Genomic DNA, 144,179 nt, shown 5'->3' with positions numbered 1-144,179 from the left:
AGAGAGGTAGCCACCAAGTTAAAGATAATATACAATATATATCAATATATTATTTGTATATTTTATCTATATTATATATAGATGCTGAGACAAAAATAGAATATGACAATATAATAGATATGGCAGTCACCATATCTGGCAGAGTAAGAAATTCAAACTGATTTAGGAATTGTGGATTAAGCAGCACAATGAGTCTTCATAAAGAATGTATGGTGACAAGATTAAACAGAATTGGAAAGGATGAGAAAGAAAAGTACAGGCAGATATAATAGCATAGACAAAGGCATAATTGTGGGTATTGTGAAAGTGCCTTTGGAAGCTGTGGATAGGCTAGATTCACCGTAATTGGTTAGTCAAAATTAAGAAATAAAAATGAACATACAGTTTTTTTTTGAAGTTTTTGGTCTGGGCCAGGTTTGAACCCACCACCTCTGGTATATGGGGCCGGCACCCTAGTCCTTGAGCAACAGGTGCCACCCACATATAGATTTTTTTTTTAAAGTAATATAGTGATTTTAAGTCCCCAAGTGTTACTTTGTATATTACTTATCATAGATGTTCACAAGATTTAATGTCAAATTTTATGGTTATTACAAAGTAATTTTATTATAAAAAGATCAAACATACAGGTATGTATAAAATAGACAACCATAACCTCATGCATCTCACTGAGCATTGAAACCCCCTTTTAAATCTTTGAAACAAAATATGTTGCTATGACATACAGTCTATATAGTTGAAGAGATTTTGTTTTGTTTTGTTTCGTTATTGAATAGTGTTCTGAAACTACTTTTTTCACTATACCTTAGTATAAATAAATGCAGTTTTGCATTTAAAAACCCATATTTACTAAATGGGATCATACAATTCTATATTGTCCCTCATTCACAATGTATATAGATTTTTTGGTCCTATTTGCATTAACTGTGAGTTATTTTACCATTAGGTTACCAGCATTAGCAAAAATTCTATTGCGGAAATTTAACTATTTTCTCATATTATAATATCAGTAATGTAATTTTAGGCATTCATCTTTGCAAATGTTTGAGAACAGTTTATGAGATAATCTCTTAGAAGGTGAGTAGCTAATTTGAAAGTTATACATCTTAAAATTTAATTGTAGTAAATAATACACAAGAGCCCATTCGATTCTCTAAGGCAGTGGTTCTCAACCTTCCTAATGCCACAACCCTTTAATACAGTTCCTCATATTGTGGTGACCCCAACCATAAAATTATTTTCATAACTGTAATTCATAACTGTAATTTTGCTACTGTTATGAATCATATGAATTGCCCCTGTGAAAGGGTCATTCGACCCCCAAAGGGGTCATGACCCACAGGTTGAGAACTGCTGCTCTAAGGACTAGTATGTACTATTATCTTATTTAATACATACATGCTATTTAATTAATTCTTTGTGTTTATTGTACAAGAGATACTATTTTACATGTTTAACATGAATTAACATATTTAATACTTAAAACCCCTATGAAATAGAGTCTTTTCTCAGATGAGGAAACTGAGGCACAGGGATAGATACTTGCCCAGGTCCTACAGATACAAAGCAGAACATGGATTACAACCAAGTCTGTCTGTCCCACTTTTCTCATAACTCTAATTCTATTATGCTGTTAACATTCAGCCCCATTTAAAAACTAATAAAAAGAACCATCATAAAGTTAAATAAGGTATCTTTATTCACACAATATATATATAAACTAAAATTTGCCTTATCAATCAGAAGTGGAGTAGTTATATAATAATTTACCACTACCTAATGTTTTAAAAGAACTATAGGTAAAAAAAAAAAAAAATTGATGCTGTTTGTCTTGGAAAACAAAACTATTAAAAGGAAACATACCTAAAAAATTATCAATAATGAACAAACTTAGTACATTAGTGGCGATTGAAACTATCATGATGTGACAAATATTTTGTAAATTTAACATAAAAAAATTCTACAACACTACAAATGCATAAGTGCACATATATTACATATTAAGTACACATCATCACATTCTGGTGGTTTTGGCCAGCTCAGTTATCTCAGTTATTCATAGACTGATTTTTGTGATCATGCTTTAAGAAGTGTGATACCACTATGTCACCACTGATGCACAGATTATTGACAGAGGCAAAGGTGTAAACGTGATTTTGAACAATGCAAATGAGGTTTCACAATCCATGTTGATCCATGAAAAGCTTGATTGTACCTCTTTTATAAAACATTTTTGCTGGGTTTCCCTATGCTGTTAGACAATATTTATGTAGCTGAGATTTGATACTTAGACTTTTAGGGAAGTAAATATGTTAAGGAACAGAAAGTGAGATAAAAAATTAGAGCTGTAAAATATGTGTCTCAAATAAGCATATCAGGGCTGGACCTGATGACGATGTCTGTAATCCCGCTTTGGGAGGTCACAGTGGGAGAATTGCTTGAGGCCAAGAATTTGGGGTCACGGAGCAAAATGGCAGCCAAGTAACAGCTTCTTTGCAACTGGGCATGATGAGTCTGGGGAGATAAGACTCCAGGCATCTCTGGGTGGTGGGATCTGCCCATAATCATTCCTTTGAGAACACAGGGAGTCAGCAAGAGACTTTTGAACCCCAAGAGGAGGACAAAAGCAGTGGAAAACTGGCAAGTGGTTTTGTGTTCATTCCGTCTAATCACTCTGGCAGCTGTAAGTACAGCAGCAGTGAGACTGCAAACTGGAAAGGCCTTACCTGTGAGCTGTTTTGGTGTTTTTGGACTTGGTACTCAGTTGAACTGCCTTGGGAGAGCTTGGGCAGGAGTGCAGAGAACTTTGGGCACAAAGTCTCAACGACAAGAGCTTTCCTGGGAAAGCTTCTGCTTAGCCAAGTTTAGAAGTTTAAAGTGCCTTTTATTTATTTATTTTTTTCATTAAATCATAGCTGTGTACATTAGTTTGATCATGGGGCACCATACACTTGGTTCATAGACCGTTTGACACATTTTCATCATACTAGTTAAGAGGGCTGAGGAGAGATTTAGGCTCTCCACCCTCTAGGGCTTGAGAAATCAGCAGAGGCCGCCAGCCGTATCAACACTGTGATTAACATCTTATACCTGTGAAGATCACTTGTTGCCCAGACCATATTCAGCAAGATATATATACTGTTTTTTTTGTTGTTGTTGTTGGTGTTGTTTTTGTTGTTTTGCTTTTTAATTTCAACCCTTTCCCTGTAGGTTTTTCTTTTCTTCTTTTTTCTTTCTTTTTTTTCCTCCATTTTTCTAATTTAAATACAATTTCCTATTGTTGCATTTTTAAATAATTAGAACTTCATTTTTGCTAGTGTTTCTACCCCTATTATTTTTTATTTTATTTTATTTTTTTGTCCAATTTTATCCCATAAAGTTTTCTGTTTGCTTGTTTTGGTTTGATTTATAGCATTTTTGTCTTTCCTCTCTACTTGGTGGTGGTAGGGTACTGTGTTCAAACGGGCTAGCAAAGAGCTGCTGACCTCAAGGCAACCACCGAACCCAGCACCCCCAGAGGTTGGGGGGTTTATAAGGTTGGGTCAAAGTACCCTACTGTATACATATATTTGTCTCTCTCCCTCTTTATGTGCCTCTCCTCTTTTTGTCAATATTCCCTTTTACCCATCCCCTCTCCTTTCTCTTTTTTCTTTTCTTTTCTCTCTCTCTCTTTCTTTCTTTCTTTCTTTCTTTCTTTCTTTCTTTCTTTCTTTCTTTCTTTCTTTCTTTCTTTCTTTCTTTCTTTCTTTCTTTCTTTTATCCCTTCTTGCTCTTCAACCTTCTCATCCTTTTGGTCCTGTACCAAAAGAACTCATGGAACCCTGTCCACAGGCACAACAACTTAAAGAACAAGGGGAAGCGAAAGGAAAAATTAGGGCAAGGAAACAGATAAAAGAAATCATTCATGAGGAAGAATCAGCAGAAAACTCCTGACAACATAAAGAACTAGTCCAGAGCAACCCCTCCAAGCAATTGTAAGGTAGCTACTCCAGAGGATTTCACCTATAAAGAAATGTTAGAAATGACAGAAAGGGAATTTAGAATACAAACGATGAAACAATGAAGAAAATGATGGAAACAATGAAGGAAACTGCTGGAAAATAACCAAAAGATATTCCAAAAACAGAATCAAATAAGAGATGAATGATAGGAAGAATATAGAAAGGATATAGCAGAGCTGAAGGAACTGAAGCAGTCAATTAGGGAACTTAAAGATGCAATAGAAAGTACCAGCAATAGATTAGATCATGCAGAAGAAAGAATTTCGAAGGTAGACAAGAAAGTTCTTTAGATAATTCAGATAGTTAAAGAGGCAGAAAAGAAGAGAGAGAAAGCAGAACATTCACTGACATAATTATGGGACTTTATGAAGCATTCAAACGTACGAGTTATAGGAATCCCAGAAGGGGAAGAAGAATGCCCCAGGGGAGTGGCAGCCATACTAGAGAATATTATAAATGAAAATTTCCCAAATATCACCAAAGATTCCGACACACTCCTTGCAAAGGGATATTGGACCCCAGGTTGCCTCAACTCTAACTGAGTTCTTTAAGACACATTGTGATGAACCTGTCCAAAGTCAAGACAAAAGAAAAGATTCTTCAAGCTGCCAGGAGTAAGCCCCAGTTGACCTACGGGGTCAAATCCATCAGGGTGACAGCAGACTTCTCTAATGAAACTTTCCAAGCAAGAAGACAGCTGAAGAGTACAGGCATAGGTGACACATTTCTGAAACTGATTGAAGCTATCTATGATAAACCTACAGCTAATATTTTACTGAATGGACTAAAATTGAAAGCTTTTCCTCTTAGAACTGGAACCAGACAAGGTTGTCCTCTGTCACCTTTACTATTCAATATAGTGCTGGAAGATCAGGTAATACAATTAGGCAAGACAAGGAAATAAAGGGCATCAAAATGGGAGCAGAGGAGGTCAGACTCTCTCTTTTGCTGATGACATGATATTATACTTAGAGAATCCCAAAGACTCAAACACAAGGCTCTTGGAAGTCATCAAAAAATACAGTAATGTCTCAGGATTTAAAATCAATGTCCACAAGTCAGTAGCCTTTGTACACACCAATAACAATCAAGATGAGAAGCTAATTAAGGACACAACTCCCTTCACCATAGTTTCAAAGAAAATGAAATACATACCAATATACCTAACAAAAGAGATGAAGGACCTCTATAAATAAAATTATGAAATCCTCAGAAAGGAAATAGCAGAGGATATTAACAAATGGAAGAACATACCATGCTCATGGCTGGGAAGAATCAACATTGTTAAAATGTCTATACTTCCCAAAGCAATCTACCTATTCAATGCCATCCCTATTAAAATACCAACATCGTACTTTCAAGATTTGGAAAAAATGATTCTGCATTTTGTGTGTAACCAGAAAAAAACCCATATAGCTAAGGCAGTTCTTAGTAATAAAAATAAAGCTGGGGGCATCAGATTTTAGGCTGTACTACAAAGCCATAGTGGTCAAGACAGCATGGTACTGGCACAAAAATAGAGACAATTGAATTGTCATTGGAATTGAATAGAAAAGCAGGAAATGAAACTAACATCTTACAACCAACTAATCTTCAATAAACCAAACAAGAACATACCTTGGGGGAAAGACTCCCTATTCAATAAATGGTGCTGGGAGAACTGGATATCCACATGTAAAAGGCTGAAACTGGACCCACATCTTTCTCCACTCACAAAAATTGATTCAAGATGGATAAAGGACTTAAATTTAAGGCAGGAAACAGTAAAAATCCTCAAAGAAAGCATAGGAAAAACACTAAAAGATATCAGCCTTGGGAAAGACTTCATGAAGAAGACTGCCATGGCAATTGCAACAACAACAAAAATAAACAAATGGGACTTCATTAAACTGAAAAGCTTCTGTACAGCTAAGGAGACAACAACCAAAGCAAATAGACAACTTACACAATGGCTAAGGATATTTGCATATTTTGAATCAGACAAAAGCTTGATAATTAGGATCTATAGAGAACTCAAATTAATCCACATGAAAAAAGCCAAAAATCCCATATATCAATGGGCAAGAGACACGAATAGAACCTTCTCTAAAGAAGGCAGATGAATGGCTAACAAACATATGACAAAATTGTTCATCATCCCTATCTATTAAAGAAATGCAAATCAAAACCACCCTAAGATACCATCTAACCCCAGTGAGAAGGGCCCACATCACAAAATCTGAAAACTATAGATTCTGGTGTGGATGTGGAGAGAAGGGAACACTTTTACACTGCTGGTGGGAATGCAAACTAGTATAACTTTTTTGAAAGGAAGTATGAAGAAACCTCAAAGCACTCAAACTAGAGCTCCCATTTGATCCTGTAATCCCATTACTGGGTATCTACCCAGAAGGAAAAAAATCCTTTTATCATAAGGAAACTTGCACTAGACTGTTTATTGCAGCTCAATTTACAATCGCCAAAATGTGTGAACAGCCTAAATGCCCACCAACCCAGGAATGGATTAACAAGCTGTGGTATATGTACACTATGGAATACTATTCAGCCATTAAGAAAATGGAGACTTTACATCCTTTGTATTAACCTGGAGGGAAGTGGAAGACGTTATTCTTAGTAAAGCATCACAAGAATGGAGAAGCATGAATCCAATGTACTCAATTTTGATATGAGGACAATTAATGACAATTAAGGTCACGATGGGGGTGGGGGAAGGGGAAAGCAGAGAGAGAAAGAAGGAGGGAGGGGTGGGGAAAGGAAGAGCAGAGAGAGGGAAGGAGGGAGGGGGTGGGACCTTGGTGTTTGCCACACCTTTTGGGGGCAAGACAGGATTGCAAGAGGGACTTTGCCTAACAAATGCAATCAGTGTAATCTGGTTTATGAATCTCCAACAACAACAACAACAACAACAATAAAATGGCAAAGTAGTTTAAAAAAAAAAAAGTAATTTGGAGTCACAGTGAGCTATGATCACATAAGCATATGGCTACATATGTCTCTGTTTATATACTGTATATGTGTATGTATATGTATATATATATGAATATAAAGAAGCAGAGAGATTATTATATATTGTTTTTGTCATTTAACCTTGAAGACATTGATATCTTGAGTTTGCATTTCTAGGTGTTAGATTTTTATAAAATATAAAATAATTACATATGTGTGCCAGTTTACAAATATTTGTATATTTATATACAAATATAAATTGTATACAAATATACAAATATACAATTTATATTTACATACAAATATAAATTGTGATGTAGTTATTACGTTGTGGATGCTGAAAAGTAAAATGTTGGTCTTTCACTTTGGGAGGTTTTTATGATCTCAGAATGAAACTTAAACCTTTGTAGAAAGACCACAGGAAAATGAATAACAAGAAACTTTAAAACTTAAAATGCAAACCTTTTTTTTTAATAGTCTTATGCTATAGTTTAAAATCTTTGAACATCTTCACATAATAAATTTAAATATATTTTGAAAAGTAAAAAATAAAACCCTGCAATGTATTTATGACTGCTAATATTCTTGACAAGTTTCTTTTCTTTTCTTTTTTTTTTTTTTTTTGAGACAGAGTCTCACTATGTAGCCCTTGGTAGAGTGCAATGCCATCACAGCTCACAGCAGCCTCAAACTCTTGGGCTTAATAGATTCTCTTGCCTAAGCCTCCCAAGCAGCTGGGACTACAGGCACCCGCCACAACGCCCGGCTATTTTGCTGTTGCATTCGTCATTGTTGCTTAGCTGGCCTGAGGTGGGTTCCAACCTCCCAGCCTCCAGTTATTTGGCTGGCACCATTAACCACTACGCTACAGGTGCCAAGCCACAAGTTTCTCACAGCCTTATATCACACAATATTGAGTACAAACTTTTGGGTCAACCACAGCACGATTGGTAACAACCACTGGTTATTTATAATATATGTTATATGAAATTACATGCTATATTTGTTGAATCTAAAGGTTTGTATTGACTATCCTACTTATGAGTTAATAATTTAGTCTCTACTATGTGTATTAAGTATATAGTATATATAAACATATGTTATACATGTGCATATATAAACATAATGTACATATGTAGATATATGTATATGAAACAATGTCTGCTTCTGGGTCAGAGACAAGGACAATTTATTACTTGTTGTGAAATTATCAGCCAAAACAACAGCTTGCATCACTATGCCAAACTCCAGTTTGAAGAGTGTAACATGGTATAGACAGATGGTACTTTCACAGCTAGGGGAGTGCATTATAGGAGAGTGACCCTGAAATTAAGAAGCCTAATATCCACATCTTCCCCTCTAGAGAAAGAGACTTACCATCAGTCTGGATTCTATATGGGGAAGGAGAGCTTAATATTTTTATTTCCTAGACTTCCTCAGGGAGTAAGATGTTTCTGATTATTACCATCCTGCAATATCTCTCTCTATACACATTCTTGAATTGGTAGTAAATTAAGAGAATCTAGGCTGTTTAGAAACATAAGATATACGGACAATTGTCAATTAACAAAATCTAAGTTAGTTAAGCAGTTGGCAGGTGGAAAAATGTCTCTAAAGTGAATTTATAATAACTCTTGTAAATGAATGCCTTACCTTTGTTAAAGAAAACCAACTGGACAGAAGTTAAAGTATTGAAAATAAATTTTATTGAAAAAAAAAAAAAAACTATTACAGTAACAAAAAGAGCCCTCAGAATACATGCAGGCTCAATTCCAAAAATAACATGGATAAGTGGAGATTTACAGCCAAAGAGCAGGATGAGAATCATTGGATGGACAATTCCTAAGTGGAAACCTCTTGGATAAGGGAGGATTTCGGCTAAACCAATTTGATAGGCTTCTTGCTGAAGGAAGGCCTAGGTGATCACATACATGAGGGATGAGGAATTACATCAGATGTGGAAGGTGGGAATTCTCACAGAACTGACTTAGCGATTTTCTTGCTGAGACTGGATTCTATAAAAAAGAACACAAAACCCAGGTTTGAGGTATAGTCAAAAAAAAAACTCAGGGGAGTCCAATCAAAGTTTGATGAGTGTTTCTGCCACCTTTGAAAAAAAATTATGAATAACAGCAGTGAGCAGTGAGGACTTCATAAAGTCTATATCCAAGGAGTATAGGAATGATAATATTATAAGAAAAGAGACTAAGTGGCTAGTTTTGATGAGGCATTTCCCTGGAAAAGAACTATTTTTTCTTAGATTGTGTCATTGAGAGCTTAGAGGTTGATGGAATTTATTGGATTTCTGCCTTCCCCTTACTTCTTATACCATCCCCAAATGAGAGCAAACCAAAGGCTTAGTTTATTTAAGCAAAAGAACTTATTAAAGTACTACAAAATTTATAGGTCTGGATGACACATACAAGAGCAAGTTATTTTAATCAACTTTTTCAGTTCTCTAAACATTGCTATAAATCAACCAAAATGAATAATTTGGCAGTTTATTATTAAAATTCATTTTTAAACATCTCAGTTGAAAATAAATGAAGGCTTCAAATGTAAATAACAAGTTAATCCAAACTATAACTCATTGAATAAGCTCAGTACTGATGCCTAGTAGCTGTAAGATATTTTCCCTTAATATATAAAAATGTTATTTTCATAATAAATAAGCTAGAACCTCCCATACCCTTACTAACGTTATGTAAATTTTATTCTTTTTTTTTTGTCAGAAGGATGCTGAAATAATCAAAATGTAAATGTGAGTGTTTTTTTGAATGTTGATTCAATAAATGTTTAAGTAAAGTTTGAATAGACTTTGGTGGAATGAGAAAAAAATACACAAAAATGAGTGGTGATTAAATATGAAGAGGTTAAATGAAGGGATCAATAAAAAAAGAATATCAGGATTTTTCAGAAAATATAAGAAGAGACTTGATGCCCCAGAAACAAATAAACCAGGAAAGAACATTAGAAGTTTCTGAATTTCTGCTTGGGCAAGTCCTTGCCCAAGACATGGGTCAGTTCAAATATTGAAATAGGAAATTCATTTGAGTTAGGAATACAGACAGAAGTATTTGAGTAAGGAAGAATGTATAGAGGAGTCCCAGCTGAAAACTAGGAAGGTAGGGTAAGGATGAAGTGAGTGGATGGGAGGTTGGGGGGAGTGTGTGTGGATAAAGCACATGCAGGAGTGTAGTTTGTGTGGCATATTAATGTCCTACCTAGAGCTGCTATAACCAATTACCACAAGGCTGTGTCTTAAAACAGAAATTTATAGTCAGGTAGGCTTAAAAGCTAGAAATCCAAAATCAAGATGTCAGCAAGGCCATGCTACCCCTAAAAACTGTACAGCAGAATTTTCTGTGTTTCTTCACAGCTTCTGATGGTTCACATATAGTCACTGGCATTCTTTCTCTTGTAGCAGCACCTGTCAGTCTATGCCTCCATTGTCACTTGTCCTCCTCCCCTTGTGTGTCAGTTTCTTCTCTTTCTTCTTATAAGGACACCAGCCACAGGCCATATTGGATTAAGCACCCACTCCACTCCAGCATGATCTCATCTTAACTTCTTATATCTTTAACAACTCTGATTCCAAATAATACCACATTCTGAGACACAGGGGCTTAGGCCTTCTACATACCTTTTGGGGAACACAGTTGAATGCCCAGCATATGGAAGTAATATTCTTCAACAAGGGGTCTCATGTTCTGCCAATTGCCACCATCATAGAATGCTCATGGAAAGGTTCTATTGTTGTTGTTGTTTTTGAAGAGTGCCCTGGCATCATCCTAGCTCACAGCAACCTCAAACTCTTGGGCTCAAGATATCCTCTTGTCTCAGCCTCTGAAGTAGCTGGGAGGTAGCTATGAGTAGCTTTTTCTATTTTTAGTAGAGATGGGGTCTTGCTCTTGTTCAGGCTAATCCTGAACTCCTGAACTAAAGGAATCAACTCATCTCGGCCTTCCAGAGTGTTAGGATTATACAGCCTTCATGGAAAGGGGTGTTGATTACATATATGTATTTTTGAAAATGTGTATTAATTATGATTTTGAATTATCAGACATGCTAGCTCCACATCTGAAAATTTTGTCATATGAAATACTTCAAAATGCATTAATGTACAAAGATATTCAATGCAGCGATAAATGCGATATATAAAAATAAATTTATAATCTTAAGTAAATTTTTAACCCCAATATGAAATAGTATATTTTATAATCATTTAATTTACATTTATAAAAATTATTATGAAGACAATTTCATTTGGTGTAACAGTAAGTAAAAAAAGATACATATTATTAGCATACTACAGTTAAATGTCAAATAATAAATGAAAGGAAATTCTCTAAAACATTTATAGTAGCTGTTTTGCAGAAGTAATTTACTGGATTTTTTTTGTGTGTGCATTTTTCTCCATTTGACTGATTTCCAATGTAAAGTATAAGATGTTAAGAAAGAAAATGTAAAATAACTATCCAGTGATTAAAATAAATAGTTCATTTTCATTTGGTCAATAAATCCATTGATTACATCTTACCCACCTCAAGTTTAAAAACATTAGCATGAATCTAGATGTTGCAGGTCAAGTATTTTTCTAGCATATCTGATGAATTTATATGTCACTTATCACAAAGCAAAATGCCGATCACAGTGCACTATGCTTGAGTTGGGTGAAAGATTCTTTGAAAAACCAGTCACTTGGAGCATTTCAGGAAGTTAATCACTTCCTAAGTGAAAAATTATCTGATGAATAACTATGACAAAACATGCCTGGATATAATCAGCTCTAAAAAACTGACAAAAATTGAGAGCCATACTCTCCTTTATAAAATATATACCCGTGTAGTTCTGTCATTCAAATCACTGGATTGATACATCAAAACATTACACTGGATTATACACATATACTAACAGATTTTTTATCCTAAAACTGAAATTAAACAAGAAATAAATGTAAAGATAATCCATATTTACTTATGTCATATATACATAAATAAAGGTTTTACATTTAAAAATAATTTTAAATAATGTTCATGAAAATAAAATAAATTAATATGGAAAGTAGTCATCCCTTGTCTCATTCTTGCTTTTGTGTAAATTTATTCCCCAAAAACATTACTTTTAAAATTCTCCAGATATATTTTCAGGTACTTAATTCCATTTTTTTATTTGCTTATATGTTTATTTTTATTTATTTATTTATTTTTTTGTAGAGACAGAGTCTCACTGTACCGCCCTCGGGTAGAGTGCCGTGGCGTCACACGGCTCACAGCAACCTCTAACTCTTGGGCTTACGCTATTCTCTTGCCTCAGCCTCCCCAGCAGCAGGGACTACAGGCGCCCGCCACAACGCCCGGTTATTTTTTTATTGCAGTTTGGCCGGGGCTGGGTTTGAACCCGCCACCCTCAGCATATAGGGCCAGCGCCCTACTCACTGAGCCACAGGCGCCGCCCTATATGTTTATTTTTTAATTTAGATTTTAGACATTAGTCATTGACTTTCTATTATACGTGATAACTGAGGGTTTGAGTTCATTTTAATGTTCTTTACACACACAGATGACACGCACATTTTGCCTCCCCCATACTTTATTCTTTTTTTTTTTTTATTGTTGGGGATTCATTGAGGGTACAATAAGCCAGGTTACACTGATTGCAATTGTTAGGTAAAGTCCCTCTTGCAATCATGTCTTGCCCCCATAAAGTGTGACACACACCAAGGCCCCACCCCCCTCCCTCCTTCCCTCTTTCTTTCCCCCCCCATAACCATAATTGTCATTAATTGTCCTCATATCAAAATTGAGTACATAGGATTCATGCTTCTCCATTCTTGTGATTCTTTACTAAGAATAATGTCTTCCACGTCCATCCAGGTTAATACAAAGGATGTAAAGTCTCCATTTTTTTTAATAGCTGAATAGTATTCCATGGTATACATATACCACAGCTTGTTAATCCATTCCTGGGTTGGTAGGCATTTAGGCTGTTTCCACATTTTGGCAATTGTAAATGGGAAGAATCAACATTGTTAAAATGTCTATACTTCCGAAAGCAATCTACCTATTCAATGCCATTCCGATCAAAATACCGACATCGTACTTTCAAGATTTGGAAAAAATGATTCTGCATTTTGTATGGAACCGGAAAAAACCCCGTATAGCTAAGGCAGTTCTCTGTAACAAAAATAAAGCTGGGGGCATCAGCATGCCAGATTTTAGTCTGTACTACAAAGCCATAGTGCTCAAGACAGCATGGTACTGGCACAAAAACAGAGACATAGACACTTGGAATCGAATTGAAAACCAAGAAATGAAACTAACATTTTACAACCACCTAATCTTTGATAAACCGAACAAGAACATACCTTGGGGGAATGACTCCCTATTCAATAAATGGTGCTGGGAGAACTGGATGTCTACATGTAAAAGACTGAAACTGGACCCACACCTTTCCCCATTCACAAAAATTGATTCAAGATGGATAAAGGACTTAAATTTAAGGCATGAAACATACTTTATTCTTCATAGGATATTTATGCAATATTTTTGCTTAAAATAATAGTCAGTATTTACATTATATAAGGCCAATCCTCATGAATGTGAACATGAAAGTTTTTAAGCTGGTTTGCTCAGAATAAAGCAGGATCTGGACGAGCCACTATGCGTGTAAAACTCAGTGAATGCCTCCTCAGAAAATTAAATAACAAATGGGTTAGGAAGAAAACATCCTCAATGCAAAAATATCTCCTTTTTAATTTTACATTCTCATTGGTGGGATACAAGCAATAAATAAAATAATATGCTATACAATTTATTGAACAGTGATACTTTTTATGGAGGGATAAAGTTCCGACAGGCACAGAAAGTGTTGTCAAGATGACATGTTAAAATGATTGTCAGTAAGAGGAAGCAGAAAAATGGCACTTAAGAAATTAAATGTAGTGGATAAAGAAGTGAGCCATAAGGATATTTTAAAGACATGTCTTTCAGGAAAAGAGAATAGCTGGTGTGCCCCTGGTATTTTGAAGAAAAATCTGACAGGCCAGTATAGCTGGAACAGAGTGAGTTACAGAGTGAACGGAAAGAGATGGTGTTGAAAGGGTCACCAGGGAAAGAGATTGGGTAAGACATTTTACATAGGGTCACCATAAAGTCTAGGTTTGTCTAAGAAACTCCCAGTTCACACCTGTTGACAAATGTAATATTGACTATAGTCCTTTTTCATTTTCAAAGGCATCTTAGTTTGAACAATAAATCTATGGCTGCCTTATTAGTAAGACAGCCCAGGCTAGGAAAGTCAAATACAAAAGAGCAAATCAAACCTTCTGATAATGTAAGATGAGGCTTAAGAATTGACTTTTAGATATATTATGAATGCCACTGGTGATCTTGGTAAGACAGATTTTTAGAAGTTTTAAGGAAAAATAACTTTTGGAATGGATTCATGAGAGTGTAAAAATAAGGCAACTGTAAATGATGTAGGGAAAACATTTGATAAGTGATTCTGGGAAAGGAGAGAGTGAAAAGAGTTAATATCCAATTTAATAGAAATAACAGGATTATACATCGAGATCCAAAGGAAAAAAATATAACGTTTCAAAAAAAGTGGAGGCAGGTTTGGCTGGAACTACATTCCTACACATGCATAATGAAACAAGGTTGAAGAGCGAGTAAAGGCAGGAGAGCATTCATTCATATTAACAGGAGGTAAGTCAGTAAAATATATGGCAATGACAGGGAGGTCAAAACATGCACCAAATGTAGTCTTTTCATTGGTGAGAGAATGATCTATGTGTATTTTATATATAATAAATTATATATACAAATTAAAATTAAATATTTTTCTGAGAATATATTCCTTCCATAAACAAACAAACAACAAAAAAAAAAAAGTAAAGAAAAAATGAGGAGGGAGCAACAGTGACATATATGGAAAAAAGAAAAGAAAAAGCAAATCTCAGCCATAAATCTAATCAGCACAAAATAAAATAATTAGTAATTTAAAAATAACTAAAATACTGTGAAACAGTTAAAAACATTCAGTTTAAAGCTCTTATAGGTGACAAACAAATTAAAAATGAGAAAGATAAAGAATAGATGTATATTGGAAAAAGACACCACTGTGTTTCAAAAACACTTCATAGACTTCTCCTCCTTCACTCCTGGTGAACTGATTATTTTCCTGAATTTTACATTCATCTTTTTCCTTTCTTTTAGGAGTTTCACCCTTTCTTGTATAAATCCTGAAAAAAAGTACTTTGCTCTGGGAAGAGTGGGTTAGATTTGTAGCCTGATCATAAGTAATTACCTTCACATAAAGTTGATGTAACAGATTTAAATATTACTAAGCATCTCACTTAGTCTAAGTCTGTCTTTTTATACAACCTCAGAAAGCAGCTTTGAAAATTAAATCAGTTAATGTACATAGGAAAAACTGATATAAAGAAGAATATGATTATTTTTATTATGTACATTATTTTATGACAATGATTAAGAAGTGAAAAACAACAAACTACTTCATGGACACTTTATAAATTGCCCACATTTAATTCTGACTTCTTTAATTATATATGCATTTAACTTTAAAGTTAGTTTGGTAAATTTTCACAGACTAAATGAAGTAATTTTCTAAAAAAAGAAAAACGTAAAAAAAAACTATACTTATTTTAACGTGGAATGAAAATTTAGAAAAATGAATATTGGGCGGCGCCTGTGGCTCAGCCAGTAAGGCGCCGGCCCCATATACCGAGGGTGGCGGGTTCAAACCCGGCCCCGGCCAAACTGCAACCAAAAAGTAGCCGGGCCGTTGTGGCGGGCGCCTGTAGTCTCAGCTACTCGGGAGGCTGAGACAAGAGAATCGCTTAAGCCCAGGAGTTGGAGGTTGCTGTGAGCTGTGTGAGGCCACGGCACTCTACTGAGGGCCATAAAGTGAGACTCTGTCTCTACAAAAAAAAAAAAAAAAGAAAAATGAATATTTTTTGACATGAGTTATATAAATAATTATCAAATGCTGAAAATTAACATGCTAAAATTCAGGTGATTACTGTAAACACTAATTTTAAGAGTTCCATCCTTGATGAAAGAGGAAGAAGAGGCCCTCGTGGTCTGGATGTGTCATCTGTGGAACCTGAAGGAGTGAGCAGCCTTGAGTCGTCCCTTAGATCTAGGTGTGCCACACCACCATTTGTCCTATTACATTAAGTCTTTATAATTCTGTGATTCTTCAAGATTTCATAGACCTATTTTTAATGACATGATGTACATCATTTGTATATGAGGACTTTTGTAAAAAAGACTCAATTTTCTACTTAATTTTCCACCTTTTTAGAACTTCATTTTGAGACATATTTTCCAAACACAGGCTTCCCTGACAGATTACCCCATTAGTGCCCAGCAGCTCTTCTCCTCAGTTGAGTCTGACCTCAGTGTCCTCAATCTTACCAAAGAAGCAGAATAGTAATGCTAATAGTAGTATTGATAAGAGATACATTAATAAGCATCAAGTAATTATTTACAATATTAATAAGTAATATGTCTAACACTTAAATCTATACTTGGTACCCCGTTTCCCTGAAAATAAGACATCCTCCGAAAATAAGACCTACTTACAGGAAAGCTAAGACGTCCCCTGAAAATAAAACCTAGCGTATCTTTGGGAGCACACCTTAAAATAAGACACTGTCTTATTTTCAGGGAAACAGGGTAGATACAAATTTGTGTGTGTCCAGATTATCAGAGGAGTCAGAAAAAATACTGATGATCTGACACTCAAGGTTGAATCAAAAATGAAGACCGGAGTATAAAAACATGAGATCAGTGTCACCCTGAAATAAAATGCATCTCATCCAAAGGTTATATTTGGGAGCATACAAGGAATGGAACTGAAATTTGGGACATACACACAGATCAGGACTACCTCTGGTATGTCCAGAGAACAACGGAAGAGGTTAAGGTTTTATTGGGAAAAGAATAAGAAATGATCTTGTTGGTTAATTTTTTTTTCTTTTAGAAAATAAATAAAATATAATTGTCATTAGCCAACATTATCAACAGATATGTTACAATTGTAAGTTGTCTTTAATTTTAATTTTTCATTATAAAAATACTTTACCCATAATTTTAGGAACAACTGAAATATGCTAATTTTTCATCCTCTGGGGATGTATTTTTTCTTGGCATTTAGTAATTTATTTTTTTCCTTTTGGTGAAAAAGAGAATATATCAGCCATTATCTCATTTTTCAACTGAAACCTGACAGATACCAACTCATAGAGCATTTTTTTCCTAGCATTTTTGATTTAAAATTAAAATCAGATGGTCATGTGAATGATAAGCAAGACCCAAGACACCAAAACTGGTCCCTTTAGCACTATAATCAAGACAAGAAATGATGGCATTCACTAAAGTGCATTATCTGATTAATTATGCTCAAGGCATCAGTTAAATTGGATCTAGTCAGATAAAGCCAGACATAGAGTCATCCAATTCAGCTATTAAAAGATTGTTAAGTACATTTACTAATGTGATTTTGTTTGAGGAGCCAGCTCTCCGTTCAGATATTTTAAAGTCTAGAAACTTTTTCATTCATCCCTCAAAACGACAGAATGACCAATAAGAGTCAAAAAAATAGAAGCTTCCGAAACCAGGAGCCAGTTAAGCAGAAGCAGCTTCCTTTGAAATAAGGACTAACCCAATGTGATTACAGGTTTGGAGTCTTTCTCAGCAGTCTAGATGAGATAAGTTTCTTCACTATTAGTTTATTGATGCCAATTTGCTGAGGTTTTAAATATTTTATTCCATTTTAATGTTTATTTTATAATGTTTTTAACTGTAGTGTATTTTTAATGTGAGACTCAAAGGAGGTCTTTTTAATTTAATTATTAATTATAATAAAGGCATAAGGAAATATCCACAATGAAAGGATAAATTAAGAATTTATAATAAGAAAAAAATTGCAGTAGTCTATTGATCATATGAAAAGATAACGCACACTATTTAGAAAGAAAAAAGATTTGAATAGGACAAGATGTCAAGAACATAACTTTCAAAAATTAAAATATTAAAGATATTTTTAAAACTAAATATTAAAAATATTTCTAAATCTAAAACTTCAGATATAAAGTCCCTGCCGTGTAGGACAAAACAAATCAAAATTGAGCAATCACTATTAGTACTGTTGGTCATACATATCTTTTTAAAATCTATAATACAATTTTTTTTTTTTTTTTTGTAGAGACAGAGTTTCACTATACTGCCCTCTGGTAGAGTGCCGTGGCGTCGCACGGCTCACAGCAACCTCTAACTCTTGGGCTTACGCGATTCTCTTGCCTCAGCCTCCCAAGCAGCTGGGACTACAGGCGCCCGCCACAACGCCCGGCTATTTTTTGTTGCAGTTTGGCCGGGGCTGGGCTTGAACCCGCCACCCTCGGCATATGGGGCCAGCGCCCTACTCACTGAGCCACAGGCAATTTTTAAAACATGTAAGTAGGCACTGTCTGGACTCCCATTTGGCCTGATTTCACTTTAGAGCCTTAAACATAAAATAATATTCTAAGTATAGCTAAAATGATCAAGGAATGGCAACTGAGTTGGCTAACCTTTCCCTCATCTTTTTAATTTAACTTTTAAAACGATTAAAATATTTGATGGCTACTGGGAAGTTTTATGAGAGGTGCCCTGTTGAGTCGTGAGTAGCTGCAGCCAGATTGGGAACAACTAAATCAAACTTAAGGAGCAGTAAAATTCAAAGAAGCCCTGAGGGGCCAGAGTTTGGGTAGATGAATAGTGAGAATCACAGCAAGAAGCGTAGCAAACACCAGGCAGAATTGTTACAACAGATACTGAGAAATTTCCCATAAGGTAGTATGATCAATGGGAAGAAACACGGGCTGTGGAGAACCAGTGGCCAGTGCAATTAACAGGACAGCAGTTAAAACACACAAGGGGTTAGCCATATCTACATTAAACTAACTTTTTAATCTTAGTAGAAGGTAATATTCTTTTGGGTGCAGGGTCATAGATCTTTCAAATCACATTGGTTTAAAAATTAATGAGCAAAAAAGGGGATAGGATGGGCTGTGGGCTTGGTGTGATCAGACGGCCAAGACTGTGAATCACATCCAAGTTGTTCTTTCTTTCTTTTCTGCAATTATCTGTGTTGGCTTCATCCTATTGCTGTTCCTGTTGGGGTTAAAAAATGACAACTAGAGCATATATTCTTTTTTATAATATTCTTCAGGAGAAGAGAATAGCATTCCTTTAAACATGTAACCCTACAAAACAACAGCAAGGAAAATTTTTCTCTTCCACTTACTGACTCAACTTAGTTCAGGGGAACCTCAACCAATTAACTTGTTAGAGAATGCCATGTGTTCATTGTCCTGGACATATCAGAAGTCTCCCTCTGAATGTGGAGATAAGGGAATAAGTGAAAAAAAAATGAGTTTTTGAAATAAAGAATGAGGGAGGTGGTTAGGTGCCTGACAAATGTGAAAAACTGACTTGCTTTAGTTAAAAATAGGAACACGCCCTTTTCTAGAATTTGGAGAAGAATGTGATGTAAGTAGTAGGGGGCATTGTGACTATTTGCTTAATAATGTTTTTTGTTGAAATGTGGTGAACATGGGCACAAATATGGCTTTGTCATTTTTGAGACCTTCAAAAATCTCTAGCCTTACTATAGACTTATTTTCTTCATTTCTTCATAGTGAGAATCACAGCAAGAAGTGTAACAAACACCAGGCGGAATGGTAACAGCAGATACCGAGACTTTCCCATGAGGTAGAATAATCAATGGGAGACAGAAGAAACATGGGCTACCGAGAACTAACGGACATACTATGGACATAATAACAGCACCTTTATACATTGAACCATATACTGTATGCAGAACCATGCGTGGCTCATTGAAGGGAGCTATTTTTATTGTTATTTGTATCAATGTCCCTGCCCTGTTTGTGTCCATTGTTGTTACTCTGTTGTCTGATTTTAGATCAACCTTCACAATATGAAAACTCCGATTATGTTTGGGAGGGTAGGTTCCAGGATATAAATGCAGAAGGAACGATAAAGGTTTGAAGAACAAGTTACAATCAAGGACAATTTTTAAATCTTTATTGTTATAAATAGTGTTTAAAATTAGCATGATGAAAAAAAGCTTTACTCACGGACGAATATGGTAAAGAGGGCAAAGACAATCAGGACAGAGACGTGCAGTTAGAGATCCTTAGCACCTGTGAGCGCCTCGTCATCGGGCACGTGTAAAATGGGCTTTCTGAAATTCTACATCAAGTTCACTACATTATTCAATATCACATTTAATGCACCAAACAATTTCTCATAATTTCATTTAGTTTTCTAGTGCCTATACATTTATTTTTATTTAGATTTTGACTGTTCAGCAAAAAATTATTGACACATGGAAGACTTGAACATTAGTAATAATTTCTCCATTAGAAAAAATTGTATTTGGAAACACTAACAAATGCAGATCCCCACTTTTTGAGGAAACTAGTAATTATTTCACAGCCACTGATAATTTCCTACAGCATCACAAGCAGAATATATGTCTACTTTATGTGATATAACTTTGCCTTAGCTCAGTGACGAATCCTGGGTGGGCAGAAAAGGAGACCAGAGTAAAGGAACTAGAGCACACAGCCCCCAAATCAGCTTAAATTCTGCAGCTAATGTTTCTGAGATCAAGGTAATCAGAACACACTTGAAATCATAGGACAATAATAACGCTATTACAGTGATAATTACTGATTAATCACATATGCCTAGATATGAGTCTGAAGCCAAAGTAGAACTTATTTTGTGATTATTTTATGAGATGGGAAAAAATCTAAAGTGAACGCACATCAATGATTTCATTTGAAATCATTTACAGATATCTACTCTCATTACAATCCTTGCTTTCCTTGAGTTCTAGGATTTGCTATATTAGCAATATTCAGCAATTTATATGGTAAAGAAGTAAGGTTAATTTATATGGTAAGGAAGTAAGGTTAATTACTCAGGAAAATTTACTTTCATAGACCGGGTATCTCATTGTACTTCTATGTTAAAAGCTATTTATAGCTCGATGGTTTATCCAATAAAAAAGTCTTTAAGTCATTCAAACACAAAAGTATCACACAGAATGGAAAGTACTGCTGCTTTCAGTGAGTCTGTATTTACCATCTACCCGTTTCTAAACCATTTTTACATAATGTCTACATGTGTATGGATTGTAGATGTTTTTAAGAAAAGCCACAGTAGAGAAATAGTTTCTTGTAGTCCTACTTAAACCTAAGAATAGGGAGAAAGGGGAAAGGGAGAGGAGGGAGGGGGAGGGAGGCGGAAGAAGGGGGACTAATGGGATTACATCTGTGGTGCATCTTACAAGAGTATATGTGAATCCTAGTAAACGTGGAATGTAAAGGTCTTAGCAAAATAACTAAGAAAATGCTACAAAAGCTATGTTAACTAATGTGATGAAAATGTGTCAAACGATCTATGAACCAAGTGTATGTGCCCCATGATCATACTAATGTATACAGCTATGGTTTAATAAAAAAATAAAATAAAATAAGAAAAAAAAAAGAGTGAAAGGAAGAAGGTGGCAGAGCTATAAGGGAATGTGCACAGCTGTGTCCTGTGACCCGCAGAGAGCGCCACAGCTCATTGAGGCCTCTGAAGACAAGCGTTGTGCCAGTTTCCTATTGCAATATCAGCCATGCCTCTGCAAAGGTCTTATGATCAAAAAATATTGTTTCCTGTCATGGGTCTTCAGTCTCCCTTCAGTTTCTAATTCAGGCCTGTTTACATTGTGCTCTGTGGCAGCGGTCCCCAATTTTCAGCTCCAAGTTTCATGCAAGACAATTTTTCCACAGACCAGGGACAGGAGGTGGTTTCAGGATGAATCAAGTGTATTACATTTATTATGCATCATATTTATATTATTATCACATTGCCTATATAATGAAATAATTATACACCTCACCATAATGGAGAATCAGTGGGAGCTTGAGCTTGCTTTTCTGCATCTACACAGTCCCAGGGCTAGCATCACCACCTCAGCTCCCCCTCAGATCTTTAGGCGTTAGATTCTCATTAGGATCGGACAAGCGAGATCCCTCAGGTGCGCAGTTCACAGTAGGGCTCAAGCTGCTAGGAGAATCTAAAGCAGCCACTGCCCTGACAGGAGGCGGAGCTCAGATGCTAATGGAGCCATGGAGAGGGCCTGTACATACGAATCAAGCTGGATTACCGGGGGCGCTCACCTTCTGCTGGGCATCTGGTTTCCAACAGGCCACAGGCCAATATGGGCCAGGGGATTGGGGACCGGAGCTCTTGGTGTGCCCTTTCTGCTATACATGTGGTAAAGCCTTACCATCCTCCATAGCTACACGTCAACCATCCTACTAAAGAAAAGAGAGTGGTGGTGAGTATTTGGCCACTGTAGGTTTTGTCACAAGTCATTATTAAAATACTAAGTTAAAGTTACTTACCATGTGAATACCTGTAACAGTCTTTGTTAATACTATGATTTTAACTCTGCCTGTTATATTTTAATTCCAGGTAAACTTATATGTGCAGTTCTTCAAATCGGGGTAAAAATATGTATATATTTGTGTTAACTTTATCACCTATTACCTTGGACCACAAATGTGCCTAAAACATATCTTAAGAGAACACATTAAAAAAAAAAAATTAAATGAATGACTTCATGGTAGAAGAGTGTCATATTTAAATACGGAATCAGGAGTCAGGATTTATACCCCAGTTTTGGCATTCACTATATTTGTAACCTAAAGCATCTAAACTTCTCATATGGGTAAATAGAAAAGAGTAACACCTTTTACTGTTGTTCTAAAAATTAATAAAAATGTCAAAAATAAATAAAATAATTCATACAATGAGCTTAGCATTCCGTAAATGATGTGTTTACTACTATTAATGGTCATTTTATAATAATAGTCATAAAGTTTTTAATTTTGTAGACTTTTTTAGTATTTTGCTCTAGACTTGCTTTAATTTATTTAGTCTGTTTCTCCTAGTCACAAATAAATTATAATTAATTTCTATAATAAATTTAGTAAATAGCATTCTAATAAAATATAATCAGTAAAAATAAAATATAAAATATTTCATGTCATCATTTTAAATTTGAAATAGATATTGTTTGGTTACCTTCATCTCTCTCCAGTGGCGTGGCTACTTGGAGGCACCTATGTATTCCTGCTGTCTTAGCTCCTTTAGTGTTGTTACAACAAAATACCTGAGACTGAGCAGCTTATAAAGAAAAGAAGTTTATTTGGCTTACAATTCTGGGGGCTGAAATTTCATAAATGAAGCTTAAGATTGGGCATCTGCATCTGGTGAGGGCCTCAGGTTGCTTAAACTCACAACTTAAAGTGGAAGAGGGGTGGCCATGACAGTTTGTGCCTGTAATCCCAGCACTCTGGGAGACCAAGACAAGTGGATTGGCTGAGCTCACGGGTTATGGACCAGCTTGATTCAGAGTGAGACTCCCCTCTAAAAATAGCCAGGCATTGTGGCAAGGCCTGTAGTCCCAGCTATTCCAGAGGCTGAGGCAAGAGGATCCCTTGAGCCCAAGAGTTGGAGGTTGCTGTAAGCTATGATGCCTCAGCACTCTACCGAGGGCAACAAAGTGAGACTCAGTCTCAATAAATAAATAAATTAATTATATATATATATAATAAGTGGAAGAGGGGCCTGAACACAAACAGAGATGATATGGCAAGAAAGGAAGGAGGTGGAGGGGAGGGTGTGAGGCACGTTTAAACACTAACTTGTGGGAATCAGTAGAATCTGCTCTCTCTAGACTCCAGACAGAGAGAAGGAAGACTTTAATCCAGTCATGAGGGATCCATGTCCATGACTGAAACATCTTCCCCAGGCCCCATGTCCCATCATGACCACATCGGGCATCAGATATCGACACGAAGCTTAGATCAAATATCAAATATTTACACCATAGAAGTAAGACAACCTATTCAATGTCCCAAAGATATTTGAATAAGCATAAGCAACACATCATTGGGATCACTATGTTAGACTTTTTTAAAATTAGTATTATTAAATATATATAAATAAATCCTCGTTCAAGGGTATCAAGTAAATAAACTGACTAATTGATCAGAGAGACCTAATATGATGTTTCCCTATCTTCTTCTTTGGAAGTTTCGATAATTTAAAAGTAAATAGTTCTATCAAAAATGCCAGATAGCATAACTGAAATTATATTTCCAAAAATGAAACTGTACATTTTTAAGGCTTGAAATAACTTAACATGAAATCATGTATATGCGTGTTTCTTGACATCTATACTTTAACTCAGCCTTGTTTACTCAGCCAGCATGATTCCAGATTTTGGCTTTGTAGTGAAACCTTACCCTATTATGAATCATAAATGCATTCAGAATGTTCTCCCAAATTTATTCTCAATCTCTTTCCCTAATTTGCTTATTTTATGGATTTTTCATTTGTGAAATAAAAAGTTATAAGAAACTAAAATCAGTACTGAGGCTATAGAGGCAGAGGAACTCTCTTTACAGCCAGAACCAGCCACTATACAAACTCCTCCATAGAAGAGCAGAGCTACAAATTTGCGATGTGGTTAATCAGGCTAAAGGTGGCCTGCTAAAATAAAATCTCATATAATTTGTTTGTGAATGTTAGCATTGCCTTTGATATAAAAAGAGATGGATTCTTTCAAGACCCCTTCACTTATTCTTTTATTCTTGCATCCAGTATTGATAAATACCACCTGGACAGGAGCACCTTTCTCGAGAACCTGTGTGGAGAAGGGGAATGAACCAGAGTGGAAGAAATGGGGATTGAGAAAAATAAAACACAAGAGAAGACACAGAGATGAAAGAAAGATGGGTCGGGAGGTCTACAGCCGATGGCTACAGCCAGCCCCAAACACAAAATCAGCTTTACTTTATACTATCTCCACAGGGTTGTTCACGGGGAAGTAGCATAGCCAAAAATCCATATTTTTGGTCTTACAGTATGATTAGAAAATGTAAATAACTTTAACAAAGACAAATCATCCTGTTAATAGTGTCTTCGTTAACATATGTTAAGAAGTAAAAAGGAAAAGATCACAAGGATCTCTGCATAGTTCCTAAAAATTAACTAGACAAAGAAAGAGCTACTTGACTTCTGGCAGAGGGAGCATAAAGAAAGAAATATGGTTGTTTTGGGAAAGGAGGAGAAGCAGTTGAGGGTTCATTCTCTGAATGTTCCCCAGGCTACGGGGGCACTGCCACCTCACTGCCCACTCTCCACACACATTCTTACCTCAGGGACAAAACCAACATTCCTTTAGGACATCACAACTTATGCAGTTCAGCACTTAATCATATGGCCACACATTCTAAGATTTAGTTCCTTTTCCTATAAATAAATTAAATATATTACAGGGGTATTTGCGAAACTTGGTAAATGTAGAATGTAAATGTTTTGGCACAGTAACTGAGATAACGCCGGAAAGGCTATGTTAACCACTGTGATAAAAATGTGTCAAATGGTTTATGAAGTGAGTGTATGATGCCCCATAATCATATCATTGTATACAGTTATGATTTAATAAAAAAAAATAAAAAATAAATAAATATTTGTGCACCCCCCAAAAAAAAATAAATAAATAAATTAAATAGGACTTATTTAAAATTGAATTTGGCAATTTACAGAAGTAATATATAAAAAAAGTCTTGTGAAACCAAGTTCTATACACATGAAAAGTGTCATTTTTCCTATGATATTAGACAGTGATATTTTTATGCATAAACATAAAATACATCCTGATATAAAATCCCAAGCACCAAGAAAAGAAATGCCAGAGAAGCAGAAGAAAATAATTTGGAATAGAATTAATTTTATTCTTCTCAAGTTCTTAAAATTTTATCCTCTGCTTTTTTATATGAGACTATAGTGACATTCTGCTGGGCTTCTTCTTGCAATTACTTTGAAGTCAGATTATGTATTCCTCATTTGAAATCTATATGCTTGTGTTAAGATGAAACACAGCTACCTTTGAGAGTAAAAAACGATATATATAATGTGGAATTCAGTGCTAGATTCTTTACTGTTAAAGCTCTTTTCTTCATATGGAGAAGTCTACTGCAACTGTCACATAAACTCATAATGTGCAACTATACATTCTGTGACATCCAGACAGACATGTGACATGTAGACAAAAGAGAACTATCAGTAAATTGGTCCATTTCAAATTCAGTGATTCTGTCCATATAAAGAGACAGAACTGTGACATGGACACATGGCTCATTACACAGGGATTTCAGTTTAGCCTGTCATTGATTCATGAGCAGGTTAAAACCTCTTCTCTGCCTTCAGTTATCTTCATATTGTCCCTATAATAATAATAAAAAGAGAAAGAGCATAGAAAATAAAGTATGTCAAGAATGGAGGAAAAAGTATCCAATGTACTCAGCCCTACTATGAAACTAATGTAGGGCTTTCATATGAAAGCTATAACCCAGTTATAACCTAAGAATATGGGGAAGGGGAAGAAAGAGGGGAGGAGGGCAGGGAGGAGGATGAGTGGAAGGAGGGTAGTTGGTGGGATCACACCTGAGGTGCATCTTACAAGGGTACATGTGAAACTTACGAAATGTACAATATAAATGTCCTAACACAACAACTAAGAAAATGCCAGGAAGGCTATGTTAACCGGTGTGATGGAAATATGTCAAATGGTCTATAAAACCAGTGTATGGTGCCCCATGATTGCATTAATGTACACAGCTATGATTTAATAATAATAAAATAAAATAAAATAAAGAAAATAAAGTTGTCACAAAATGCAGACAAGAGGCAGCTCCTATGATTTGAATTCATTGCTACAAAAATCCACGTGTTGCCAATGTGATGGTAAAAGAGGCTGTGCCCTTAGTGGGATCAGAGGTCTTCTAAAAGAGGGCTCAGACAGCATGTTCCTGGCTCACCCCTCTACCTTCTGCCATGCAAGGATGCAATAAGAAGGCCTCACCAGACCAGAGGCCAGCACCTTGGTCTTGTACTTAGCCCATAATTGTGAGAGATAAATTTCTATTCTTTATTTATTACCCCTCCCAGGTATTTTGTTGCCGTAGCACAAAACAGTCTAAGACAGCATCCCATTACAAATTCTACTAAGGAGAAATGAAATTCTGAAAACAAACAGACAAATAAAAATCCAAACCAAAAAAATACTTGTTACTTAAAAAAGTAACTGCTGGCATTAAAGAAGTTCAAATCTAACAAATACTTGGTATGTTTTCTCATTACACTAAAATCCTCTTTTTAAATAAACTAACAGTCATGAATACCAAAGATGAGAATACAAAATTGTTTTGCCAATCCAATCAGTTGTTTTATGTATTTAGTAAGCTGTAAGGAAATAATATCCCTGTTACATCTTTGCTTGCTTTTACTCAATATCATTAAACAAGTTTGGCTTCAATAAGTCTTTCCTTACTATACACACTCTCCTGAAATCCAAACATAAAATAGGACTAGAAATAGGACTAGCATGCGTTGTCTGTATTGAACTGGCAAGATAGTCATCCCTTAACAGTTACCGTACCCTGGCTGTTATCTCAGAGCACATCTTCATATGGCAGAAGAGTTCTTCTTTCTACAACCCACCTTACTACCTGAATTCACTTAATTAAGCAACTGAAAGCAAACAGGACTATAATTCTCAATGATTACATCCTTCTCCTTAAGCTAATAACTTTCATGCCTTTGCTAATATAACTGAGTAAATTTTCAGTTCCTTTTTTGCATGCACATGTGCACAATTTCCTTGATTTTTTTCTATCCTTGAGGAAAGTTTTCAGCCATATACCAAATAATAAAATGGAGATTATGGAGATTTAGTTTTAGTCTAAAATATTTTATAAATAAAGAGTTATTTGATTATCATGATAAAGCAAACTACATAGCGAGTAGCGTGTTAGTCCCTTTTTTGTAGGAAATACCCGAGGCCAGGTAATATACAAAGAAAAGAGGTTTGATTAGCTTGTGGCTCTGCAGACTTTTTAGAAGCTTTACATCAGCGCTGGCAAGGAGGAAGGTGAATTCAGAATAGGTATGTCACAAGGCTAGAAAATGAGCAAGCGAGAGAGGTGGAGGTGATGGCTCCTCTAAACAACCAAATATCCTGTCAACTAACAAAGAACTCACTTACTATTGTGGGGAGGCCACAGAGCTATCTTGAGCGATCTGCCCCCAGGACCCAAACCTTCCCACAGGCCCCACCTCCAACATATCAACATGAGATCTGGAGGGGCCAAATATACAAACTATATCAGTTAATCTGAGTAATTCATATTCTGGCCTCTTATTCTTTTTAAGTGTAAAGTAAGTTTGCCTCATTTATTTCCCTTCTTGCCTTGAGTAATACGTTATCCTGGGCTGTAAGAATTCACAAGACATTCGATAGCTCCAGAAAGCATCTTAACGAATAGCCACTTTAGTGTCCATCTCACATCCCCCCCTTCTTCTGAGACTACAGATAACTCATCCCTTCAAGTATCTTCGTAACACCACTGTTGGGGAGTTTCCCTAAATTCACCAGGGGCTATGCTGTGATTTGGGGAAGCAATTTAACCTTTCCAAATTAATTTAAATATGGATAAAATGAAATATTAATAGTGCATAAGTAAAAATTTTATTGTGAGAATCAAATGGAATGCTTCCAATATTATTAATTTATTTATTCCTTCAACCCAAACTGCATTTCGGGCAGGGCACTAATTCATGCTGTGTCTGAGTTATTTTTTCAGGAATTCCTGCACTGTCAAATTCCTACTGATGACTGTCCTTTTCTAGTGGAAAAAGTGTTTCATATATATATGCAAGAAGCTGTGAACTGCTGGATAACAATTCTTCTTTCTTGTGGATAAACCAGGTCTACGTTGAAAGAATGAGATAATAAAATCAATTCAGAGAGAAACAGAGAATATTCTAGTGTACTGGATTTGTGCACCTGCTTTCAATTATTCCCAAAGCTCTGTTGAACAACCATGCTTCCTAAGTTGGTTTCCAATCACTTGTTGGATTCTCTTTGCTAATAAAAGCCTCTTTTTCCCCTAAGCAACACAAAAGGGACTAACACACTACCCACTGTGCAGTTTCCTGTAGTGAATTATGTCACTATTGATTAATAGAAGATATCAAGAAATATATATGTGGGAATTAAACACATTGAAACTGCTCATATAACAAGAAAAATCTGTTTCGTTGCATTGATCTATATATAGCAGAAAAACATTGGGAGTTTGGATCTGCAATTTCAGAGACTGTCAAGGGGATGGTATGCATGTTTTTGTCTCCCTCCAGAAATAATGTAAATAAATAACAACTCTTCTTTATATATTTATCCATAAATCACCAACTAATTTTGACAATTTATATTCCATTTGATATATTAATAAACACAAAAACATATATCTAAATTTTATCCAATGTTTTAAGTACAATGAAGGCACTTTGCAGTAAAAGTATATGCTGTCAGAATGCCCAATTGTCTCACTAAGAAGGAATACCCAATAAATTTTGAAAAACAGTTTAAAAACAAAGGGATTTTCTAGTCATACATTTTATTTTAGCATGTACACTGACATGTATAGAAATGTCACAAACTGAATAAGTGTCTTTTGTGTGTGTGTGTGACAGAAAAGTGGCTATGTGCTCTTTAAATTTGGTTTAAGAAAAATAATTTGAATGTGTGAGCTTGAAGAATCCAATGAAGAATTTGTTAGGTTGAAGCCTGTAACTTGATGTCATTAAAATTGGCCATTCGTTAATCACTATCTTAAACTCTTTGCAATCAAGAATAATCTAAGGAATGTAATCTCTAGATATTCCTCTCTTTTCAAGGTGTGGGGCTTGAGGAAAAGTGGGAATTGAGAATGGGTGTGGAATAGTAGCCAGGTAGGGCTGGGCCAACTCTCCGGGCCTGTGAAAAGACAGCCAAATGCCTTTTTCCTGTGAGTCTTCCTCAGAACAAACTCATCCTAAGGAAAGAGAGACTCAGCCATTTCGACATATGGGAGAGGTGAAGTGGAGTGGATATTATTAATCAGACTTCCTAGGTCCATTTGCCCATGTGCCATGTTGTCATGTAGTGATTTGGAATTGATCAATTAATAAATTTACAAGATGACTCATAACAAAATTAACAAATTATTTTATTTGAGAGGACTTTGAAGTTCTGAAATTGCCTGTTATTTCATATGTTACCAAGAAAAATAAAATCTTTTTTGATCGCAATTAATCTGACAATTATTATAGCAAAGGGAGATCTGTTTTTTCATATACTGCTTTTTTTTTTTCGCAGTTTTTGGCAGGGGCTGTGTTTGAACCCGTCACCTCCAGCATATGGGCCCGGCACCCTACCCCTTTGAGCCACAGGTGCCACCCCATATACTGTTTTTTCAAGGCATATCAGTCTAGAGTTTAAAATGATTTCACATTATCAATAATAATCTATATTTTACTCTCACATACCTGCTTTGTCAAGAATTTCAACTCCTGAATGAACTTCTTTATACGTGGTTTGTAGTAGGTAAACTCAAAAACAGTCCAATGCACTGTCTGCCATTCATTGGCACATTAACAAGTGGAAAATTGTATACTTTCACGATGGATACAAAACTTTACATAACTAATCACATATATATATATTTTTAACTGTACAAAAGCCAATTTAAAACCAGGTCAAAGCTCAGAAATAAAAACAAATCAGGAGGAATCACGCTACCAGACCTCAGTCTATACTATAAATGTATAGCGATCAAAACAGCATGGTACTGGGACAAAAACAGAGAGGTAGATGTATGGATCAAAATACACAACTAAAAGATGAACCCAGCTACTTATCGTAATTTGATCTTTGATAAGCCTATCAAAAACATTCAGTGGGGAAAAGACTCCCTATTTAACAAATGGTGCTGGGTGAACTGGCTGGCAATCTGTAGAAGACTGAAACTGGACCCATACCTTTCACCATTAACAAAAATAGATTCTCACTGGATAAAAGATTTAAACTTAAGACATGAAACTATAAAAATACTAGAAGTAGAGTGCAGGGAAAACACTTGAAGAAATAGGCCTGGGAGAATATTTTATGAGGAGGACCCCCTGGGCAATTGAAGCTACACCAAAAATACATTACTGGGATCTGATAAAACTAAAATTCATAATTGCTAAGTCATGGAAGAAGCTCAAGTGACCATTGACCCACAAATGGATTAATAAATTGTGGAATATGTACACCATGGAATATTATGCAGCCTTAAAGAAAGATGGAGACTTTACCTCTTTTATGTTTACATGGATGGAGCTGGAACATATTCTTCTCAGCAAAGTATCTCAAGAATTGAAGGAAAAGTATCCAATGTATTCAGCCCTAATATGAAACCAATTTATAAGCACCTGCACTTCCATATGAAAGCTATAACCCAACTACTGTCCAAGATGAAGTGGAAAAGAATAGGGGCAGGGGAGGGGAAGGATGGGTGGAGGGAGGGTAATTGGTGGGACCGTACCTAAAGTGCATTTTATAAGGGAACATGTCAAATCTACTAAGTGTAGAGTATAAATGTCTTGACACAATAATTAAGAAAGTGTGGTGAAGGCTATATTAACCAGTTTGATGAAAATATTTCAAGTGGTATATAAAACCAGCACATTGCACCCCACAAGTGCATTAATGTACACAGCTACGATTTAATAAAAAAAACAAAAAACAAAAAACAAAAAAACCTAGGTCAAAGCACATTGTGTCTTTGTGGTTAGGGTTTTTGTTTTTTCTTTCTTTCTTTTTTTTTTTTACCTTTCTTCATTCTTCCTTTGCCTTCTGTGGCATATTACTAAATTTTAGCCTTTATGTTTAAAAGAATATTATTAATTTCTATTTAATTTTCATGGGTAATTTTAAGAACAATAAATTTTGATAGGTTTATCTACTTCTACGTAAATTGAAGCAAACAAACAGAAAATATTCGGTCTTTTCAAAACAGGGCCCTACTTTCATGATTTGCAGTTAAGACTTTCCAAAATGTAAGATGTTAAGATGTGTTGAGTTAAATAAGAAAGGATGCTCTAGATACAAAATTAGGGGAAAGTACTAGAATTGCTGGAGTAATATAAAACAAGTGGAGTGGCTCAATCCTATCCTCTGTAATCTGCGTCTAGGATTCTGGGACCCAGTTTTGATTCAGTGACTTTATGAAAGCATTGTAAGCCTTTGCTAAATTGTAAAATTGGTAAATTGCTGTCTTATAGGACGGTTTATCAGAATTATATAAGGAAACATTTGCAATGCACATAGAGCACTTCCTGACACGTGGTAATTGTTATATTATTGCATGAAAAATTATAAACTGAGACTTTAAACGACTCATTCTGTGGCTTCATTATTCTGAGATAGTATTGGAATAGTGACCTAAACCTTAATTGATGTTAGAGGACACTCGCCTTAGTGTTTATGACCTGTTGATCCTAAAAACTTTGGCGTCACAGTTCTCTTTGACACTTTTTACTGTGTCATATATATATGTATATATACATGCATATATGATATATATGCACACATATATATACACATATATACATATATGTATATATCATATCATAAAATCATGTATATATCATATCATATATCATATATATATCATATCATATATGCATACTGAGTCATAGGTTACACATTTAATTCATCTTATTTAGACAAAGTTAAATATTTGTGTGTATGTTTGTGTACATTAAAAATGACATAAGAAAATTTTAAAATATTCTTCTTTATTACTTTGAAAACTACTGCTGTATTTTTATAGAGATAGAGATGTATAGATAGATGATAGATAAAAAAATACATAGATTTTATTTTTAATTTGACAAAATGTTACTAGAAAGAAAATCTCCCTGACTGTATTTTAGCAAAGAATCTTTAGACAGGGCATAAAATAAAAAACTGATACATTGAACTTTATGAAAACTCAAAACTTAGGGTCTAAAAATGCTTTCTGTCAAATAAATTTAAAAAATTAAGTTAAAAATTAGAAGAAAATATTTGCATATGTGTCTGAGAAAGGGCTTTTGTGCAGCATATATACAGAATCCTTGTACTTTTACATCTTCATAATTTAAATAAATCAAGTGTTGCTCAGGATATAGTGTTACAAGAATTTTTGTGAGAATGGAAGAAAGAAAAATCACTTTGAACAACAGTGTGCTGATTTCTGAAAATGAATCTGTGCTTTCTATGCGGCCCTGCATTTCCACTCTTAATTACTATTTAAGACAAAAAAAGGACTTTGGCACAAATATTCAAACTGAAAAGAACTCAGAAATCCATATATCATAAACTTTTTACCTATTTACCATCAATAAAATAATCAATTATATAGCAATATAAAGAAAAAAACTACTGATAAATTGAAGAAATAGACACATCTCAAAAACATGCTGATTTAAAGAAGCCAGGCATAGCATCAACAAGTATGCACTGTAGGATTTCATTCATATTCATTTATATTATCCTCAACTGACAGAAACTAGATCAGCGGGTACCTGGGACTCTGTGTGTGTGCACAAATAGGCAAAACAATGATAGTTCGTGTGACGGAACTATCTATGGAGACTTCTTGGTTAAGGTGGTAATTACATGAATATACATATTTGCCATAACCTATCATACTGTAGAGTTAAAATGTGTGCATTTAATTGTATATAAATTACACATCAATAAAATTAAAAAATAAACACATAAAAGTAAAAAGGAGAAAGCTTAAAAAAGCATTTTGAAGTTAAAGATGGTTATGGAAAATTGCAATTCAGTTTGAAAAACAAAATTGGTTTATATATATAAATTAGTATCTTGAAAAACAACTCATAAATTAAATAGTCTATAAAACAGTGTAAAGAATCATTATAAATAATTATACCAATTATCTGATTTGGAAAAGATTGTGTTTACATTTTTTTGTAGCTAAACAATGTAGTAGAGTTTCATCGGCTTTCAGAATTTACATAAATGAAATACTGTGTGTTCTCTTTAATAGCTTCTTAAATAGGACTTCATTATATTAATACACCACAATTTCTTCATCACTTCCATTCATGATAGTTATTTGGGTTGTTTCATTTTGAGGCTATCTTAAAGGCTGTTTTATGCATCATGTATATGACATTGGTGGAGGAGGTATTCTAAGATAAAGTTCTAAGAGACAAAGAACTGAGTCATAGGTTACACATTTACTCATTTACACAGGGGTAAATATGTGTGAGTTTGTGTGTACGTTTGTGTACTTTAAAAAAGACATACGGGGTGGCACCTGTGGCTCAAGGGAGTAGGGCGCTGACCCCCTGTGCTGGAGGTGGCAGGTTCAAACCCAGCCCCAGCCAAAAACTGCAAAAAAAAAAAGACATACAAATTTTATAAATATAATTTATTACTTTGAAAACTATTGCTGTTTTATTATGGTACATTAAGAGGTATGCTTTATGACTCATAATAGACAATGGCACTTGTAGTTTTGTATCAGTCTTTACTGGTTATAAGTTTATTTCTTGCTTTTTTTTTCATTTTTTAGTGTTTTCTAGTCTTAGAAAAAAATTACGACTGCTACTGCCTTTTGCAATATTCTCTTAATACTCAGTGATACCTTTTCTAAGAAGCAGATGCTCTTTTCCTAAAATACTCCATAGATTTATCCACAAGATATACAGGAGTAGGGAGAATAAGAATTATTGTTTTATTTTATTTTATTTTGTTTGAAGAAACTCTTCAGAAATAAAATCATATTAGCTTAAGTCAGTGTTCAGGCATGAATTATGATATTTTATAATATTTGCACACTATGCAATGTTTTAAGAACTGAGAGTGGAGATCATCCCTTCAAAGATTCAGTCCCAAAACCCCATACAAAACTTTATGATTTTAATCCAATAGACTTAAAAATGTAAAGGGACCAAAAAAAAAAAATGATTTGAATAGGAAAAACTGTAGTATTTTTTTTCTTTTCTTTTTTAAGACTGTGTCTTGCTCCATCATCTGGGTAGAGTGCAGTGGCATCTTCATAGCTCACAGCAACCTCAAACTTCTGACCTTAAGAGACCTTCCCACCTCTGCCACCCAGAGTGTTAGGATCATACATGTGAGTCACTGGCCATAATAATGTCTTTACTGATAGTCACAATAGAAAAGAGTCGAACTCACCTAAAGCCATGTTACTGCGAAAGATAAATCTTTTAATTTATAAAAGTAATTCTTAAGGAAACGTTGTCATGGTGCATCAGGTAAGAGTCACTCCAGAAAACAAAAACCATAATAGATATTTTAACAGATAATAAATTGTCTACATATGTATTGGGGGGAACATGGAGTGCAGAGGTATTGCAGCGTGATAATTGCACAAAGCAGTCGCCGTCCCAAGAATTGATATAAAAAAGAATCACAGACCAGGGCGGTAGAGCTGAGACCCAGACCTATGAAGAGTAGATCCTCATGGGGGAAGAAACAACTTGGAACTGAAGCATGAATTTTTGAAGAAGGGGAAGAGCTTGGTTGTTGCTTGTATTATCTTAATGAGGGTGAGGGCACAATAAGGCTAATTTGGGAAGTTTATAACTGGAAATTAAAACAAACTCCTGTTGCTTTTAGGAAAACTGGTAGTCTCTTCCATGGAGTCTCTGTACAACTTTCAGGAAAAGGAAGCGAACAGGAAGAAAGAGGTCTGCTTTCCTTCCTCAAAGCCTGTCAACCCTGGCATCACCCCAGCCCATCTGGCAGACAGGATATAACAGGTAACCAACTGGCAAAGGAAAATATGGTCGGTCTCACAAAACATCTTATAGAAGGACACGTTTGAAGTCAAAAGACTATAGTTAATAATCAACACACATTTAATTTTATAAAATCTCTCATCTCTAAACTAATTTTAAAAAGTACAATCATCATTTAAGTAACATACATATTTCTGAAGGATAAAAAGTTCATGTTTTTTGTTTGTGTTTGCTATTGACTGTAAGAGTATTCCTTCTCCTGAATGATTAAAAATACTCTTCCACTAAAAAGCAATGAATTACATGTGGAATTCACATTGAGTGTTTCTTGTACACACATAGATACCACAGCTGCAAGTCAGAGTCAGCTGTAAGTTTCTAAAAAGATAATCAGAAATTGTGAATGGACACAGCAAGGGGCTTCAAGGGGATGGTAGAAAAGCCTGGTCTGTAAGTAAGGCAGTGTGGAGGGCCCACAGACACGTCATGGGAACACTGTGACCGGCCTGGCCTGCTGAGTAAGGTGGTCAGGATGGCCCACAGACATGTCATGGGAATGCTGTGACCGGCCCGGCCTGCTGAGTAAGGCGGTGTGGAGTGCCCACAGACACGTCATAGGAATGCTGTGACCCGCCTGGCCTGCTGAGTAAGGCGGTGTGGAGGGCCCACAGACACATCATGGGAACACTGTGACTGGCGTGGCCTGCTGAGTAAGGTGGTCAGGATGGCCCACAGACATGTCATGGGAATACTGTACCCAGCCTGACCTGCTGACTAAGGCAGTGTGGAGGGCCCACAGACACATCATGGAAACACTGTGACCAGCCTGGCCTGCTGAGTAAGGCAGTGCGGAGGGCCCACAGACACGTCATGGGAACACTGTGACTGGCCTGGCCTGCTGAGTAAGGTGGTCTGGAGGGTCCACAGACATGTCATGGGAACACTGTGACCAGCCTGGCCTGATGAGTAAGGCAGTGTGGAGGGCCCACAGACACGTCATGGGAACACTGTGACCAGCACTCAGCAATTTTCACCAAAAAAGGGGAAAAGAATGTGGGTATGAGGTAACCCAGATAATCAATGAGCAATGGCAAAGGACAATAATTAATAATAACCAATAGAAAAGAATAAATGTGTCTGAGCACACAGAAAGACCAAAGAAAAAGTCACAATTTCAAATGGAGGAATGGAGACGTTTGTACCTCTATACTGCCCTTGGGTGGCGAGCTCTCTCTTCTCACTCATGCTAGGGACCCACTTCTAACTCTTTTTGGAAGTGGTCTAAGTTTCCTCATTGTTCATAACTAAAATTTCTCTTTGTTATATCATTGCCTATGGAAAGCTATTTCCCCTTCTGCTCATGCTGCCTGTGCTTCTTTGGTTTTGCTGTTGATTTTGATTCATTCCTACCTCAGGTGAACTCTCTAGCTCCACTGAGTAACTGAACCAGGCCAATTGCATTCAGGGAACTTGAGACCCCTGATCCCCAACAGAGATATAGGTGGTTAAATAATAAAAAACAAAAGACAAAATGGTTAACAACAAAAAAAATTATCTTAAATTGGTAATATAAAGATTATTTCCATATTAACTGCATCATTATTACATTGAAATTATTTTATTACTAAAATAATTACTTAGAATTCAATTGCTAAAAGAGTAGTGATTCATGCTGTGTGGTTGAATCCATCATCATGGATGCCAGTTGCATTTAAACTGCCCAAAATTGTTTAATTGTGAAGCATGAAATCCTCAAAAATTAAAATATTGTACCATGTGGCAAAATTATTTTTAATGAATATGTAGATGAGAATGAAATTCAGTACAATTTTGTCTTTAGGGAAGATGTGGAATTAGTAATAGACACATTGTGATTTTTATGTTATTATCATTACTCAAATAACTTATTCACATTACATATATGTCATAACAATTTAAATTATCTTACAAATTTACTTCACTTTGTTAATTAAATTAGGGTTCAGACAAGCAAAGACAGTTGTGTTTAACCCTTGGAGCGAAAGCAATAAAGCAATGGCATGATTTGGGCATGTTTAATTCCAATGACCCCAAAGTAAATAAAATAATTATTCATACCTATTTAATTTTAGAAGTAATGGTTAATTTTAAACATGCAGAATGACATGGTGAAATCCAAAAATGGGACCTTGGAAGGAAACTTAGAAAATTGTCCCAGGAAACTACCCACAATGCAGATGAGTTCTAGGTATTGTCTGATTATGCACAATTTCAATAAACTATTCAGCTAAGTCCTCGGTAAAATATCGCCAGATTTTCTTTTATCTACTTAGAGAAAACACCTTAATTTCAAAATTAAAGTTCCAAAGCCACAAATACTTGTTAGTCTGAAGAAACCTATGCTCCGTTCCCATCAATGCCCTTCCTCCTCTCCCGGGAGATGCGGCTGACGCAGCCCCCAGGCAGGAGCGTTTTCTTCTATCTAAGGGTAAATGTTCTCAGGTGGGAACCTTCTATTTCTGATCAGCTCCTATGTTGTACAAACAACAGATTGTGTTGTCTTTTTTTTTTTTTAAAGAATGTAAACTTTTAAGAGATTTCCATATAAGTGTGCATTTTTCTAAAAATTTTTAGTAATTAGGACAAAATCTACTTTATACTTGTCCAACATTCTCATATGAAATAGTAAATCTGTCTCAAAAACATGATTTGGCTTTTTCAACGTTGTTTTAGCACAAACTAATCACATCATCTAACCTCTATATGTCCTTTTATTTTAATTATTTCATAGTGTGTATATAATATACTAATTTTTTTAATAATTCTCAGCTATTAACATGTTTTTATGGTGATTTTGATTGAAATAACACAAAAACACTGGGATAGGACACAAGAATTTAGCTGATTCTTCCTAGATAAATGAAAGCAACCTCCTACCTTCACTATCCACCTCAAAAAGTTAAAAATAAAAACTAAAACTGTATTTCCCTTAAAATGAAGAGAAGAAGAATACTGAGTGTATACATTATTTTATCACTTCACATGCTCTGCCTAACTAGATGCTATGCACAAACAAGTATAGATTTGTAAAGGAATCTCACTCTTTATTTGATTTATACATGGTAAGATCATGTCCTAGGGAGAAAATGATGTTTCCTTATAGATTATACAATAGCAGAAACATATTCATATAACCTATACTTTATTAAATTTATTTTATTTTTATGTTTAATCTCAACTCAATAAAAAGTGCTTTAAAGTTTTTTTGAGTTAAAACTCTCAATATTACAGTGTATTTTTTTCCTGCTATTTTGCTCAAAGACTAGGTTCAGAATATAGCCTATGTTTAGTGTGATGCTTGGAAATAATGCAACATACTCAAATATGGTATTCATATTTTTTGTGTTTGCCTATGAGTGTGTAGTTATTGATGTACATACTTGCTTATTTGCTTTTAGCAATTTTTAAGCCAAATCAATAGATGGATGATGAGTCTTATCTCCTAATGGTGGGAATTTAAATGTAAATGGAATACTTTGATTCCCTTCTTCAAAAATAAGACTTGAGGTTTGGTTTTGGAGTCTTCTATGTCTATAGTTACTGACAATTTCTTTAGTATTAGGCATTGACACCTTTGAAAATTTAACTATCTTTTTGAAAGATAAAGTGTTAAGAAAAGAAGCATTCATAACATGACAACTTTTTCTATTTTATTTTTAAATTGACAGATAATACTATGTTTTGATCATGTATAACACAATATTTTGAAGTGTATATACTTTGTATAATGGTTAAATCTAGCCAATTAATAAATGCATTACATCCCAAAGTTATCATTTATATGGCAATAGCACATGACATCGACTCTTTACATTTTTCAAGAGTACCATGTATATTATCATTAACTATAGGCACCTTGCTGCATGATAAATCTGAAATGTATTTCTCCTGCTAAATGTAATTATGTATCTTGGTCAGACCATGACATTTGAATTGCACAAATATCTCTCTTAAGAATGAATTTTTATACTTGGAGAAATCGTCCTGACTCTGGTCTTTAAATAAGCATGAACAGAGCAAAGAATTAACATGTACTAAGACAGTGGAGTTTGGTATTTAAAACAAACTGAATTTTTTTTAATTTTTTATTATTATTTTTTCTAATAGATACCAGAGGAATAAACTTGGTAGTCAAAGTTCAAGACACTGAACTGAATTCTGTCTTACTTTCATTTACATTTCTCTCACATCTGTTTTTCAATATATGATTCATATTTTATGTGGCAACATGGCAGGAGCCACAAACTCCATTTTATTCTTTTTACTTTTTTGTGTGTACTATTTATTCTATGTTTTGTGATTATTGTCCAAAGTATTGTCAAACACTTCCACAGGCTAATTTGGCCTTGACACAGTTTTGTAAACTCAGTATAATCCAGGCAAGTGAGTCAGCACTTGTGTATCTTCAAGAAGGCACTCTGTCGTCTTAGGAGGGCCTAAGATGTTTGAGCACTTGCCTGGAAAGCATATTTCAGACCATCTGCTTTCTACAGTAACTTTCAATTTCTGTGTACTTGTATGTCTTCTCATCCAATGTGTCACACTCCGCTACATAATAAGTGATAAGAACACAAATTTATACTTTCTAATAGTCAATTCTTACAGAATGTTCGATCACTTTCAACGTAAAAGGACTGTACTAAATTTTATCAATAGATGTCTTAGGCTTATTTTATAATTTCTACTACAAATTTACAGACTAACGTAACATACAGATCTATTCTAGAACACGCAACACTTTCCTTGAACTGAAATCTTGGCTCCCAGAATGAAATGAAATGAAAAGCAAGGTTTGCTTCTTAATAAGTATTTTTAAGACTCAGTTTTCTTCTTTAAAGAATACTAATAATTCCTGTATAGAAAGTCATTTTGAGAATAAAATAATACATAAGAAAAGTAAAGCACAGTACTTGGCACATGAAAGGCTTTGTTTAATCAGTTTTATTGAGGAATAAGTTATAACACTAAAATGCCCATATTTGTAACTTAACAGTTTTTGAATTTTGACAAATATGTGCATCTATATAGCTACCAGCCAAATAAAGATGTAGAACATTTCCATTGTCATAAAAGGTTTTCTGGTACTTAATTGCTGAAAAAAAGTCCATTAATCCCACCAACAGGTGTCTAGTAATCTGCTTTATGTAACTACAGACTTAGTTTGCATTTTCCAGAATTTAAACATACGCTATGGTATATGTATAAATATTCTTATTTAATGTCATCTTTCCTCCATAGAAGGTTATTTAAATTCCATCTTAGAAAAAAAAATGTAATATATTTTCATTTCATTGCTTAGTGATGTGCCTTAACATGTACAGTTTACATATTTTGTTAAACCACTCACAGTAGAATCTCTGTGAGTTTACCAACTGAGGGACTGTAATAAACTGGTCAACATATGGGGGTGGTCAATGTATGTAAGGTATTGACATGTACATGTGATTTATGTCTGGTCTAGAAAATTAAGTCAATTTATGAAGGTTGTCGATGTAGGAAGGTGGTCCATTGTGAAGGTTGTATTCTATATATGAATAAACATTTAGTGTTTTTAGTTGGGGCTATTCTATGTGTATATATATACATATATATGTACTGCCTATCAATACATAAGCATATACTTATAATGTAATATATGTGTATAAAATAACATCTTATGCTTATTCATATTATATGCCTTTGAAAGAATAACCTTAATTTTATGGCTTTTTCTCTTTTTAATATCTTGTACTTTATAGATTTCTTTTTATATTTATTATGTCTCTCTACTTTCAGTTTAATTCATTTTTAGGTTTTTAAGGTAAAAATGTAAATTGTTAATTATACCTATTTTTATCTTTGAATATAAGCAGTTAAAGCTATACATTTTCTTCTAAGTACCCCTTTTAGTTACAAACTTTGATATGTGATATTTCTATTATAATCTGGTTAAAATATCAAATTTCCTTTGTTATTTATTCTTTGCTGGGAGAATAGGGACCGAAGACCCCATTCTTGGTAAGGGAAAGCATCCCTAGAAAGAGAGGAAAATTACAGAGTAAGAAGCTGAGTGAGTCAGAACAAAGAAAAGTCAGCTAGTTTACATTTACACTAGCCACTGCTAGCAAGCTTCTAGCCTTTTCTAAAATTCTGGTCTGTTGGGGATGCAATTTACAAACACCCTGCTGGGTTTGTGAGCACTCTGAGAATAATGGGCATGGAAGAGATTATGACAAGTCCTAGAAAAGAAATACCTTCTAGGGTGTTTCCTTGCCGCGGACCACCCAGTCGGTGGGCTTCAGTCCGAGGGAGAGCAGGGAGAAGGAGTGAGGAAGGTTGAGAGGTCGGCGCAGGAATGACAGTCTGACACACCACGGGTTGGAGTATGCAGCTGTAACTTTACTGTGAAAGCATGCAAGTACTTATACACTTTTTCTTACAGGCAGGGGGCGTCATACACAAGAGTTATTTTGAGTTAGTGGGAGAGTTACAATCATTTACTTAGATGTACAGATTTTTCCTTTATGTTTGCAGTTTCTCATGCTTAGGTAAGCTCTGATTGTTCGAGACATTTTCAACAACAATTCAATTGCTCTGCCTTTTGTTGATAACAGTCAAAAGCATGTCCAGACTAAACAGTACAAAGTTTAACTCACTATAAAAGAGCTGGTCTCAGCATGGTTGTGAAGTTGTTTGCTTCTTCCTCTTTCCAGAGATAACAAGGTTTGCATTTTCTTGCTAACTGCTCAAGACAAAGGGAAGGCTGGCATAATTTCTTACTTCTCTGTTTATCCTGCTCTCCCTGCCTTTGCGTGATTGTACTATTTTGATTTGTATAGGATCATTGTCTATTCTAGTTATAAATGATTCTTCTTTTAATAAAACATCTATACATTGTCTGAAATCATTGGTATTTACTGTGAAGGTATTTATTACTTAAACGTCTTAGTGCCTGACTTATAGGCGGTATTGAGTCTAGCAAGCTCGTGCCTTATCTCATCCTGCAGTGCAATGGGTCCAGCCCTGAGAAAGCACATTGTGATTAGTATTAGAACATACAGACCTATGCTAAAGAAAAACAAAGTGATAAATTTTAAAGATTGCCACGGTTGTTCAAGCTCCTGAGGGTGACTTGGCACGTAGAGCACCGTTTCTGATGCCGTTTGTGCAGGGGTTGCTGGGGGCGAAGCTCCGTGGAGCACAAGCCTCCTTACCGGCGTTCTAAACGCGGTCAGCGCCGCCTCGCTTCAGCGGTAATGCTGTGGGCGCGGCATTTCCTGATCATTAAACAGGCAAAGAAGATACCCATTGTGGAGATGTGCATTTGCCTAGGGCAGAGATCAAGAGTGTAGCTGGAGCTCTGAGATATGGGCAGAAGAGCTTATATCCCGTATCACAGAGGAAGATCATCTGTGTTGGTGATGGGAGGAAAATGTCTCCCTCCCACCAATTCCTCAGAGAAGATTAACAATGATGGCATTTTATTCCACAGAGAACTAGAGGAGTTTAACACTCTGTAGAAATCAGTGTGTGTGATCTCAAGCGGGAGGCTATCCCAATACAAGGCTCAGGTTCTAGATTTCTCAAAGCTACCCTTAAGGTTAAATAATAATAGCAACAAGAGATGATATGCTACCTCAGAAACAGCTGGCATCTTTGTTCCCTCCCTCATCTTACTCTCTGGGCAAATAGACTTCAATAAAATAAAAGTGGAGCAAACACTCTGGGCCATTGCTGGAATCCCACTAATGGGCAGTGGACCCAGGCCTGAGCTCTCACTTTTAATTCTACTCTGTGTCTCATGTTTATTTCTTTACATGTTTCTAACTTTATAATTCTTCAGTTGCTCACTGCGAGTTTCCACAGGTCTTTGTGGACCCTGCTTCAAGCGCAGGACCCCAACAGAATTCTACATTAATTAGATGGTTCAATTTTTTAAAAAGTATTTGGGAGATTGTAAAGCATTTTTAAAATTGGTGTCCAACTCTAATTTCATGTATTTAGGGAATGTACTCTGTAAAATATCAATAGTTTTCAATTTTTTGAAACATTTTACAATTCAACAGGGGTCTGTCTCGGCAAATATTAAATGTACACTTTAAAAGGTTCTGTATTTTATTGTTTTAGTATAGTGTTATATAAATGTCATTTAGTTCTAGTTGTTTGATGATATTATAGTAATATTTTCTATGTTTTCTTATTTTCATTTACTTGTTCTATCCATTAGAAAAGAGGGTTAAGATTTCCCACTATAATTAAAGACACTTTTATCATAAAATGCTCTTCTTTAACTCTAATCATTTCCTTTCTCTACACTTACTTGCTGTGGTATTGAGATAGCTATTTAAGTTTTATGAGTAGTGTTTACATAATGTAATTTTTACTATTAAGTTTTCATTTTTATGTCTATAAATTTAAAATGTGATTTCCTTTAGAGGACATAGAGTCTTTTAAAAATTATTATTCAGATTGTGCGGTGCTGGTCTTCTCAAAGAGTGCTAGCTGTGCCTGGGGCGCTCTTCCCTGCTTTTCACTTTCCTGTCCTGGGAGCCTGGCAGGCAGCCTCTTCATCTTGCTGCGCATCTTCAGCTTTGAGCCGGTGCCTTCCCACAGAGCCCTGAAGGTGCTTAAGCCCCGGGACCGCGTTTCTGCCATTGCCCACCACGGCGGCAGTCACGATGCGCCCGAGAACACGCTGGCGGCCATTCGGCAGTCCACAGGCATGAGAACGTAAAGAGCAAGAGGAAGTGAAAGGAAAATTAGGGCAAGGAAACAGATAAAAGAAATCACTCATGAGGAAGAATCAGCAGAAAACTCCAGGCAACATGAAGAACCAGTCCAGAACAACCCCGCCAAGGGACCATGAGGTAGCTACTGCAGAGGATTCCACCTATACAGAAATGTTAGGAATGACAGAAAGGGAATTTAGAATACACATGTTGAAAACAAGGAAAGAAATGATGGAAACAATGAAGGAAACTGCTAATAAAGTGGAAAATAACCAAAAGGAAATCCAAAAACAGAATCAAATCAGAGATGAACGAAATGAAGAATATAAAAAGGATATAGCAGAGCTGAAGGAAATGAAACAGTCAATCAGGGAACTTAAAGATGCAATGGAAAGTATCAGCAACAGGTTAGACCATGCAGAAGAAAGAATTTCAGAGGTAGAAGACAAAGTTTTTGAGATAACTCAGATAGTAAAAGAGGCAGAAAAGAAGAGAGAGAAAGCAGAACGTTCACTGTCAGAATTATGGGACTTTATGAAGCGTTCTAACATACGATTTATAGGAATTCCAGAAGGGGAAGAAGAATGCCCCAGAGGAATGGAAGCCATACTAGAGAATATAATAAAAGAAAATTTCCCAAACATCACCAAAGATTCTGACACACTGCTTTCAGAGGGATATCGGACCCCAGGTCGCCTCAACTCTAACCGAGCTTCTCCAAGACACATTGTGATGAACCTGTCCAAAGTCAAGACAAAAGAAAAGATTCTGCAAGCTGCCAGGAGTAAGCGCCAGTTGACCTACAGGGGCAAATCCATCAGAGTGACCACAGACTTCTCTAATGAAACTTTCCAAGCAAGAAGACAATGGTCATCTATCTTTAATCTACTTAAACAGAACAATTGTCAGCCCAGAATTCTGTACCCTGCTAAGCTAAGCTTCAAAATTGATGGAGAAATCAAATCATTTACGGATATACAAACATTGAGGAAATTCGCCACAACAAGACCGGTTCTACAGGAAATACTTCAACCTGTTCTGCACACTGACCACCACAATGGATCAGCAGCAAAGTAAGAACTCAGAAATCAAAGGACAGAACCTAACCTCCACACTGATGCAAAAGATAAAACTAAGCAATGGACTCTCACCAAATAAGATGAATAGAATATTACCACACTTATCAATTATCTCCATAAATGTTAATGGCTTGAATTCCCCACTGAAGAGACATAGATTGGCTGACTGGATTAAAAAACACAAGCCATCCATTTGCTGTCTGCAAGAAACACACCTGGCTTCAAAAGACAAATTAAAGCTCCGAGTCAAGGGTTGGAAGACAATTTTTCGGGCAAATGGAATTCAGAAGAAAAGAGGAGTTGCAATCTTATTTTCAGATACATGTGGATTTAAAGCAACTAAAGTCAAAAAAGACAAAGATGGTCACTTTATATTGGTCAAGGGAAAAATACAACAAGAAGACATTTCAATTCTAAATATTTATGCACCCAATTTAAATGCTCCCAGATTCTTGAAGCAGACCTTACTCAGTCTGAGCAACATGATATCTGATAATATCATCATAACAGGGGACTTTAACACACCTCTTACAGAGCTGGACAGATCCTCTAAACAGAAATTAAACAAAGATATAAGAGATTTAAATGAGACCCTAGAACAACTATGCTTGATAGACGTATATAGAACACTCCACCCCAAAGACAAAGAATATACATTCTTCTCATCACCCCATGGAACATTCTCCAAAATTGATCATATCCTGGGACACAAAACAAATATCAACAGAATCAAAACAATTGAAATTTTACCTTGTATCTTCTCAGATCATAAGGCACTAAAGGTGGAACTCAACTCTAACAAAAATGCTCGACCCCAACCAAAGGCATGGAAACTAAACAATCTTGTATTGAATAACAGATGGGTGAAGGAAGAAATAAAACAGGAAATCATTAACTTTCTTGAGCATAACAACAATGAAGACACAAGCTACCAAAACCTGTGGGATACTGCAAAAGCAGTTTTGAGAGGAAAATTCCTCGCTTTAGATGCCTACATTCGAAAAACAGAAAGAGAGCACATCAACAATCTCACAAGAGATCTTATGGAATTGGAAAAAGAAGAACAATCTAAGCCTAAACTCAGTAGAAGAAAAGAAATATCCAAAATCAAATCAGAGATCAATGAAATTGAAAACAAAAGAATCATTCAGAAAATTAATGAAACAAGGAGTTGGTTTTTTGAAAAAATAAATAAAATAGATAAACCATTGGCCAGACTAACTAGAAATAGAAAAGTAAAATCTCTAGTAACCTCAATCAGAAACGAAAAAGGGGAAATAACAACTGATCCCACGGAGATACAAGAGATCATCTCTGAATACTACCAGAAACTCTATGCCCAGAAATTTGACAATGTGAAGGAAATGGATCAATATTTGGAATCACACCCTCTCCCTAGACTCAGCCAGGAAGAAACAGAGCTCCTGAGCAGACCAATTTCAAGCACTGAGATCAAAGAAACAATAAAAAAGCTTCCAACTAAAAAATGCCCTGGTCCAGATGGCTTCACTCCAGAATTCTATCAAACCTTCAAGGAAGAGCTTATTCCTGTACTGCAGAAATTATTCCAAAAAACTGAGGAAGAAGGAATCTTCCCCAACACATTCTATGAAGCAAACATCACCCTGATACCAAAACCAGGAAAAGACCCAAACAAAAAGGAGAATTTCAGACCAATCTCACTCATGAATATAGATGGAAAAATTCTCAACAAAATCCTAGCCAATAGATTACAGCTTATCATCAAAAAAGTCATTCATCATGATCAAGTAGGCTTCATCCCACAGATGCAAGGCTGGTTTAACATACGCAAGTCCATAAACGTTATCCACCATATTAACAGAGGCAAAAATAAAGATCACATGATCCTCTCAATAGATGCAGAAAAAGCATTTGATAAAATCCAGCATCCTTTTCTAATTAGAACACTGAAGAGTATAGGCATAGGTGGCACATTTCTAAAACTGATTGAAGCTATCTATGACAAACCCACAGCTAATATTTTACTGAATGGAGTAAAACTGAAAGCTTTTCCTCTTAGAACTGGAACCAGACAAGGTTGTCCTCTGTCACCTTTACTATTCAACATAGTGCTGGAAGTTCTAGCCAATACAATTATGCAAGACAAGGAAATAAAGGGAATCCAAATGGGAGCAGAGGAGGTCAAACTATCCCTCTTTGCTGACGACATGATCTTATACTTAGAGAACCCCAAAGACTCAACCACAAGACTCCTAGAAGTCATCAAAAAATACAGTAATGTTTCAGGATATAAAATCAATGTCCACAAGTCAGTAGCCTTTGTATACACCAATAACAGTCAAGATGAGAAGCTAATTAAGGACACAACTCCCTTCACCATAGTTTCAAAGAAATTGAAATACCTAGGAATATACCTAACGAAGGAGGTGAAGGACCTCTATAAAGAAAACTATGAACTCCTCAGAAAGGAAATAGCAGAGGATATTAACAAATGGAAGAACATACCATGCTCATGGATGGGAAGAATCAACATTGTTAAAATGTCTATACTTCCCAAAGCAATCTACCTATTCAATGCCATTCCTATCAAAGTACCTACAGCGTACTTTCAAGATTCGGAAAAAATGATTCTGCATTTTGTATGGAACCGGAAAAAGCCCCGTATAGCTAAGGCAGTTCTTAGTAACAAAAATAAAGCTGGGGGCATCAGCATACCTGATTTTAGTCTGTACTACAAAGCCATAGTGCTCAAGACAGCATGGTACTGGCACAAAAACAGAGACATAGACACTTGGAATCGAATTGAACACCAAGAAATGAAACTAACATCTTACAACCACCTAATCTTCGATAAACCAAACAAGAACTTACCTTGGGGGAAAGACTCCCTATTCAATAAATGGTGTTGGGAGAACTGGATGTCTACATGTAAAAGACTGAAACTGGACCCACACCTTTCCCCACTCACAAAAATTGACTCAAGATGGATAAAGGACTTAAATTTAAGGCATGAAACAATAAAAATCCTCAAAGAAAGCATAGGAAAAACACTGGAAGATATTGGCCTGGGGGAAGACTTCATGAAGAAGACTGCCGTGGCAATTGCAACAACAACAAAAATAAACAAATGGGACTTCATTAAACTGAAAAGCTTCTGTACAGCTAAGGAGACAATAACCAAAGCAAAGAGACAACCCACACAATGGGAAAGGATATTTGCATATTTTCAATCAGACAAAAGCTTGATAACCAGGATCTATAGAGAACTAAAATTAATCCACATGAAAAAAGCCAACAATCCCTTATATCAATGGGCAAGAGACATGAATAGAACTTTCTCTAAAGACGACAGACGAATGGCTAACAAACACATGAAAAAATGTTCATCATCTCTATATATTAGAGAAATGCAAATCAAAACATCCCTGAGATATCATCTAACCCCAGTGAGAATGGCCCACATTACAAAATCTCAAAACTGCAGATGCTGGCGTGGATGTGGAGAGTAGGGAACACTTTTACACTGCTGGTGGGACTGCAAACTAGTACAACCCTTCTGGAAGGAAGTATGGAGAAACCTCAAAGCACTCAACCTAGACCTCCCATTTGATCCTGCAATCCCATTACTGGGCATCTACCCAGAAGGAAAAAAATCCTTTTATCATAAGGACACTTGTACTAGACTGTTTATTGCATCTCAATTTACAATCGCCAAAATGTGGAAACAGCCTAAATGCCCACCAACCCAGGAATGGATTAACAAGCTGTGGTATATGTATACCATGGAATACTATTCAGCCATTAAAAAAAATGGAGACTTTACATCCTTCGTATTAACCTGGATAGAAGTGGAAGACCTTATTCTTAGTAAAGCATCACAAGAATGGAGAAGCATGAATCCTATGTACTCAGTCTTGATATGAGGACAATTAATGACAATTAAGGTTATGGGGGGGGAGCAGAAAGAGGGATGGAGGGCGGGGGGTGGGGCCTTAGTGTGTGTCACACTTTATGGGGGCAAGACATGATTGCAAGAGGGACTTTACCTAACAATTGTAATCAGTGTAACTGGCTTATTGTACCCTCAATGAATCCCCAACAATAAAAAAAAAAAAAATTATTATTCAGTCTTGAAGTCCTTGCCTTTTAATTTTAGTATGTAGTCTACTTAAAATTGACGTAACTATCGGCATCTTGGGGATTTGTTCTACATGTATCATCTATCCACGCTTATCTGTGCTTGTTCTACTTTTCCTTATTTCCTCCCTCTTTTTGATGAATAGTGTATTTTTTGTTTCCCATTATTTCTCTATCCTTCATGTTTTAACTATGTCTCATTGTTTTATTTACTTTGAATGGTTGCCCTGATGGTTTGTAGTTTATAGCATAACTTCTGTGTTGAAATATTTCACATATAATTTAATAAGTTATAATAACATGCTTCCGTTTTTATTTCTGTTCTTTTTGGTAGTATATTATGTATTTTACTTATAAATACTTAAAAACATAATAAAATATTTTTATTATATTTTGTTTACAACTATCAAATATTGATTAAGGCCATTACAAAAGAAAAAAACTGTATTTATATTTATCTAATTATATTAATTTCCTGCTTGGTTATTTATTCTTTGACTCATTTTTCTATTTTTCATATTTTTCTGACACATAACAGAGTTCCCTTAAAAAAGAATTTCTTGGGTACATGTAACATGAGGTTGAATTGTTTTAATTTAGTAATGTCTTCTTGAATGTCTCAGATTAGTTTTGGAATTATGTAAAGACGTTCTTTGCAATTACCCTTACCCTCAATATTTGAAACCCTCTCTCCAAAAATTGCTACACACAGCCATATTTTTTATTTTATTATGTTTGTTTAATTATTAGAATGAATTCCCACAGTATTTTATCCAAACAATACAAATTATTCACTTATGATACACTCATCCAAAATACTATGATGCTTAATTATAATCATAATAAAGTAATTAAATTATATTTTACTTAGAAAATTGAGAGAGATATAATTGTAAACTAGCTGTTACACATATAGATTTTCATTTAAAAAGGTCATGAAAACAAATAACATATTTCCACAACTATTCACATTTCTTCTTCACCATTTAATAACTGTGAAAATCAAGAGCTAAATTAAATCAAAGAACTAGCAGTTAAGAAGCAAGTATGTGAAGTTAAAATTTTTCCTAGCAATCAATGTTTCAATATTTCATTCTACTTAGCAAATATTTACAAATCTAAGCATTATTCATTGATTATTCCAAAGTCTTATCCTAAAGTTATTAAGGATCTTGGCAATTATGCTCTAATTTATGAAATGTAAAACAAAACTACTGTTTTAAAAAATTTGACAGAAATATGATTCGATATAGATCAGAGATTTATTATTTCTTAATATTAAATGTTACATAAATATAACCATACCTTATTTTATTAGCAAAGCAATAAAAGATTTTAGAGTTTAAGGTTAATTACATAAACAAGATAGTTTGTCAGACTAATCTATGTGGGCATCTTGGTTGAAGCTTTATAAATACTAACATATCATTTTTACAAGATAAAATGACTTTTTTAAAATGTAAAATGCCATTTCTCAAATCTTTTATTCAACACTATAATTAATAAGGGAAGAAGTAAGATGCTAAGATTAATTCAAAGAGCATTTGAAGGCTTAGGGAAATTTTATAACAGTAAGTTAATAAGATTGCTAGATTAATTTTCAAACTGACTTGACCTATGTTCCACTGACCAATTATCCTTAACGTTTAGAGTTATCTTTTCTACTAAGCATTAATTATGTGTATATCAAGTTGAAAAAATCTGTAATTTAACTTGTAACTTTACTAAGCCTAGGAATGTCATGAAATAGTATACAGTAACTCAAACATACAAACTTCCTCAGAAAATTCTTAGGTGGACCTTAGCCTCCATTTGACAGTAAAAGTCCATCACCCAGATTTTTCTCTTATTTCTACATTTTGCATCATTTATGCACTAGACGTTCTTTTCTGTAAGATGAACATGGGTGATAGCTAATCTACTAGTAATATTTTCTACTTGATTGTGACTCTATAGATTTTTCCTTTACATTCATATTCAAAAAGTTGAAAACCAGAGCTAGGCTTTAGAGTATGTTTCAAAAAAAAAAAATGATTAGATATAGTAGGAAAGCTTCAGTTTGAGGCAAGCTTCCCCTAAACCTTTGTGCTATTAGAGCATTAAGCGTGATAATGTCTAGTTAGTACATCTCCTCCAATATTCCTACTCAGAACAGCTGGAATTTTTGTTTATTTTTGAAGTTTGTTTCATTTTGGTTTCTGACTCAACTACAATAACTTAAAATTATAACAATGCTCTTCTGGTTAACTCATACAGAGCAACATTAAATCATATTATTTATTTATTACTTATATAATACATGTTACATTATGCCAGATCTTGCTATCTAAATCTTGTCTTTATTAATAGGACTTTTATTTCTCTTTCAACAAGAGAAGATTGTAACTTTTTTTAGCTATCAACAGAAAAACTCTCAATCAATAAGATTATTCTCTTTTTTCAATGGCAGATACCATAAACATAACTTGAAGTACTTTACATAATATTAAATATGGATGAAATTATAAAATATCCACTAGCACTAATATGCTAGCTATCTAACCAAATAAATATGTTTTTGCTGGAACTATAATAATATTCCCTTATGTTAAAACTGTATAATTTAAAAACAAATTCCAAACATACCACATTTTATTCACACAAAATCCCATGAAGGAGATGAAACAAATATTTCTTACTCAATTTAGTGTTAAGAATGCAACGGTAAGGATAAATATGTGTTTTAAATGGATATATTTTGTCTCTGAGCTAGGTATCTTTCTAGTCTTTAAAACTCATAAGGTGTACCTATCCGGGTTCGTGATGCCATGTCTCCAGGCCGACCCAGGGCCTTGTTGGAACACTAGGTCTCTGGCCCTGCCAACGAAACTGTCTGGACGTGGGCACTGTGCCAGCTTTCTCCAAGTAGGTCTCCTTCCGGTCTCAGGTGTTAAAGCACCTTAGAAGTCACAGTCAATACCCTGTTTTCCCCAAAATAAGACAGTGTCTTATTTTAAGGTGTGCTCCCAAAGATGCGCTAGGTCTTATTTTCAGGGGACATCTTATCTTTCCTGTAAGTAGGTCTTATTTTTGGAGGATGTCTTATTTTTGGGGAAAAGGGGTATTAATAGGAGTGAGCATCTGAGCAGCAATCTCTCAGCAGCAGTCTTAGTAGGGGAGCTCCGATCAGGTGTCCTCCAAGCAAGAAGTGGAGCCAAAGGAGGAGCCCCTGCTAACTTCTCTCAAAGCTATTTATAGAAGTAATCCCATGGCCATCTACACCAAATGCTAACTAATAATGTACATACTTTTGTGCTCTCACGCATTTCACTAAGGAGAGCCAATGATGTTAAATCCCTTCCCCAGTTCCTTATTGCCAAGGTATTTCTTACAGGTGCCTCCTACATGTACCTATTATGTGGTGAGAATGACTTTTCCAAACATGCATAGAATCAGTCTCAGAATATTTTAGACTAATTTAGGTTGCATTTGTATAATTCTACAGTATTTGTAAAAAGTGAAACTCATATACTCTTTCAATTCCACCCTTTTTCTTTAACTTCCTATATAAATGAACAATAAAATAAACGTTAGTGAAACAGACTTAGAACTTAGGAATAGTTGGAATAGGGAGGAAGTAAAATGATATTGCAGGTTCACTAAATTTTTCAATATAAATTGTGTTGTACTATTCCATCATACTTTAGGTCTGCATGAATCAATTAGTATTTCAAGGAAATAAAACCAAGGAGAAGATCGCTCATTTTTAATGTATGCCTTTATAACTCAAAGATTTAAGTCAGGAGTAAAGAAATTACAGCATAAGAGGCAATTCCTATATTGACAAATTACTTTGTAAACAAAGTTTTATTGAAACATAATCATGCTCATCCTTTTCCATATTATCTATGCTTAAATAATATTTTCCACTACATTAAAGGAAACCATGTGACTTGCAAGCCAAACATACTCTTTCTGGTTCTTTTCCAAAAATAATTGTTGGTAGTTTATTTATTTATTTAGAGACAGAATCTCACTTTGTCACCCTCAGTAGACTGCTGTGGTGTCATAGTTCACTGCAACCTCAAACTCTTGGGTTCAAGTGATCCTATTGCCTCAGACTCCCAAGTAGCTGGGACTACATGTGCCTGCCACAATACCTGGCTATATTTAGAGATGGAATCATGGTCCTGATCTGGTGATCCACCCACCAAGGCCTCCCAGAGTGCTAGGATTGTAGATGTGAGCCACTGCACCTGGCATTCATTGATACTTTTTATAGGAGAATACATGAGATGTTTCTATTATTTTTTTAATTATTATTTTATATCTTTACTAATACAGACCAAAAAATGAAGCAAGATAGGTAACTCTTTTGAATTAAAAAAAAAATGTAATTTAAATGTTAGGTAGGTAGTTAGAAACAGATCACCTGGGGAAGCAGGATAAAGACCCAAGCATCCAGGCTGCCATTTTGGTGCCATCCACCTTACTTTATCCCAAGTGACTACTCACACCAGGGAGGAGGGAACAGCCTACCAATCTACCAATCAGAATGCAGCATGCCAACTCAGAAAGGATGTAGAGGACTCTTCAGTCTAACAACAGGTACAGCAGAGTCTTGCAGGTCACTGAGAACAGCCTTAACATTAATTATCATGTGGCTGACACACCCCCATGGGCTCTCAGAGAGGCCCATGAGAGGTTCAAATGCTCAGTAGAGGACTCTGGTGCAAGGTGACCTGTGAACCATGAGGTAGGCCTGACCCAGCTAGTATAAAACAGAGCCATAGCCAGAACCCTTGGTTCTTTGCCTACTTGTCTACTTGCCCTGGCAATAGTGGCCTATTCTGTCTATGGCAAATGCATACTGCTTTGAAAGTTTCTGACTCTGTAGTCTTATCTTTCTCTTCTTCAATAAACTTGGTTTCATGCTAGCTTACTTTGGAGTCTGGTCACTTTTTTGACCAAGAGTGCTCCACAACACAGGATCCAGGTAGTTCCCTGAAACCCCAACATTTTAGAAGACAGGCAACTGCCTTGACCTAACATTAATGCATTTTATGCTTCTTGGTAATCCTGTCTTACAATTGACTCTGAACCTCTTAGGGTGTGCATTCAGTATTCCTGAATATAACAATTGCATATTCCTTGGATATATTATATATGAACATTTTGCATGACATAGCTGATTAATAACTATTTGCTTAAGAGGATGCCCAAGTTAGCTTATCAGTGTGCTATGTAAGACACTCTAATATACTCAGTTTTGATCACTCAGCCAGGGTTAAGTTGGTAGTTGCTTTATATTACATAGGGAGCTTAAATCAGATAAGACATTTCATGTGATCCATGAGTAAACAATAATACAAATCTCTCATTTATAATTATTTTTATCTTCTATGTAAAAATGATGATAGTAACTTGATGATAGTAACTTTCTAGGTATATACAGATAAAACAAGAATGAGTTCTGTGACCAAAGCAGAAGCACCATTTTCTTACTCTTCACTCTTTGGGATTGCCCTAGAATTTGGGTATGAGCAATTGTTTATTTTCAAGGATGTACATGACTATCTCATAGAACATTCCCTAGACCTCATTTATAGACACATCGCTCTTTATAAGAAAAAGGCAAATTCAGTATTAATATCAAGTTGTAGCTAACAGCTTTAAGAGTAAAGTTAAAATATAACTAACAGTTAAAAATGACAAAAATCTTTTAATAAAATGTATAGTATATGGTTTACAGTCTAGATATTTGTTAAGGGTAAGTTTTTTATTTATATTTCAGTGATTCTTTTTATATTTTCACATTGTCTCATTGGGAATATATTTTATATTATCATAATTAATTTCCAAGAATTTTAATTCTATTTTGTAAGAGTAGTGTACTTTTGTGCTCCTTCTCCCAGCTTCTCTGCTCTTGCTGTTACACATTTTGCTTTCATATATGTTAAAAAAAATACACTATTATTTTATCCCTTAAATTGCCTTTTACTATTTATGGGAGGGGGGAAAGACAATGAAGTATCTCTTTTTTTACTCACATATTTAAGTGAATATTCTACCACATATATTATTATTTTTTAAATTGACAATAACCAAATTAATATCGTTTGGTCTTTTTACTGGGCTATTTAATCAAGAGGAATTTTGATGTTTATTGGCTATAATGAACTAGTTATTACCAAGACACAGGATTGTAAGTCTAATTGGGAGTATTAGGCAAGTAACAAATATGTATGGCCTCATTTATTTCATCTGTATAATGAGAGATATAAAAAGAAAAACACTGGTAGTAAATATACATGCACACAAATAATTACATGTGGTAGATAGAAAAACAAAGTATGAAATTTGCTTTCTCGGTTTTATGTATACATAGGTTTGAGAGAATAAAAATCATGTTTTACTTAAATGTTATAATTTTAGTGATATTTATATTGTTTTCCATACAATTATGCTAAAATATATAAAAATAATAAGATGACATAGTATACATAAATACTTTTCTTGTATCATATGGAAAGCATAAGACTTCCATATGTGAAACATTTCAACTTCCATAAGTTGAAACATTGTGAATGTTTCAACTTAAATGCAATACATGAGAAATTAGTAACTATATGACTACATAGAAATAGTTCCATATACATTTTTAAAGTGACACATATCAGACCTAATAATGTTGTAATGATATACCAGAAGATTTTTCATGATGAACAATGAACAAGTTCTATTTACGGCTCTAATCAATGTCATTGTAACTTTCTTATTTAAGCTATAGAACAGCATGAAAGTTTTCATATATTCATAGTTTTATATTGAATTCATTAAATAAAGCAAAAAATATTAGAAATAATAAGCACAAAGAGAAGAAAAATCTTTATCCTAAATGAATGATTGAATATAATAATAGAATTTCAGGATTGAAAAAAAGTAAAGTATATAACTATTGATTATCTGTTTTATAATAATGCCCTAAAATATAAATTATAAATTTGGTTTAAAAATGTCAATATGTAGTATTTTGAACAATGCTCTGTTTCTCCTTCTGAAATAAGGAAATAGATATTATGCAATGTTAGATAACAGTGAATTTTATGAATGTTTTCTTTGGAGTAAAATTTAAATATACTAAAATCTCAGTTATTATCTGCTGTGATCATTTTATATATATACTTGACTGGTCATAGGGTTCCCAGATTAAGTATTATCTGTGAGGATTTTCCTCCAAGTAGTCTGTGTTCCCTTTGCCATCAAATAACAGACAGATATATATATAAAAAATCAGTTACTAAAGTTAACTTTTAACTATCTTCTCAAGTGTGATTTGTGGAAGCTCTTTTTCAGTGGCTAATTTAATTTTATTTAATTATTTATATTAAATTAATTTGAGGGTATGAATTTTGATGTTACATTGTTCTCACTTCCAAGGGAAATTTCCAGTTGTAAAAGAATACCTCGCCCAGGGAGCATGGTATCCACCCATACATTGTACCGAGTAGGTGAGATCCTGCCAAATGCTGTCTTCTGTCAATCATCCTCCCCCCCTAGCCCCTTCTGCCTTCCTCCTCCCTTTGCCCCAGTACTGGACTATATTTGTGTTGTATTGTTCTTGTGAGCATGTAATTGTTTATATATTGTTTCATATTAGTATTGAGGACATTGAATCTTCATATTTAATTAAAGTTAAAAGAGTTCTGTCCTCATGTTTTTTAATGAGAAAGAACAATGACAAGAAAACAAGGATTCTGGAGTAGTTTAATATGAAAAATTATCATCATTCTGCCACTTATCCTGAAAACATTTGATTGCACTCTTTTTTTTTTAAATAAGTAAATGGCGGTTCATGTTTTTTGCATAAAACTATTTGTGTTATTTACAAAAGTAGAGAATAAAAGTGAAATTTATAAGATAATGCTTTTAAAAATCAACTTTAGAAATACTAGTGTTGTCAATTATCAACCATTTGGGGCTCCTTTATGTCTTCTTACAGAAAATGATTTAATTCTTCTCACTAAGCTCATAAACTGGACTGGAGTTTTGTGGTGGAGGATGCACTGTTGTTCATCTGTAAGGAAATATTCTCGTGTTGCTATCATGGTATAGCATAATTTGCATTTTTTCCTTTTGCAATGATGGATGAAGAGGGCATTTTTATACTTCTTAGCTAGTGAGAAGAGGAAATATATACTCTGGATACCATTTAGATATTGTACTTTGTAATGTTATTAATTAATTAGTTTATTTAGACAGTCTCACTATGTTGCCCTTGGTTGATTGCCATGGTATCATAGCTCACAGCAATCTCCAACTCTTGGCCTCAAGCAATCCTCTTGCCTCAGCCTCCTGACTAGCTGGAACTATAGGCGCCCACTATAACACCTGGCTATTTTTAGAGATGGGGTCCCACTCTTGCTCAGGCTGGTCTTGAACCAGTGAGCTCAGTCAATCCATCTGTCTTGCCTGGCTTCCCCTCTTCCACTTTTACTTATGAGTTTAAGCAACCCACGGCCCTCACCAGATGCAGATGCCCAATCTTAAGCCTCATTTATGAAATTTCAGCCCCCCAGAATTGTAAGCCAAATAAACTTCTTTTCTTTATAAGCTGCTCAGTCTCAGGTATTTTGTTGTAGCAAGACTAAGGAAGCTAAGACAGCAGGAACACATGTGTGCCTGGTCTCAAATCTGTGAGCTCAGGTGATCTGCCTGCCTTGGCCTCCCAAGTGCTGGGATTACAGGCATAAGACACTTGACCCAGACGACTTTGTAATTTGAGATGAAGAACACAAAATTTTTGCATTGTTCTTTCTCATTTAGTTCTGAATTTCACATCATAATGAGTGCTTCATCATCTCCCAGGAAAACAAATTAATTTTGACAGGGTCATGTTCTTGAAAATTGCCCACTATGCAATTGCATAATGTTACTAATATCAATATGTACATAACAATCACTATCCATTAGACTTATGTTTCAAGATGTATTTGAGGTGAACCTGAATGTGGTTTCTAGTTCAGTTTTAAAACAGTAGTCCCTTTCTTTCTCCAGTTATTCAGTGAACTAGTTTTAAATCACATGATTGTGAAAAAAATTCTGAGGGACATCATTACTATATTCATTATTTTCATTAACACTTGATTATTTCTGAGGAAATCACATAGCACTATGTGAATTTATTATCTACTTGAGAAAAGAACATGGAATGTGAAAGGAACATACTAGCAGGCAACATTTTATAATAAGATCTCAATATTACTTTTTTCTTTTATTTTTATTTATTTTATTTTTTTATTAAATCATAGCTGTGTACATTAATGGGATCATGGGGCACCATACCCTGGTTTCATAGAACGTTTGACACATTTTCATCACACTGGTTAACATAGCCTTCCTGGCATTTTCTTAGTTATTGTGCTAAGACATTTATTTCTATGTAAATAATGGTAAAAATAACAAATGTTAATCAAAGACATTTTAGGGATTTGTCTGTATAGACTGCCTCAAAATATATTCCATTTTAATTTGATTTCATTAGAATTCTTTAATTTCTGTTCCTTTCATTTTAAATAAAATAATTGTGGAAGCACATCAAGTTAATAAGCCATAAATCAATTGTCAAACCATTATGTCTGGCTATAGAATATTCTGTTACTACCCTGTTTTCCTGAAAATAAGACCTACTTACAGGAAAGATAAGACGTCCCCTGAAAATAAGACCTAGCGCATCTTTGGGAGCACACCTGAAAATAAGACACTGTCTTATTTTCGGGAAAACAGGGTATTACTTCAACAGCTCTACATAGATCCAAATAGTGCTGCCAAGTCTAAACCCCTACATCCCTTTTGATATCTCATTTTCTTTAATGCCTGCTTTCATATCAGGGACAAGTTATTCCTCCTTCCTTCTACTTTTACTGACAAGTTTACACATTTCTTTGTTCTGAAATTATTTTAGTAAGAATTTCCTAATGCCTTACTTACAGTATCTCCTATTTCCCACTGATCCTGATCTACCTACTGTCAGATAGTAATATTCCTAAATCATGGTCCTATTTTCATTATTCATTTATTCTATAGCCATCAATGGTTTCCCATTATCTAATTAATAAATGAAGATACTTTGGACTGACTACATAGACTACTGCAATAATGTACCCAAGCATATTAGAGTATAAAATCATATCTATACAGCCTTTTCTCCAGCTGAAATGCAATTCTGACACTAACTTCTCAGTTTGGCTAAATTTCATGACTTAAGGACAGAGTTCTTCATAAGACTGTTCCCACTTGGGACATTCACCACTTGCTTAGATGTCCCCAGCGGCCACCTGCACTACTAAACAACTCACTACAAATTTGGAGGTCTTAATCCTCCCTTTTGGATTAATAACTCACTAGAATGACTTCTAGAGCTCAGGAAATATTATGTATAGTATTAGTTTTTTATTACATAAAAATGATAAAAATATGGACCACCCAAATGATGAAATGCATAGGAGCAAGAAAGACAAATTTGGTCTGCTTCAAATCTAAGAATATTGAGTTTTGGATAGTGACAAAGTCTGACTAATAGAACGTGCTGCTATACAAGATTTTGTACAAAATGCATAGAAAGGAATTGATTTTTTTTTTCTAAAAACATTATAGCACCTTTTAGGTGACAGAAAGTAAGTAATATTAATAGTTCTGAGTAAAAATATATCCAGCTTGATTGCGGGAATAAGGGAGAGTAGTCATATAGAAAATGAATCTACAATTTCTTGACCCAAAATAACATTTTATTTGCCTCCAAAGGATCAGGTAAGGTGAAATTAGTTAGCTTTTTGGCCTAGGTAGGACTGTATAGCTGCTATTCTGTTCACTTGTTCATTTTATTGAATTATGTGAGAAATGTGATTAATGAAATCCTTTATGTGTTCTACTGTGGTAAACCAGAGTATATGTAAAATATGCCTTTTCTCTGTTATTGAAACTATCTAACATATTTTGTTTTTATATTGCCTAATTGTGTCCTTTGTGCTAAAGTTAATAGTTTTCAGACTAGAAAATACTGACAAGAACAGGAATTTATGGCTTTTATTTTCTATGCAAGAATTGGTATCCATAGGATTAGGAATAAATTTCTTAAACTTTCTGGGCCAATTATTTTGTCTATAAGTGAGACTGATAAATCTCTATATTAAGTTTTGTTGTGAGTATGAAATGTGTCCCTGTATCTTTAATGTGGGCACATAATTGTTTATATATCAATTTCATATTAGTATTGAGTACATTGGATTTTTTTTCTATTCTTGAGATACTATACTCAAGAAAAACGGGTTCCATCTCCATCCACGCTAAACATAAAAGATATAACATCTCCACCTTTTCTTGTGGATGAATAGTATTTCATGGCATACATGTGATAAAAAGCAAATATAGTCTAAAAAGAAAGAGGTGAAGGGAGGAGGGAGGAAAATTGGGGGTATCTCACCTAATGTGCACAATGTGAGGGTATTCAGCAGGCCTCCTGGGTGAAGGGCTCAACTACAACTAGAACTTTACCTTAGATTTCAAAACAATATAACCTAAACATTTGTACCCTCATATTAATTTGAAATTTTAAAAATAATAGAATAGAACCACATAGCTCATTTTGCCAGTTTAAAAAAAAAAATGGTATCATCAATGTATCCTTGGGCCATCTTTCCCATGCATAGTAAGTCCAAGATTTATAATAGAATTGAATAAAATTGTGCAACAACAACAAAAAAGAAATGTATCCCTATACCTAAAAGAGACCTGTGTTGTTAATATTCAGCATGTAATGAAAAATCTTATCTTTCCTCATAATAATGTTTTCACAGTATAGGTTTTAAATTTGTTTTTTTAAACATTCAAACAGATTATCATGTCAACACAAATTTTAATAATTTGTGAACTTCAACATACATAGATAATCAATTTAATTATCATCTTATTATATTTCCTCAGGAAAAAAAAAAAAAAACTGAAATTATTCCTAGGATGTATTGCTATTTACACATGAAAAGGGCTTGACTTGGATGAATCATTACCTTAGAACTGAAAGTAAAATAACTTTCTATAGAGGAAAATGTTTGCATTTGGGCCAGCTGTGCAGTTAATGGGGGTGGAATTCAGATGAAAAGATGTAAGTTTAAAAATACATTTCTATAAAAAGGAAGATCAGAAAGAATAGAAAAATTTCCCAGGGATACAGGATACAATAAAATTTGAGCCTAATAATGAGAAAAGCTATGGAAATCAGCAAATAAGAAAAAGGTCCCAGGGTGGCACCTGTGGCTCAGTCGGTAAGGCGCCGGCCCCATATACTGAGGGTGGCGGGTTCAAACCCGGCCCTGGCCAAACTGCAACCAAAAAAAAAAAAAAAAATAGCCGGGCGTTGTGGCAGGCGCCTGTAGTCCCAGCTACTCGGGAGACTGAGGCAAGAGAATCGCTTAAGCCCAGGAGTTGGAGGTTGCTGTGAGCTGTGTGAGGCCACGGCACTCTACCAAGGGCCATAAAGTGAGACTCTGTCTCTACAAAAAAAAAAAAAAAGTCCCTGATTAATGGCATCCATATCAGAGATACAAACTTGAAATCAGCTTGCAGTTATAATCTATACAGTTGTATAGTTCCTTTACTTACTTGTTTTCATTGAATGGCATAGATGAATTTCAGAAATCTTGTATAAAATAAAGAAAACAGCACTAAGTAAGACTATTAGTCATTTTCCAGAATAGTGTCAAAAAATCAGCTGCAGAAAAAAAACAAAAAACAGAATTCATTTTTTTCAATTTTGTATTTTTCTACAAATATTTATTTTGACATTGTATATCAAGAATATGTGTGTTTATATTGTAAGACTTTGCCTAAAGAAAACTAAAGAAACAATGTTATTTATTCTTTCATTTCAATCATATAACAGTTTTCATAGTCATAATTTTATCAAAAAAATTATCTACAAATGCTTGAGAATATAAAAGGAAAAATTCTGGCTTTCAAGTGCAAGTTGTGAGAAAAATTGGTAGTTTGCATCTAGAATAACTAGCATATGATTTAAAACCTCATCAAATATTTAACTTTTAATCAAATCTAAAATTTAAAAAGAAGCGTGATATAGTCATGTTATTATATTAAGTGAATTCAAAAAATTGTTTCTATTAAATTACTTATTAGGAATTTGAAGTCCCCATTTATATTTTAGCAGGTAGATGTTCTTATATTGCAGGGACATTCCATTAATTAACATTGATTTATATAGTTTTAAGAATCTGTACAGAGAATTAAAATTAGACACAATATGGAAACTGATGTATAGTCTCACTATTTATTAGAATCATTCATTTCATACTGTAATTCTCAAAAAATTATTCACATCATGCCCATAACTTTATTGGTTTGCTTTTTGACAAAAGTCTTAAGCATTAATCAATTTCAATATAATTATTTAAGTGATATACAGAGATACTTTCTAAATAAAAATTTACTGTAGTTCTTTCATGCATGTATCTTTAAATTATATTTGTTTTAGATAATAAAGCATCAAAAAAGTTGATGAAGGGTGGCACCTGTGGCTCAAGGAGTAGGGCTCCAGTCCCATATGCCAGAGGTGGCGGGTTCAAACCCAGCCCCAGCCAAAAACCACCAAAAAAAAAAAAAAAAAAAAAGTGGATGAAAATTTGATGACTTACAAAAGAACATTTGGCACCATAGATTATTATGTATGTGTACTGTTCACAAAATGAATAAGTAGGAAAAATGTGTGTTTTCATTTGAATAATATATGTGAATTTAAAAACATTTTAAGAATCTTGCACATATTTATTTACTTTCCCATTTTAAACCTCTACCTATACTCTGAAATCTAATTGTATTTCTTGTATTTTCCACTATTTATTCAACATCAATTCTAGAAGATAAATATTATTTATTGCGTGTATGTGTGTGTGTTTGGGTAGGGCAGAAACTGAATGAGAATGAAAGCCTTAGGAACTAGTGTGAAGCTTGAAAAAGCCTGAAGGAAATTTTGATGTATTTTTTTTTCTATTTTTTTTCTCCAAACAGGATTAAGAACCAGAGGTGTATTCTGACTGAACTTTTCAATGCTATTTTAAAACTTAGACTATCAAGTTCTAACCAATTTGGTTATTTGTTTTCTTTGAAAGAGATATAATATAGCATATTGGTCAGACATTCAATCCTGGAAATGTATCATGTGATTTGACATGTAAATTGTTGGAAGCTGATTAATCTGATGATTTTTTCAGTTTGCTTGGTATTGATACAGTTTAGCAAGGTGCTGCCCAGCTTCCCTTCTTTTACCTTAAATATGACTCGGAGGTTTAGACAGTTAGAGTTACCTGAAACTTTACATGAATATGTTTTACTAGCAGAATTATAAACCAATTTGGATTCATAGCATGGCAATTTCCCATGCTATGAATCAAAATCAGGGCAATGATTGGTAAAAAATAGTACCTTTATTTTCGTATTGTAAAGATATTTTATTATAAAGCCAAAATAAATGCCAGAAACACTACAGCAAAATGAACCAATACAACACTCAAAGGATAAGGAGGCAAGAAAGATGCATCTGAGGCAACGGTGACCTGCATTTCTTGTGCAATATTTTTTTTTTCCAGTTGTAAAATTGGTAAAATATTTCCTACTTCACAAATCCATGCCCTGGATTAAATGAGACAGTGGCTGTCAGCATGCTTTGAAAATTGCTAATTACAAAAGTAGCATACCATACATTTTATTATGTGAGCATACTATTTTGAGTGGGTATTTGTGTTTTTACTTTTGTTGCTATTTTTTTTATTGTTAAATCATAGCTGTGTACATTAGTGCAATCAAGGGGTACAGTGTGCTGGTTTCATATACAATCTGAAATATTCTCATCAAACTGTTCAACGTAGCCTTCATGGCATTTTCTTAGTTATTGTATGTAGACATTTGTATTCTGCCTTTAGTAAGTTTTACCTGTACCCATTCTAACATGCACTGTAGGTGTGGCCACACCCATTACCCTCCCAACACCCTAACCTCCCCCCTCCTACTTTGAAAATTGGTTAGGGGGCACAAAGGCAGAATCTTATAAGCAGGAACTTTTAAATTCTGAATTTGTCCTGTGATTCTTCTGCCACTGGGAACAGCCTTCCTTCTCTGTTTGAGTAGGTAAATTTCTAACTACTTGCAGAAATGCTAATAATCATTGATGAGGTAGGTTCTTTAAAGGAATGCTAGTTCTCCTTAAAATCTACCCTCACTGCCTTACATTATTTCTATATGTTTAGCCAAATGCTATTTTTTTCAAGCCAAAGGAATAAAAACATTAGATATAAATAAAAGTATAGATATAGATATGTATGGAACCATATTTTATATACATATATAAATACATGTCAATATATACAATCACATACATATCTCTTTTTAAGAACTACTCAGCACCAATAGTCCTGCTGTCCATTTTGATATACTGCCAGCATATTGTTTGGAATTCTCTGTAAATCAGATCCACTGTTGATAGTGAACATCTATTCATTGATCTATGACTGAGATGTGGACTGAGACAGATACAGTAACATCGTGGGAAAAGCATACATAGGAATTGGAGTCTCGTGTTCACTCTAACTTGTGAGTGCCTTGAGGAACAGCTGAGCCAATCTTGTATATATCATTTCCTGTCAATGATAGAATGACACTTTTTAAACCGCCTTTTAGGACCTACCGGGTCAAGCTACACCAAAGTCATGATGAGCATACGCAGGTCAAACTACGTAAAAACTTGAAGAGAACTCAGTCATCCTATCTATGCCCAATATCTGAATGATATGATTGTGAGATTAAAAATGGGTGTTGTTTTACACTATTGAATGAATTCGTGATTTTTTATACAATGATAGAAAATGAATGCCCAACCTGATCAGTTATAAAAATAAAAACAGTAGTATTTGTATGGTTTCCTTGCATTCATATGAATATATAGACACATGATGTATATCATTTTCCCTTCTCACTCCCGATATACATCTTATATTTCATATGTTAATCTTCTCTTTCCTGTATTTCAAAGACAGAATGAATAAGCTTGAGTAGAAATAAACATTATACCATTGCAACTAATTTAACATATAAGTTACCATATATTCTCTTTGGGACAAAGGTTAACATGTTTTTACTTATGCAAAGTATACTAAACATCCTGTGAGGTTGAAATATAGTTGTGATATGACTTCATTTAGAAGGTGTATTTGGCTACAATGATAAGATATGTAGTTGGATGGACACAGATTGACCCATATGATCTCAACTCAGCCTCTTTGCTCTTTATCTGGATTATCTTTTCAATTGTCTCTGCTAATAAAAAGCATCCCAGAACCACTTACTACCAAGTGCTTGGGTACAGAGCACAAATTTTACAGAGGTAATAATTCCCAATAGCCTTCTCCTTGAGATCCCTAGTCATAGTCTCATATCAGTGATCTGACAATTCACTTGTCAGATTTTTCCTACAAGCTCTGATTTGATTTCCTATGACCACTAATCCACTTTTTTCTTGATGCTATAACATCCTTCCATGCCTTCACTTCCTCAGATTCTTCAATATTGTATAAAGTCTAATTACCGTAAAAAACCTCTTAGTCTTACTATAATTATGGGACCTCTGCTTCTCTGACCAAAACATGACTGACACAAGGCAACATTGAAAGGGTATACTTAAATATTTCCGCTATTTCATAATAGAGAAAAGAATGGAATCATGAAATAGTCAAGGGTAGAGGCTAAAGGAAGCATTCTAAATAGGTAATATTCCATTTTGAATGTACAAAGTGTTATCATGTACTATAAATATCCAAATTCATTGCTCTAATCCTTCAATAAAATGTTGCTTCCCTTGTGTATGTGGTCATACAAGTGAATAAAATAATTATAGTGCTAGCTAGAGTGAAATATGCACAGAAGGAAATGAAATGTACAAGAGAGGAGATAAATACAAAGAATGTTGCAGAGAGAGCCTTGAGCCAGAAGGAACCAGGAGAAACCTTTGTAACCTACTACTTTTCTAAGGTCAGCCACAAACATCTCATGATAGCCTTACTGTATTTTACTTTGTATTACAAATATTTGTGAATATCCCCATCTTCCTAACAAAATTATCAGCTATTATATGCCTCAAAGAAAGGATGTACCATGAGTATCTTTCAATTGGATAACTGCCCCTCTCACTCACATCAAGTGTTTAAGGCAGTATCTTGCTCAGCACCCGCTTGCTTTTGTTTTGACAACATTCTTCTGTTGCTATTTATTCTTCGAATCCAGGGGGTCCTCATAGGGCTATCAAACACTTGACTTTCCCCTTCCTTGTTATAAAGGGTGTGTGTGTGTGTGTGTGTGTGTGTGTAGCGCAGGGAGAAAGGGAGAGAAGGAAGAGAGAGGGGAGCAAAAATGAGAAGCAGGGAGAAAAAACAATGTACTAACAGTTTGCAGTGCTTTGTTTAAAGGTACTCTATCCTCAGTTTTCATATTTATGGGAATCAATAAATTGTATTTTAAGTCAGTTTAATTTAGGTCTTCTTTCATTCAAGTTCTGTTCAACATGCAGTGTTACTTAAAACAGGGGAGTTAGAAATAATGAATTGTAAATTACAGAATTCACTGAATGAGTTAAAGTTGGTTTTCAGTTTTAATTTGTGAAACATTATATCAAGATTCTGACTCTGCATCTACATAATATAAAGATTTAGATTGCTTCTTCATAAATTTGTTCTGAACTGTTGGCTACTGGTTTTCACCTTTAAATAGATGTTAACAGAAAAGTTTCAGGCTTCTTATAGACTTATTCTGAAGAAGAGAAGGAAGGAATGTTATGGTGTTTTTGGGAAATGGTGTATTTTATGCTCACAATCAAAGAACCAAAATTTCTGAAGTTCATTTTCTGAAGATAGTCAGATCCTCACAGATCTGCATACCCATGTTTTAAGCAAAATTTAGCATGATGTTGGGAAACTGAAGTGTTTAAGACTGGGATATGAGATGAACAAAATAAATGCTTAAGTTTAATTTTTGAACTGTATTTCTTTATTGAAGTAGCAGAAGTATTTGGTCTGTATAGGTAACAAAACAAAGCAATACAAACAAAAAAATAAGCAAAAAAACACTGTCAACAGGCTTTCTTATAGAGATATATGGCCAGAGGAAGACTTGTTAATGGGTGATTACGATTGCCTAGTCCTCAAGCTTCCTCCAACCCCCCATAATAGGACATTTGGGAGATAGACAGAAAAGTCTGAATAGCTTCCTGAAGAGAAATCCACCCCCCTTCTTATCTCAGATCAGTTTTTGGAGAACCATAGCCAAAAAGAGAGGGCCTTAGTTAACCAATTTAGAAAGCTAACAGTAGGCCCTTCTTTACCTCAAAGAAAATCCGTCTTTACTCCAAAGAAAATCCTATGCCAAAGAATACAATTTAAGTTAAAAATAGTAAATGCCCTGCTATTCCTTTACCCTGCTGAATTATTGACCTATCATTGTATGTTGAACGTAGGTTATAGTTATATTCCTCATTTAACCAACAGATTGCTGCATTTTGAAAAGAGATTACCTCATACTTAGAAATGTTGCTTCAGTTCATTTTGTCACCACTTATTATTGCTTTGGAGTAGGGTATCTTGGAGATAATTTGGTTTGATTCTGTTATGGAGATGAAAGTCAATTTTTTTTATTCTTCTTTGGGTAGTTATATTAAGTGCCATAAAACTAATGTTTAATGTGCAGGAAACAAAGGATATATGTGAGTGATAAATGTGAAGGAGGTAAGATTTGAAAATTGAGATATACTTGCTTGACATAAAACAAGGTGAAACATTATTTATAATAAAGTGTTACAAAATTTTAGACAAAGGAAAAATGCAATAACTTATATAAGAAATATTTACAGCACTAAATGATATATTTTAATCTACTTTAGGGATTTGCTTTGTAAATATTTGTTCAACTAAAATTATGTATACACATTTTTCAATAATCTTCTGATATTTATGCTATATGTTATTAAAATTAAAAATACTTGAGTCAGTTTATGGTATATAAATATAGTTTAAAATCTAAAAGAGGTCCAGGCACAAGATTCGGGCCTGTAATCCTAGCACTCTGGGAGGCTGAGGCAGGTGGATTGCCTGAGCTCAGGAGTTAGAGACCAGACTGAAGAAAAGCAAAAACCTACCTCCACTAAAAATAGAAAAACTAGCCAGGCATTTTGGAAGGTGCCTATAGTCCCAGCTACTAGGAGGCTGAGGCAAGAAGATCTCTTGAGCCCAAGATCTTGAGGTTGCTGTGAGCTGTAACTCAGGGCACTCTACTCAAGGCAACAGTGTGAGACTGTCTCAAAAAAACATAAATAAAATAAAATAAAGAAAAATAAAATAAAATCAGGAAAAATAAAATATAAAATAAAACAAAAGCCAAAAAACATGTTATGGGGTAACATCAGTGGGAAGGGAAGAATAAAGATCTTCAAAAATTCCCTCCCACAAAAAAGTAATGAGAACTATGGAAAAAATTTAATTAACACAATTGCTTTTTAAGGAACTCTAGCAATTTCTGAAGACTTAAGCAATCTAGGGAAGATTAATTCCAGAAAAAATATCTAAATCACTGTAAGAACAGTGAGTTTTGGGGTAATTTAACTTGTTCTATCTCCAGTTCCTTGTGAACTTTGAAAACCAACATCCTGCAATCATGTTAAAAGCAAAAAAACCCAGAAGCTATTAGAGGGGCCATAGTAAAGTTGGACTTTCTTCAAAACATGATTTCCCGAGATTTGTCTTTGACATGGCTAGTGATTCCCTGGAAATGCACATTCTCAAGCTTGTCTTTATTTGATCTGACCTGGAGTTTGCCCAATAAAAACAGAGAGGAGTATTTGTTGAAAATAATTAATGGCAATGTTTTTTAACATTATACTGCCTGTGAAATAAATAAAAGCTGAGGCAAAAAATAGGCTAACCAAAAGGCTTAAAAAAAAAAAAAAAAGCCTTGTTGTTTTATGTTCCAGTACGGCACTTTAAAGAATATCTCCTTGTTGTGGGTAATCTGCAAGGCCACATGCATAGATATGGAGGTGTGTATGCCTAAGCTAGTGCATATATTGATAAAAACCTTAGAATGCCCTAAAATCTCACCTCTGACTCAGTGAAACTTGCACAACAGGAAATAAGTGTTAAACGCCCTGGCTGATTGCCCATGGTATGCTTCAACATGCAGGCAAAGCAGTCTCATCAAAGACTAGAAAATGTGTTAATTTCAGGCAATTAAAACAATTGCTATAAATTTATCAGCTAACCACTAAACTAACCAGTAGACTTCAGTGTCAACTCATGATAAAGTATACAAATATGTGAATTTGTATGCTGAACTGAGTCATAAGTGTCCTAAATAACCAATGAGACAAGGAAGCAATCCAAAGGAAATTTTATTTGAGATAAATGAATAAAAAAAGGCAACACACTAAAACTTATTACATACAGTGAAAGCAGTTATTAGAGGGAAATTTATAAAGGTAAATACAAAACAAGAGCGATCTAAAATCAATAATATAACCTATCTTACAAACTCAAAAAAGAATAGAATACTAAATTTAGATCATCCCGAAAGAAGAAAATGACAAGCATAAGTGGAAATCAATGAAATACAGAATAGAAAAACAATAGAAAATTAAAAGAGTCTAAGTGTTGATTCCTTGAATAGATTAACAAATTTGACCACCCTTTATCTAGGTCGATCAATTGCTCAAGCTCACAGGTTCAAGACCAACCTGAGCAAGGGTGAGACCCTGTCTCTAAAAAATAGCCAGGTGTTGTGGGGAGCCTATAGTCCCAGCTTCTTGGGAGGCTGAGATAAGAGAATTGCTTGACCCAAGAGTTTGAGGTTGCTGTAAGCTATGACGCCATGGCACTCTACCAAAGGCAACAAAGTGAGACTGTCTCAGAAAAAAAAAAGAAAAAAGAAAAGAAAAACTTGACAAAAAATGAAATTAGCATGCATTTTCCAATTTTAAAACTATTTATGTTATAGTAATAATACTGCTGTGTGGTGCGAGCACAAGACCAGATAATATAGGTATAGGTTAATGGAAATAGACTTTACAATATAAGGAAATAAACTCTCACATGTATGATAAATTTTATTTTGACGACTCAAGGAGAAATATTATTTTTTATAAGAAATTGTGTGCTGGTACAATTGGGGAGCCACAGGAAAAATAATAAGGACTCAAACCTGACACCAAATGCAAAAATTAACTAAAATTGAATCACAAATATAAATTTATTAGTCATAATATATGATTATAACACTCTTAGAGGAAGGTATGGTTGTAAATTTTTGTAATGTTAGATTATATAATGGTTCCTTGGATATGATAACAAAAGTATAATCAATAAAAGAAAAAAATAAATTGAACTTTTTCAAATAAAAACTTTTCATGCTTCAATGGACGTAATCAATAATCTTAAATGACAAATGAAAGAATGAGATAAAATATTTTCAAATAATATATTTGATAAGGGACTTGTATCCAGAATATATAAAGATGTTTTACAACTCAATAAAAAGACAAATAATCTGTTAAGAAACAGACTACAGATTTGAATTGATATTTCCTCAAAGAAAATGTACCCAACACTAAAAAGCAGATGAAAAAATGCTCATAATTTTTATTCATTAGGAAAATGCAAATCATAACCACCATGAAATAGCACTTCATATTTGATAGTACGACCAAAATAAAAAAGGCAAGCATAACAAAAGTTGGCAATGAAGTGGAGAAATTGAAACTCGTACATCATTGTTCATGGTGATGTGAAATGATATAACCCTTTTGGTAAAAAGGTTTTCAGTTTAACCAAACATTAAACATAGTGACCAGTACTTTTATTCCCAGAGTATAGCTAAGAGTATTAAAAATTTATGACCAGCTGAAGGAGCAAGATGGTGGCCTAGGAATAGTTTCCTTGCAATTGGGCACAGTGAGACTGGAGAGAGAAGACTTCTGGCATCTCTGGCTGGTGGGACCTGCCCAGAAACATCCCTTTGGGGACACAGGGAGGCACTGAGAAACTTCTGGACCCCATGATCAGGATAAAAGCAGAGAATAACTGGCAAGTGGTTACATGTGTTCATTCAGTCTAATCCTGTTGGTAGCTAGAAGTACAGCAGCAGTGAGAATGTAAACTGGAAAGGCCTTACCTGTGAGCTGTTTTGTTTTTTTCAACTTGGGGACTCATTTGAACTACCTTGGGAGAACCTGGGCAAGAGTGCCAAGGACTTTAAGCATTGTCTAGGGCCCCGGATTGAGCCACTGAGCTAGAAAGAGCTAATAGTTTTTGGCTGTGGGCCATCAGAGTCAGTGTGGGAGAACTGACATGGCAAACTCCACTGTCGGGGTTACAGAGTGAGGATTGGGTGGGAGACCTGGGGTGAGTAATCTAGCGACTGAGCAGCCTAAAGTTGGGTACTGAGACACCTTACAGCCTTGGCCCTCAGGGGCATAGAGTGAGACTGGTTTGGGCACACGGGATAAGCGGCAGCCACTTCAGGAGTGATCCCAGTGACAAGTGCTTTCCTGGGAAAGCTTCTGCTTAACCAAATTTAAGTTTAAAGTGCCTTTTAAGTGGGCTGTGGAGAGATTTAGGCTCTTCACCCTGTGTAGTTTGAGAAATCAGCAGAGGCCTACAGTCTCTAGCTCATATAGTTGTATCAGTATTGTGATTAACAGCTCATAACACAGAAGAGATCACCTGTTGCCCAGACACACACACACACACACATATACACTGCTTTGTTTTTTTTTTCTTTTTGTTTGTTTCCTTTCCTTTTAAAAAATAATTCAACATTTTCCCTCTAGATTTTTCTTTTTTTCTTTTTTCTTTCTTTTCTTTCTTCATTTTTCTTGTTTAAATATAATTTTCCATTGTTACCTTCTTTAACAATTAGAACATCATTCTTGCTGGTGTTTCTACCCCTACCATTTGTTTTTTTCCCCAAATTTTATCCTATAATGTTCTCTGTTTGCTTGTTTTGGTTTGATATATAGCATTTTTGTCTTTCCTATGTACTTGGTGGAGGTGGGATATTGTGTATTACCAGGCTGGCAAAGAGCTTCTGACTTCAATCACCCACGATAGTATACCAAGAGGTTGGAGGTTTTTAAGGTTGGGTCAAAGTACCCTACTAAACATCAATCAATAATGCTCTTGTCTCCCTCTTTCTGTGACTCTCTTCTTTTTGTCAATATTCCCTTTTACTCACACCCTCTCCTTTCTCTTTGTTTTTCTTTTAAATCTTTTTTTCCTTCTTGCTATTTATCCTTCTTATCCTTCTGGTCCTGTACCAAAAGGACTCATTGAAACCCTAGGCCAGAGGCATAGCAACTTAAAGAGCAAGAGGCAGTGAAAGAGAAATTGGGGCAAGGCAACAGATAAAAGAAAACACTCATGAGGAAGAATCAGCAGAAAAATCCTGGCAACTTAAAAAACCAGTCCAGAGCAACTTCCCCCACCCCACCCCGAGGGACCATGAGATAGCTATTGCAGAGGATTCCACCTATAGAGCAATGTCAGAGATGACAGAGGGGAAATTTAGACTACAGATGATAAAAACAATGAAGGAAATGATGGAAAAAAATGAAAGAAATGATGGAAAAAATGAAGGAAACTGCTGATAACGTGGAAAATAACCAAAAGGAAATCCAAAAACAGAATCAAATAAGAAATGAATGATATGAAGAATATAGAAATGATATAGCAGAGCTGAAGGAACTGAAGCAGTCAATTATGGAATAATATGCAATAGAAAGTATCAACAACAGATTAGACCATGCTGAAGAAAGAATATCAGAGATAGAGGACAAAGTTCTTTAGATAATTCAGATAGTTAAAGTGGCAGAAAAAAAAAAAAAACAGAGGAAGCAGAACATTCACTGACAGAATTATGGGACTTTATGAAGCATTCAAATATACACATTATAGGTTTCCCAGAAAGGGAAGATGAATGCCTCGAGGAATGGAAGCCATAATAGAGAATATTATAAATGAAAATTTCCCAAATATCACCAAAGATTCTGATACACTCCTTTCAGAGGGATATCGGACCAAACGTTGCCTCAACTTTAACAGACCTTCTCCAAGACACATTGTAATGAACCTGTCCAAAGTCAAGACAAAAGAAAAGATTCTTCAAGCTGCCAGGAGTGAGCACCAACAAGGGCAAATCCATCAGGGTGACTGCAGACTTCTCTAATCAAACTTTTCAAGAAAGAAGACAATTGTCATCTACCTTTAATCTACTTAAACAGAATACTTTCCAGCCCAGAATTCTATATCCTGCTAAGCTAAGCTTTAAAATTGTCAAAGAGGCTGACTCTGTGGCATAGGAGTAAGGAGTAGATGTTTAACTGAGGTAACCATACAGGAGAGGGAGAGGTGATGCCCCATAGCACAGAGTAAGAGCAGCAGCAGTGAGAACAATAGGTCTTACACCACTGGCGATAGTTTGGAGAGACACTCCCTACCTCTCTGCACAACCAGAGTAAGCCAGGCATCTTCTCCAGTGGCAGCCACTGGTGGAACAGATCTGGTATGGAAACACAGGCCCCATGAGAAAGGGTATGCCTGATACCTGCCTGTGAGGAGCAGGGTGGGGACACGCACACAGATGGCATAATTTTAGGACAGGGCTGAGCCAGAAGGACTGCTTTAGTGAGCCTAAGCAGCACCAAGCCCTCAGGGGAAGATAGCTGAGACAAAAAAGCAGGAGAGAAATGTGTGAGCTCTAACTGCACCCAACCCAACACAGATAACAGACAAAATATACACAACAACTCCAGGCAGGGCACAGACCAGGGCTGAGTTGCAGTTTCTGAGAACTTAAACAGTGTCTGATTCTCAGGGGAATATACCCGGAACAGAAACAAATTCTGAGAAATTGTTCAGTTCTGTAAGCAACATTAATCAGGGTCGGGACTGGAACTGAGTGAACTGCCCCACCCTCCATTAAGCACCTAAAGTTGTCAGGCCTCAGCTCCCCTTGCAGGACAATGGCAGAGAGCGGCAGCCTGGCTGAGGAGACATAGATCCCCCTGTGACTCAGGCAGGTGCAAACCCCTAGAGCATCTGCCCATTGGAGAGAACTGGATCACAGCCCTGTGGGGTTACCAGTGACTGGGTGTGATAAAGGTGCAAGGTGGGGAAGGAGGCATCAAACTTCCCAGACTAATTCATTTGCTGGGTGGCTCCTGCTCCTTCTGATTTCATGGAGCATTGAAGTGAGTCATGCTTGAACTGCCAGGAGACCCCTGCTATCTAGTTGCCTGAGACATTTGGTACTCTCCCACCTGAGACCAATGCTGAGTGGGACAACTGATTTGTACCTTCTGAACTGGGCCAAATACCCAAGGACTATCCAAAGCGATACCATAGGTGTATAGTTGTGGGAAGGTTTGATTTTCCTTTGCCAGTTGTTGCCCATGGTTGGGGGATGACTTAATTGCTGGTATTTCTCCACAGCTGATACATCAACCCAGAGTAACTAATTCACTAGGGTAGGACAGAGATCAGCAGAAAACAAGACAGAGCCACATATCCCACCACAAGAAGCAGGTCCCCAGTTTCCTAGGCCATAGCACTGTACAGGTCCTTTGAAAACCTCTAGGGGATAAGGTACAGACACCAGTCCCAGCTCTTGGGCAAACGGCTGGTTAATCACTACTCCAGGATCCCCCACCTCAACTTCACCTTATCTGCTCATCTAGCCAAATGGGGTAAAATAATCATGGAGCTGAATCAGTGGAAAAAGTCTGGTAACATGAATAACCAGAGTAGATAAACTCCCACAAGGAACGACATGTGTACACACCAGAAGATCCCATTCATAAACCAATGGCTGAGATGTCAGAAATTGAATTCAGAATTTGTATTGCAAATAACATTATTACAAGGGAGATAAAGTTGAAATTAGAAATTCAAGGAGCATTTCCAAAGTGGTCTAAAGAATTCAATGAATTCAAAGACAAAATAACCAAAGATTTTGACACATTCAGACAAGAATTTGCAGCCATCAAGGATCTGAGAAATACAGTAGAATTCCTCAGTAACAGAATGGACCAGGCAGAAGAAAGGATTTCTGACATTGAAGACAAAGCTTTTGAACACTCCCAACCACTCAAAGACACATGAAATGGAGAGCAAAAACAGATCATTCCCTCAGAGAGCTCTGGGATAATTCAATAAAAACTAATTTTTGCCTTGTAGGAATTCCTGAAGGCAACAAGGTGTTTTCAAAAGGTACAGAGACTCTTCTTCATGAGATAATGAAGGAGCACTTTCCAGACATACCAATAGATTCTGAAGTTCAGGGAACCGACAGTTACAGGACCCCAGCATAACTCAACATGAATAAGACATCTCCTAGGCACATTATAATGAACTTCACCAAAGTTAAAATGAAGAAGAAAATTCTGCAAGCAGCCAGATGTAAGAAAACCATAACCTACTAGGGGAAGAACATTAGAATGACTACAGATCTCTCTGCTGAAACCTTTCAAACCAGAAGAGGATGGTCATTTACTTTCAATTTCCTAAACAAAATAACTTTCAACCTACGATCCTGTATCCAGTGAAACTGAGTTTCATCTATGATGGAGAAATTAAATACTTTAATGACATTCACATGTTGAAGAAATTTGCCGTAACTAAACCAGCTCTCCAGGATATTCTTAGACCAACCCACCATAAGTACCAGTGCAATCCTCCACAAAAGTAAATTCACTCAGAAACTTTTGGTCAAATTCCAACTTTCACAGTGGCAAAAGAATTAAAAATGTCCACTGGATCTAAAAAGTTGATTCCCCAAATTCTACCAGGCTTATCAATATTTACAATTAATGTGATGGCTTAAATTGCCCTTTAAAGAGGTACAGATTGGCTGACTCGATACAAAAGTTCAGGCCAGATATCTGCTGCATACGAGAATCTCATCTTACATTAAAAGATAAATATAGTCTCAGGGTGAAGGGATGGTCATCTATAATTCAGGCAAATGGAAATCAGAAAAAAGCAGGTGTTGCAATTATATTCACAGAGACAATAGGCTTTAAACCCAGAAAAGGAAGGAAAGATAAGGATGGTCACTTCATATTTGTTAAGGGTAACACTCAACATGATGAGATTTCAGTTATTAAGGTTTATGCACCCAACCAGAATGCACTTCAATTTATAACAGAGATTCTAACTGACGTGAGCGACTTGAATTCCTCCAGCGCCATAATAGTTGGAGATTTAATACTCAGTTGGCCGTATTGGATAGATTCTCCAAAAAGAAGCTAAGCTAAGGAATTTTAGACTTAAAATCCACAATTGGATTTAACAGACATCTACAGAACATTTCATTCTAACAAAACTGAATACACATTCTTCTCCTCAGCCCATGGATCATCCTCCAAAAATGATCACATCTTAGGTCACAAGTCTAACCTCAGCAAATTTAAAAGAAAAGAAATTATTCCTTGCATGTTCTCAGACCATCATGGAATAAAAGTTGAACCCCAAAACAATAGGAATCTGCATACTCATACAAAAACATGGAAACTAAATAACCTTATGCTGAATAATAGCTGGGTCATAGCTGAGATTAAGTAGGAAATTACCAAATTTTTGGAACAAAATAATGAAGACATGAATTCTCAGAACCTCTGAGATACCACATATGCAGTCCTAAGAGGGAAATTTATAGCACTGCAAGCCTTCCTCAAGAAAACAAAAAGAGAGGTAGTTAACAACAATGGGACATCTTGAGCAACTGAAAAAGGAAGTACATTCCAACCCCAAACCCAGCAGAATAAAACAACCAAAAGTAGAGCAGAATTAAATGGAATTGAAAACAAAAGGATTATACAATAGATCAATAAATCTAGAAGTTGGTTTTTTTGAAAAAGTCAATAAAATAGAAAAAGTTTTGGTTAACCTAACCAAGAAAAAAATAGTAAAATTTTTAATTTCATCAATCAGAATAGTAAACACCAAATAAGAAAGGATTCTTCAGAAATTCAAAAAATCCTTAATGAATATAAGGATTGAATAATGAATATCTGAAGGAAATAGACCAATATTTGGAAGCATGCCACCTTCCTGGACTTAGTCAGTATAAAGTGGAAATGTTGAAAAGACCGATATCAAGTTATGAAATAGCATCAAGTATACAAAATCTCCCTATAAAGAAAACCAAGAACCAGATGGCTTCACATCAGAATTCTACTAAACCTTTAAGGAGTAACTAGTACCTATACTAGTTAACCTTTTTCAAAATATAAAAAAAGTAGGAACACTACCCAACACATTCTATGAAGCAAACATCACCTTGATCCCCAAACCAGGAAAAGACCAAACAAAAGAAGAATGTTACAGACCAATATCAATAATGAATACTAATGCAAAAATATTCAACAAGATTTAGCAAACAGAATCCAGCAACACATCAAAAAATTATACACCACGACCAAGTGGGTTTTATCCCAGGGTCTCAAGGCTTGTTCAATATATATAAATCTATAAATATAATTTATTGCATAAACAAATTAAAAAACAAAGACCTTATGATTCTCTCCATTGATGAAGAAAAAGCTTTTGATAATATCCAGCATCATTTCATAATCAAAACACTTAAGAAAATGGGAGTAGTAGGGACATTTCTTAAACTGATAGAGGGCATCTACAGCAAACCCACAGCCAATATTGTATTGAATGTAGTTAAATTGAAATTTCCACTCAGATCACAAACCAGGCAAGGTTGCCCATTGTGTCCACTGCTTTTTAACATTGCAATGGAAGTCTTACCCATCACAATTAGGCAAGAAAAGGTGATCAAGGGTATCCACATAGGGTCAGAAGAGAACAAACTTTCACTCTTCACAGATGATATAATTGTATATCTGGAAAACACCAGGGATTCTACTACAAAACTCTTAGAAGTTATCAAGGAATACAGCAGTGTCTCAGGTGAGAAAATCAACACTCATAAATCTGTAGCCTTCATATATACTAACAATAGTCATGCTGAAAAAACAGTCAAGGACTCTATTCCATTCACAGTAAGGCAAAGAAGATGAAATATAGGGGAGTTTACCTAACAAAGGACATGAAAAATCCCTGTAAAGACAAGTATGAAACTCTAAGAAAAGAAATAGCTGAAGATGTTAACAAATGGAAAAACATACCATGCTCATGGCTGGGAAGAATCAAAATTGTTAAAATGTCCATACTACCCTAATCAATATACAGTTTTAATGGAATCCCTATTAAAGTTCCACTGTCATATTTTAAAGAGCTCAAAAAAATAAATACTTCCTTTTATATGGAATCAGAAAAAAACTCAAATAGCCAAAACATTACTCACAAATAAAAACAAAGCAGGAGGAACTATTCTACCAGACCTCAGACTATACTATAAATCGATAGTGATCAAAACAACATGGTACTGGCACAAAAACAGGTGGAAGTATGGAACATAATAGAGAACCAAGAGATGAATGCAGGTACTTACCATTGTTTGATCCTTGACAAGCCAATTAAAAACATTCAGTTGGGAAAAGATTCCCTATTTAACAAATGGTGCTTAGTGAACTGGCTGGGGACCTGTAGAAGACTGAAACTGGATCCACTCCATTCACCATTAACTAAGATAGACTCTTACTGGATTAAAGATTTAAACTTAGGACATGAAACTATAAAAATACTGGAAGAAAGTGCAGGGAAAAGCCCAGAAATAGGTCTGGGCTAATTTTTTTTGAGGAGGACCCCCTGGGCAATTGAAGCAACATCAAAAGTACATTATTAGGACCTGATAAAACTAAAAAGCTCCCGTACCACCACGAACACAAGTAAGTAAAGCAAGCAGACAGCCCTCAGAAGATAGGAAGATGGGAGAAGGTATTTGCAGGTTATGTCTCCGACAAATGTTTAATAACCAGAATCCACAGAGAACCCAAATGTATTAGCAAGAAAATAACAAATGATCCTTCACCATTAATTAAGATAGACTCTCACTGGATCAAAGATTCAAACTTAAGACATGAAACTATAAAAATACTGAAAGGAAGAGCAAGGAAATCTCTTGAAGAAATTGGCCTAGGTGAATATTTTATGAGGAGAACCCTCCACCCCCAATAATTGAAGCAGCATCAAAAATACATTACTGGGACCTGATCAAACTAAAAAGCTTCTGAACAGCCAAGAACAGAGTAAGTAAAGCAAGCAGACATCCCTAAGAATGGGAGAAGATATTTGCAGGTTATGTCTTCAACAAAGGTTTAATAACCAGAATCTACTGAGAACTCAAATATGTTAGCAAGAAAAAAACAAGTGATCCCATCTCAGGTTGGGAAGGAACTTGAAGAGAAACTTCACTGAAGACGACAGGTGCATGGCCTACAGACATATGAAAAAATTATCATCAACCTTAATCATCAGAGAAATGCAAATCAAAACTACTTTGAGATATCATCTAACTCTAGTCTGTACTGCTGGTGGGAATGCAAACTGATATGTTCCTTTTGGAAAGATGTTTAGAGAACACTTAGAGATCTAAAAATAGACCTGCCATTCAATCCTACAGTTTCTCTACTAGGTATATATCCAGAAGAACAAAAATCACATTATTGTTGTGTGAGGGCTTCTCGAGTGGTTGGCGGTGCAGATGCAGAGCCTGCTACTGAAATGGTATGGAGCAATGAATGACTACATGCTCTGAGTGGCAAGTAGTGACAAACTTCATTTTCTGCTGGCTTAAATAGCCAGCTGGTCACGTACACTCTGTTAAATTTTAATCTTTTTCAAAAAACAAAAAAATACATACAAAACATCATAAATGTTTTCTTGGAACCTGCTAGTCTATTGATTAACTGATAGTCTTTCTTCTACATCCTACATACAACTGACATAAAACTTCTTATGTTTTTCCTGACCCATAAACTTTTGTTATTCTTAGGGGACCTAATGAATATCTCTATAGTCTCGAAATGTCTCATACCATCTGGAGATGCATAAACTTCTTATTTTAACAGAGCACAGCCCAGAGGTACCATTAGATTACCGGATGCATGTTTTTTTCTATGCATCAGTCTCCTGACCATGTCACAAGTTCAGAAGTATTATCTTGAAGGCACTGGGCTTAACCGTACCAAGTTGTTATGCCCCAAAGCAATCAGGCTTAACAGCTTTGTTTGTGTGAATTCAGCCTGGCTTCTATGGAACAGTGCCTGTCAAACACAGAAGCTGCTCTCTACAAAATGGCTTTTCTCTTTTAGAGACATATGAGATTTCATGCTATACATTATAATAAAGATATTTGTAAAAGAATGTTTATTGCAGTTCAATTCATAATTGCTAAATCATGGAAGAAGCCCAAGTGCCCATGGACCCATGAATGGATTAATAAATAGTGGTATATGTAAACCATGGAATATTATGCAGCCAAAAAGAAAGATGGAGACTTTATCTCTTTCATGTCTACATGGATGGAGCTAGAACATATTCTTCTTAGCAAAGTACCTCAAGAATGGAAGAAAAAGTATCCAATGTACTCAGGCCTACTATGAAAGTAATTTATAGCTTTCATATGAAAGCTATAACCCAATTATAGCCTAAGAATATAGGGAAAGGGAGGGAAAGGGAGGGGGAGCGTGGGTGGAGGGAGGGTAATTGGTGGGACTGCACTTACAGTGCTCTTAGAAGAATACATGTGAACCTTATTAAATGCAGAATATAAATGTCTTAACACAATAACCAAGAAAATGCCAGGAAGGCTATGTTAACCAAAGTGATAAAAATATTTTCAAATTGTATATAAAACCAGCACATTGTACCCCATGATTGCATTTATGTACACAGCTATCATTTAATTAAAAAATAAAAAATAAAATAAAATTACTTGGGCAGCACCTGTGGCTCAGTCGGTAAGGCACCGGCCCCATATACCGAGGGTGGCGGGTTCAAACCCAGCCCCAGCTAAACTGCAACCAAAAAAAAAAAAAATAGCCAGGAGTTGTGGCGGGCACCTGTAGTCCCAGCTACTCAGGAGGCTGAGGCAAGAGAATCGCTTAAGCCCAGGAGTTGGAGGTTGCTGTGAGCTGTGTGATGCCATGGCACTCTACTGAGGGCCATAAAGTGAGACTCTGTCTCTACAAAAATAAAATAAAATAAAATTACTTAACAGAGAAATCAAATCATTTACTGATATACAAACATTGAGGAAATTTGCCACTTCAAGATCAAGTCTACAGTAAATACTTCAACCTGTTCTACACACTGACTATCACAATGGATCAGCAGCAAAGTAAGAACTCAGAAATTAAAGGCCAGAACTTAACTTCCATAATTGTACCAAAGATAAAACTAAGCAATGGACTCTCACAAAATAAGATGAATAGAACACTACCACAATTATCAATTATCTCAATAAATGTTAATGGATTGGATTCCCCACTGAAGAGGCATAGATTGGCTGACTGGATTAAAAACACAAGCCATCCATTTGCTATCTGCAGGAAACACACCTTGTTTCAAAAGACAAATGAAAACTCCAAGTTCAGAGTTGGAAGACAATATTTCAGGCAAACAGAATTCAGAAAAAAAGAGGGGTTGCAATCTTATTTTCAGATACATGTGGTTTTAAAGTAAAGTCAAAATATACAAATATGATCACATTATATTGGTCAAGGGAAAAATACAACAAGAAGACATTTCAATTCTAAATATTTATGCACCCAACTTAAATACTTTCAGATTCTTAAAATACACCTTACTCAGTTTGAGCAATATGATGTCCTATAATACCATAATAACAGGTAACTTTAACATTCCTTTTAAAGAGCTGGGCAGATCCTCTACACAGAAATTAAACAAGATATGAGGGACTTAAATGAGACCCTACAACAACTGTGCATATAGAACACTTCATCCCAAAGGTAAAGAATATACATTCTACTCATCACCTCATGGAACATTCTAGAAAATTGTTATATCCTAGGACACAAAACAAACCTCAACAGAATCAAAAGAATTGAAATTCTACCTTGAATCTTCTCAGACCACAAGGCACTAAAGTTGTAACTTAGTTCCAACCAAAATGTTCATCCCCACACAAAGGCATGGAAATTAAACAACCTGTTGAATGACAGTCAGGTGCAGGAAGAAATAAAAGAGGAAATCATTAAATTCCTTGAATATAACAACAATGAGGACACAAGATACCAAAACCTGAGGAATACTGCAAAAGCAGTTCTGAGAGGAAAATTAATCACTGTAGATGCTTACATTAGAAAAACAGAAAGAAAGCACATCAGCAAACTCACATGCCATCTTATGGAAATGGAAAAAGAAGAACAATCTAAGCCTAAACCCAGTAGAAGAAAAGAAATATCCAAAATCAAATCAGAGATCAATGAAATTGAAAAGAAAAGAGTCATTCAGAAAATTAATAAAACAAGGTGTTGGTTTTTTTAAAAAATAAATAAAATAGATCAACCTTTGGCCAGACTAACTAGAAATAGAAAAGTAAAATCTCTAGTAACTTCAATCAGAATTCAGAAAGGAGAAATGACAACTGATGCCACAGATATACAAAAGATTATCTCTGAATACTACCAGAAACTCTATGCCCAGAAATGTGACACTGTGAAGATAATGGATCAATATTTGGAATCACACCCTTTTCCTAGACTTAGCCAGGAAGAAATAGAGCTCCTGAACAGACCAATTACACACTGAGATCAAAGAAACAATAAAAAAAAATCTTCCAACAAAAAATGCCCTGGTCCAGATTGCTTTACACCAGAATTCTATCAAACCTTCAAGGAAGAGCTTATTCCCATACTGCAGAAATTATTCCAAAAAATTGAGGAGGAAGAAATCTTCTCCAAAGCATTCTACGAAGCAAACATCACCCTGATATCAAAACCAGGAAAAGACCCAAGTAAAAGCAGAATTTCAGACCAATTTCACTAATGAATATAGATGCAAAAATTCTCAATAAAATCCTAGCCATTATACTACAGTTTATCATCAAAAATGTCATACATCATGATCAAGTAGGTTTTATCCCAGGGATGCAAGGCTGGTTTAACATACGCAAGGTCATAAATGTTATTCACCGTATCAACAGAAGTAAAAACAAAACCATATGATCCTCTCAATAGATTCAGAAAACCATTTTATAAAATTCAGCATCCTTTTCTAATTAGCACACTGAAGAGTTATAGGCATAGGTGGCACATTTCTTAAAATGATCAAAGTTATCTGTGAGAAGCCCACAGCTAATATTTTACTAAATGGAGTAAAACTGAAAGCTTTTCCTCTTAGAACTGGAACCAAACAAGGTTGTCCTCTCACCATTACTGTTCAACATAGTGTTAGAAGTCCTAGCCAATACAAATAGGCAAGGCAAGGAAATAAAAGGCATCCAGATGGGAGCAGAAGAGGTCAAACTCTCCCTCTTTGCTGACAATATGATCTTATACTTAGAGAACCCCAAAGACTCAACCAGAAGACCTCTGGTAGTCATCAAAAAATACAGTAATGTCTCAGGATATAAAATCAATTTCCAAAAGTCAGTAGCAATTGTACATGCCAATAACAGCCTAAATGAAAGGCTAATTAAGGACACAACTCCCTTCACCTTAGCTCGAAAGAAAATGAAATACCTAGGAATATACCTAACAAAAGAGGTGAAGCACCTGTACAAAGAAAATTATGAAAACCTAAGAAAGGAAATAACAGAAGATATTAACAAATGGAAGAACATACCATGCTCATGGCTGGGAAGAAGGAAAATAGTTAAAATGTCTATACTTTCCAAAGCAATCTAATGATTCAATGCCATCCCTATTAAAATACCAACATCGTACTTTCAAGACTTGGAAAAAATGATTCTATGTGTTGTATGAAACCAGAAAAACCTCCGTATAGCTAAGGCAGTTCTAGTAATAAAACCAAAGCTTGAGGCATCACCATACCAGATTTTAGGCTGTACTACAAAGCCATAGTAGTGAAGACAGCATGGTACTGGCAAAAAAACAGAGACATAGACATTTAGAATTGAATAGAAAACCAGGAAATAAAACTAACATGTTAGAACCACCTAATTTTTGATAAACCAAACAAGAATATACACTGGGGGAAAGATTCCCTATTCAATAAATGGTGCTGGGAAAACGGCATATCCACATGTAAAAAACTGAAACTGGATCCACACCTTTCTCCGCTCACAAAAATTGATTCAAGATGAATAAAGGACTTAAATTTAAGACATGAAATGATAAAAATCTCAAAGAAAGCATAAGAAAAACAGTAGAAGATATTGGCCTGGGGAAAGATTTCATGAAGAAGACTGCCATGGCAATTGCAACAACAAAAATAAACAAATGGGCCTTAATTAAACTGAAAAGCTTCTACACAGCTAAGAAGGCAACAACCAAAGCAAATAGACAACCTACACAATGGGAAACAATATTTTCATACTTTGAATCAGACAAAAGCTTTATAAGTAGGATGTAGAGATAACTCAAATAAATCCATATGAAAAAACCCCAACAATCCCATATATCAATGGGCAAGAGACATGAATAGAACCTTCTAAAGAAGATAGAAAAATGGCTAGCAAACATATGAGAAAATGCTCATCATCCCTAATTATAAGAGAAATGCAAATCAAATCCACCCTGAGATATCATCCAACCTCAACGAGAATGGCCCACATCACAAAATCTCAAAACTGCAGATGCTGGCATGGATGTGGAGAGAAGAGAACACTTTTATGCTGTTGGTGGGACTGCAAACTAATTCAACCTTTCTGGAAGGAAGTATGGAGATACCTCAAAGGACTCAACCTAGACTTCCCATTTGATCCTGCAATCCCATTACTGGGCATCTACACAGAATGAAAAAATTATTTTTATCATAAAGACACTTGCACTAGACTGTTTATTGCAGCTCAATTTACAATTACCATAAAGTAGAAACAGCCTAAAGGCCCAGCAACCCAGGAATGGATTAACAAGCTGTGGTATTTGTACACCATGGAATACTATTCAGCCATTAAAAACAATGGAGACTTTACAACCTTTGTATTAACTTGGATGGAAGTGGAACACATCATTCTTAGTAAAGCATCACAAGAATGGAGAAGCATGAATCCTATGTACTCAATTTTGATATGAGGACAATTAATGACATAGTGTTGGTGGGGGAAGGGGAGAGCAGAGAGAGAAGGAGGGAGGAGTGGGTAAAGGATGAGCAGAGAGAAGGAAGGAGGGAGGGGAGTGGGATCGTGGTGTGTGACATACTTTTTGGGGGCAGAACCCAATTGTAAGAGGGACTTACCTAACAAATGCAATCAGTGTAACTTGGTTTCTTGTACCCTTGATGAATCTCCAAAAACAAAAACAAAAAAAAAAGAAAATTTATGACCACACAAATTCTTGTACATGAATGTTCATAGCAACATTTTTCATAATAGCCAAAAAGTGAAAGCAATATATATGCCCATAAATTGATGGATGGATGGGAAAAATACAGTGTACTTGTACAAGGTATAATAAGTTCAATAACAAGTGAAATACCACTACATGCTACACCATGAATGAACCTTGAAAACATTATGCTGTGTAACAAATAGCCTGTCACAAAAGATCACATGTTGTATAATTTCATTTATATGATATTTTAAAAATGGGAAATACATAAAGACAAGAAATAGATTAGCCATTACTAGGGTCTGAGTATAAGAAGTCTCTGCTAATATGTACAGATTAGGGGGAAGATAAAAGTATTCTGAAATTAGATTTTAGTGTTAGTTTCACAACCTTGTCAATATACTAAAAACAACTCGGTTATGCATTTTTGAGGTGTTTATTTTACAATATGTGAGTTTTATCTTAATTTTTAAAAATATATGTAGAAAAAGATATGGCAATTAGAGTGATGAAAGTCTAAGAATATATGATAATGAAACTTATAGCTCACTTTAGTACAATGTCTTGTGATCGTCAGATGTTTTCACATATTTTAAATAAGTTTGATGTTTAAAACAGCCTTATGAATGATTGTTGTTATTAAAATTATCTTTATTTTGCAAATAAGGAAATAGACATAGGGTTACTAGGCTAAAATAATATAATTTGCAACTGAGATAAAACCAAAACTGAGTTTTGGAATGTTACTCAATTTTATCAACTGGAAATTTGTTTAATAAAATACTAAATTTAATTCTAATTTTCTAACCAAAGAAAATAAAATTAATTGTATATTTATTATCATTGGTTAAAAGGATATATATAGTCACATTCAGAGAAACTTTCCTAGCTACTAAATTCTTTTTTTTTTTCTTTATCCATTCATGTATTATTGGATGCTTAGGTCGAGTCTGTATCCTGGTACTGTAAATAGTATACAATAAACATGAGAGTAGAAGTATCACTTTGACATACCGGTTTCCTTTCCTTTGAATATATACTCAGTAGTGGGATTACTGAATCATATGGTAGTTGTATTTTTAATTTTTTTAAGGAAATTTTATACTGTTTGCCATAATGGCTATAATAATTCACGGTCCTACCAAATTGAGTAAATAGTCTCTTCCTTTCACTTCTTTGCCAAAAGTTGTTTTGTTTATAGAGTGAGGTGCTATTTCATTATAATAAACATTTCTCCAAAACAAAGACATACAAATAAGCACATAAAACACACTTAACATCGCTACTAAATTCTGTAACAAATTTGTCATGTAATTTTTTCCCACTACATCTGAATTTGTTCGGTAGAGTTCTTCCTGTAGTTGCTTGTGCACCCAATAGTTGTCCCATACACCCCTACACTGTGCCTGTTAAGATGGAGCACCCTAAACCCCCCTCTTCCCCTCTCTCTCCTCCCTTGTTCTCCCTCCCACTAACTTGAATTGAAATGAGTTTTTCTCCTCTGTGACTGGGAGTCAGATCATCTACTGACTTCATGCTAGTATTGAGTACCTTGAATACTTGCTTCTCAATTCTGGAGGTACTATACTAAGAAGAATATGCTTCAACTCCACCCAGGTTAGTAAAAAAGATGTAAAGTCTGCATCATTTTTAATGACTGAATTCCATGGTGTGCATATATATATATCACAGTTTATGGTCTAGTGCCAATGTCTTTATGATCATTTTTTTTTTCTTCTGGGTAGATGCCTAGTCGTAGGATTGTGGGGTCAAATGGGGGATCTAATTTACATTCTGTGAGGATTCTCCATACTTCCCTCCAACGAGGCTGTATACGTTTGTAGTCGCACCAGCAGTGTAAAAATGTTCCCTTCTTTCTACATTCAAGTCAGCATTTCCAACTTCAGGACTTTCTGATATGGGCTAATCTTACTGGAGTTAAGTGTTATCTCAGGGTGGTTTTGATTTAAATTTCCCTGATGATTATGGATGATGAGCACTTTTTTATATGTTTGTCAGCAATTCATCTGCCTTCCTCAGAGAAGGTTCTATTCACATCTCTTGGCTAGAGGTAGGTAGGAGTGTTTGCTCTTTTTATTGATTAATTTGAGTTCCCTACAGATCCTAGTTATCAAACCTTTGTCAAATTTGTAACATACAAACACCTTTTCCAGTTCTGATGATTTTCTATTTGTTTTGTTGTGCCCTTAGCTGTGCAGAAGCAATTCAGTTTGATTAAGCCCTGCTTTTTTATTTTTGTTGTGGTGGTGATTGTCACTGAAGTCTTTTTTATAAAATCTTTCCTTGAGCTGACATCCCCAAGAGTTTATCCCACACTTTCTTTTAGGACTTTTGTTGTTTTATGTCTTAGATTTAAATCTTTTGCCCATCTGGAGTCAATTTTTGTAAGTGATTAAAAGTGTGGGTCCTGTTTGCTGTCTTATGTGAAGTTATCCAGTTTCTCCAGCACTATTTATTGAATAGGGATGCTTTTCCCCAGTGTGTGCTTTTTTTGGTTTATTGAACATCGGATAACCTTAAGAGACTGGTTTCATCTCTTGGTTTTCTATTGAATTTCATATCTCTATATCTCAAGTCAATACCATACTGGCTTGATCAATGTGGACTTGTAATACAACCTGAAAACTGGTAGAGGGATGCCTCTAGCTTTGTTTTTATTACTAAGAATTGTCTTGGCTACACAAAATTTTTTCTGGTTCCATGCAAGATAAACAATATTTGTAGTTCTTCAAAGTATGATGTTGGTATTTTAAATGGGGATTTCATTGAATCTATAGATGGCTTTGGATAGTATAGACATTTTGACAAAGTTGATTCATCCCAGCCAAGGGCATGGTATGGTCTTCCATTTGTTAATATCTTCTGTTATTTACTTTCTTAGGGTTTCATAATTCTCTTTGTAGAGGTCTTTCACCTCTTTTGTTAGGTATATTCCTAGGTATTTCATTTTCTTTAAAAGTACTGTGAAGGGAATTAGGTCTCTGATTATCTTCTTTGGCTGCTTTTGGAATACAGCTACTGATTTGTAGACAATTGATTTTATACCCTGAATTGTTACTGTATATATTGATCACTATGAGGAATCTTGTGGTTGAATTTCTGGGAGTTTCTAAGCATAAGGTCATATCATCAGCAAAGAGTGATTGTTTGACCTCCTCTGCTCCTATTGAGATGGTCTTTATATCCTTCTCTGCCTGATTTTATTGGCTAGAATTTCCAGCAAAATGTTGAATAGAAGTGGTGAGAGAGAACAACCTTGTCTGTCTCCAGTTCTAAGGGGGAAGAGAGTTCAGTTTTATACCATTCAGTATGATGTTAGCTGTCAGTTTGTCATAGACAGCTTCAAGCAATTTAAGAAATATGTCACTTATGCCTATTTTCTTAAGTATTCTTGTTGGAAAAGAATGCCGAATTTTATCAAATGCTTTTTCTGCATCTATTGGGAGGATCCTATACTCTTTGTTTTTAATTATATTATTAAGGTGAATTACATGTATGGATTTGCATATGTTAAACCAGCCTTACATCCCTGGGATGAAGCTAACTTCATTGTGATATATTTTTTCAATTTGTACTTATAATCTATTGGCTAAGATTTATTGAGTTTTTTTGTATCTATATTCATTAGTGAAATTGATCAATAATTCTCTTTTTTTATTGGGTCCTTTCTTAGTTTTGGTATCAGGGTGATGTTTGCTTCACAGAATGTGTTGGGGATAGTTTCTTTCTTTTCAAAGATTTGGAATAGGTTCTGCAGTATAGGTACCAGCTCTCCTCTGAAGGTTTGATAGAATTCTGGTGTGAAGTCATAAGTCCAGGACCTTTTTTCATTGGGATTTTTTTTACTATCTTTTTTATCTCATTCTTTGATATTTTTTCTTCAAGAAATATATTTCTTTTTCATTAAGTCTAGGGAGAAGATGGGATTCCAGGTATTTGTCCAAGTCCTTCACATTGTCAAATTTCTGGTCATCAAATTTATTATAGTAGTCAGAGATAATCTCTTTTATCTCTGTGTGTTGTGTGACCAGAGACACAAAAGAACAGTAGCTTTGTTGTGGGTATAAACTCACTCCTGCAATTATTAAGGGTAAACAAGAAACAGACTACATAGTATGGGATGACGTGTAGCAAAGTTCTTTATTCAAGGATTTGCTTTTATACACTTCTAGTCATATACACACTTAATCTATTATCTGTTAGTTTCACCATTACCTCATTTTACCTATCTGAAATTAATTTGTAAGGAAATATCCTGTTACCAAATCAACACAATCACTTCTGCAGTAAACATCCTCTTCTAGACACTGACTAATCTCTTGGGCAGGTATATAAATAAAGATCACAAAGAAGAAAGCCACAGGGGAACAGAGTTAATGGAAGAATACCTTCAAACATTCACTCAGTTTACTCAGCATGTAGTGACGACTGTGTCTCTCCTCAGGGCAGAGCACCTATAGACCTCTGACAATATGTTTTTAACATACGTCAACCCTCTGGCCCGTATCTCTGAGAACGGCAGCATGCCCTTCCGCTTTAGGCTTAACAGGGTGCACAGCTTCAGAGAATTGGCTTGTGGAATTTTCACTCTAGGCAAGCTAACTCTGTGCATGTCCTAGGGGAGACCAAGTCCTTTAAGCCTCTGAAAGAATAGAAAGCCTTTTTAAACTCACACTGAGTTCATTTTGTGTGCTTGATGTAGGATATGTTTATTTCTAAATATTATCCTACACTGTGATGTCTGTTATTTTCTCTTTTTCATTTCTGATTGAGATTATTAGAGATTTTACTTTTCTATTTCTGGTTTATCTGGCCAATAGCTTATCAATTTTATTTATCTTTTCAAAGAACCAACTTTTGTTTTATTAATTTTCTGAATGGTTCTTTTATTTTTAATCTCATTTATTTCTGATTATATTTTGGTTATTCCTTTTTTTTTTTCTCTGAGGTTGTGGATTAGATTACTCTTCATTTTCTATTTCTTTAAGATAATTCATTAGATCATATGTGTGATCTCTTTCTGTTTCTCAGATTTAGGCATCTAATGTGATAAATTTCTCTCTTAGATTGCTTTTTCAGGATCCCACAGATTTTGGTAAATGGTAGATTCATTATTGTTATATTTCAGGAATTTAGCTATTTTCTTTTTTATCTCTTCCTTGACCCAAATGTCATTCAGCATAAGGTTGTTTAATTTCCATATCTTTGTGTAGAGATGAGAATTTTTGTTGCAGTTGAGTTTCACCTTTATTCCTTTGTTGTCTGAGAAGATACAGTGATAATTTCTATTATTTTACTTTTTTTGAGGTTTGATTTGTATTCTAGGAGATGATCTATTTTGGAGTATGATCCACGGGCTGGACAAGAAGAACATATATTCTTTAGCCTTGGGATAGTGTGATCTGTATATGTCTATTTAGCTCATTTGTTCTAATGTCTTTTTTAATTCCCTTGTACCTTTGTTTAGTTTTTGTGTAAAAGATGTGTCAAGTTCTGCCAAAGGGATTTCAAGTCCCAGCTATTATGGTATTATGGATTAGCATATTAATCACACCAATCAAGGTCTATTTCATAAATTTGAGAACATTGAAGTTGGGTGAATAAATATTTACAATTGAAATGTCCTCTAGTTGCCTTTATCCTAGACCAGAATGATGTGACCATCTTTGTCTTTTTAAATTTTAGTTGTTTTAAATGCACTTGTATCTAAAATTAAGATTGCAATCCCTCCTTTCTAAGTTCCGTTTGCCTGAAATACTGTTTTCTAACCCTTGTCTTTCAAGGTTAAGTACATTTCCTGGAGACAGCATATGGATGGCTCATGCTTTTTTGTCCAGTTGGGCAGCCTGTGCCTCTTAAGTGGAAAATTCAAGCCATTAACATTTACTGAGAGAATTTATAAGTGTGGTGGAGTTCTATTCATCTTATTCTGTCAATGTCATTGCTCAGTCTTATCCTCTGTGACATTGTGGAAGCTACATTTTGTTCTTTAGTTTCTGTAGTTAACTTTGCTGGTGGACCATTATGATTATCGGTGTGTAGAACAGGTCTAATTATTTCCTTAGAGTTGGTCTTGTTTTGGTGAATTTTTTCAATATTTGAATATCAATATTAGATTTGATTTTTCTATTGATTTTGAAGTTTAGGTTAGCAGGATATAGAATTGTGGGCTGAAAATTGTTTTGTTTAAGGTTAAAAGTAGATGACTATTCTCTTCTGGCTTGGAATGTTTCATATGAAAAGTCTGCTTACACCCTTATAGTTCTGCCCTGTAATTTACAATTTACACTTATTCTTGGCTGCTTGAAGAATTTTCTCTTTTGTCTTGACTTTGGAGAAGTTCACAGCAGTGTGCCTCGGATATATTCTCTGTTTGTGTTGGCATGACCCATAGTTCAATATCTCCCCAAAAGCAGTGTTTTGGAATCCTTAGTGAAATTTGGGAAGTTTTCATTTATAATGTGGAAGTAGTCCTTCCATTCCTTTAGGATATTCTTCTTCACCCTTAGGGATGCCTATAAGTCATATGTTTTAATGCTTTGTGAAGTCAAATAATTCTCTGACTGAATTTTCAGTTTTCTCTCTATTCTTCCTCTTTCACTACCAGTGTTAGCTCAAGAGCTTAATTCTTTATCTCTGAAATTCTTTCTTATCCATGGTCTAATCTTTAATTTATACTTTCTACTTCATCTTTAAGTTCCCCGATTGACTTCTTCAATTCTTTATAGTTATTTATTTATTTTTTATTAAGTCATTTGTACAAGATCATGAACACAATTATGCCATTATGGGATTCAATGTGTTGATTATTTGTACAAATTGGAGTACGTACGTCCTACTAATCAACATAGCCTTCACCTCATTTACCCAATTACAGTGTTAAGACATTTTTATTCTACAACTGATAGATCTAACTTGTACTTGCAATATGCTCCATAAGTGTGGTTCCCCTACTAACCCTCCCTCTATCCCGCTATCCTCCTCACCCCCTCCTTTACCATCTCCAACCCTTCCTTCATTCATCCTGTGCTATAGTTGTGTTTCATTTTTCATGCAAGTGTGAGTGATTATAAATTGTATTCACAGTAGTACTGAGTACATTGGATATATATTTTTTCCATTCCTGAGATACTTTTCTAAGAAGAATATTTTCTAGCTCCATCCATGTAAACATAAAAGAGCTAAAGTCTCCATTTTTTTTAATGCTGCATAGTATTCTATGGTATACATATATCACAATTTATTAATCCATTCATGGGTCGATGGACACTTGGGCTTCTTCCATGACTTGGCAATTATGAATTGAGGTGCAATGAAGAATCTGGTACAAATATCTTTATTGCCAAATTATTTCTGATTTTTTGGATATACACCTAGAAGAAGAATTGCAGGATCAAATGGCAGGTCTACATTTAGATCCTTGAATGTTCTTCAAACTTTCTTCCAAAAAGAACGTACTATTTTGTATTCCCAACAGCAGTGCATAAGTGTTCCCTTTTCTCCACATCCACACCAACATCTCTAGTTTTGGGATTTTGTGATGTGGGCTACTCTTACTGGAGTTAGATGATATCTCAGAGTGGTTTTGTTTGCATTTCTCTGATAATTAAAGATGATGAGCATTTTTTTCATGTGTCTATAGACTGTGTCACTATCTTCTTCAGAGAAGCTTCTCTTCATGTCTCTTGCTCACAATGAAATGGGATCACTTGTGCTTTTCTTATTAATAAGTTTGAGTTCTCTGTGGATTCTGGTTATTACACCTTTGTTGGAAATATAACTTGCAAAAATCCTCTCCCATTCTGAGGTCTGCCTATTTGCTTTACTTAGTATGTTCTTGGAAATGCAGAAGCTTTTTAGTTTGATCAGATCCCAGTAACATATTTTTGATGTTGCTTCAATTGCCTGGGATGTCCTCCTCATATAGTATTCTCCCGGGCCATTTTTTTTCAAGTGTTTCACCTGTACTCTCTCTAAGAATATTTATAGTTTCATGTCTTAAATTTAAATCCTTTAACCAGTGAGAATAAATTTTTGTTACCAAAGAAAGGTGTGGGTCTATTTTCAGTCTTCTACAAGTCGCAGCCAATTCACCTGGCACCATTTGTTGAACAGGAAATCTTTACCCCAATTTATATTTTTCATAGACTTATCAAAAATCAAATGATAGTAAGTGTCTGGGTTCACCTCTGGGTCTTCAATTTTGTTCCATACATCTACCTCTCTATTTTTGTGCCAGTACCATGCTGTTTTGATCACTATCAATTTATAGTATAGTCTGAAGTCTGGAAGTGTAATTCCTCCCTATTTGTTTTTATTTCTGAGTAAATTCTTGGCATTCAAGGTTTTTTCTGTTTCTATATAAAATGAAGTACTAATTTTTCTAGGTCATTAAAGTATGACAGTGTTGCTTTAATAGGGATCACATTAAATCTATAGATTGCTTCAGGTAGTATAGACATTTTAACAATGTTGATTCTTCCCAGCCATGAGCCTGGTGTATTTTTCCATTTGTTAACATCTTCTGCTATTTCTTTTCTCAGAGTTTCAGAGTTCTCTTTGTAGAGATCTTTTACATCCTTAGTTAGATACACTCCCAGATGTTTCATCTTCTTTGGCACTATTGTAAAGGGAATAGAGTCTTTGATTATTTTTTCCCCTTGACTATTGTTGGTATATATAAATACTACAGATTTGGGAGTGTTAATTTTGTATCCTGAGATGTTGCTGTATTCCTTGATCAGTTCTAGGAGTTTTGTAGTTGATTTCCTGGGGGTTTCCAGATATATAACTATATCATCTATGAAGAGTGACAGTTTGATCTCCTCTGGTCCTATTTGGATCCCCTTGATTACCTTCTCTTGACTAATTGCCATGGCTAAGATTTCCATTACAATGTTAAAAAGTAGTGTGGACACTGGGCATCCTTGCCTGGTTCTTGATCTGAGTGGAAATTATTTAGATTTTACTCCATTCAATATGATATTGGCTGTGGGTTTGCTGTAGATGGCCTCTACTGGTTTAAGAAATGTTTCTTCTACACCTATTTTCAACACCTATTTGATCAAGAAAGGATGCTGGATATTATCAAAAACTTTTTCTGCATCAATTGAGAGAATCTTATGGTCTTTGTTTTTTAGTTTGTTTATGTGATATATTATATTTATGGATTTATATATATTGAACCATCCTTGGGACCCTGGAATGAAACCCACCTGTTATGACATATAATTTGTTTGATATGTTGTTGGATTCTGTTTGATTGGATCTTGTTGAATATTTTTGCATCAATATTTATTAGTGATATTGGTCTATAATTTTCTTTACTTGTTGGGTCCTTTTCTGGTTTGGGTATCAGGGTGATATTTGTTTCATAGAATGTGTGGGGAAGTATTCCTTCTTTTTCTGTTTTGGAAAAGGTTAAGTAATATAGGTACTAGTTCCTCTTTAAAGGTTTGGTAGAATTCTTATGTGAATCCATCTGGTCCTGAGCTTTTCTTTTTTGGGGGGGGAGATTACTTATAGTTGATGCTATTTCAGAACTTGTTTTAGGCTTGTTCAACATTTCCACTTTTTTCTGGCTAAGTCTAGGAGGATGGCATGTTTCCAAGTATTGATATATTTCCTTCACATTTTCATACTTCTGAGAATAGGGTTTTATGTAATATTCATTAAGGATTTGTTGAATTTCTGAGGAATCTGTTGTTATTTGGCCTTTACCATTTCTATTTTATTATTATTATTATTTTTGCCTTTATCATTTCTGGTCGATGAAATTAGGGATTTTACTCTTCTACTTCTGGTTAAGTTAGCCAAAGGTTCATCTGTTTTATTGACCTTTTTAAAAAACCAACTTTTTGATTGGTTGATCTGTTGTATGATTCCTTTGTTTTCAATTTCATTTAGTTCTGCTCTAATTTTAGTTATTTCTTTTCTTCTGCTGAGTTTAGGGTTGGGATATTCTTTCTTTTCCAGTTGCTTGAGATGTCCCATTAAGTTGTTGACTTCCTCTTATTCCATTCTTTAGAGGAAGTCTTGCAGCACTATAAATTTCCCTCTTAGGACTTCCTTAGCGGTATCCCAGAGGTTCTGATAGTTCACGTCATCATTACTGTTATGTTCCAAAAATTTTGTAATTTCCTTCTTCATCTCCTCTATGACTCAGCTATCATTCAGCATGAGGTTATTTAGTTTCCATGCTTTTGTATGTGTATGCAGATTCCTGTTGTTAATGAGTTCAACTTTTATTCTATGATGGTCTGAGAAAATAGAAGGAATGATTTCTATTCTTTTAAATATGCTGAGGTTAGACTTGTGACCTCAGATGTGATCAATTTTGGAGGATGATCCATGGGCTGATGAGAAGAATGTGTATTCAGTTTTGTTAGGAGGAAATTTTCTATAGATGTCTGTTAGATGCACGTGTTGAATGGTTATGTTTAAGTCTAAAATTTCTTTGCTCTGCTTCTTTTTGGAGGATCTATCCAACAATGCCAAAGGAGTGTGAAAATCTCCGGCTATTATGTTGTTGGAAGAAATGAAGTTGCTCATGTCAGTTAGACTCTCTTTTACAAATTGAGGGACATTCAGATTCGCTGCATAAATGTTAAGAATTGAAATCTCGTCAAGTTGAGTGTTGCCCTTAACAAATATGAAGTGACCAAACTTATCTTCCCTTACTTTTGCTGGTTTAAAGTCTATTTTATTTGCAAATAAATTGCAATACCTGCCTTTTTCTGATTTCTATTTGCCTGAGTTATAGATGACCATCCCTTCACCCTGAGTATATGTTTATCTTTTAAAGTAAGATGAGATTCTTGAATCAGCAGATGTCTGGCCTGAGTTTTTGTACCCAGTCAACCAACCTGTGCCTCCTTTAGAGGGCAATATAAGCCCTTCACATTAATTGAGAGTATTGATAAGCCAGATAGTATTTGGGGTATTGAGTTTTCAAAAGTCCAGTGGACATTTTTAATCCTTTCACCTCTGTAGAAGTTGGGATTTGATCAAGTTTCTGAGTGAGTTTACATTGGTCATGGAGGATTGTGCTGTTTATATGGAAGACAGGTCTGAGAATAGCCTGGAGAGCCAGTTTGGTTATGGCAAATTTCTTTAACATGTGCATTTCATGAAAGTATTTAATTTCTCCATCATAGATGAAACTCAGTTTAGCTGGATACGGGGTCCTGGGTTGAAAGTTATTTTCTTTAAGGAGATTAAAGTTCAATGACCACCTTCTTCTAGCTTGAAAGGTTTCAGCAGAGAGATCTGCAGTCATTCTAATGTTCTTACCCTTGTAGGTTATAGTTTTCCTATGTCTGGCTGCTTTCAGAATTTTCTCCCTCGTATTAACTTTGGTGAAGCTAATTATAATGTGTCTATGAGAATTTTTATTTGAGTTGAGTTGTGCCAGTGTTCAGAAACTGTCTACTATCTGAATTTCAGAATCTCTTGGCATGTCTGGAAAATTCTCTTTGATTATTTCATGAAGTAAATCATCTTTATCCTTCACAGAATCTTCATTACCTTCAGGTATTTCTATAAGGCGAATATTAGATCTCTTCATTATCCCAGAGCTCTCTGTGAGAATGATGTGCTTTTGTTCTCCATTTTTTTCCTCTTTGAACATTTGGGATCATTCAAAGGCTTTGTTTTCGATTTCAGAGATCCTTTCTTCTGTCTACTCCATTCTGTTACTGAGGGATTCTACTGTATTTCTCAGATCTTTGAGGGCTGCAAGTTCTTGCCTCAATATGTCCAAATCTTTGGTGATTTTGTCTTTGAATTCATTGAATTCTTGAGACATCGTTTGAATTACTCCTTGAATTTCTAATTCCGTATTTAGGTTCATTCTGTTTATCTTATTTGCTATCCAATTTCTGAACTTGATTTATGACATCTCTTCCATTTGTTTATGAATTGGTCTTGTGCTGTGTCTGCCATATTGTTCCTTGGGGGAGTTGATCTAGTGTGATTTTGCATGTTGTCAGAGTTTTCCCCCAATTCTGCCTCATGATTTTTCACCATTGGCTAGATGGGCAGGTAAGGTGAAATTGGATTGGGAGTTCCTGGAGTTGTGGTTAACCAGCCCTTTGTCAAGGATCTGGAACTGATAACTGTAGCTTTTCCCCCTATAGTTTTGCAAAGGATTCATACAATATTATAGTCTGAGGCTGAGGAAAACTGCTTGGTGTGGTGTGGTTAGGTGATTCTGTCTTGTATTCAGCTGGTTCTTGTCCAACCATAATGGATCAGTGACTCTGGTGAAGTCTTAGCTGTAGAGAAATACAAGCAACTAAGACACCTCACCCCCCCCCCCAGGGACAAGAACTGGAAGAGGAAAATCAACCCTTCATGTTACCACACAACCAGGATACCACCTGAGAGGGTCCTTGGGTGATTGGCCCAGGTTAGGAGTTCCAAACCAATTGACCCAGTCAGTATGAACTCTCAAGTGGGAAAATTTGAAAGGTCTCCAGCAACTATATGGTGGAGGTCTACTGGCTGCTCAAATTTTGACTCACTCTTGTGCTCTGTGGAGTCTGAAAGGCCCGCCTAGTAGCAGAGTTGGACCAGGGGGCTGTGTGTCTTGCTCCACTTTGCTCCTCTTTCATGCCCAGACTCTGGTGACACCACAGGGCTGAGGTCCTGCTCTATCCAAAAAGTAGATCTTCCGGTGCCTTGTGCCAGAGTCAAAGGAAGGTCAATGTCCCTATGACTTGGCCACTACCCTCTGCTACCAGTCAGCTGGGGGAGCTGAGGCCTGCCTTCCTCGGGTACTCAATAGCCACTGGCAAGTGTTCCACTTGGACTCAGTCTAATCCTGATGGCAGCAAGTCAGCAAATGCTTTTCTCCCTCAGCCACTGCACCTTTGCTCTGGCTGCTCTGCAGCACCAGTATCCCTATAGAGAGAGTTCTCGTTTCCTCTGGTAGTCCTCAGAGTTGGACAGGTGTCTCTCCAAGATTAGACCCTGGAGGGATTGCTTTATTGTTGTTGGATCTTTGTGGGAAGTAACCCCATGCAGGTCCTAGGTGACTGCCACAGCCAGGGAGTTCAGGCTGTAGGAGCAGCTCCCAGAGTATGAGGCACACAGATCCAGCAGCAGGGCAGGGGATGCTGCACATAGGTCTGGCAGTGCCTGGCCCCTGGTGACATTGACAAGGAGAGTTCTCAGCTCACGACTCTGGCTGGATGGGGTGCAGTGAGGAGGCTCCTGCAGAGCGGGCATGGGGGGCTGGGCAGGAGATGAGGCTCTGGCCAGGTGGAGGTGTGGTGTTTGGTCTGGGAGGGCAAGAGGCTGCTCATGAGCCTCCTCACACAGTCTCTGCAGGGGGTAGGCTTCTGGTTCATCAGGCAAGGGGGTAAGTGTGGACTGGAAGTTCAGAATGGCAGGGAAAATATTAGTTCAATTTTTCTGCCTGGCAAGAGAGTGCTCAGGGTCACAAAAGGGTCCCTTGGGATAGTCAACCCCACTTCCTACTGTTCTCATCCATGGGGTGAGAAAAGTGGTCCTCAGTTCACTGCTTGCCTGTAGAAAACCTACAGGAGAAAATTAAGAGAAAAATAAAAAAAAACGCACAACTTTCTTGGGGGAGGGGATGGATAATTTTCCTTTGGGATGAATTTTATACCTAAAGTTTGCTTTCTTAGAGATGCAGCTTGCCTCAGCAGAAGTGACCTGCAGTTATCACTCTTCTCTCTTGGCTAAGCTTCCAGTCTTCAGCTTATTGGGTACTTTCTGGACATTATCCTTCCCTCTGGATGGGAGCTTCTGTTGGAGGCTGGTACTAGTCGGCCATCTTGTCTATACCCCTCTCTCCTTCAATTCTTTAAGTTGTGCCATATCCTTTCTATATTCTTCATATCTTTCATTCTTTTTTTGTTCTATTTCTCCACTTTGTCATCAATTCCCTTTATTGCCTTTGCTATCCATATTTTAAATTCACTTTCTTTTCTTTTTTTTTTTTTTTTGGCTGGGGCTGGGTTTGAACCCACCACCTCCAGCGTATGGGACCGGCGCCCTACTCCTTGAGCCACAGGCGTTAAATTCACTTTCTATCATTCCATTAATTCTTTTTTTTTTTTTTTTTTTTTAGAGACAGAGTTTAACTTTATGGCCCTTGGTAGAGTGCCATGGCATCATACAGCTCACAGCAACCTCCAACTCCTGGGATTAAGTGATTCTCTTGCCTCAGCCTCCCGAGTAGCTGGGACTACAGGCACCTGCCACAACGCCCGGCTATTTTTTGGTTGCAGTTCAGCCGGGGCCAGGTTTGAACCCGCCACCCTTGGTATATGGGGCTGGCGCCTTACCATCTGAGCCACAGGTGCTGCCCCATTCCATTAACTCTTTATTGGTGGAATTCTTTCCATGGTCCCTTGGATATGTTGCTCTGTTTTGGTTTTCAATGTTGGCAGAATTTTTCTGTTTGTTCCTCTTAGTTGTGTTTCCTTCTTTCACTACATTTACCTTGTCACTACTTACTTCACTTAAAATTGCTATGTCTCAGAGATTAAGTGCTGAAGTCACCTTTCAGTATAAAGGCAAAAGAAAGAGAAGGGTAAAGAATGTGAAGGGAGAAAGAAGAGAAAGAGAGAAAAAAAAGAAGAAAGAAGAGGTGTGATGTCAATGTCTGAGTTCAGCAGGCATGCTAGAACCAGCTGTGCATTAGGACCCAGGTGACCATTTCTCCTACATAGCCTTCCCACAGTGGTGATGCCCAGCTAGCTGCCAAGAAAATAGGAGACCCACCCTTCTTGGTATTTAATACTGCCTGCTGGACACTATTAGAGTCCACCCACTGATTAAGCCTTCTAAGGTGGCTCCAAACTGCTCTAAGAGCAGTTTGGCCCCAAATTAAAAAACTACAGGAAAGCTTCTTCTGTCCCAAATCTTCTATGGACAGACTGGATGACCGGTCCCCACCCATTCCCAAGCACTCACCTACTGTTCTAGATTTCCTCAGCTCCAGACCTCCTTGCTGGCATCTGTGGTACACCACTGCTTAACTATGCCCTTGTAGAGATGTCTCTGGGTAGGTTTCCCCAGCTGAAGGTGGTTGGAGACTTTTTTCCTTTCCCTTGCTTCTAGTGGCTAGTAAGGAAATGTTTCTAGTTCATCATCATGCTCCCAGATGTTCTTGTCATGTTATTTTTAAAACATGACTTCAATTCTTTGTTTATTCAGGCTAGTAGGGGGAGTCAGAGAAGAGAGATTAATGATAGGGACGGTATGTGCTGGGAATGTTATAAAAATTGAGTAAGTAGGATGAATCTAAACCAGAGACAGTGGGCAGAATTAAGGCATGCTGTGTTTTTCTTGACTAAATTTATATGATAATCTCTAGATTGATAACAATGTTTCTGCAATTCTCAAATAATAATCAGACCAAACAAAACATGTCTAAGTAATAGATTTGAAGCTAACTTTGTAACATTTATTCTAATATGATGTGTAATACATTTATCACATTTTTTCTTAGAAATAATCAGAAACATTGACTTCATTGTTTCTGTCTTAATATTTTTAAGGCTAAAAATTTATAGGAATAATATTGATAAGTTGCCTACTGTAAATAAAGAATATCAACTATTCTAAAAATACAAAGAATGGCATTTTCAAATAAAGTCCATAAATGCATATAAAAATTTATCATACCTGAGTTACATTTTTCTCAGATATGCATAATTTACCAAATCAAAAGATTAAAGAAAAATATACATAATTATTGAAAAAGATTGAAAATTATCCTCAAAATATCAACAATGATTTACAAAAAAAAACTTACCTTAAAATATAAATAATTTTTATCACTCATTTAAAGTGTAACTATGAGCATTGTTAAAGTCATACTTAATATAAAAAGGATTTTTTTTTTAATACCAGGAAGGAAACAAATGTGTACAACAGCCCAACTTCTAATTACTTAATACTGTCCAGAAGTAACTAGGTAGAAAACATGACAAAAGTTAAAAAGAAAAGCAAAGCAAGAAAGTAAAAATCAGGCATTATGAATAAAACAAATTTATTATTCGGAGACTATGATTATCTGTTTGGAAAAAAATTAATAAACAAATATATTATTAAATAATAAAAAGTTAATATTTGTTATATGTAAGGCGTATTTTAGAAATCAATCAGAATTTTATTTATACCATAATAATATAGGGATAATTTAAATATTTGCACAACTTAAAAGCTAAAGCTATTGGAATAAAAACTCTTTGAAAATACTGCGGTGCATCTTACAAGGGTATATGTGAATCCTAGTAAATGTGAAATGTAAAGGTCTTAGCAAAATAACTAAGAAAATGCTACGAAAGCTATGTTAACTAGTGTGATGAAAATGTGTCAAACGATCTATGAACCAAGTGTATGGTGCCCCATGATCATAATAATGTACACAGCTATGATTTAATAAAAAAAGAAAATACTGAAAAAAAATACTTATAAAGATCTCCAAATAAATGGAGAGTTTAAGAGGGATAATTGTTAGAAATACTTAGTTTTCTGAAAGTGTCAGTTTTGATTACATTAACCTATAGAGTCTATGCAATTATATTCAAATTATTTAAATTATTATTTCTGGTGGAACTTAGCAAGCTGATTCTATTTTTATAAAGAAAGATTAAAAGGCCACAAAAGCAAGAAAATTTTGTTACAGAGGCACAATGAAAGAAGACTTATTATAATGCTATGGTGAATGATACCATGTATTTTTGTTACAAGGATAGACCAAGTAAAACCAACGGAACAAAATGGCCCAGAACACAACAAAGGTATCAATAAAACTTCATAAGGCAGTGGTGTAAAATATATTTCCATGGAGAAAAGAAGGGCTATTCAATGCCTAGGGTTGAAGTAACTCATATTTAATAAAAAATATATGAGGTCAGACAATTAAGTTTGCAAACTCATCATAGAAAAAGTGCTACATACCTTATTGCTGAATATTACTATAGCCATCTTAAAAGTACTCCACTTGGCCATCTGGTGACTGTACTGATAGTCAGCAGTGAGTTATGTAGCACCTTTTTTAGAACAAGTTCACAAACTCAATTGTCCCACTCTACATACTGTACACTGCCCTCCCCCATCCCCACCACCACTGTGGCTCATGCCCATAATTCTAGCACTCCAGAAGGTCTAGAAAGAATGATTGCTTGAGCTCAGAATTTGAGGAACATCCTGAGCAAAAGTAAGACCTCTTCTTTACCAAAAATGCCAAAATTAGCTGGATGTGGTGGCTTTTGCCTATAGTCCCAAGTACTTGGAAGGTTGGGACAGTAAGATTGCTTAAGCCCAGGAATTTGGGTTTGCAGTGAGCTATGATAATGCCATTGAACTCTAGTCATGGTGACAAAGTAAGACTTTGTCTTAAAAAAAAAAATGCATACACAGAGTGCCAAAAAATGTATACATATGTTAAGATTGGAAAAAACTGTATTAAAATTGTAATACTATATGCCAAAACAAAAGATGAACACAAGTCACTTTGAGCACCTTTTGTACTTTCAGGAGTTAAACATAACTTGAATATTAAATATTTAATACGGTTTTTGCTTTTCTTAAAGTGGTCTACATTTTTTTTTGGCACTGTGTGTATGTGTGTGTGTTTGTGTGTCTGTGTGGTGTGTGATTAGTTTACCACTGCTCATCATAAAAACAGTGAATGCAGTGAACATTTTACTAAATTTGGAGATGTGAATATGTCATTAAAATTCATAGTCTCAGTTTTTAGCTTTTCTTGAAAAATCTACAGATACTCTGACACAAGAACTACCACTCCCATTAAAACAATTCTCTGATGATGAGTGACAGCTGCAACAGGTGACTAACTATATCACTGTAAAAATCAAAACATTATACTTTTAGAAGAAAATGTGTGAATATCTTTATTACCTTAGAATAGGAACGAATCTCTGAAACAACCCAACAATCAGTGGTCTATCTGGGTTTTCACCTCTGACGTAGGTTCCTAATTGTCTGCCCTTTGCTTACTCTCCACTAGCTACATTGACTTCCATAGTGTTTCCAAATACATCACAAATTTTATACTTTAAATTTATTTCAATTACATTATTTTCTCCCTGGAATACATTTTCCCAAGTTATCTGCATGATTGATGCTTTGTTTCTTTCCAATCTTTGATCAAATATCTACTTTTCAACAAGACATACACAGGTCACGCTTTCAAAATGACAATTTCCCTTGTCACTTCAGAAATTCTGATATATTTACCTTTCCTGTAGTGTGTATTACTTCCTAACATACAATGTAATGACTTTATGATATGCATGTCGTATTTTTTTTAACTTTTCAGTCTGTCTCTTGTTACTAGTATAAAAACTCCAAGAGAGTAATAATCTTTGTTTTGTTCAGTGATGTATCCTCAAGCACTAAAAACTTTGAGGTAGGATAAATAAAATTTTCTGATGAATTAATTAATATTCCCTATGTATTTTCTATTTTTATGGTTTGTACTTCTTTCCCTCAGTTAATAAATTTTTATCAATCATCACAACATTCAGGTATTATGTAATATTTCTTGAAAAGTTATTTTATTTTGCTTTTTAGATTTATATATTTAATTACCTGAAATCCATTTTGTGTGTGGAGTAGTTTAATGATACATGTTATTTCCACCTTTCCAAATATATTAAATATTAAACACTTCCTCAACTGATCTTTAATGTCAACTTTCACCTCATCCAGGGATCAAGGTTTCATTTACGCTGTTACTGCTCTCACTATTCTGTTTCTTTTAAAATTACATCATTTAACTTTTATTATCATCAGTTTTTAAATGAGGTTCCTTCCATATTTCTATTATAGTCTGTAAGAAAACAAAGATCTTTGTTATTAGTTACTGCAAATCATGTACCTGAATTCAATATGCACTACACCTCTATATAACAAATGGTAGTGATTATTCCCCCCATAGCTGTATGTGTGTATTTAAATTCACCTCTTCCTTGCCCTATGTAATATACATTGAATTGTCTCATTCATCTGGCTCTGAAATTATCCTCAGTTTAAGCTTCTGTGAGTGAATATTTACTGATCAGATCATGAGCTATTTTTCAGGGCACACTGAAATTAATTTACATAATATCAAATTACCATCTCTTTCTGATTCATATTTTATCTAAATGTCCCCAATCTCTGCATAATCTAGTACATATTAGGAACCTAATTAGAATTTTGGTAAATGACTATGTCACTAAATGAAAGACATCTCAAGATTTATGTGACTGCCATTCTCCTTTTACAATATTAGCTTATTCAAAATCGAAATTTACGTTTCAAAATCTCCTTCCTTCAAACTATGGGATGCTTATTTCCAATCGTATTTTGTTTTGAATGGGGCTTCATGGATAGGTTTTTCCTCTATTGAATGATATAAATGTCAAATGGAAATTTTCATTATGTTTGTTATCATCTCATCTGAGAATCTAAGAATAATGTATTAATGGATACTAGATTCACCCAGTGTGCCCCATGAGGTAATTAGATTTTATCAGAAGGATATGGCATATATAAACTATAGTAAAAATTTCCTTAGGGAGACTTTAAAGCTAACCTTTCATGAAAATAATTTAAAATTACATGATTCTGATCTTACCAGTGCAGGTCTCTGCAATTTCAAAATAGTGCTAATGCATTATTTGTAGGCTTAATACTAGTTGTGACAGAAGATACATGTGAATGAGAGTAATTCATCTAAAGATATAAGAGATTTTATCAATAAAATTCAATGTTCCAAAACTGGTTTGACTAATATTAGCAGCATTAGGACACTTGTACTGCCATTTCAGGTGACTATTTTAAATAAATTCATGGTATTTGAATGATAAATTCCTGTGAAGTTTTTAAAGTTTCAACCAATGAATTTAGAACTACAGCTGTGTTCTGTGTCTCTTTTTCTAAGGATTTTACCATTTTTCCCCCATCCATGATGATATTGTTATTATTTGGATCAAGGTGCCACCACCACCCAAGTTAACCAGTAAGCAAAAGACAGCTGACACTGTGAGTTAAATATGTTTTATATACTTCCAAATGGGAATTTCAGAAAAGCACATTCAACACAAGGTCAGCAAAACACTTCTGAGGTTCATAGTTCATTGGGGAAATCAGCAGAAGGGCTGGCTACAGCTGGAACATATGCTAATCAACTTGGCATCAATTGCAATTTCTGCTATGAGGTATCTCAGGGTTGCCATTATTAAAAATGCATCAGCCTCAAGTAGTCACCTTCTAGCTCTTACATCCAAAAGGCCATGCCAGCAACTTAGAGGAGTTTGGTGTCAAGGGTAATGAGGTCAATTGGGAAGGTGTGCTTTATGTGTGTCTTGCATCCAATGTAGCAATATAGCACTGCCCACTTTGGTTTTATTACTCATATTTATCAGAAGTCCCACATCCCTTACATAAATATGACAGAAAATCATTTTTATCATGCTGCTTAACTGAATTCTCAGAGAGTTTGCTCTCTGCTATAGCAGGTATTTTGAATACTGGTTGCTAAAAATATTTAGTTACTTTTTTTGACTCTGCGTTATGCCTACAATGGCTAGTTTATTAATAAATAAATAATTCCTAAATTAACTATTTTAGTAAACATCTTTCACAGCTTGCAAATGCCAGCCAAATATATGAGACAAGAAATAAGATAAAGCTGTGTAATTTATCTTTCTAATTACAATAAAATAGCTTGAGAGAAATGGTTGTTAAGTAGAGAGCCGAGGCTCTTTGTGTTGAATAATCTATGCTTGTTTTCATTTCTGCCACCTGTGTTTACTACTCTTATCTTAATGGAAAGGCACTTCCTCAAAGAAACGAAACTTTGTCTCTAACCAGACTACTAGTTTTCATGTAGGATAACTCACTTTTTCCTTTATTTTTGGTACTGGCACACTGTAGACCCTGCCCAATCAGGGCTTTAAAGGCACCTAGTTTTTATATGAAAAATGCAACCAAATGCATTAGTAAGTGGATACTCTCCCAATTGATGCTGGGAGAGCACTCTGCCCAGCATCAATTCGATGTTTGATTAGTGAATGGAAGAGCAGCATGTTATTCCCAATGTTCTTGGCTGTCAGTGTACATGAATCTGGGGTAACCTACTTATAGACATATGCTGACATAAACAGCAAATCCACTTAAAAATTATAAGTTCTTGTTTCTGCATGGACAATGTCTGCAACTTTTCCTAAAAGCTTTCTTTTGCTTTTCTGTAAATTTAAGAACAGTGCAGATGATACCTAAAACAAAATACTCTGGCTTGTCTTGAAAGTTGAATATTTCCCTGGTGCCCTGGTGTGTGGCCAGCAGTTCTGAAAACCCAGGTTCCTGTACAGGCAGTGCCTCAGAGACTTGGCCATAGAGCACTGGCCAGTCTCAGGGGTTGCGAACTAACTAATGAACATCTTCTTGCTATAAATGGAACAGATCACTGCCTCAGATTCATTTCAGGAAAGCATAATTTTTGAAATTACATTCCCACAATATCATTGTGGCATATAAAGTACTTTGGTGATGTTTGTCCCCTTTTCACTGATATATTTTAACTCTGTTCTAAGTTTGCCTGAGTAGCAATGTCTAAAATCAGAAAGGACACAGTGAAATGTAAGATTTCAGGACCCACTTCTTAGAATTTTCCAGCAACTATGTCAATTATGTCATGGAGAATAAACTTGGAACAGAAATTCCAGAGAACTTTGTGACCTTCAAGGTGGGTGCAGATGACTGGCTTGTTTATGTTCTAGCAAAAAGAGGATTCCAGAATATTTCAGAATATTTCATAATATTTTTATTTAGAAAAAAGGACTCCAGATAAGAAGTTCAGGGTCTTCATTTGGGAAACTTTTTTAAAAACATATGGTCTTTCTTATGGCATTATGTTTTTCTGTATTGTCAGCCTTTTCACTGAATATTATGTATTTTTTTGTATCAGAATTGGAGGGGAGTTAGGTCACTAGTTTGGCCCAATTACATCTCAAAAAGAATTTGCCATCTGTGCAAGCTATTTAGAGGACCCTGTTATAAACTGGGTATTTCTTCATTCAAATTGTGTGGATTCATGCTGAGATGTAGGTGCCTCTGTGTGTACACATATACACACACATAATTTAAATGCAATAAAAGCTTTTTTAAAAATAGCATACATTTCTGCACAGTTTTGCAAGGTTTAAATATTGAGATAAATATGCAATGACATTTAATACTTGTATTGAAAATAGCATTATTGTAAGTCAATCTTTCTGATTCACAAATTAAGAAACGTAAGGGTTTAAAAAAATCATTAGGCAAAAAGTCAAGGTTTCTGAAAGATTCTCAGTATTCAGTTTCCTTGTCTGATTTAGGTATTGCATTATCTAGATGTTTAGGAACCTTCAAATGCTAAATATTTTATATTGGTTAAATGTAATGATACTGGTAAATTTGCAACACAAGCCATGATATAAGGGGAAGGTTCAATGAATGTTTACTCCTCTCATTTTTTTGTTTCACTTTAATCAAATTCTGCTGTGAATTTTGCTAAAAACTCTCATTCTAATATTCTTATCAAAGTTTTACATTTTATCCTTACTATAGATAATAAGTTAACATATAATAATTTCTTTTGCTGAGAAAATATGTTCATAAACTCTGCTTTCTTGATATATTTTAAAATAAAATGATATATTGTATATATAGATGAGATGATATATTACATATCTGGAGATGCATATTCAAAATCTATAATAATAATATATAATACATTATTACATGATGTCATGACCTAATATGTCATTACCTGTAGAATTTAAAGACAAATCATTACTCAGCAATAAAAACACAGCAGGAGGAATCATGCTACCAGACCTGAGACTATACTATAAATCCATAGTGATTAAAATAGCATGGTATTGGCATAAAAACAGAGAAGTAGATGTCTGGAACAGAATAGAGAACCGAGAGATGAATCCAGCTACTTACTGTTATTTGATCTTTGACAAGATAATTAAAAACATTCAGTGGGGAAAAGATTCCCTATTTAACAAATGGTGCTGGGCAAACTGGCTGGCAACCTGTAGAAGATTAAAACTGGACCCACACCTTTCACCATTAACTAAGATAGACTCTCACTGGATAAAAAATTGAAACTTAAGACATGAAACTATAAAAATACTTGAAGAAAGTGCAGGGAAAACTCTTAAAGGAATCGTCCCGGGTGAATATTTTATGAGGAGGACTCCCCAGGTAATTGAAACAGTATCAAAAATACACTACTGTGACCTGATCAAATTAAAAAGTTTCTGTACAGCCAAGAACATGCAAGTAAAGCAAGAAGATAGCCCTCAGAATGGGAGAAAATATTTGCAGGTTATACCTCCGATAAAGGTCTAATAACAAGAATCCACGGAGAACTCAAATTTATTAGCAAGAAAAGAACACGTGATGCCATCTCAGGGTGGGCAAGGGACTTGAAGAGAAACTTCTCTGAAGATGACAGACACACGATCTACAAATACATGAAAAAAAGATCATCATCCTTAATCATCAGAGAAATGCAAATCAAAACTACTTTGAGATATCACCTAACCCCAGGAAGAGTAGCCCACACAACAAAATCCCAAAACCAGAGATGTTGGCATGGATGTGGAGAAAAGGGCACACTTCTACACTGCTGGTGGGAATGCACACTAATATGTTCCTTCTGGAAGGATTTTTGGAGAATGCTTAGAGACCTAAAATAGACCTGCCATTTGATTCTATAATTCCTTTACTAAGTTTATACCCAGAAGACCAATAATCACAATATAACAAAGACATCTGTACCAGAATGTTTATTGCAGCCCAATTCATAATTGCTTAGTCATGAAAGAAGCCTAAGTGCCCATCAACCTATGAATGGCCTAGCAAATTGTGGTACATGTATACCATGGAATATTATTCAGCCTTAAAGAAAGATGGAGACTTTACCTCTTTCATGTTTACATGGATGGAGTGGAACATAGTGTTCTTAGCAAAGTGTCTCAGGAATGGAGGAAAATGTATCCAATGTACTCAACCCTACTATGAAGCAAATTATAACTTTCACATGAAAGCTATAACCCAACTATAGCACAAGGCTATGAGGAAGGGCCAAGGAAGGGAAGGGGAGCGGGGAGGTTAGGGTGGAGGGATGGTAACGGGTGGGGTCACACCTACGGTGCATCTTAGAATGAGTACAGGCAAAACTTACTAAAGGCAGAATACAAATGTCTACATACAATAACTAAGGAAATGCCATGAAGGCTATGTTGAACAGTTTGATGACAATATTTCAGATTGTATATGAAACCAGCACATTGTACCCCTTGATTGCACTAATGTACACAGCTATGATTTAACAATAAAAAAAAAACTACTGACAATACTAGTCTACTTGTTCAATAGAATAAAAATATCTACACATACATCAAATGACAGATGCCATTGATGAGGACAAAATTTATCACACAACATTTTCAGAAAGAATAAGTATTTTCATGACAGTTGCAAATAATCACATTTTATAATGTTTCCCAAGCCAGTCTTATTATGGGCTTTTTCAATGTATTTTTACTTTTTATTAATATATTGAGTGTATAGCAGAAGAATATTAGTCTTTAAGGTGTAAGTTCAAAAACTATTGCACCTCTATATTGGAAGTCTTTTCATGAAGTATAAAAGTTCCTATTTAGTCTATTGTCTCCTGTTGTGAGCTATAATTTATTTCAGAGCAATTTTGCCTGCATTTTATCTATCATCATATTCCCAGCATTCTGTGATGCATTTGATGAATAGTAAACACTAGATGTTATTAGTGAATGGTCAACTACTGAGTAGACATGCCATTTGTTTCAGATTCAGTTTTCTCATATGTATAAGTAGCACACAATCTCAGGGTAATATTTTAAGTAAAAATCTATATCTATCTCGTATCAAAAAGACATTCAATGCATTCTTTTCTTTTAGAAATATGTTGGTGTCAACAACAATTTCCTAAGCAAAAATATCCAATTATAGCAGAGAAAATTTTCCTGATCACAATTTTAATAACATCTTTAGATGACATATAAATTCATCTAATAGCAACTACAGAAAATAGTCTCATTTAATACCAGAGACAGCTTGAAGAGACAGAATCCTTCAAGCTATACATACTTAATATTAATGTTATTTTATTATTCAAAATAACTTATCATAAAGGAAGAAGCAAAGAAACTTACTGACTAGACTGGAATAATGCAATGAGACACTTACAGCCTTGTGGTATAAGACAGATGTCTAAAAGGGAGTATTCCGATTTCATGACCCAACTGAAAAAGCAGTTAATAAAAGAGACACATAGCCTAGGGCAGTGGTTCTCAACCTTCCTAATGCCATGACCCTTTAATACAATTCCTCATGTTGTGGTGACCCCAACCATAAAATTATTTTCATTGCTAATTCATAACTGTAATTTTGCTACTGTTATGAATCATAATGTAAATATCTGATATGAAGGATGTATTTTCATCATTACAAACAATGTAATTAAAGCATACTGATTAATCATAAAAACAATATGTAATTATATATTGTGAAATATTTATTTCTAATTACAAATAAATGAAATTTTGTCCTGAAGCATGGTGTAGCATGGGTAACAGTCTTAATATAACAATAGTAAACTACTTTGCTACATTTTGCAACAGTATACATAAAAAGCCAACTTCAGTGCAAAGGTTGAGATTGCGTCTTTCTCACCAGATCAGAAATTCTTGGGTCAGTCTTTGCAAGAGCACAATGAAGATCATCTTCCACAAGTCTACTTCTGTATTTAGACTTGATAACCAACAAGGTGGAAAACCCTGTTTCTGTTGAATAACAGATGGGTGCAGGAAGAAATATAACAGGAAATCATTAACTTCCTTGAGCATAACAACAATGAAGACACAAGCTACCAAAACCTGTGGGAGACTGCAAAAGCAGTTTTGAGAGGAAAATTCATCGCTTTAGATGCCTACATTCGAAAAACAGAAAGAGAGCACATCAACAATCTCACAAGAGATCTTATGGAATTGGAAAAAGAAGAACAATCTAAGCCTAAACTCAGTAGAAGAAAAGAAATATCCAAAATCAAATCAGAGATCAATGAAATTGAAAACAAAAGAATCATTCAGAAAATTAATGAAACAAGGAGTTGGTTTTTTGAAAAGATAAATAAAATAGATAAACCATTGGCCAGACTAACGAGGATACAAAAGTAAAATCTCTAGTAACCTCAATCAGAAATGATAAAGGGGAAATAACAACTGATCCCACAGAGATACAAGAGATCATCTCTGAATACTACCAGAAACTCTATGCCCAGAACTCTGACAATGTGAAAGAAATGGATCAATATTTGGAATCACACCCTCTCCCTAGACTCAGCCAGGAAGAAATAGAGCTCCTGAACAGACCAATTTCAAGCACTGAGATCAAAGAAACAATAAAAAAGCTTCCAACCAAAAAATGCCCTGGTCCAGATGGCTTCACTCCAGAATTCTATCAAACCTTCAAGGAAGAGCTTATTCCTGTACTGCAGAAATTATTCCAAAAAATTGAGGAAGAAGGAATCTTCCCCAACACATTCTATGAAGCAAACATCACCCTGATACCAAAACCAGGAAAAGACCCAAACAAAAAGGAGAATTTCAGACCAATCTCACTCATGAATATAGAGGCAAAAATTCTCAACAAAATCCTAGCCAATAGATTACAGCTTATTATCAAAAAAGTCATTCATCATGATCAAGTAGGCTTCATCCCAGGGATGCAAGGCTGGTTTAACATACGCAAGTCTATAAACGTTATCCACCATATTAACAGAGTCAAAAATAAAGATCACATGATCCTCTCAATAGATGCAGAAAAAGCATTTGATAAAATCCAGCATCCTTTTCTAATTACTGAAGAGTATAGGCATAGGTGGCACATTTCTAAAACTGATTGAAGCTATCTATGACAAACCCACAGCCAATATTTTACTGAATGGGGTAAAACTGAAAGCTTTTCCTCTTAGAACTGGAACCGGACAAGGTTGTCCTCTGTCACCTTTACTATTCAACGTAGTGCTGGAAGTTCTAGCCAATACAATTAGGCAAGACAAGGAATTAAAGGGAATCCAAATGGGAGTAGAGGAGGTCAAACTCTCCCTCTTTGATGACGACATGATCTTATACTTAGAGAACCCCAAAGACTCAACCACAAGACTCCTAGAAGTCATCAAAAAATACAGTAATGTTTCAGGATATAAAATCAATGTCCACAAGTCAGCAGCCTTTATGTACACCAATAACAGTCAAGATCAGAAGCTAATGAAGGACACAACTCCCTTCACCATAGTTTCAAAGAAAATGAAATACCTAGGAGTATACCTAACGAAGGAGGTGAAGGACCTCTATAAAGAAAATTATGAAATCCTCAGAAAGGAAATAGCAGACGATATTAACAAATGGAAGAACATACCATGCTCATGGATGAGAAGAATCAACATTGTTAAAATGTCTATACTTCCCATAGCAATCTACCTATTCAATGCCATTCCTATCAAAATACCAACATCGTACTTTCAAGATTTGGAAAAAATGATTCTGCATTTTGTATGGAACCGGTAAAAAAACCTGTATAGCTAAGGCAGTTCTCTGTAACAAAAATAAAGCTGGGGGCATCAGCATACCAGATTTTAATCTATGCTACAAAGACATAGTGGTCAAGACAGCATGGTACTGGCACAAAAACAGAGACATAGACATTTGGAATCAAATTGAAAACCAAGAAATGAAACTAACATTTTACAACCACCTAATCTTTGATAAACCAAACAAGAACATAACTTGGGGGAAAGACTCCCTATTCAATAAATGGTGTTGGGAGAACTGGATGTCTACATGTAAAAGACTGAAACTGGACCCATACATTTCCCCACTCACAAAAATTGATTCAAGATGGATAAAGGACTTAAACTTAAGGCATGAAACAATAAAAATCCTACAAGAAAGCATAGGAAAAACACTGGAAGATATTGGCCTGGGGAAAGACTTCATGAAGAAGACTGCCATGGCAATTGCAACAAGAACAAAAATAGACAAATGGGACTTCATGAAACTGAAAAGCTTCTGTACAGCTAAGGAGACAATAACCAAAGCAAAGAGACAACCTACACCATGGGAAAGGATATTTGCATATTTTCAATCAGACAAAAGCTTGATAACTAGGATCTATAGAGAACTCAAATTAATCCACATGAAAAAAGCCAACAATCCCTTATATCAATGGGCAAGAGACATGAATAGAACTTTCTCTTAAGACGAGAGATGAATAGCTAACAAACACATGAAAAAATGTTCATCATCTCTATATATTAGAGAAATGCAAATCAAAACAACCCTGAGATATCATCTAACCCCAGTGAGAATGGCCCACATGACAAAATCTCAAAACTGCAGATGCTGCCGTGGATGTGGAGAGAAGGGAACACTTTTACACTGCTGGTGGGACTGCAAACTAGTACAACCTTTCTGGAAGGAAGTATGGAGAAACCTCAAAGCACTCAAGCTACCTCGCATTTGATCCTGCAATCCCATTACTGGGCATCTACCTAGAAGGAAAAAAATCTTTTTGTCATAAGGACACTTGTACTAGACTGTTTATTGCAGCTCAATTTACAATCGCCAAAATGTGGAAACAGCCTAAATGCCCACCAACCCAGGAATGGATTAACAAGCTGTGGTATATGTATACCATGGAATACTATTCAGCCATTAAAAAAAATGGAGACTTTACATCCTTTTTATTAACCTGGATGGACGTGGAAGACATTATTCTTAGTAAAGCATCACAAGAATGGAGAAGCATTAATCCTATGTACTCAATTTTGATATGAGGACAATTAATGACAATTATGGTTTTGGGGGGGAAACAGAAAGAGGGAAGGAGGGAGGGGGGTGGGGCCTGGGTGTGTGTCACACTTTATGGGGGCAAGACATGATTGTAAGAGGGACTTTACCTAACAAATGCAATCAGGGTAACCTGGCTTATTGTACCCTCAATGAATCCCCAACAATAAAAAAAAAAAAAGAATACAAAAGATGATATCTGGCATAGTTAAGTCAATACAGTCCATAAAATTTTCCTATGATTTACCATTCTCTGTGTCGTTTTTTTTACATACCTGTTACTATCACAAGGGGGTAGTATTCACATATATTCACAGCTGAATATAAAAAGACCTATAAGCATCCAGATTAGATTCCCATGGTACCATTTTTTTTTTGCAGTAGTTGATGATTTTACAGTACGTGATTTTACGTTTACCCAGTAATTATAATTCATGAAGTGTCATTTTTCCTCCAATACTGCTGCTGTCAACACAGTATCTGTTTTTAACAGAGTAGCTGCTTTCAACACAGCAGCTGCTTACTACACAGTAGCTGCTCTCTACACGTGTGCAACTGGTCCACATAAGTACATTATGGTGCCAACCCTGTCACAAACAACTGTACTTTTACAGAAAGTATGTGATGGGGTTGGCGCAATGATGTCATCACTTCGCATAAAGTATGTGGGCGTATGTGCATGTGAGCGGATCCACCTGGAGATGGATAGAGGAGTGGTGTCTTGCTTCCTAAGACCATCAGAAATATGTGTTTTCCCATGGTCTTAGGCAACAGCTGTGAAAAGTTTGTTCTATCCACAAAGGGGTGGCAACCCACAGATTGAGAACCACTATGCACATAGACCATAGATTCCACACCTCACCACATAACTATTAATTTACATTTGAAAATGTCTGTCATTCAAAACAAAATATCTGTGATGTAATCTTTGATTTTTAATATCAGCATTATAATACTTTCCAAGTTATTCCCCAGAATAAAGGAAAATATTAGGATCTTCTTTTATTTTTACAAATAATCCTCTCTCTCTCACTTCCATCTACAGACACTGGAGGAAAGCTTTTTCTTGAAAATAAATTTTACCACAATGAACAGAAACATTAGAAAAATTAAAATAGAAAAAAGAAACAAAACATATCCTGTCTAGTCTACTTTCAACTTATAAAATGTGCCATCCACAGCAAGTTGCGAATGTAATTGCAGGGAAGAAAGAATTCACTATAGAAGTTTTTTATTATGAAGAACCAGATGGGAATGTTGAAAATGTAAAATTACTGCAGGAGGCATGTATTATTGATTCTTGTAACTATTTGTTTTAGAGACTGTAAAAGTAATATGTATTTCATGTGCACTATATGTAGAAAAATATAATTTTAAAGCCTTCACATGTTAATGTGATACCTTTCAACTTTTTTTATATTTTAACATGAAGGAGATCATTTTGGATATATGCCCCTTTCCTATTTAACATATATAAAAGCATTTACTTTTGTTATAACTTTCATATACAATTTTACAAACAGCACAGAGTCTTTTAGAAAGAACACATTTGAGAGCTTTCTCTTTTCCATAAAATGGATATTTTGTCCATAATAACTAACTTCACAATATTTGTTATCTTCTTTCAGTTCTGAGACATTCTGAATATTTACTAACACCTTCCAAATTTATTAATGAATTTCAGTAATCGATCATGTCATTATTTTCTGGTATCTCTGAAATATCTGCAACATTATGAAATTATACACATATACACATTTTATTTTCATTTGGTATAAATATCATTTTCTCTACCACATGTCCATGTTTATAGAAAAACAAATACATTTCATAAACAGAAAGTGGCCTTTACATAAGACTTCCAACGTTTGAATTCTCACTACTATTCTAGTGACTTTGAGAAAACTTACTTTACCTCCCCAGATTTCAATTTCTCAAATCTAACATACAACTATCGTTAGTACTTATGCCTTTGGCTTATTATAATAATTTCATAAAATAATATGGCTAAATACTTTTAACAGGGTCTAGAGCATTCAATAAATTTGGCTATTATTTCTTCTTATAATTATTTTATAGAAGTGAAATCTTGGTATATTGCCTAGGCTGGTCTTAAACCTCCTGGCCTCAAGAAATTATTCTGCCTTAGTGTCCCAACTAGCTGGGATTACAGGTGTGGGCAATCATCACTGGCTTAAAATTGGTTATTATTTAGTTATAGAATAAGTATTAGTTATATTAACTTTTTTATACACAAGTCATATACAATTTTTGAATATTTTAAATGCACAGAAACTTGTAATCAATGAAATCTGTGTCAGAGACAGTTTTTATAATTGATTCAAGATAATGAAATATATGACTAGGCAGACATAAATGAGCAAATACATATATATATATACTATGTAAAATTTGAAAATGGCCAAGAGATAACAGCAACACCCCATAATTTTACTTCAGTTACTATTTTGTCTTTGTTTAAAATGCTCACTGATTAATCTCTAATGTAGGCTTTTTATGAGAGTAGACATGGTTTGAGATCCATTATTTTTGTCTATGAAAACACAAATATCATATGATTCTTATTATATGTTTTCATTTTATTTGTATATGAATGTTAATAATTGTGAAAGAAACTATTAAACCCATGTCCCAGACACTTGAATACATGAGGGATAATTTGATGATTATTTGATGAAGCAAGTGACTTAAAAAGCATAAATATAGACTAACATTTCTTTTTAATTATTTTAATAAATTTAATGAAATTATCCCAAAGGTATGAAGAATGCTCAATCTAAAATAGTGATTTTTAAGATTAGAAAAATTCTCATAACATACTTTTCTACAATGTGAGCTGCAAAAAAGGACAAAAAAAATCTATGGAGTAATATTTGTCAAAGTTTTTGCCTTTTCCTTTTTTTTAAAATTTTTTTGTTGTTGGGGATTCATTGAGGGTACAATAAGCCAGGTTATACTGATTGCATTTTTTAGGTAAAGTCCCTCTTGCAATTGTGTCTTGCTCTCAAAAGATGTAGCACACACCAAGGCCCCACCACACACTCCCTCCTTCCCTCTCTGCAATTCCTTTCCCCCACCCCTCCCTCCTTCTTTCTCTTTCTGCTCTCTCCTTCCCCCACCCCCCACTGTGACCGTAATTGTTGTTAATTGTCCTCATATCAAAATTGAGTACACAGGATTCATGCTTCTCCAATCTTGTGAAGCTTTACTAAGAATAATGTCTTTCACTTACATCCAGGTTAATACGAAGGATGGAAAGACTCCATTTTTTTTTTAAATAGCTGAATAGTATTCCATGGTATATATATACCACAGCTTCTTAATCCTTTCCTAGGTTGGTGGGCATTTAGGCTGTTTTTACATTTTGGCGATTGTAAATTGAGCTGCAATAAACAGTCTAGTACAAGTGTCCTTATGATAAAGGATTTTTGTCCTTCTGGGTAGATGCCCAGTAATGGGATTGCAGGATCAAATGGGAGGTCTAGCTTGAGTGCTTTGAGGTTTCTCCATACTTCCTTCCAGAAAGGTTGTACTAGTTTGCAGTCCCACCAGCAGTGTACAAGTGTTCCCTTCTCTCCACATTCACGCCAGCATCTCATCTGCAGTTTTGAGATTTTGTGATGTGGGCCATTCTCACTGAGGTTAGATGGTATCTCAGGGTGGTTTTGATTTGCATTTCTCTAATAGATAGGTATGATGAACATTTTTTCATATGTTTATTAGCCATTCATCTGTCATCTTTAGAGAAGGTTCTATTCATGTCTCTTGCCCATTGATATATGGGATTGTTGGCTTTTTTTCATGTGGATTAATTTGAGTTCTCTATAGATTCATTCTAGTTATCGAGCTTTTGTCTGATTGAAAATATGTAAATATCCTTTCCCATTGTGTAGGCTGTCTATTTGCTTTGGTTGTTGTCTCCTTAGCTGTACAGAAGCTTTTCAGTTTAATGAAGTACCATTTGTTTATGTTTGTTACTGTTGCAATTGCCATGGCAGTATTCTTCATGAAGTCTTTCTCTAGGCCAATATCTTCAAGTGATTTCCCTATGTTTTCTTTGAGGATTTTTATTGTTTCTTCCCTTAAATTTAAGTCCTTTATACATCTTGAATCATTTTTTGTGAGTGGGGAAAGGGTGGGTCCAGTTTCAGTCTTTTACATGTGGATATCCAGTTCTCCCAACACCATCTATTGAATAGGGAGTCTTTTCCCCAAGGTATGTTCTTGTTTGGTTTATCAAAGATTAGGTGGTTGTAAGATGTTAGTTTCATTTCCTGATTTTCTATTTGATTCCAAGTGTCTATGTCTCTATTTTTGTGCCAGTACCATGCTGTCTTGACCACTATGGCTTTGTAGCACAGCCTAAAATCTGGTATGGTGATGCCCAGAGCTTTATTTTTATTACTAAGAACTGCCTTAGCTATACAGGTTTTTTTCTGGTTCCATACAAAATGCAGAATTACTTTTTTTTAAATCTTGATAGTATTATGTTGGTATTTTAATAGGAATGGCATTGAATAGGTAGATTGCTTTCGGAAATACAGACGTTTTAGCAATGTTGATTCTTCCCCTACATGAGCATGGTATGTTCTTCCATTTGTTAATATCCTCTGCTATTTCCTTTCTGAGGATTTCATAATTTTCTTTATAGAGGTCCTTCACCTCCTTCGTTAGGTATACTCCTAGGTATTTCATTTTCTTTGAAACTATGGTGAAGGGTGTTGTGTCCTTAATTAGCTTCTGAACTTGACTGTTATTGGCGTATACAAAGGCTACTGACTTAGGGACATTGATTTTATATCCTGAAACATTACTGTATTTTTTTGATGACTTCTAGGAGTCTTCTGGTTGAGTCTTTGGGGTTCTCCAAGTATAAGATCATGTTGTCAGCAAAGAGGGAGAGTTTGACCTCCTCTGCTCCCATTTGGATTCCCTTTAATTCCTTGTCTTGCCTAATTGTATTGGATAGAATTTCCAACACTATGTTGAATTGTAAAGGTGACAGAGGACAACCTTGTCTGGTTCCAGTTCTAAGAGGAAAAGCTTTCAGTTTTACTCCATTCAGTGAAATGTTAGCTGTGGGTTTGTCATAGATAGCTTCAATCAGTTTTAGAAATGTGCCACGTATGCCTATAATCTTCACAGTTCTAATTAGAAAAGAATGCTGGATTTTATCAAATACTTTTTCTGCATCTATTGAGAAAGATCATATGATCTTTATTTTTGCCTCTGTTAATATAGTGGATAATGTTTATGTACTTGTGTATGTTAAACCAGCCTTGCATTCCTGGGTAAAACCTACTTGATCATGATGTATGACTGTTTTGATGATAAGCTGTAATCTATTGGCTAGGATTTTGTTGAGAATTTTTGCATCTATATTCATGAGTGAAATTGGTCAGAAATTCTCCTTTTTGGTTGGGTCTTTTCCTAGTTTTGGTATCAGGATGATGGTTGCTTCATAGAACGTGTTGTGGAAAATTCCTTCTTCCTCAGTTTTTTGGAATAATTTCTGCAGTACAGGAATAAGCTCTTCCTTGAAGGTTTGATAGAATTCTGGAGTGAAGCCATCTGGACCAGGGCATTTTTTGGTTGGAAGCTTTTTTATTGTTTCTTTAATCTTCAGTGCTTGAAATTGGTCTGTTCAGGAGCTCTATTTGTTCCTGGATAAGTCTAGGGAGAGTGTGTGATTCCAAATACTGATCCATTTCGTTGACATTGTCAAATTTCTTGGTATACAATTTCTGGTAGTATTCAGAGATGATCTCTTGTATGTCTATGGTATCAGTTGTTATTTCCCCTTTATCATTTCTGATTGAGGTTACTAGAGATTTTACTTTTCTATTTCTCATTAGTCTGGTCAATGGTTTATCTATTTTATTTATTTTTTCAAAAATCCAGCTCCTTGTTTCATTAATTTTCTGAGTGATTCTTTTGTTTTCAATTTCATTGATCACTGATTTGATTTTGGTTATTTCTTTTCTTCTAGTGGGTTCAGGCTTAGATTGTTTTTCTTTTTCTCATTCCATAAGATAGCTTGTGAGTTTGTTGATGTGCTCTCTTTCTATTTTCCAAATGTAGGTATCTAAAGCAATAAATTTTCCTCTCAAAACGGCTTTTGCAGTATCCCACAGATTTTGGTAGCTTGTTTCTTCATTGCTGTTATGCTCAAGAAGTTAATAATTTCCCATTTTATTTCTTCCTGCACCCATCTGTTATTCAACAGAAGGTTGTTTAATTTTTATGCCTTTGTTGGAGTTAAACATTTTTGTTAGAGTTGAGTTCCACCTTTAGTGCCTAGTGTCTGAGAAGATACAAGGTAAAATTTCAATTCCTTTGATTCTGTTGATATTTGTTTTGTGTCCCAGGATAGGATCAATTTTGGAGAATGTTCCATGGGGTGATGAGAAGAACGTATATTCTTTATCTTTGGGATGGAGTGTTCTATATGTGTCTATCAAGCACAGTTGTTCTAGGGTCTCATTTAAATCTCTTATATCTTTGTTTAATTTATTTTTAGAGCATCTGTCCCTCTCTGTAAGAGGAGTGTTAAAGTCCCCTGTTATTATGGTATTATTGGGTATCATATTGCTCAGACTGAGTAAGGTCTGTTTCAAGAATCTAGGAGCATTTAAATTGGGTGCATAAGTATTGAAATGTCTTCTTGTACTTTTACCTTGACCAATATAAAGTGACCATCTTTGTCTTATTTGACTTTAGTTGCTTTAAATCCACATGTATCTGAAAATAAGATTGCAACTCCTCTTTTTTTCTGAATGCCATTTGCCTGAAAAATTCCAACACTTGCCTCAGAGTTTTAATTTGTCTTTTGAAGCCAGCTGTATTTCTTGCAGATAGCAAATGGATGGCTTGTGTTTTTTTATCCAATCTATGTCTCTTCATCGGGGAATTCAAGCCATCAACATTTAGTGAGATAATTGATATGTGTGGTAGTATTCTATTCATCTTATTTTGTGAGAATCTATTGTTTAGTTTTATATTTGCATCAGTGTGGAGGTTAGGTTCCTTTAATTTCTGAGTTCTTACTTTGCTGCTGATCCATTGTGATGGTCAGTGTGTAGAACAGGTTGAAATATTTCCTGTGGAGCTGGTCTTGTTGTGGCAAATTTCCTCAATGTTTGTAGATCCATAAATGATTTAATTCCTCAGTCAATTTTAAAGCTTAGCTTAGCAGGGTACAGAATTCTGGTCTGGAAATTGTTCTGTTTAAGTAGATTAAAGGTAGATGACCATTGTCTTTTCACTTGGAAATTTTCATTAGAGAAGTATGCAGTCACTCTGATGAAGGTTTTCCCCTGTAGGTCAACTGGTGCTTACTCTTGGCAGCTTGCAGAATTTTTTCTTTTGTCTTGACTTTGGACAGGTTCATCACAATGTATCTTGGAGAATCTTCTGTTAGAGTTGAAGTGACCTGAGGTCTGATATACCTCTGAAAGCAGTGTGTCAAAATCTGTGGTGATATTTGGGAAATTTTCATTCATAACATTCTCTAGTATGGCTTCCATTCCTCTGGGTCATTCTTCTTCCCCTTCTGGGATTCCTATAACTCGTATGTTGGAATGCTTCATAAAATCCCATAATTCTGACAGTGAACATTGTGCTCTCTCTCTCTTCTTTTCTGCCTCTTTATCTGAGTTATCTCAAGAACTTTGTCCTCTACCTCCGAAATTCTTTCTTCTGCATAGTCTAACCTGTTGCTGATACTTTCCATTGTATCTTGAAGTTCCCTAATTGACTGCTTCAGTTCCTTAAGCTCTGCTATATCCTTTCTATATTCTTCATATTGTTCATCTCTGATTTGATTCTGTTTTTGGATTTCCTTTTGGTTATTTTCTACTTTATTAACAGTTTCCTTTATTGTTTTCATCATTTCCTTCATTGTTTTCATCATGTATATTCTAAGTTCCCTTCCTGTCATTCCTAACATTTCTTTATAGGTAGAATCCTCTGCAATACCTACCTCATGGTACCTTGTAGGGGTTGCTCTGGACTGGTTCTTCATGTTGCCTGTAGTTTTCTGCTGATTCTTCCTCATGGGTCATTTCTTTTATCTGTTTCCTTGCCCTAATTTTCCTTTCACTTCCTCTTGCTCTTTAAGTTCCCATGCCTGTGGACTAAGCTTTCGATGAGTCCTTTTGGTACAGGACCAGAAGGATGAGAAAGTTGAAGAGCAAGAAGGGATAAAAGAAGGAAAAAGAAACAATGAAAATAAAATAGAGAAAGGAGAGGGGGTGGGTAAAAGGGAATATTGACTAAAAGAAGAGAAGTACAGAAAGAGGGAGACAGAGCAGTATAGTGTACAGTAGGGTTCTTTGACACAATCTTAAAAACAACCCCAACCTCTGGGGGTTCCTGGTTAGGTGGTTCTCTTGAGAGCAGCAGCTCTTTGCACAGTACCCCACCTCCACCAAGTAGAGAGGAAAGACAAAAATGCTAGAAATCAAACCAAAACAAGCAAACAGAAAACCGTATGGATAAAATTGAGTGAAAAACAAAATAATAGGGGTAGAAACACTAGTAAAAATGAAGTTCTAATTATTGAAAAAGGCAGCAATGGGAAATTGTATTTAAACTAGAAAAATGGAGAAAGAAGAGAAAGTAAAAAAAAATCTGTATGGAAAAAGTTGAAATTAAAAAACAAAAGAACAGTGACAACAACAAAACAAACAAACAAACAAAAAAACAAATAAATGACAACAACAAAAATCAACCAAATACAAAGCAGTACATATATCTTGTTGAATATTGTCTGGGAAACAGGTGGTCTTCTGGGGTGTGAGATGTTAATCACAATACTGATACGACTGGAGGCCTCTGCTGATTTGTTTAACCCCACAGAGTGGACACCCTAAATCTCTCTTCAGCCCTCTTAAAAGGCACTTTAAACTTCTAAACTTGGCTAAGCAGAAGCTTTCCTAGGAAAGTGCTTGTCACTGGGATCACTGCTGAAGTGGCCATTCACTTACCCAGTGTGCCAAAAGCAGTCTCACTCTGCCCCTGAGGGTTAAGGCTGTAAGGTGGCTCAGTCCCCACCTTTTTAGGCTGCTCAGTCACTAGGTTGCTAGCTCCAGCCCGATCCTTGCTCTGCGACCCTGAGGGCAGAGCTTGCCAAGGCAGATCTCTCACAATGGCTCCCTGCAGCCCACAGCCAAACACTATTAGCTCTGTCCAGCTCAGCAGCTCAGTCTGGGGGCGCTAGAAAATGCCCAAAGTTCTCCGCACTCCTGCTCAAGCTCTCCCCAAGGCAGTTCAACTGAGTGCCAAGTCCAAAAACACCAAAAAAGTTCACAGTAAGGCCTTTCTGGTTTGCAGTCTTGCTGCTGCTGTACTTACAGCTACCGGCGGGATTAGACCGATCAAACACACGTGACCACTTGCCAGTTTTCCACTATTGTTGTCCTCCTCTTGGGGTCCAGAAGTCTCTTGCTGACTCCCTGTATCCTCAACGGGATGATAGGCATATCCCACCAGCCAGAGATGCCTGGAGTCTTATCTCCCCAGACTCCAGGTGCCCAGTTGCTGGGAAGCTGTTACTCGGGCGCCATCTTGCTCTCTCCAGTTTTTGCCTTAACAATAAAATTTTTTTCTAGGACTTGTATACTCACAATTCAAAACATCTACAGGGATCTAAAATCAGGGCTGACATTGCCATTATAAAATATGGGCACTTGACCCAGTGTCAATCCTTGTTAGGCAAAGATTATTTTTCTCGGAGACAGGAAAATATGTTTGTAAGGCAGTGGCTTATAAGATTTTCTCTTCTGGACCCCGGAGTAATGATATAAGTCATTCTCCTTGTTTGTTTCCTTGTCTATTTATTGAAAGGCAATACACAGCTGCTTCTAGACTCTTTGACTTGGAAACCACTGAATGCCAAATTACATGTTTTTATCATTTTCATTTGGTAAAGAAAGTCTACTCTCTGGCTTGGTCCCAGGAGTGGAATGTTCCAGTTAATCACACAGTCTTAGCCTCTGCTACTTCTTACACTTTCCAAATCAATCTCTCAGAATTACCTTCCTTTGCACAGACACCTCCAACCTGTATTTCCAGATGTCCAATACTTAACATGAGAAAACCAAGCTTTGCATCCTCATGTATTCTTTATTCAGTGGCTCTGTGATCCAGATAATTCATCCAATGGCTGTGATTTTTTTGCTTATTTATTTGAAAAATGAGGATAGAAATGATACCTTATCATATAAATGAATAGAATATTAGAGACATTGCAGAAGTCTCACTGGTACCTCCTTCAAATAATTGTTATTTCACAATACAACCCAAGTTATAACCTTTATCATGATGACTACTTTTCCCTGATTTTAAATTTCAATCAGATGGAAGTTTACAATGTTTTATTTTTGTAGCTGCCTTCTTTCACAGAAATTATGACTGTTATAATCATGAGCCATTGAGTTTAAGAGTAATTAATTGGTTTCCCTAATATCATTTTCTTTAACTTTATTTAATGTTGATATATATTTAAGATATTGCAAGTATGGGGCTACTATTAGTAACATCAATATGTACATAATTTTGTATGTCTTTTGATGTATTTCTACATCTATATAGTGGAGTAATAGCTGAGTGACATGGTTGGTGTACAATCAGTTTTAGAAAATGATGAAAAACCATATTTCATAGTAGTTATACTAATTTACATTTTCACCAGTAGTGTGCAAAAGTCCAATACTTTTTCTTCACATTCAGGGGTATATAGCCATATTTCATCATGGTTTTAATCTGCATTTCTTCAAGATGTTTACTGGAGTTTTGAACATCCTTTTTAATAAAATATTTGTTAATTTTGTGTCAGTTTGAAGTGAATATGTATTTTTTCTCATTAATTTTCAAAAGTTCTTTATTCTACACTCAAGTTCTTTATCTGATTTGTGTATTACAATATTTTTTTCTCATTGTTTAACTTGCTTTTTAAAACACTTGTACATGTGTGTTTTGAGGACCATGCCTGTACTTTAATGTTTATCTATTTTTACCTTTATGGTTGATTTTTTTTTTGTGTCCTCCTGAAAGCACTCCCTTCCCCACTGCTTCCAGGTAATGAAGATATTCTTTTTTTAAAAAATTGTATTGTCAATTATTATGGAATAATAATAATATAATATTATTTAATATTATATAATAACTGTTTATATTTATAGATGTTCTTTTATGGTACCATCAAGAAATTGTTTAATATTTTTTTATTTTTTTACTTTTTTAATTTTTTGAGACAGCATCTTGCTCTATATCCCAGGCTGAATGTAGTGCATCATTATAATTCAATGCAGCCTTGAACTTGGGGCTCAAAGAATCCTCCTGTGTCAGCCACCCAAAGAGCAGGTGTGTGCCACCAAGCCTGGCTAATTTTTAAATTTTTGTTCTCATTTTTTGCAGAGATGGTTTTTCACTATTTTGCCGAGATTGGTTTGAAATTTCTCAACTCAAGTGATCCTCCCACGTCAGCCTCCCAAAGTGCTGGGATTACAGGCATAAACCATCACATCTGCCTAATTTTCTCTATGTACATCTACAGTGCATGTGCATTTGTTTCTGCATGTTGTGTATTGAGATTTATTTTTTCCTGTATATATTCAATTCATCTAGTCTGTTAAGATCAGTGTTTTTCTTTCTTTAATTCATTTCATTAATGAAGTCATCTTGTGCTCGTTTTATTTGATTGAAGGTTCTTAATTAAGTATATTTAAAATATATGTATATTTCACTTCATCTACATAATTTATTTGTTGATATGTTCTCAAAATGCCAACATTATTCACTCTGTCCTTTTACTGTTTATTGTCTGTGGTGATGAACATCACTTGAGCTCCACCTCCTGTCAGATCCCCACACCACCCCCAGACCCCAATCTGTGGACAAATTATCTGCTGTGAAGTTGGTCCCTAGTGCCAGAAAAGGTTAGGGACTGATGCCATGAATGTTGAAATATAGGACTTAATGTTCTAAATAGTGATGGCAGTAATGATGTTGAAGAAATTGTTACAATCTGTAATTAAAGAGAAGTAACTTTGGATTTGGCAGACTCCAGAGTAAGTAGTAAGATAAGGTCTCACTCTGTTGCCCAGGCTGGAGTGCCATGGTGCAATCACAGGGCTCTAATGATCCTCCTTCCTCAGGCTCTGAGTAGCTAGGACTACAGGCATGCACTACCATACAATTTTTTTTTTTTAATTTCTTGTAAACACAGGGTCTCACTCTGAACCACCAACGCTGGTCTGGAACTCGTCTCTTCAAGTAGTCCTCCTGCCTCAGCCTCCCAGAGTGCTAGATTACAATTAGTAGCCACCAATCTCTGGCCTTTCATCCTTTCTTTCTTTCTTTCTTTTTTTTTTTTTTTTTTTTAGTACTCCCATTTCAGTCTGAGGAATTTCTTTCGCTATATCTTTAAACTTACTGACTGAACCTCATCATGTTAGACCTACTAATGAGCACATCAAAGTCATCTTTCATTTCTGGTAGTGTTGTTTTTTTCTTTCCTAGTATTTCCTACTTCTTTTTATTCTTTCTTTCTTAGGGTATACATCTTTTCTTACATTACAAATCTGCTTTCATGTTGTCTACTTTTTTCATAAAAGACCTTATTGTATTAATCATAGTTATAGGAACTCCATATATATATATTTTTTCATGTATCAACCACACTTCAACACATATTTTATTTCTAACATTTGTGTCAAATTTGAGTCTGATTCTATTGGTTGTTTTATCTCTTCAGGAGGTGTCAAACATTACCTTTTATCATTCTTTCCTTTTGTTTTCTTGCTTTATTTGTTTTTTGCTAAAAGCTAAGATGATATACAAGGTAGTAAAAACTGAGGGGAAAGGCCTGTAGTGGAAGAATAATTGAGGTTAGTTGAGGTTAACTGAGTCTAATAGATTCATTGTTAGGAGGTAGGCTCTGATTAATGAGCACAGCAGGCAGCTATAGGTCCAGTGTCCTTGTTTTCACCTCTTTATATTTGAACTTCCATAAGAACTCTTCCTTAAATAGTTCGTTCAGCTGTAATCTTCTATTATTAACTAGATCCCTGTTATGGTGGTAGTACAGTGTCCAGGAGGAAAAACTTTCATACTGACATCACAGTATTTTAGTGCCTTTGTCCTTTGGCTATGATGGCCTCTTCACAAATGTTTCTATTCTAATCTTCTTATACTCCCCCACTCCCATTTATTGGAGATGGGCAGATCTAAAGTATCTATCTTGGATAAATCCCATCCAAGTGTGATAAGTCTCTGAGAAAGTCTAATCTTTTTTTTTTTTTTTCTCTTGCAAACATTTGATGGGATTACTGGATATAAAAGTGACATAAATTTGAGGTGTACCTAAGACTGTGCTTCTGGAGTTTCTTACTCTATGCTTCATATTCAGCCTTTGGAATTTCACGCATTCTTACCAGTTAATAAACTGTAGGAGCTATTGCTCCAGGTAAATAACACATGGACTTATTGCTTGTATGCACCTGTCTTTGAGGTGATAGCTTATCCTGAAACCTCAATTGTCTGGTAAGGCCAAGAAAAGTTGATTTCCATTATGTCCAGCTTTCTCCTTTATTAAGGAGGAGAGTGATGAATACCAATTTCTTTATATGTCAGATCTAAAATTGCCTTTGGAAATAGCATGTGATTATTACCTAGTCATCCCATCAGCCATAGGACCTCTTGGCTAATTGAAATTTCTTGGAAGTAGACCTTGCAAATGCTTCAAATACATTGTTTATGGTTATCTGTGTATTGAAAAATCGAAGTAACATAATATATCAACATATTAATGAAAGTTTCCTCTGGCAGATTAAAGTTCTAAGTGACTTCATGGATTTTTTTTTTTAATACTGCATTTTACATATCATCTACAATGTTAACAGGAAAAAAAAAGCCAATTAGCCATGTTAGGGGTGGGGAATCTGCAGCCTTCTGATTCCAAGATCTTTTTTCTTTCTTTTTTTTTTGCAGTTTTGGCCAGGGCTGGTTTTGAACCCACCACCTCTGGCATATGGGTCCAGTGCCCTACTCCTTTGAGCCACAGGCACTGCCCGGTACTGCAGTTTTAAACAATGTTATGTGTATACATGAAGTGGGAAAGGGTAGAGGAGGAAAAAATGGCTTTTCCCCACTCTTCTAGCTTCTTTGGGCTATGAGTTAAATTGAAATAAGAGAGATTAACAGTAGAAAAATCATTTGAATTATGTATGTATGCATGAAAGTCCCATAAAAATAAGACTCAAAGAAGAGCAGGACAATTGGAGTTATCTCTGAGCAACTGTCTTCTTGATAGACCTAACTTTATTAATTAAACATTTGCTTACAGGTGTAAATTTCTTTTACAAAAGGGCAACTTTGAAAAGCTATTCCTGTGTCTGTTGTTTCTCAAAATCATCAGCTTGAAGTGATCAATATGTATAATGGAACATTCTGGAGTGGCACATTATCGTCTCCTAACAGTTGTATCCTGAGATGGTACATCCTGAGTGCCAACAAAAGTTTTAGTACTAAGTTCTTACCAGGTGTTGGGTGCATATGTATTATAGGTACCTGCTTGCACTTGGTATTTGACTCTTAAAAGTAGCACTTTGTTATGTAGATTTAGTTATCTGAAATGAAAAAACGATGTAGTGGCAGGTTCTATAAATGCGGCACAGCCAAATTCCCTCAAAACAGCTGGATGTGGTATAGGAAACGTGACTTTTAATTTAGACTGATGCAGGTTTTACATCCCAATTGCCACTTGCTAATTTTAAGTCACCTCTCTAGATTTATTATTCCTTCTCCTAAATTAAGATCATGATGATGATAATTCCCTCCTTTCCTCATACTTCCGTCTGTAACTTATTTCTAATCATTTTTCCTTAGTGTTACTCCAAATACATTCTGAAAACAAAACCCTAATGATTCAAAATCTCCAAATCATCTGTCAGATATACCGAGAATTTCCAGTTTAACTATATCCTCATTATGTGCATTATTTTCTGTTGCTCCTCTTTCATTTTAAACCCACCAGAGCTGGGCACAGTGGCTCATGCCTGTAATTGTAACACTTTTGGAGGCCCAGGAAGGTGGTTAGTTGGCTTGAGTTCAGGAGTTCAGGACCAGCCAGAGCAAGATTGAGACCCCCATCTCTACTAAAAATAGAAAAACTATCTGCGTGTTGTGGTGGGCACCTGCAGTTGCATCTACTTAAGAGGCTGAGGCAAGAGAATCGCTAGAGCCCAGGAATTTGAGGTTGCTGTCACTCTACCCAGGGTGACAGAGTGAAATTCTGTCTGAAGCAAAAACAAAAAACAAACAAATGGGCAGCGCCTGTGTCTCAAGGAGTAGGGGGCCGGTCCCATATGCTGGAGGTGGTGGGTTCAAACCCAGCCCCGGCCAAAAAAAAAAAAAAAAAAACAACCAAATATCCACCAGAGCAGATGTCTTCTTTTGTGGTTCTAACTTTTCCCTCTATGCTTGTCCTTACATATTTGTTCATCAAAGTTCTACCATCTTGTAAGATTTGACCCATGCACCATCATGAAGAATAACTTCTAGATTACTATTTCTCACATTCTTGGTATTTTTTAGATCAAGATGGTTTCCCTTGACACATTCTCTACATTGTTGATAAGTTTGAGCTCCTCAAGTTCAGAAATTAGTCTAGACACATACAGTCTGACATTTCTATCATAGTATTTAGTCTAGTGGTTTGTTCACAGTAAGCCCTCAATAGGTAGTCCTAGATAAAATTTACATTGACTTAATCAATGCCCATAAAGTGGGAAAAATTATATCCATACAAACTGAATCTCATTATATAGCAGATTTCCCTAAACTCTCACTAGCAAGTACTTACTTCACCATTGATTAGGCAGGAAAAAGGAAATGGTTAAGTTGGTTAAAGAAGTTTTGGCACAGGCAATCTATGTGTTTTGTTCACAGATATGTAGCTAATCCTAAGCTGCCCAGAAATTTTTAATCAGAAATTCTCAAAATAATATTGAGCTATTTCAGATTCTCACAGAATGAAAATACTGAAGTTTCGCTGAGCGGTCATGTACATCACTAAGAGATCTACACATATTGTGACGTGATTGGTGCTTTGATTCCTGAGCTTTCTCAACTAACCTGAGGCTTTAAAATATTAGTTTAATATGTTATCCGTGTTTACCTGACATTTCTTCTGACAGTAATGACATCTTATAATATTCACATAAGTATGTGAAATCTCATTTTAATATAGAATGTGGTGAAGCACAATCTTCAGGGGCCTATAAGTCTTTGACTGAAGAATTCAAAAGCATCAATATTGTATATCTGAAATCTCCTCTTACCTTTCCCAAATCAGAAATAAAAAATTTATATGTACATTTATATAAACATGAATGCACATATTTCCTCTGTTGCATTCACACATGGCAACTTTATTTTTACCACGAAGATACACAACTAAATTAATCTATCTCCTTGAATGACTCAAATATAGACATTTTGTTAAAAGAAAGACATATATATTCTCTTGACATCCAGAACACGTCATGACCCAAATTCTTCCACAGCCCAGTTTTTCTATTTTATTTTTACCTCTAGGACCTGTAGCAAATAGATGAATGACACTAACATTCCTTTCTAAGTTGGTTTGAGCAATTAACTATGAATAACATAAACCAGTTATGTGAATTCTCTATTTAGTATTAATGTCTTCTTCCAGTTTTTTCTATAACTTCCCCAAGAAAAATAATTATTACATTGTCCCAAGAAGATTGAAAAGTATTTAATACTAAGTAGAGAATACTTCAGGGGAACTAATTTATAACATCATCGGTCATAAAATTTATATGTGGCTTCTTATCCAAAATAAAGTAAAAAAGAAATGTTTGTTGTGGAAAATCAGCCTTTTGAGATTGTGTGAATTGGACATATATATCTGGTGAGGAAAAAAAAAAAAAAAGAGGTAAAATACACATTTAGTGCCAAAACTGGGCTGTGGTGAGGCCAAGATTACCTGGTAACCACAGCACAAAAGACATATTTTGAATCCACATTCAAAGTTATTTTTTAATATAAGTGTATTATATCTTAAACATTACTCATTGTAAAATATTTGAGGGTTCTCTTCTTTTATAAATTGTTCCATTAGATGCCAACAATAATCTATAATATGGTTTGAAAAAGAGCACCCAAAACAGAAAAAATGTTGATCCTTGTTAGCATAGCAACATATCAATACCAGCTAATCTCTGTACTTAGCAAGAACATTCTCATGTATTATATAATCCTTTTGTACTCCTTCAATATATTCACATTTTGTGTTATTTTGAAATATTTAAGAATAGAAAAATGTTCCCTTGAAGTATGTGTATTGATAAGGGTTGGTTACTGTAAAACAAGATTAATATTTTTTTTTTAAGACTCAGGCCTAGAATATTCTGGTGAAATTCTTAAGCTCCAGAGGTAATACTGCATATTATAAGAGTTCAAATGGAAGAAAAAGCTACCTATAAAGAACAGAAGACAGATGATCTTACAAACATCTGATTTCTCACCTGAAATTTTGAATGCTAACATTTCCTAAAAGCTGCCTGCATGCAAATTGAAGGAAGGGACAAAAATTCATCAGTTCTATATCCAGTCATTGCTTTCTTGAGGCAAATAAAATACATTTGGGAAAATGTAAGAATATACGTGAGATTATTCAAAAAAGTATAGGGAAAAGTATAAAGGGACATTTTCATTTTGAGTATTTATTAATTCCTCAAATTTTCAAGGTTTGGTAGAAAGCAAAAGTCATAATATAAAAGTATTCACAAGGTTAATCATGTATAAACTTAATCACATCATTTTGTATGTAATTTGTAATTTCAGAAGTTGAATATAGCTATTTTTATAAAATATAATCATAACAAATTTTAATTTGTGTTTATATTAATATATTTACATTTAATGTATATATGATTATAATAAAACAGTTCTCGGGTGGCGCTTGTGACTCAGTGAGTAGGGCGCCAGTCCCATATGACGGAGGTGGCGGGTTCAAACCCAGCCCCGGCCAAAAAAAAAAAAAAACACAAATAAATAAATAAATAAATAAAAATAAAACAGTTCTCATTTATTTGAGAGATGGTAAACAGCAGGTTGCTACTGCTTTCTTCAAGTAGAAGCAAGACAAATGTAGTTGGGAATATTAAAAATTCTAAAGTCATGAAATACCTCACATATGAAAATACCTCATATATAAAGACTAGAGTATTAGTGACAAACTTAGAGTTTGAAACATTGGTCATAAGTAGGAATTGTTTTCTTTATGATAGTATATCTCCATCTCCCAACCAGCGGCAATGGTACCTGTGAAAGTAGTTTCTGTCATCAGAGGTCTTCTCTTAATATAATTATAGTCATGCATCTGAGAAGATGTATGATATGGCATCATATGTTGTGAAACTTCATACAGATGTTAACATCATGTACACAAGAAGTGTTTAAAATTTCTTTTTACATTTTATATTATACACAACTGTGCTGAGGATTTTCTTGGACATTATATTCTGCACTTGTAAGACATTATCTAGGTTGAAAACTTGAAGAGAAGTTAATAGTTCCAGGGTGTTAGCATCTTCATCTTTGCCAATAATGTTTTTGTGACTTTTGTTTTCTTAATGCTTTCTAGGAGCATTTTGAAAGTCTTATTAAAGCTTTCGGGATGTGTTTTGGAAAGACTTACCTCTCAGTTTAGAATGTACCATTTTTATTTGAAGAAAACTTTAACATCAATATAATTAGACTTAACTAAATTCTGCATCTCTGGCATAATAGTATATCAGACTAAACATTTGTTTAATCTTATTTTTCCTTTGGCACTTTGAAAATACTGCCTCATTATCTACTGGGTTTCCTTGGTACTGCTGTGAACTTTCCTTTATAAAATATTTTTTCTCTTTAAGCACTTTCTTTTGATTACATTTAACATTTTCTTTTTTTAGCTATTATGGTATACCATTTTGATACTTAGATGTGGGCTGATTTTTATTTATATTGGAATTTTACCAAACCAGAATAATTTCAACTTCATTGGGATACTAATACCCTGAGGTTTCCTGGCTCATGTAGGTATATATGTTTAATTACAAATGAATGTGACGGGAAATTTGTAGTTAGCAATTCTAAAAAGTTACATCTTGCCACCAGGAACAAAAGTGTCTAAGTCAAGTTTCTTATTTGTGTTTTTGTTTTATTTTTTGATGACTGATTTATCTTAGTACATCTGTGTAATGATGGCAAATGTATTTGTGCTTCCTAGCTGTGTGTTCCAGTTTCCCGTCCATTTTTGTTATATATTCTTTCACTTTCAACTTTGGTGTCAGCAAAAAGACATTTCTATTACAAAATTTGTAAGTTTGCCCTTGCACTGCTGGTAAAATATAATATTTTTCGGCCTTTCTCATCAATTTTTGTCCCTAAAGATTGTTCCCTACTTTACTTCAACCAAAATTACAGTGTTAAAAAGATATTTGGTTGGGTGGCACCTGTGGCTCAAGGAGTAGGGTGCCGGTCCCATATGCCGGAGGTGGCAGGTTCAAACCCAGCCCCGGCCAAAAACCACATAAAAAAAATATATACATATATATATATATATTTGGTTATATTCTATTAGTAACTTCAATGTGTTTATGGTAAAATGATGTAGTATTGCATATTTTGGAGATAGAATAATTTTTATATTAATAATTTATGCTTATTCTCAATTGAATTTCATGATAATTTTAGATTCATATACAATTGTAAAGAATAACACAAAGATCTTAAAAACCTTGCCAAGGTCACCAATGATAATAATTAGAAAAATTGTAACAATATCATAACCAAAATATTGATATTACCATAAGCCACCATTACTGTTTTAATTTCCTCCATTTTCCTTTTACTCATAGGTATAGTATTTTTGTGTGTTTAATTCTACATAATTTTGTCACCTGTGTAGGTTTGTGTATCCACTCTCATGCTCAAGATATGGAAAAGTTCTATGGCCTCATTTTGTCCTTTTTGTTCATATCTACTTCTCTCACCTCTCCCCTTTTATACACTTTCTTCCTCCCTAACCCTGGCAACCACTTTCTATCCATATTTAATCTAAATTCATTTTGAGTTAATTTTTGTATAACATGTAAGGTTCGATTACCATTAAGTTTCAATTACCTTTTATTGAAAAGATCTATACTTTCTCTACCAAATAGTTTTTGCACCATTATAAACAAAGAATTTGAGTATGTTTATATGGGTCTATTTCTAAGTTTTCTACTCTGTTCTGTTGATCTGTTTGTCTAAACTTCTGCCAAAGTCATATTTTCTTTATTACTATAGGTTTTTAGTAAGCCGAAACAATGAGTACAGAAATTCCTTCTACTTTATTCTTCTTCATCAAGATTTTTTTCATTTTTTACCTTTTTTATTCAGCCTCTACATGAATTTTAGAAGATTGTCTATATTCACAAAAATTCTGGTGGAATTTTAATACAAATCTCAGTAGTCTGTTGATTAATTTAGGAAAAATTCACATTTCTATTATATGGAATTTTCCAATTAATGTCTTATTTATTTATTTTGGTACTTGATTGAGTTCTTTCATCATAATTTTATAAAATTTAGTAGTAAGATCTTACATATGTTTTATTAACTATATATCATATATATTCTGTTAAATATTTTATTTTCTTTGGAGTGATTATAACTTACATTTTGTTTTCAGTTTTAGTCTCTGCCTATTCATTCTTTTTTTTTTATTAAGTTATATACACATACATCATGAATAATTTATGCATATGTGGGGTACAATGTGTTGATTTTTTTATACAATTTGATATTCTTACATCAAACTAATTAATATAGCTTTCACCTCATTTACTTGATTATTATGTTAAGACATTTATGTTCTACACTTGATAGATTTGACTGGTACCCTTGCAATATGTTCCATAGGTGTGGTCCCACCATTTACCCTCCTTCTATCAAACTTTCCCCTCCTCTCCCTTCCCACTCCATTTCTCTCCTTCATCCTGGGTTATAGCTGTGTTCTACCTTTCATAAGAAAGTGTGAGTAAATATAAGTTGGTTTCATAGAAGTACTGAGTATATTGGATACATTTTCCTCCATTCTTGAGATACTTTACTCAGGATAATGTTCCAGGTCCCTCCATGTAAACATAAAAGAGGTAAAGTCTCCATCTTTTTTAAGGCTGCATAATATTCCATGGTGTACATATACCATAATTTATTCATCTATTCATGGGTCAATGGGCACTTGGGCATCTTCCATGACTTGGCTATTATTAATTGAGCTGCAATGAATGATCTGGTGCAAAGTGATTTTTGGTCTTTTAGATACACTCCTAGTAGAGGACTTACAGGATCCAATGGCAGGTCAATTTTTAGATCCCTGAGTGTTCTCCAAACTTCTTTCCAAAAGGAACATATTAGCTTGAATTCCCACAGCAGTGGAGAAGTGTTCCCTTTTCTCCACATCCATGCCAACATCTGTAGTTTTGGGATTTGGTTATGTGGGTTACTCTTATAGGAGTTAGATGGTATCTCAAAGTGGTTTTGATTTGCATTTCTCTGATGATTAAAGATGATGAGCATTTTTCATGTGTCTATAGACCTGTCTTCTTTGGAGAAGCTTCTGTTCAGATCTCTTGCCCATAGTGAAATGGGATCATTTGTTCTTTTCTTATTAATAAGTTTGAGTTATCTGTGGGTTCTGGTTATCAGACCTTTGTTGGAAACATAGCCTGCAAATATCTTCTCTTATTCTGAGGGCAGTCAATTTGCTTTATTTACTGTGTTCTTGGCAGTGCAGAAGCTTTTTAGTTTGATCAGATCCCAGTAATATATTTTTGGTATTACTTCAATTGCCCTAATATATAGAAGTGTAAATAATATTGATTTTTATGAGTTGACTATGTAGCCTGTGGCATTGCTAAACTCACTAATCTCTAAGAGGTTCTTAAAAAATCTGGAGTCTTACAGAATTTATTCATAGGTATGCATATGACATATGCATAAAGGGACAGTTGTGTTACCAATGTGTGTGTGCCTATTCCCTATCTTATTACAATGGTTATTTTGGTGGTGCAGGGTCAAGTTCTCCCATCCCAGCTGACCTGGTTGGGTTATTCCATGGAACTAACAATTGGAAGTGAAAGTGGATAGAGACCTGATGAAAATGGGGACAGGGCCAGCAGAGTGGAATGAAAGCAAAAGTAACTTCACACAGACTTTAACAACAAAGAGAACATTTATTTAAGTAAAAAGAAAGTTAATGCATTTCCCGTGGGGGTTGGGGTGGGGTGGTTCTAGTGAGTGAAAAGAGACACCATGACAAAGGCAGTGTAAAGGCATAAACATCTATATCTACCTTTGAATTTGTTTGTGTAAGTTTTTCACTGGTCTCTCTGCATCTGCAGGCACCTTTATCCTTTTTTATTGGGCACTGATTACCTAGGTTACCTCATATACATATTCTCTTTCTTTTTTATGCAGGAATCGCTGAGTGCTGACCTAATTGATGTTTTTACCAATTCTTGGAGTATGTATGGTGTGCATTGTTCACCCCAGGTCCAAATGTGGAACGTGGATTTTGTGTAGGATATTCTTGGTCAGGTGAGCCACAATGTTCCCATAATGTTTCTATGACTCCTCCAGACTTTCTTATTCAGAAGGCCAGGCTTTCCTCCCATACTCCTTGAAGCCCCTTTCTTTATCCCTTCTCTGCTATTAGTTATACAATTAATTAGATTCGGAGTGTTGTGAATGGACATCCTTGCCAAAGCAATCAGTCTTTAACCATCATAGAATGGTGTCAGCTGTTGGTATTTTTGAATATGTCCATTACCAAATTCAGACAAATTCTTTGTCTTCCGACCCTCCAAAAAGTTTTACCATTCATGGATGCTGAATTATGTCAAATGTTCTTTCTGAAAAGTTTATATGACAATGTGATTTTTTTCCCCTTCTTTAATCTGCTAATATGGTGAATTGCATTGATAGTCAAATAATTGAGCCTTGTTCTCTGTAATAAACTTCACTTGGTGATGGCATGTAATTTTTTTACATTATTGGATTTTGTTTCCTAACATGTTCTGATATACTTAGTGCATTAATTGTGTAAATTCTTTTTGTTTATAAATTCATAAAATGTCTGTCTAAAGTTTTGTTATTTTGTACTCTCTTTGATTTTTGGCATCAGGGTTATTCTGTTCTCATAAAATGGATCAGGAAATGTTCTCCTTTTCTGTTCTGTGGAATAAATATTGTAAAATTAAAGTTAATTCAAAAATTTGGTAGATATTTCTAATGAAATTATCTGGACATGAAATATTCTTTTTCAAGAGTAAACTACAAATTAAATTGCTTTAATTGTTATAGGACAATTCTGATCATCTATTTCATATAGTTCTGTTTAATGTTATGCTGTTTTCATAATATTGGTTTATTCTGAGTTGATTTTAGAAGCATAAAATTATGTGTTATATTCATTACTGACCTTTTAATGGCTTAAGGACCTATAGTCACGCCTTTGTAAATCTTACTAGGGTTAATTTTTTAATGAATTTTTATTTTGTTTTTTCTTTTCCTATTTTCAATTTTTTGATTTATCATTATTATTTTCTTTCTTCTCCTGGATCATATTTGTTTCACTCTACTTGTTTTAGACTTCAGGTAGAAACCTTGATTAATTTTAGAGTTTTTCTCAATTTCTAATGTTCTTGACTTCATACAGTATTATTAGGATGAATTTTCTGCATAAATTTAATTATTTTTTATAATTTATAAATTTATAATTATATAATCATAATTTTAAATTTTTATAATTTTCAAGTTTTCCTTTATGACTCATAATATGGTCTATCTTGGTAGATGTTTCATGGATGCTTGAAAAAAATGTGGAAATATTGGAAGTGGCATCAATAAGGTAACAGGATAAATGTTGTCTTGTCTCCACATAGAAAAAATAATTCTTACAATTACTAAGAAAAGTACTAACTTGCTTAGGATGTGGTTATTTAATGCTTGCAGCAAATACTTTTTGTATGAATTTTGTGTACCCAGTATTATTCTAACATTTTAGAATATAAAAGCAAATAAGCTTTTATTTGCTGACAAAGATTATATTTTATGTAAGAGAAAATGAACAGATATTTGAGCATTTAAGTTAAGCCATTTTCTCAAGTTCACATAACTCGTGTGCAGTGGATACATTGCTTAAGTAAAACAATAGTTTTCTTATTGTAGAATTTCAGTATATATCTAATGTAGGGAAAAGTATCAGGGTATGTTAAATAAAGCTTAGAGATATTTATTGGCCAGGTGTGGTGGCTCACACCTATAACCCTAGCACTCTGTGAGGCCAAGGCAGGTGGATTGCTTGAGCTAACAAGTTTGAGACCAGCCTGACCAAAAAGCAAGACCCTGTCTCTACTAAATATAGAAAAACTATATTTTCTATATTTTTTAGGCAAGAGGATCACTTGACCCTGAGTTGAAGGTTGCTGTGAACTGTGACACTATGGTACTCTGCCTAGGGCAACAGCCTGAGCCTCTGTCTTTAAAAAAAAAAAAAAGATACTTATTCTTAGGAGTGATTCTTAATTAGGGGAATCATCTATCAACAGTTTATATAATCATTGGGAGGACTAAAGAAACAAATTAAACTCTAGTTCCTACTTGGAAATAACTTAAGAAAAATAAATAAGTAAACTATAGTTCTCATAAAACAAAACAGAAATGAAGCCTCTAAGACAACTGTAGTGTCTTGTTATAATTCAAAGATAAAAATAAGGACTGCCACTTAGGCAAGAAAAGAGAAGATGGAAAAAAATAAAACAAGAAAAACCAACAGCCAACAGATCGCGGAGTCCCAGCATTCACCACGGAGCTGTTACACGCAGCAGGAAAATTGAAGTTATATGAATGCAGATTCTTCAGGCAGTTCAATACCAATGAATTGGCTTTTGATAATGAAAAACCTGTGATAAGTCCTCTTGAACTTCCAATGGAAGAATTAAGGCATCATTTTAGGACAGAGTTTGCAGTTGCAGAAGGTGCAAAGATGTAATGAAATACTTGACTCAAGAAAAGTAACAGACCGAAAAGCACTTTCAGAAGCTCAAGCAAGATTTAATGAATCAAGTCAGAAGTTGGATCTTTTAAAGTATTCCTTAGAGCAAAGATTAAATGAACTTCCCAAAAATCATCTCAAAAGAAGTATTATTATTGAGGAGCTTTCCCTTGTTGCATCACCAACGTTAAGTCCATGTTAAAGTATGATATCTACACAAAACCAGTATAGTACGCTGTCCAAACCAGCAGCATTAATAGGTACTTTGGAAATTCATCTTAGGAGCTGCCAAGACATCTGGATGGTCAAAAGCACCATCGGTTGCACTACCTAGCTGGAGTCCCAGTGAAATCAGATCATCTTTCATGAGCAGAACGAGTAAAAGTAAAAGTGGAAGTAGTCGAAATCTTCTAAAAACCGATGACTTGTCCAATGATGTCTGTGCCATTTTGAAGCTAGATAATACTGTGGCTGGTCAAACTAGCTGGAAACCCATTTCCGATCAGTCATGAGACCAGAAGTTTACACTGGAACTAGAAAGGTCACGTCAGCTGAAAATTTCAGTTTATTGGCGTGATTGGCAATCTCTGTGGTTAGAGATTTTCTAACCTAAAATTTCTGAGGTTAGAAGATTTTTCAGACAACCAACGGCATGGCATGTGTCTCTATTTGGAACCCCAAGGTACTTTATTTGCAGAGGTTACCTTTTTTAATCCAGTTATTGAAAGAAGACCAAAACTTCAAAGACAAAAGAAAATTTTTTTGAAACAACAAGGCAAAACATTTCTCAGAGCTCCTCAGATGAATATTAATATTGCCACGTGGGGAAGGCTAGTGAGAAGAGCTATTCCTACAGTAAATCATTCTGGCACCTTCATCCCTCAAACTCCTGTGCCTACTACAGCACCAGTGGTTGATGTACATGTCCCTGAGCTAGCGCCTTCAACTAGTGATTCTATAGTAACCAAATTGGACTTTGATCTTGAGCCTGAACCTCCTCTGGCCCCACCACATGCTTCTTCCCTTGGAGAAATGGATGGTTCTTCTGAATTTAGAGTTTTGGATACACCAGGACAGGATTCAGAAACTGTTTTGATATTGACCACAGAAACAGTATACTTCCAAAGTCCCAATCTGATAAATCTGATATTCCTCAGTCAGGCCTAGAATATAGTGGTATTCGAGAACTTGAGAATAGAAGATCTCAGCAAAAGTTTGATTTTAATCTACAAGATTTCACATGTTGTGCTGTCTTGGGAAGAGGACATTTTGGAAAGGTGCTTTTGGCTGAATATAAACACACAAACGAGATGTTTGCTATAAAAGCCTTAAAGACCTAGGTAATAACACTATATTGCAGCCTAATTCATAATTGCTAAGTCATGGAAGAATCCCAAGTGCCCATCGACCCACACATGGACTAGCGAATTGTGGTACATGTATACCATGGAATATTATGCAGCCTGAAAGAAATATGGAGACTTTACCTCTTTCGTGTTTACATGGATGGAGCTGGAACATACTCTTCTTAGCAAAGTATCTCAGGAATGGAAGAAAAAGTATCCAATGTACTCAGCCCTACTATGAAGCTAAATTATAGCTTTCACATGAAGACTATAACCCAACTATAGCACAAGACTATGGGGAAAGGGCCACAGAAGGGGAAGGGAGGGGCGAGGTTTTGGTAGAGGGAGGGTAATGGGTGGGGCCACATCTATGGTGCATCTTTGAATGGGTACAGGCGATTGCACTAATGTACACAGCTATAATTTAACAATTAAAAGAAAAGAAAAGAAAAGAAAAAAGCCTTAAAGAAAGGAGACATTGTGGCTCGAGATGAAGTAGATAGATGTGTGAAAAAAGAATTTTTGAAACTGTGAATAGTGTAAGGCATCCCTTTTTGGTGAACCTTTTTGCATGTTTCCAAACCAAAGAGCATGTTTGCTTTGTAATGGAGTATGCTACCAGTGGGGACCTAATGATACACATTCATACTGATGTCTTTTCTGAACCAAGAGCTGTATTTTATGCTGCTTATGTAGTTCTTGGGTTGCAGTATTTACATGAACACAAAATTGCCATAGAGATTTGAAATTGGGTAATTTATTGCTAGACACAGAGGGCTTTATGAAAATTGCTGCTTTTGGACTTTGCAAAGAAGGGATGGGCTACGGAGACAGAACAAGCACATTTTGTGACACTCTGGAATTCCTTGCCCCAGAAGTATAAACAGAAACATCCTATACACGGGCTGTAGATTGGTGGGGGCTTGGTGTACTTATATATGAAATTCTCATTGGTGATTCTCCCTTTCCTGGTGATGATGAAGAGGAAGTTTTTGACAGTACTGTAAATAAGGTTCTTATCTACAGAAGCCATTTCCATAATGAGAAGGCTGTTAAGAAGAAATCCTGACGGGCACCTTGGGGCTGGTGAGAAAGTTACAGAGGATGTAAAAAAGCACCCAGCTAATTGATTGGAGTGCTCTGATGGACAAAAAGTAAAGCCACCCTTTGTCCCCACCATCAGAGGACGAGAAGATATTAGTCATTTCGACAATGAATTTACCTCAGAAGCACCTATTCTGACTCCACCTCAAGAACCAAGGATACTTTCAGAAGAGGAACAAGAAATGTCCAGAGATTTTGACTACATTGCTGATTGGTGTTAACTTCCCAGACACTGTGAACCAAGCAGACCAACTCTCACAAGAAGACATCTCATTAGCAACCTTCCATGTGCTGTCTGTGCTACCTGTAGCTTCTGAGTTGTATCTTGAAAAACACATGAAGATTTGTTTAAAGTACCATTCTAATACCCTCTTGAAAAGTGGCTTCTCAATATATTTTCAACATAAATCTGAAACATGGAGTTTCATGGAAACATAGAGTTTAAGTTGAACGAACATCGATTGTGAAAATCTATCCAAATAAATACATTTGGATCAATAGTCTATGTTAAAAAAAGAAAAAAAAACAAAACATTTTTTTGTAGAACCTAGTTTTGCCATATGTCTGCCTTAAGAAGAAGGAAAATGAATAACATAACTATACTTTACAGAAAGAAACAGAAGGGCTGGGAATGCTATTACTGTTCACATGAAGTTTTCTGTGAATGACAGACTTCACATGATTCTGTTTCAATAAGGCAAATGCTCTTATTTTTTTAAGGAAATTAATATCAAAAAGTATAGTGGGGCTCCTCCTGACTCCACACAGCCTGGAGCAAGCCACAACAGAGTAGTCACCAGACTCCTGTGATCCAGTTCCCAGAGACCTCTTAAACTATCTTACCCGAGACGGGTGCAGACTGAGACAATTGATTTGGATCTTTTGAACCGAACCAATCGCCTAAGGACAAATCAGGTGGTGCCCTGGGTGTATGGTGGTAGAAAGGTTTGATTTTTCTTTTCCAATTGTTTGCCAGTGGGGGGTGGGGTGACTTAATTTCTGATATTTCTCCACAGCTGAGACTTCAATCCAGAGTATCTGTTTCATTAGGGTAGAACAGAAACCAGCTGAAAATAAGACGGAACCACTTAGCCCCACCACACCAGACAGGGCCCCAGTTTCTCAGGCCACAACACTGTACAGGCCCTCGACAAAGCCCCAGGGGAAAAAAATCAAAGGGAGTAAAACAACCATGGGGCGGAATCAGTGGAAAAAATCTGGTAACATGAATAACCAGAATAGATGAACCCCCCCCAAGGAAAGATATGGCAGATGTAATTGAAGATCCCATTCATAAACAACTGGCTGAGATGTCAGAAATCAAATTCAGAATTTGGATTGCAGACAAGATTAACAAAGTGGAATAAGGACTTCGAGGAGAAATTCAAAAGTTGTCTGAAGAAT

At 35.2% G+C, this 144,179-nt stretch overlaps 1 pseudogene; it reads left to right on the top strand.

The window, feature by feature from the left end:
• Window positions 1-23,827: 23,827 nt before the first annotated feature.
• LOC128564545 (serine/threonine-protein kinase N2-like) lies at window positions 23,828-142,996 on the top strand (annotated as a pseudogene).
• The last annotated feature ends 1,183 nt before the right edge of the window (window positions 142,997-144,179 follow it).

Source organism: Nycticebus coucang, chromosome 14 (assembly GCF_027406575.1).
Source record: "Nycticebus coucang isolate mNycCou1 chromosome 14, mNycCou1.pri, whole genome shotgun sequence".
Taxonomy (NCBI): Eukaryota; Metazoa; Chordata; class Mammalia; order Primates; family Lorisidae; genus Nycticebus; species Nycticebus coucang.
Note: the sequence above shows the minus strand (reverse complement) of the source record. Positions and strands in the feature narration are given on the sequence as shown.